This window comes from Equus asinus, chromosome 17 (assembly GCF_041296235.1).
Source record: "Equus asinus isolate D_3611 breed Donkey chromosome 17, EquAss-T2T_v2, whole genome shotgun sequence".
Taxonomy (NCBI): domain Eukaryota; kingdom Metazoa; phylum Chordata; class Mammalia; order Perissodactyla; family Equidae; genus Equus; species Equus asinus.
Window position 1 is genome coordinate 26724213 of NC_091806.1, and position 144179 is coordinate 26868391.

At 36.0% G+C, this 144179-nt stretch overlaps 3 protein-coding genes and 6 pseudogenes across 3 annotated transcripts; 5 read left to right on the top strand and 4 right to left on the bottom strand.

Moving 5' to 3' along the window:
* Nucleotides 1-3305: 3305 nt before the first annotated feature.
* Nucleotides 3306-4256, bottom strand: LOC106829606 (olfactory receptor 4P4-like). The gene has a single exon (XM_014838811.1). It carries the CDS (start codon nt 4254-4256, stop codon nt 3306-3308), a length of 951 nt encoding a protein of 316 aa, XP_014694297.1.
* Nucleotides 4257-16513: 12257 nt separating this feature from the next.
* Nucleotides 16514-17273, bottom strand: LOC106829602 (olfactory receptor 4P4-like; annotated as a pseudogene).
* Nucleotides 17274-20213: 2940 nt separating this feature from the next.
* Nucleotides 20214-79903, top strand: LOC106835408 (olfactory receptor 5D13-like; annotated as a pseudogene).
* Nucleotides 79904-79924: 21 nt separating this feature from the next.
* On the top strand, nt 79925-80860 carry LOC106835417 (olfactory receptor 5D18-like; annotated as a pseudogene).
* A 7875-nt stretch (nt 80861-88735) lies between these two features.
* LOC106835416 (olfactory receptor 5L2-like) lies at nt 88736-89664 on the top strand (annotated as a pseudogene).
* Nucleotides 89665-89698: 34 nt separating this feature from the next.
* On the top strand, nt 89699-91243 carry LOC106835406 (olfactory receptor 5L1-like; annotated as a pseudogene).
* A 7621-nt stretch (nt 91244-98864) lies between these two features.
* LOC139040585 (olfactory receptor 5I1-like) lies at nt 98865-99797 on the top strand. The gene has a single exon (XM_070487345.1). It carries the CDS (start codon nt 98865-98867, stop codon nt 99795-99797), a length of 933 nt encoding a protein of 310 aa, XP_070343446.1.
* A 1352-nt stretch (nt 99798-101149) lies between these two features.
* Nucleotides 101150-105542, bottom strand: LOC106835405 (olfactory receptor 5W2-like; annotated as a pseudogene).
* A 6469-nt stretch (nt 105543-112011) lies between these two features.
* Nucleotides 112012-112950, bottom strand: LOC106835404 (olfactory receptor-like protein OLF2). Its single transcript, XM_014847751.1, has one exon. The coding sequence runs from the start codon at nt 112948-112950 to the stop codon at nt 112012-112014; it is 939 nt and encodes a 312-aa protein (XP_014703237.1).
* Nucleotides 112951-144179: the final 31229 nt, after the last annotated feature.

The window sequence follows — 144179 nt, forward strand, 5'->3', positions numbered from 1 at the left end:
ATCCTAATGAAACTGATCACTAATTTTGTGATATATTTTCCTTTGCTGAAAGTTGCCTGTACTGATAGCTACATCACTGGTACCCTTGTAGCTGCCAATTCAGGAATGGTCACCTCAGTGATGTGGGGGACTGGAATTGGCCTCTCCAAGATATGTCTCTTTGTTATGAGGAAGCCTTTTGCTCTAAGAAAAGGATTAATTGGAGAAAGGGTTTCCTACATCTGGGAATAGAATAGATGATTGGCTGGCAAGGGAATAAACTAGTTTTAAAGGAGAAAAAGAAGAAGAGAAGGTTATAAGAAGATAAAATTTTTGTGATAATGAAGCAAGCTATCCATTAAAGCCAGTACCAAGTATAGAGGGAAGATTTCCAAGAAGAGAAACTCCATGTTTCTCAGTGACCAATCCCTGAAAAAATGTATAGAGTTAAGCTGTTGTAAAATATATAGTGCAAAAAAGCAATTGCTTTGGCTGGCGAAAAGTGAATGAAAGTTATGATCATCAGTGTTGAGGAAAGTTGATAAATATGTCACTGTAAACATTCCCTTTGTAAAAGAATACTTTTATTTTTTGAGGAAGATTAGCCCTGAGCTAACATGCCTGCCACAGCTGGATTGATAAGCCTGCGGATCTGCTCCTGGGATCTGAACCTGTGAACCCTAGGCCACCAAAGAGGAGTGCGTGATCTTAACTGCTATGGCCCCAGGCCAGGCCCAAGAATACCTTTTTAATAATTAAGCCTCAATTTCCTCTCTGTTGAAGGATATTGGCAAATATTATTTTAAAACTTGAATTTAAAAAGTCAGAAAACCATTTATTTTGAGAGATTTATATTTTCTTCCTTTTTTTTAGCAAAACCAGTTGTGGTTTACTCCTTGATCATGTATAGGTAATGTCAAACCAGTTAAACTATAATGAATCCAGCCTCCATGACTTATCAAGCAGGACGATATAGTCATCTCAGAGGCATACTGAACTTTGAGGCATCAAATATATATCTTCTGAAAAATAGTGGATAAAGTAGATAAAGGGGAAAATAATTTAAAGAGTAAGGGAGGTTCTGCCCTGCCCAATATTGCAACCAACGTTAGAGTGTGCATAGGATGTGAGATGCTATTCTGATCCTTTTTTTGGTGGTTTTCAGCTGTTACGTACCTCTAATAGTAAATGTATCTTGCAGAGATGAATGATTGGATCCCACTTTTACCATTTACTAGCTGTGTGACATTGGATAATTGTAACCACACTCAATATACACCTCATATCTTGACTTTTCAACCCAATGTGTATAAGATGAGACGTTATACTTTTATTACTATTAATAATGGCAATATATGAAAGATGCGCACACACATATAAAAATAAATATCTGAAAATTACTGGATTTTCTGTATACTAACTGTAACTAGTGAGAATGAGAAGATCTAATGGAAAAATATATTGCCTTCTCAATAACAACAAAAGAGATGAAATATCTAGGAATAACTTAATAAGAAATATGAGATTTATTTGAGTAAATGGCAAGATTTTATTGCAAGTTATAAAAGAAGATTTCAATAAATAGAGCTATAACATGCTTTTGGATGAGAGAACTGAATATTATAAAGATATCAATTCCTATCAAATTAATTTATAGTTATTACTCTAACCCAAATCCCAATAGTGTCATTTTTGGAATATGACAAACCATTCTAAAGTGCATTTGGAAGACAAACAAGCAATCATAACTAATATATCTTGAGGGGGATAAAAGGAGTGATTAGCTTTCCCAGAAAGTAAAACACAACAGAAAATAACAATAATATTATCAATTTGTTTCTACTGCTAGTGTAGTTTAGTAGAAAAAAATACATATGCCAGAAATAACCTAGGGAATATATAATATGATGCAGATAAAGATGGCATGACAAAGAAGGAAGGAAGGGGAGAATTTTTCCATAAATTGTGCTAGATATTAGTGTGGGGTAGGAGAGGGTTGAAAGAGAGAATGGAGAGAAATTGTTTTCCTGAGTGTTTTTTTCTATGTACAGGGGTTTCAGCTTCAGTCACACTACAGACTTCTCTCTCAAGCCCTCACTTTCTCCCTCCCAGAGTAGGAGGAAGGAAATATCTAATAAATGAGTTTAGAAGAAAGTGCATGTGGCTCAGGACCCGCCTCTCCCTTTTGGATGTGCCTGCCTGTGGAGAGGCTGGGTGCTGTTCTGCTCTATGCTCTGTGATCCTGTAAAGAGGCAGTTCTTGCCCCCACCCCTCCCCTTAGGGGATTCAGTGAGGATCTAGCATGCCTTGCAATTGGGGGTGTGAGACAGCTAAATCTAGGGGTGAAGTGTTACCAAAAAACTTAGCAAAAAACTTAGCTGTTTATCTAAAATTACGTGTTCTAATTGGCTTTAATTAGTAATAAAGAAGACACTGCTCTCCCCTCAGAATAGAGTGACTTTACTATATATATATAAAACAATGTAGAGATTTATGTTATGGAATCATTATAAAATGGTTGACATAGGAGGTTTTAAAATAAAAATTTAAAAGTACAAAGGCATATGCACTGTCAGTGTCTTTTGCCTCCATACAACCTTTTTCAGCACTACCAAAAGACTAATGGAAAAAAGAGAATTTTGGTAAGAAGTGTTAATTTACAGTGCATGTTTGTGTGTGTGATTTGAGTATTTTTATACAAATCAGCTATTTTTGTTATAAGAACAGACTTTATGAGTAAGAAATTTATCACATACTCAAACTTTGTTGGAAAATTGGAAAATAGATATGAATAAGCCTAAAATAATTGACCCAATACTGTACTATGTTTCCTAATTTCTAGGTGTCTCAGCTGGCTAACTGGACCCAGAGTGGAATCTTTCCTTGTCTACAGATATAGCAATATGAAGACAAAATATATTAAAGTAGAGAAATAACTGAAGGGAGTATATATTAGCAAAACTGTGGCATTTAATGTTTAAATGGGTCACTCAACCAAGAAAATGCCTCCTATAAGGGATAAGAAGCAAAGCTGTATGACAAGATATTAGTATATTCCTTCATTAAATATTTATTGGGCTCCTAATATGTGCTATACACTTTGCCTATTACTAGGAAATTTGCAGTGAAACAAATATGACAAAACACCTACTTTCATGGAACTTAGAGTTTACTGAAGAATGAAAACAAGGGAAGCACATCAGGGAAGGAATATGAAAGAGAACCACTGATGGAAGCTGTTAAGACTTGGCTTTTACACGTTCAGACTGATTTTCCCATCAACAGGAGGGAATTAAAGAAAGGGAGTGTAATGTAAAGATGTCAATTCACATCAAAAGATGAATAGCCTTCAACTCATTGGCTTTCCTTTCATTGCACCAAACTTTCCTTATGGCATTTTTCATCTCCACATTTCTAGGTGTGTAGATAAGAGGGTTGAGCATGGGGACAATAATTGTGTAGAAGAGTGTAAACACTTTATCTTCTGGTAAAGTTGTAGCAGGTCTAATATAAACAAAGATGACAGGTGCAAAAAACAGGATTACAACTGTGATGTGGGAACTGCAAGTAGAAAGTGCTTTGTGGCGGCTTTCTGCAGAATATGCTTTCACATTATATAAGATCATAAAGTAGGAGGCCATCAAAACCAAGAAGATCACCAGTCCCATCAGACCAGAATTGGCAATGACTAAGAAACCAATTTTGTGTGTATCAGTGCAGGCCAGTTTCAACAAAGGATATATGTCACAGAAATAGTGATCTATTTCATTGTGGCCACAGAAAGATAAAAAAATAGTAAGCAGAAACAGTCCAAGGGAATGCAGAAGCCCCCCAACACATGATGCTATGAGAATTGAGTTACACCTTTGCCTATTCATGATGATGGCATAGTGAAGGGGTTTGCAGATGGCCACAAAGCGGTCATAGGCCATTCCTGTGATGATGAAGACCTCAATCCCCCCAAAGAAGTGTGTGGTAAAAAGCTGAGTCATGCAATTTTTATAGGAAATGACATTCCTTTCTGTCAGTAAGTTAGTCATAAGTTTGGGTGTCACAGTGGAGGTGTAGAAGAGGTCTGAGACTGCAAGATAATTAAGAAAGAAGTACATGGGCTGGTTAATTAGCTGACTGCATGTGATAGAAATCATGATGATCAAATTCCCCAACCAAATTGCTAGATAACAGAGTAAGAAAAATAAAAAGCAGAGGATTTGTACTTTCTTGTTCTTAGAAAGTCCCAAGAGAATAAATTCAGTAAGATTATTGCTATTTTCCATGGTCTGATGCTCAAGAAAGTTATCTGAAATAACAAAAGTAAAAAAAAAAAATCACTCATGAGAAAATGAAGATGTAATATGTAATTAAAGAGGCACTAATGCATTTTTCAAAACCTCAGCCATTTTGAGATCCATTGAATCACTGATTCATTTAAAAAAAGACTTTTGAATATCTAGAGCCAATATCCTTCTAAGAACTGAGGATACAATGGTGAATTAAAGTTCCAGCTTTTGTGTAATTTAAATTCTTTTGTGAGAAATCAAGAAGGTATACTCATCAAGAATAAAAAAAGAGGTAATCCGAAGAGTGTTAAGTAGGGTGAACACATTAATGTATCACTGTAGGATATAAAATGGAGGCTACCATAGAACTTACCTGATTAGACAGCTTCTAATGAGAGCACAAAAGTGGTGGAGGGTGTGTGGATGATTTATACAGTGCTTGGCATATAGTCAATGATAAATAAATATTAACTAAAGAAAAATTTGGGAAGTAAACAATGTTCTATAATCTTTAAGGAATAATATGTCATTAGAAATAAGCTGTCATCCATTAGTCAGGTAGTTCATGATGAAACTGAAGAACAAATTATTTTTCTGAATTGACTTGTAGTCCATTTTGGACTTATAAGAGGAAATAACGTAGAAATTACTGCATGAAACTTTTATATTTCTTAAAAGTTATTTGTAGCTTCTATGGGATAATGGAGCCACAACTCTGCTTTTCCTGTTTATTTCTCTTGCAGGATTATAGTAAAAACAAAATTAGTTTTAAAAAGTCATTCTTGGTTCAACCATTTTTAAACGAATTACAACACATGTTTGGGGGTTGGCTCAGTGGCAGAGTGGTTAAGTTTGTGTGCTCCACTTCAGTGGCCCGGGGTTCAAGGCTTTGGATCCTGGGTGCGGACCTACACACTACTCATCAATCCTTGCTGGAGTCACATCCTACATAAAAAATAGAGGAATATTGGCACAGATGTTAGCCTGGGCCAATATTCCTCATCAAAAACAAACAAAAACACATATGTTTACGCATCATTGATGCCTTCTGCTTTTTATATCAAATTGAATGCATTCTACTCTAAGCAAGTTAAACTTAATGCTAATGAAGAGATAAGTAGTTGAAAAATATTTTTTTAACTTTAGAATTACTTAAGAATGAGTGATGATTCTTTATGAGAAATATATATCCAAATTTCAAAAATTTTTCTGTTTATGTTTAGTTACATTATATCCAAGAGAAATCAATTTAAGTAAATTGTTAACAGTGGCTATCTGATGATGGTTAGACTATAGAGATTTTAATTTCCCAATTTATCTTTTCTTTATTTTCCAAAATTTTTACCATAAATGTATTTACTTTTAGAAAAAAATGAATATTTTATAAACAAAAGTGTATTTTACATCACTAATGATTATGACTTCAGTTAATTTGAAAATATCTTTATAAATATGATTGTACATTTATGGTTCAAATGTAGTTTAAAATATTTAAGAAATGTGTTCACTGCAGTCTGGAAGTCCACTTAGATTTTTACATAAAACTAGGACCAGGAATTCACACTGATAACCATTTATCCCTAAGTGATAATTTCATGAGAAACAAAAATGCCTGGATTTTTGTCATGTTTCTTTTATTTGAATGATTGATGAGACGTGCGACTTCTGTTCAAATTTGCCAAATAAATAGGAATATTTCACTTCTCTGTGTCAATAATACCAAAGGTTTTGAAATGTCAGACAAATGAGTTAGGACTCACAAAATTCCAAATCATAAACTAATTTTGAATACTGTTGTCACAAGACTGTGACTCTGGGTGTGGAGTGAAGAAATTATTTGAAGATCAACATGCATTTATTTTTTAAACTTTTTTCCTTTTTAGCTCGTCATCTACTCTTTCGAAATAAGTAAATTTTCAGAACTTACTTGATGACATCATATAAGGTAACCAATTATGGTTGCCTAGGTTTGAAATATAATACAGAGAAGTAGATTTCTTTAATTTCAAAATAGTTCCCTCAAACACAATACAATAAAAATGATGCAGCCTGCTTTTCTCGATCATGTTCTCCCTTTGCTTCTTAGAGAATACACCCACACAAGCAGCACAATTCCATAAAATAATCTCTTCATAGTCTCTCAAATAGAAGCCGTTATATTTGCATTCCAAGTAATCATCTGGTAAATGTACTCTATCATTAGACAAAATTCCTAGTTTCTCTCCCATCCTTCTGTTTAATTGTTCGTTCCCTAGGATTTCAGGCTCTCATCCATACAATAAAGGAGTTGGATTAGATAATCTCTGAAGATCTCCCCAGATTCTGATAGTGTGTGACTGCTGATTCTCCATTAGTCTGGGGAAAACACCTGTCTGCTTCCTTCTTGCCTCCCTTACTCCCCTGGATGTATTGAGACTATGGAAAATATAATATCAATGAGTGACAATTTTATTACCATTTCCGTGCCTCAGTTTCCTTCTCTGTAAACTGAGATAATGATAATACCTCCACGCGGGGTGATTTTTTTTTTTTTAGTTAAAAAAGTTAAATGAGAAATTTCTTAGAACAGCGCTTGGAAATTATTACACATTCAATAATTATTAGCCACCTTCTACAATTACAAAATGTAAGATCAAGGCACTAGGGAAATTGTAAGCATACCAGGTTGAGTTATATCTTGTAGTATCCCTCTCTTCACAATATTGGAAATATCAGAAACTTTGGAGATAGACACTAGTTTGGAACACAGCTCTGAAATTTAAATGTAAGATTCTTCAACTCCTTGAGTATTTTTTCCCTTCATCCATAAAATGAGCATCACAGTGCCTAACTTACAGGATTGCTGTGGAAATCAAATTAAACTATACATATGAAGCTCAATGCTGCAAAACATACTAATGCCCCCTATTTCCTCTTTGGAACCCCCATACTGTCACAAATTTAGGAGGTACTCAAGATATTCAAGTAGCAGCAGATGCTAGCAATTATGAAGATACATTCTTGAGCTATATAAAATCAGGTGGGGTCCTGGCTTTAAAATTCACCTGGAGCATGATCTTAGGCAAAATACATAACCTCAACTTCCTCATTTATAAAATGAGTAGTCCTATAATTGACTTTGAGTCTGTTGTAAGGACTTGATGAATTAATTTATGTAAAAGCTTAGGACAGAATCTGGTATATATTAAGATTAAAGATTTAATAAATATTTTTATCATTGATATTACACACTTTTGTCATATTGGAGAGCATAAGCTTAAATTTAGAATAGTATGTCATCTTGTTATTATTCTTGCACATTTTGAAGAGCTTATTAAGAATATATTATATTTCAACATGGATAAATGAAGGTAGGTAGAGAAGACATAGCATAGTTCCCCTGCCATGAACAATCTATTATTTCTCATCTGAAGGCTGGGGTTCTCACACTGGTTGAATGTTCTCTCATTAAACCAAATTTTTACCTTCTGTTCACAGTTGAGCTAACCTTACCCCCACAAACCCGAAGTTAAACTTCTTGCTTGTTCTAACCATTTAATGCTTTCTTTCCCCTTTCCTTTGGATTCATTAACCTTACCCAAATTAGGTGGATGTTTATAAGCCTCTTTGACAATTTTTCTTCATCTCAAAAAAAAGTCTCTGTTAAACTTTGAAAAAAGAAACATACCCTATAGATATTATGCATTGAAGTAGGTGACTGAAAAATTTGCCATACATTTTTGCTTCTGCATAGTCTTAGAATTGTACCGGTATTTTGCCTTTTAATCATTTTTTATTGATTTCCTTCACTGACATTCTGTCCACTGACCAGCTGGGCTGGTACATCTTTCTTTATATTCAACTTTCTCCCATTATGGAATATGGAGGGCTAATGATGTGATTAAATTTTAAAATAAAACAAGTAAATCTAGTAATATTTTGACAGCTGCTGTGGGATGTGGCACCAATACCTCAAAGAGCTGACGCACTAATCTAAATTCATTACAGCTTGGTTTGTTACAGTTGGAAAGTAAAGCAGAACTTTTCCAAAAATAGTAAAAATAGCATTTTTTAACGATTATGGCTTTTTTCCATCCAAAGGTTTATTAGAGGGATTAAATACTCAATACAATCAGAATGATTCAAATATTCTTTTAAGGAAAATTACCAGTACATATATGCACTGAATTTAACTTACCAGCTGCTCAATTCACCAGACAGATTTCATGTAAGCTGAGGTTTCCACCTAAGCTAAATTCAGAATTAAAAAAAAAATTGCTGTACAATAAATAATAAATCTAAATTATATAAAGTCTTATTAGAGAACTCTTGTGAATTCCGTCAAAAGAGACACATTTGGGAAATTGAACCAAATTTGAGATTTTTTTCAGCAAACTATTTTTCCATTTCTAAAAAAAGAAAGTAGTGTCTCTCTGATATTTACCTTTGCCTCTGTGGAAAATTTATATATATAAAATTCTTCCTATATATATAAAATTGAATATATATGTTCATTTTGATATCAAGTTGGCATCTAAATTGAATTCTGAGAAAACACACTATGTAAAACAGCTCTCAATATCTCTGAGGGTTTAGAAATTTCCTATTAGTATACTTTGCCAAAGTTTAAACTGTAGCTTAAATTTCTCCCTAGTAAGTAGTTATGCCAAAGTCAATAATTATATTTGCCTATTGCATCAGGATCCAAAGCACCAAGATTAGACATGAGACACGGGAATTATAAGAATATGTTACACAGTGCTCATATGTCAGGACAGGTGGACCACCAGGTGGCTAAAAGAGGCTGAGGGGAGCTGAAATGGGAAATACCAGAGAACTATATAGTCATGATTAAAAATACAAAGCAAACCAAGAATTTAAGATTTAACTTTTCCTAGAAAAGCAAGATTGCTGGAATGCTGGAATTTCTAATTGATGCCTGGAAAACACTCCTTTTCTTTACAACTGTTCTTTCCGGAAGCCCATCTGCTCCCATGGCTTCTCCTGCCAGCTCTTCAGATAGCTTACAAATTTCTCTCTCTCTGGCAAACTCCTTTCCAAAAATATATTATTTGTTCTGATTAAAATCACACAGGCGTATATTTTAGAAAATATAGAAAACTATAACAAAATAAAAGGGTCTCATTAATGTATTCATTGAAAAGTATTTACTGTTACCTAAATCTAAAAAAAGTCTGAGTTGGATAAAACTCAGTGTAGAGCATGCATATACTGGTGGATAAAACAGACATAGTCTTTGCCCTCAATGATGATAGACAATAAACAAGAAAACAAAGAAATGTACAACTACAAATAGTATATTCAAAAGAAAAGAGCACAGTGCTGTTAATCTTTTTCTTTTTAATTTATTGAAGTTTTATTAAATAGAAAATCTTTGACTCTTTTATGTCATACAAATATTTGTTACTTGATTGTCTCTTGAATTTGTCTTTAAGTAATCCTACAAGATAATTGTATTTTCTCATCCTTTTTATACCTAAAAAAATATTGTCTTTATATTTGATCTAAAGTTGGATCATGTGATTGAATTAACATTTTAAAAATTTACTTTGTCTTTGTTGTCGGCCTGACAGTTTGTCTGATCTTTTCATTTATCATGGAAATTGTTTTAAACAGCTGTTGTCTATGAATAGATCTATTTTTATGTTTATTTTTAATTCAGCAATGTTTTAAGGCTAATATCTGCATGCTTAAATTTTTAATTTTTAAGTTTTAGTTCCTATTTCAAGAAAGTTATCTTTAATGGGAATTTCTTTTGATCAATCTGTTTTCAGAATGTAATGATAGGAAGACTTACAATTCTTATAGTATATCAATTTATTTCTCTGAAATATCAACTGTAATGTCCTTTACTGATTTTATCTATTTTTTTATGTTCTTCACCATATCAAGAAATCTTCTCAAGTCTTCACTATTTGATTGTAGCACTTTATATTTTGTTTCTTAATACCTTCAGATTTGATTTTAGCTTTTCTGTTTAGCTTTATTTTCCCCTGTAATTCTTCCTAGTCTAAATATTTCTCTTTTCACATCCATTTCCTTTTTAATATCAATTTTTTCTCCTTAAAACATTTTACTTTAGTTTTTTAGACATCCTCTTGCAACCTATTGAAGATAGCAAAATTTTTTTCTTTCTTGTTCTCACAGGAAATAATTTTAAGAGTTATGTTCTTTCTCTAAGCTTTCTGGTAATATTTCCCTTTTCGTTTTTTCTGCAATATTCTTTCACTATCTTTTATGGGGTTTTTTTTCTATTCTTGGTGAGATAAAATATCTTCAGAACAAGTGTTTGCCAACTGACCTGTTATTTGCATTATCCTCCATTAATTCTGTATCCTCCTGGGTAAAGCTGAAGTCTATCCTTTGATCTACAGCAGTAACAAGTGGATATGCCTAACTCCTTGACCACGTTACTTTATCAACCTGGTTTTGATGATGAAATTTTGGTCCAGATGTTTGTCTGCCTCTGTACTCTTAAGTCCAAGCATGCTTGGTATAGTCTAATTGTTCACATCTTTTTATTCCATGTAATTTAGATTAAAAAAACTCACTCAGGTTCTTCGTTGCATCAAAAGAATCCACAAGATGTGTCTGGAAATGCATTAATAGCTAACATCCAACGTCAATCATAATTGAATGATTACTGTGCCAAGTAGTGTTCTAATTTGTTGCTCATTTCATGCTTGCTAATCCTATGGTTAGCTACCATTATTATTCCCCCTTTACAGCTGAGAAGACTGAGATACAAAGTTGAGAAGCTCTCCCTAGGCAATAGATGTGTGTGTGATTGAGGGGGCTCTAAACCCAGACAGCTTGGTTTCAGAGTCCGCATGGTCTACTGGTTCCAGGAGACTCTACTATAGGCTTAAAGCAATAACAGGGTTTTACATCATAGTAAAATATTTTTAAACTCTATAGTATTTAGGTTTTTCTTACAAGTACCTAATCTTTACCATTTTGCTCTATTTTCCTCAGTATCTACTTCCTTCAATTAACATTTTGCCCTCTACTCTTCCCTGAGTCTACCTTTAATCACTAAATTAAGTTTCATCAATTCTAGCCTCTCTATTCTGAATATAAAGCAATTTGGAAAGCTTTGAATTTCAATCTCCTAACTCTTGGAAGAGAGAATTGAATATCATTTATTCATTTTAAATAACATTTTTTTTTCATTTTTTGTCTATGTTTTTGAAATAGTGGATATTTAGGAGACCTGATTCAGAGACTGCTAAACATAGACTATATTTATATTATCTCAGACCCTATTTTCTAAGTTTCTTGACTATAGCATTAAATTCTCAGTTTCTTCAAGTTTAGCTCAATACTCTAACACTACCACTTACTACATTGTTAAAACTCCTTCCCTATTTCCCAATTTAGCATGTGCTCTTTTCTTTTAAGCTAAAATTCCCCTTCCTATATTAGATGGATTATTTATTTATGAAGCGTGAAAGCATATGTAAAATGTTCTATGCTTCATAAATAAATAATGCAGGCAATATAATCAGAATATTATGCTTTTAGCCTAGAAACAGCTTGTCTCAGATGTCTCTCTCTTTAAATCAACCATTGGCTGCAATGGTTTAGTGGAGCATGCCCTGAGCTAGGAGTTAGAGACACATTTTTTGGTATCAATTACATGAGAAAGACACTAAAATTCTGTGATATTTTATTCATCTGTAAAATGGGCTAGATTCTAAACATATGAAAACAAAAAACAATAGGCAAAATATCTAGAATTAATAAGAAAGTTGGTAAGGTAGCTTGATCTAAGATATATATAAACAAAATTAATAGTTTGCATCTAATCTAGGAATAAAACTTAGAAAAGGAGAAAAGAAGTTCTACTTACAATAGTAAGAAACCAATCAGTTATTTGCAAATAAATTTTAATAACAGAAAATCTGGATCAATAGGAAGAAAACCATATGAGCTTATTTAAAGCCATAAAATCACTGACAGAATTATAAATTAAAGTTTAGGTGAGGAGATAATATCATAAAGACAATAATTTCCAGAATTAATATATAAATTAAATTTCTTTAAAAATCGGGATACTTTTTGTTTTTCTTTTTAATAAAATGATCCTAAAGTTTATGCAGAAGAATGTGCTCAAGAAGAAGCAAAAGAAAAAAATGTATCTCTTAGTTGGGATTGCTGTTAGTTACATTTATTTGAAAACAATTTAGGAACGTCAACAAGTAATTTTTTTAATATCACAATAAATCTGTAAGAACACAGTCGATATGCACATAGGGTTTATTTACAACCATGACATTGTTAACTGAATCACATAGTTGCTGATGTGGTTGCTTGAATAATTCATCCAGAACAAAATCCTTCTAGATTCTTGCTCCATCACATTTATCATGAAGTATTTTCCCTTATGGCTGCAAAATGCTACTCTACCTAAAGTCTTATGTTCATGTCTCAGGAAGGAATAAAGAACAGCAAAAGGAAAGAAAAAACATTTATCAGGAAACAAAACTGTCCCAGAATTCCAGAGTAAACTCCCAGCTAAGTTTCATTGGTGTCAGCTGTGTAAATAACTAACCTAGTTACAAAAGAGGACTGAAGAATTGCTAGCAAAAGCCATCTCAGAGGTTTGATAGTAATAAAAAAGAAGGAGAAATTTGGGTAGGCTTCTGGCAACATCTGAAATAGTATGCAAATAATATTTCTGAAGGAGGAATTGCCTTCTCAGATACCAGGTCAATAAGGAACTGATTTTGGAATGGACGCATATTTTTTTGGAAGAGAATTTGGACCCCAGAAAGATTTCTAAATATATGTAAAGAATGTAACATATGATAAATATATGGTTCTATCAATATGCCCCCCATGTTTAAGACTATATTCTCTGTCATTAGGAAATTTTCTCATATATTTATTTAGCAGGTATTCAATCAACAAATATTTATTCACTATTTATTAATGCCATCCATTATTCTAAGAACACAGTGAAATAACCACAGATACCCCTGCTTTAATTTTAATTGAGATATTCAGTAAATAGAGCAATTACATAATGCATAAATGCATACCTAGGACTTAGACTTAGAGTTTGAATGATATTGCTCAGTTGAGAATAAAAGTCGGGGTCAAGTGCAGCAGAAATGAGACAAGAATGGGGGCTGTTACAATTATTCAGCCAGGAATGATGGGTATGTGAGTTCAAGGGAAAGGTCTGAGTAGGAAGATTAAAAATTTGGACTCATCTGCACATAGAGAGTATTTAAAACCATTAAATTATATGAAATAACCAAGATTGGGGGAAAAAAAAAGATCAAGGCCTGAGCTCCATGACTGTCCAATATAGAGAGGTGAGTAAGAAAAGCAAGAGCCAGAAAAAAACCTGAGATATAATTTTTAGACATGAAAGGAAAACCAGCAGAGTATGGTGGCCCCAAATCCAAGTCAAAATGTCATGAAGTAAAAAGACCAATCAACTCTGTGAAATCCTGGAGATATTGATAGGGGAGTGATTGACAACCTTGATATAAGCAGCTTCAGTGAAGTAGTCGAGGTGAAAATATGATTTGAGAGCTTACAATAAACCTGGGGAGAGGGAATCAGATACAGAGAGCATAGGAAGAAGAGAAATCAGAACTGGGGAAATTGGGAAGGGAAAGCAGGGACAAAAGAGGTTTCTGTTTGGTTTTATTATAGATTAGAGAATTAACAGTTTAGTATGTTAAAGGATAAATTTTAAAAGAAGATATAATTGTGATTTTCATCCAGATAATGAATGAACATGTCAAAGATTTTATCTAACTTGGTATTTAATGCAGAAACAAATAAAGATATTACCGTTGGTTCAGTCAAGAACAAAGTGCACCACACGTTTATAGTCTGCTAAATCAATCTATAAGTGAATGCAAAAGTAGCAAAATATCCACAAGGCTACGATCAATTGTATTTCACTGTACACAATTTGTATTTCTATTGGCAGGCATTATTGGTGTTGCTATCATTTCCTATGAGTCGACTTCTCTAGCTATAGAGTTGTAAAATATCCTAGTCAAAGACAATAAAATGTGGATAACCTGAATGGCAGAACTAGTAAGGTCACTCACTGCATTGCAAAGAATCTCGTCATGTTTCCCTGCAGTGGTATGCTGATACTGCTGATCCAACTGGAGAGAGAAAAATTGCTGATGTGGAGAAAGACCTGAGAATTAGTCATTAATTACTTAAGTGATGATGAAATGATGCTCTTGAGAAGGTGAGAAGGGAGGAGATCCAGTGCAAGAGTGAAGGAGGCAAATGAGGAATTCCCTGCTTAGTGGTTGGTGTTACCGATGTCTTTTGCTCCATATTCTCCAATAATCCCTGTTCAAAACTTTTATTCCAAAAATAAAAATAAAAGAGAAACGTTTGTATTAATTTTTGAAGTTTTACTTTTCAATAATGCAAGTCTGGCTGGTTGGAAGATAGAGCTTATGAAACAGAGGCAGACTTTAAGGCCTTGCTGGTCTTCTTACCAGAAATCCTGCTAATTGTACACCAGAAAGTGATCTTTCACGTTTGTGCTGTGATGCTGTTCTCTGACACGTGCACTGTTCAAGCCCACTCAGGAGCTTCGGAATAACCGTCGAGAACTAGAGAAAGAACAACCAGGAAATTATATTAGGATATTTTTCAAGACTGTGTAGCAGGTGATATTTGAAGTTTTATTTCTGGTCATTTTAAACTGTGTCACAGCATTATGCTATTTTTCTCCTTATATTCTTCACCCATTTTGGGAACCCTCAGCAACAATAACTCATTTTAGTTAGTATGCCTTCTATACTAACCTGAAAACAGTTTCTTATGCAAGTGTGTCATGTCATTGCAGTTTCTAAATACCTTTGAGATCCTCCTCTGTCCTAATGAATTATCCAGTGGCTTGATTTTGCTCCTAGCCATTTCTGACATTGAGCAAATTTCCTCCAATTCCTACTGAAAAAACTGCCTTTAGCTTTTTTTTAAAAAAAAAGATTGGCACCTGAGCTAACAACTGTTGCCAATCTTCTCTTTTTTTTTTTCTGTTTTTTCTCCACAAATCCCCCCAGTCCATAGTTGCATATTTTAGTTGTGGGTCCTTCTAGTTGTGGCATGTGGACTGCAGCCTCAGCATAGCCTGAGGAGTAGTGCCATGTCCGTACCCAGGATTCGAACCGGGGAAACCCTGGGTCACCTAAGCGGAGCATGTTAACTTAACCACTTGGCCATGGGGCCGGCCCCCCTGCCTTTAAGTTTTAGAATGAAAAAAAAAACTTACCCATTGAGTTTAAACGATATTCTCCACTTACCCACTATGAGAATAATTTGATTTCACCAGTAAGAGGAGCATGACTGTAATGTAAGCATTCCTTAACCTTTTTCCATCCTCATACCCGCACTGCTCCAGAGGAAAGTCATCATCAGCATGAGTACTTTTCTGAGGCATAACAGGGGATTGGGCCATAAAAACAGCTCATGCTTATTGAGCACTTGCTGTGTGACAAGCAGTGTTTTAACCCTTCACACATAATCTTCACTAGACTCTGAGTGTGTATTACTATTGCTTCCATTTATAGATGCTTTCTTGGGCATACGTCCTCAGAGTAAGTAATTCTGGGTCTGGAACTCATGCACATAACTGATACACTGTAAGGTGCTAAAATTAGCCAGAGAGAAGGGGTTGATTTATATATGCAGAGAGTTGGGAAAGAAAGTAAGTTAGAACAAAAGAAAAACATGCTAATGTGGGTCTTGGGAAAGAGTACTGGTGTTGGGCACGTGAGAAACTCCAGAACGCCACTGGGTACAAAATTATCAGAGTAGAAGGTGAAATTTTTGAGAAATATTGTTGCGGAAAATAAATTAGATCTTTTAGAATATTCTCTAAGTGATGCAAGTGAAAAGTAGGAATCATTTTTTTATCACTGTTTGGTGGCTGGAATTGGTTCACTGAATAGACTCATACACGAGAATGAGCTGTATGGGCTCACAGTGTTGACTTGTACTGCACACTGCCTTTGATGGTCTGCTGCTAAATATCTAAATTAGTTACACAGCCAAAGGATCGATAGGGCAAGGAAATATAAATCAGAAAACTGGGAAAGAAAGCACAACAGAGAGGAGGCCTGGGTAAATCAAGGAAATCGTATACTTTTGCACATATTTGTGCCTATGCCTGTTGCTAGATACAAGAAACATAAGCATGCATCATATATTTTAAACATTTCAAGGTAGGAAAGTTATATATTCAACCAGCTCTGTAGCGAAAGTCAGGGAGCCTTTCCATTTATTTCCTTACTTCCTGTGATATGGCACCATAGTTTCTTTATAGGTTTTTCATCGTTTCTTAGTGTATATATCAGAGGGTTGAGCATGGAGGCAATGATAGTGTAAAAGAGAGCAAACACTTTGTCTTCTGGTAAAGTAGTTGCCAGTTGAATATAAATAAAGACTCGAAGGGCAAAAAAAATGACCACTGCAGTGATGAGAGAACTGCATATGGAAAGAGCTTTGTGACAAGTAGCACCTGACAGAATACAAGATCACAGTATAAGACATCAACAAGACCACAAAAGTCACCAGACCCAGCCGGCCCAAATTGGCAATACCCAGGAAACTGATTCTGCTTGTGTCAGTGCAGGCCAGTTTCAGTAAAGAATACACATTGTATTGTGTATTGTAGTGATCTATTTCATTGGGACCACAGTAGGATAGAAAGATGATAGGGAGAAACTGATCAACGCAATGTAGAAATCCCCCAGCACAAGAAGCAATGGTCATGGCATCACACTTCTGCCTGCTCATGATGACAGTGCAGTACAGGGGCTTGCAAATGGCCATGTCGCGGTCATAGGCCATCCCTGTGAGGAGGATGACCCAAATTCCCCCAAAGAAGTGCATCATAAAAAGCTGTGTCATGCAGCCATTGTAGGAAATGGTCTTCCTCTTTTTTTTTTTTTTAAGGTATGCTGGTTTTTTGCTGAGGAAAATTGGCCCTGAGCTAACATCTGTTGCCAATCTTCCTTTCATGTTGGGTTTTTCCTCTCCAAAAATCCCAGTACATAGCTGTATATCCTAGTTGTAAGTCCTTGTAGTTCGTCCACGTGGGATGCCACCACAGCATGGCTTGATGAGCGGTGTGTAAGTCTGTGCCTAGCATCCGAACTGGCAAACCCCAGGCCATGGAGGCAGAGCAAGCGAATTTAACCACTATGCCACTGGGCCGGCCCCAGGAAATGGTCTTCTTTTCTGCCAGTAAGTCAGGGATTAAGTTGACTGGCATGGGGGTAGGTGAAGCAAAGATCGGAGAGGGAGAGGTGACTCAGGATGAAATACATAAGCTGGTTAATAAGTTGACTGCAGGTGATAGAAATCAAGGCAACCAAGTTTCCAATCAAAATTGCAATGTAACAAAGTAAGAACAGTAAAAAGCAGAGAACTTCTATTTCCTTTTTCTGAGAAAGTACTAAGAGAATAAATTCTGTGATGTTAATCTTATTTTCCGTGATCCCAAGCAGTTTGTAGTCGCCTGAAATAGATAGATTATGAATTCTTATGATATCTATTTAAATATAGTGATGCGTATTCTTTGGCATGGGACAAATTATAATGGAGAGAGTCCAAAGTTTGAAGAAAATAGAAATTTAATTTCTATTTAGAAAGGCTTTCCTGCAGGTCTTTTTTGTTCTTTCCTTGAAAATATTAATTACTGGTAAACGTCTTAGGTACCTGAGATAAGGACTAGCAGTGTAAAATGCAGTGTATTTACGTAACAATTCTATAAACATGTATTATCAAACATAACTGGATATTATGCCCAGATGGAACTACAGAAATGGTACTTTTGGAGAAACAAAGAAAAAATCAGCTATCTCTTCGCTGTTCTCAGTTTTTATTATTGAGAAAATACACAGATAAATGAAACATGGAGTGAAGATACAAAAATGCAAATACATGAAGTATAATATGTGGATAAGGTTATATGGGAGAAATGTCCTGCCATATGTCCTATGTAGAAAGGTGATAAATAGAAAAATAAACAAATGTATTTGGAATCATGAGGCATTCATCTACAGCCACAATTAGTTATATTTCTCTTGTGCTTAATTTACAAATATCCTTAATTCACAAAATAAGAGTTACATTTCATTCAACCACATGGATAACAAGGGAAGTATGATTACTTCTATTTTTCAAAGTATTATCATCTCAAATGTATTTGACATTCATCAAGGCAGTTGAGGATAATAATAGTAGATGCAGCTTGGATTTTAGAGTCTCGTGCATTGCCTTATTCACTTGCATGTATTGGCCTCTTTTGAACTGATGTACACAAATTATTCAACACTTCCTAATCAGCCATTCTGAAAACGCAAACACGTCCTCCTTTCAGTTTCCATATTACAAGTCTTAGTACCTCAGGCTGACTTTCGTTTCTTTCAGTCTCATTATTTTTACTTCCTCCTCCTTGTGACTGTTGTAATGTAGAACCAACTGTAATACCGTCTTTATGAAAAACTGTTAAACCTTAGGAGAAATAAATAGCTTCCTACTGGTAGAATTTCAAGCATCATAGATGGACTAAGGAAGAACTTTTGAGAAACGTTCCACTAAATCTTTCAACCATTCCACTAAATCACACCGTCTCTTCTCTACTTCAGTTGTATAAAACTTTGAACCACAGTATTTAAAATATGTTACGTCAATTAATTGCAACTTTGGCACCAATATATTTAGAACTTATTGTCAAAACCATAATACTTTCCTCCTCCTTTTTCCTTTCATTGGAATTACCATTCAAATTTGTGTACATTAAGCAGAGTTTTGAGTAGAGTTAATTAACGTCAATTGCCACAAAATGACATTTTGATGTCCTCTATACTGAATAATGAAGAGAAGATTTTCATAGTGGTCAAATAAGCCAACTTATTCAATTAACAATTGCACTTTAGCATTTTAAAATTACTCATGATAATTTAAAAGAATTTATTGCTCTACTCTAATGTGGAGCAAAAGTTACCTTCTTGTGATTTAATGAAAAGAGGTATGACAAATTTTAATTACAGTTGAGTCTTTACTTCACATTTAACTTGTTGCATGAGCTGATCAGTCAGGTTTTCTTGCCTTTTTTCCTCACAATTAGCCTGAAACTCCTACTTGATCTAACCCATAGTGCCTCTGTGAGATTCTTTATCAAATACCAGATCAAATCATGTTTGAAAAAAGACAATGTAAATGCCATTCTGTCGAGTGTGTTTTCAGACTGAAAGTCAAAAATAAATGGAATGATTAGAAATTATCAGGAAAATAGGAACATTTTTAATGCAGATTACTTTGTTTTACAAATACTTAGCTATTTTAGACAAAAATACAAAATTTTTAAAAGAATTGTAATCACATAAATTTACCCAATCTAGTTTATCAGAAAAGAGGAATGGAAGATGTGAAAAGACCTTTCATTTATAGTTTTGGGTTTTTTTTTAGGAAGATTGGCCCTGAGCTAACATCGATGCCCATATTCCTTTATTTTTTATGTGAGTCATCTGCTGCAGCATGACTTGACAAGCAGTGCATAGGTCCACACCCAGGATTCAAACCAGTGAGTCCTGGGCTGCCAAAGCAGAATGTGTGAACTTAACCACTGCACCACTGGACCAACCCCTAATTTACTTTTTAAAACACAAAATCTATATAGTACATGACTCGAAAACTATAATCTACATTCTTGAATCACTTGAAAGTATTATTTCCCCTACTTTCAAGTATTTCTTTAGAAAGCTAAGAAGATACAAGTATATGTGTACAAGAACCATTTCATACTTTATTTTTAAAACATAGATAACATCAACTTATCAATAGCTACCCTTTAAAATACTGCACTACTTATGATGCGGAGTCAAAAGAAAGATTTCTTGGACTCTCAAGGTCTGGCAGTGGTGCTCTTTTATTTAGAGAATACTGTGGAGTAGCATGGGGACAGGACCCATGGGCAGTAAAGAGCTGCTGCATGGGGATAAGACCCATGGTCAGTGAAGAGCTGTAGACATGGGGACAGGACCCAGGGGCAGTGAAGAGCTGTAGGCATGAGGACAGGACCCATGGGCAGTGAAGAGCTGCTGCTGCTGCTGCATGGGGACAGGACAGGGGCTTCTCTCCCTGGGGCAGCCCTAATTCATACCATAAAAAAAATCACCGGGTCATATAGTTTGGCATGTAGGCCAGGTCACCTTGGGCTTCTCTAGCTGGGGCAGCCTTAATTCACATCACTTGGAAAACAAGAAAAAACGTTATCGCCTGTATCTGGCTCTAGTACTTCTTAACTCAATTAGTTTTAGTATGCCGCATCTCTTTTATGTATTCCAGTTTAACCATAAGCAAACTGTGCGAGTTGAACTAGATCTTTAAGAACCTCTTCTGTGCCTGACCTATCCCTGATATTGGCATAACTTAAGAATAATCAGCAGCTGAGTATTAATAATTGTTTACCTTTTTTCCAAACACATCAGAATAAATCCACAACTACTGCTTCCGGTTGTTGTCTTTCTTCTCTCCTTTAAGGTCAACTGATCTAACCACACAGTCACAACAAAGTGGTCTTTTTCCCAGAAAGAAGCAGACCCTCCAGGCTCTCTCCATTTCTTTGGATCCTTCATAGCCTGCTAATTTAAACTCCTTAAACATTGTTTCCTTTATGCAATCCAGGCAGAAATCTCCAGTGTCCATAGTTAAATGTAAGTGTTCTTCTCCAGGATTCCTAATTACTCTTAGCAGCAGCGGAGCTGGACATTTTGCCATTCCCAATCAGGCCTGTTCACTCCTATTAGAGTCAGTTCAGTTCCAGATAGATTTCCCTGACCACTGCAGCCCACCGTGCAACCTTTACTCAAACATCTTTTCTTTTGGCACTTGGAACTACTTTGCTTCATGTTGTTTATTTACTGTTGCCAGGATGTTAAATATTTTAGCTTAAGTCTCTAAAGGAATCTTATCTTGGTGAGAGTTAAGGCCAGGCCCTCATCTTCTCCCTACCCTGAACAGAATGGAAATACAAAATTAAACAAAATTTTATGCCTTTCAGATCTGCGTTGAATGGTGGGCGTCTGATTTTTGGACAAGTTGTGTGAACTGGCTGAACTTCACTTTTTATCTGTCAAGTATGGAAAATAGAATTCATCTGTTGATTTAGGAAAAGTTGAGTTGTAATTAATGCCAACTCTGTACTAGGTGATGCGGGGTTGGTGAGCTGAGGAGTCAAAAGAAAGATTTCTTAGACTCTCAAGATCTGGCAGTAGTGCTCTTTAATTTAGAGAATAGTGTGGAATAGCATGGGGACAGGACCCATGGGCAGTCAGAGCTTCTGCTGCCGCCGCTTCTGCTGCCCCCGCTGGCATGGGGACAGGACCCATGGGCAGGCAGAGCTGGTGTGTGGGGACAAGACCCACGGGCAGTCAGAGCTCCTGCTGCTGCCCTGAGTTGAGGGTTAGGGCTAATTTTATGAGGCATGGGTACGTGACTTATTTTTACTGGAAAAAAAGAAAAGATGATGTAAAAAGTCATTAAATGATTTCAGCGCAGATGGGGTCTGGTTATTGTGCGGTCATATAACTTTAGATATGAATCTGGCCATATAGATCGGCATGCAGGTGAGGATGCCCCGGGCTTCTCTCCCTGGGGCAGTCCTAATTCATACCATAAAAAAAGTCCACTGGGTCATATAGTTTGGCATGTTGGCCAGGTCACCTTGGGCTTCTCTAGCTGGGGCAGCCTTAATCCACATCATAACCCCCCCCGAACCCATTTGGCCCTGAAATCTTTTGGGGATATGGACGACGGTCAGTCTTCTGTAACTACTTCTGGCTGTACAAGGTCGTAGAGCTGTCCCTAAATGGGGCCATAGGTATAGGTAGGAGGTTCAGCGGACCGGAAGACTGCACCCGTGGAGTCCAAGGCTGACAAGGCATCCAGAGCCTCTGGGGACGAGAGAATCATTTGACGAGAGGTGGTCCAGGAGGTGAAACTTTGTTGACATGCGGAAGACAAACAACGAAACAGACAACAAATTATGATAAGAAATACAATCAGTATGATTAACCCAATGAATAAGGTTTTGATAGCAGTCCAGAAACCTGGACCTGACCAAGAGTTCAACCAGTCATTTAGAGATAGGGGAGGGTCAGACATGGACTTAATTTGGTGGCTCATATCAGACAGGAAGCCGGAGATATTTTGATGGTAGTCAGGAATATAGACACAACATTCAGTTTTTATAATGGCACAGGTGCCCCCCTGTGCTGCTGTCAAGACATCCAGTGCCATTTGGTTTTGGAGGACTGCCTTACGCATTTGGGACACTTCTAAATCGAGCAGCGAAAGGCTATGTTGTGTATCATTTAATGCCTTCATAGTAAATTTGTTTAGGACTTCCATGTGCAAGATGACACTTTCAATTCCTAATTGGGGAAGGAAAATTGAGGAAAGATGGTCATACCAGTGGAAGACAGAGCGGGTCCAGCGCTGTTGCAGGTTGGGTAGGTTATCAGGGGGAGATATACTAAATGTAGTTCTACCTTGCATCCAGACGAAACTTAGGGTGCATCGTCCAATCCATCCAGGTGGCAGCCATGGACATAAGTTGGAGCCACATAACCACTGAGCGCCATTAGGGGCTAACCAACGTGTGCTTGGTCGTCTATCCCAGTCAGTCTCAAACCAATCAGTATTTTTTAAGCTTATGATATGAGAACACATATGACGGGGAATTTGTCCCATAGGTCGGGTGCTATTAGGCCACATATCACAAGGTGTGATTGGTTTGTTCCCAAAATATAGTGGCCTTTTGACTGAGTTGACCACTAGTAGGAGTGAGCCAAATATATTCGTCCCAAATTTGATATAGTCCATCCTGTGTGTATCAATAAATTGGGGACTTTACCTTTGGAACTTGTCGTTTATGATCCACCTGTGACAAGGCAAATCTAGTTAGTGTTTGGGCAGTAGTATTGAAGGAAAAGGTTTGATTGTGGCCTGGGAACTCCCAGGGATCAGAGATAGATGGCCACAAGGAAACATTATGATTAGTAACAGATGAATCTTGCAGAAGAGAAGAGCTAGAATCTAATATCCATGAATGTGTACTATACCTTCTACTGAAACATAATTTTTTCTCTCTAAAATCACCCTCATTTTTATAAAAGATAGCCAAATTAAGATTAACTGGTCTGCCAATTATTTACATAAGTGCAGCAAGAATAGCAATTGATTATACAGGCTTTTTTAAATCTGCTTTGCTGGAATTTTTTTTTTTATGAGGAATCTCAGATTGAACTGTAAAGGCCTCTTGAGGCCAGAAAAGCCAAGCCAAGGACTTGCCATCAGATTTTGCCTGCAGTACCTCCAGATTTGGGTGGACTTCTCTCTTCTCGAGGTCCCCCAAAACATTTTGAGGTTCCTTGCACCTGCCAGACAAGCAAGCTTCCTTACTTACCGGGTAAGATTGCCAGAATCTCTGTAAACAAGGTACCAGGCCCATGTTTCCAAGTCGCTGTATTCCAGAAATCCAATCTTTATTCCTGAAAAGCTGTCTTGTCATATCTGAGCCTGTAGATTTCTCTGAAATATGACATTCCAGTCAAAGCCTTAGTAAGATAACCAATGTGTCCTGTTATAAGGAGACCAAATTCTTATTGAACTTATGCAAATAACTATATTGCCACGAAATAACCATACTCACAAAGAGTCTCCAAATTCTGGAGGGATCAGGTAGGGAGAAAAAGACAAATGTTTCAGTTTGCTCACAAAGGTATAATTTCACCAAATTGCTGTAAGTCATAGTTAGCATAACAGAAAAGAGAGAAAGATTTCCTTAAATATGAGAAAACAAAACAAACATCAAAACTCAGCAATATTTCAAACAGAAGTCATAAAAAATTATAATCATCCTCATCAATTCACACAGTCCTGTATAATTGATTATTGAGTTTAACCTTCTATTAGCAGATCTATGAGCTCAGTTTCTGTTAGAATTTTGTAATTTCTTACCCAGTTCAGTTTTACACTCTGAAAGTTTATCAGAAACCTGTAGTTTAGAATCTTGTGTCATAATCCTTTCCAGGAATTTCTCTGAAGATGAAACATATTTGCAAAAGCAAAAAGCATCAGTAAAACAGCAACTATCTGTGAATGGACAAAAGACTCAAAGGGGCAATTGGCAAAGAAACTTTACTTCTGTGACATACAACACTTCAAGATAACAATTGGAATTACAACCGATAACCAGGACAGATCAAAATTTTAGGAATGCTATATAATTTTAAGACGCCTATATTAATAGCATTTACCCACATAATAACACCTGAGAAAGTTTATCATCACTTATTTGACAGTGCTTCCCATGTAATTTAATATTTTCAAAAGAAACCCTTTTATTCAGGACTTGAATATTTTTGACGAGAAGCTTGTCAAAAATACCAAAAGACTTTGAAACACTTGTTCAAACAACGCTCACTGTGAAACAATGCTCAGGTATCTATTCAAAGTGATAGCAGAAAGAGTCAAAAATCTTAAGAGTGACCTCAGTCATTATTTTAACAAAACAGATTTGTCTTTAAGGTAGAGTTAGAGCAGGCCAAAAGTTCAAGAAAATTATCGTTTGAGAGAAAACCAAATTTTAATTTCTGTACCAGCTTATTTTTAACATTAAAACTCATTCACTTAATTGAATTTACTTTAATCTTAGTCTACTTGACCAGGGATAAAACTCCTTTCAAAATTTCTCCTTCACAAACCTTCTACAACTTTCTTTTTGCCTTCAGAATTTGTCCCAAAGTATTTCTTATTCCTTTCTAGTACTTTAGGACAAATTTATCTTTCTTAACCCATCAAACAAAATATTTCCATTCTTTGTACCTTCTTTACTGAAAACATACATTTTACTTTCCTTGAATACAGAACTGTTTTCCTTATTAATTTCCAGGAGCTTTAATTATATAGGTTAATAAGAACTTTTAACCCTTAACAGACCCTAGTAAACGCTAAAAGGTAAGCAATTACGAATTGTCTTTTATACCAGCATTCTAAACACTTCATAATTTCTAGAAACATGCCACTTCACAATAAAACAGCTGAAGACTTTTAGCCTCTCTGCAATAAGAAGCCAAAAGTAGATAGATACGTTTAGCAATAAGGTTTGTGTTCTATCCAATCCAAAAATGACCCAGATGCTCAGATTTTTATCATTTAACTTAACTTGGCAAAACTCAAGATTGTTATCAAAACAATTTGGAAGCTGTTTTTTTTTTTCAAGTATACAGACCATAAAACAGTTATTGTACCCACAAAAACTTCATGAGACATTAGACAAAAGTGGTCATCATTTAAAGTTATTATTTTGCTGATGAATTTAACAGACAACATGAACTTATTTGACTAGGAAACCCAGGCTGCAAGCCTGCATCGTATGAAAATACCGACAACTCTGGCAACAAGACTATTTTCAATCAAACCAACAAACTTAAACAAGCTTTCATTTACCAAAGGTTAATTCACATCACGTTAACTTGAAAGACATTGGATTAATTTCTACTACATTTAGAATTTATGTAAGCGCTTACTTTAAGCCAATTAAACCGAGCTCTTAATTTGGCCATACCATCAGGAGGTAAAAATGTCACACATATAACATACATAAGACATATGTACACAGAGACTGCACAGCTATTGTTTTTTTACCAATATTTGTGGAGGAGACACTCAAGATGCTAGATTTTTGGCAAGGGCACGCTTATGGCTGTTTTTCCTCTCCCCTCCTCTTTCTTTCTTTCTTTCTTTTTTTTTTCCATCAGTCTTAGGAATTAGTGATGGGCTAGATAGTAGTTCCTGGAGAGGGGAGATGAAAATCCTTTCCGTGATAAAGGAAGTAGGTGGAATCTGAACTGCCTCTAGAGCTGTATTTCCAGTCTTGCAAGGATTTTCTAAGGACAGTTGCTCTTGATTTCCCAGAAACTGGATTGTAACTCAAATTACATTCCAGGTTGATCTACCTGTCCAACTGCATCACAAAGGCACAGAGAAACCCCTCAAATTTTCTCCCAGATGGAGTTAGAACGCATCCACAGGGTGGGTCTCTGGGGATGCTTAGGAGCCTTCCCCGTGGCGGTAAAGCCAGTATCTGACTGACAGCAGCTGGAGAAAGGGTGCAGAGGCCGATTGCGGGTGTGCAGAGGCCGATTGCGGGTGTTGACATAGTTATAAGATTTAGTCAAGTCCCGCTCAGCCTGGGCACTTTGTCTCTGAGCCAGCAAAGTTGAGGTAGGGAAGCAGGAGGCAAAGGCCTGGAACTGGCTGGAGGCTGGGGCTCCCAGAACCAGGTTGGAGAGTTAAATCCCTGGCAAAAGGCTTATTTTTCCAATTTTACAGAAGGTCAAGGTTCTGCTCAGGTCTAGCCTGAACTTAACCTCGACTTGGTGACAACAGAAGAGATGATGAGCAAAACAGACAAAGAAAGGAAAAGAAGAGATCAGACCTCACCCTCATGACCTCTTCCAGAGGGTTATCAAGATAAGAGTCACACAACAGTTCCTGTGCTGGGGCACACTACGCTAGCACGACAGTTCACAGAATAAATCACAGGTCTCCTACCCTCATAACCGACTCAGTAGGTGACTAAAGTACTCAATGAGTCAACTGTCAAGAGAGGGCACGCCCACTTAGGGTTGCTGGGGTGATCAGGCCCAGAAACCCAAAGTTGGGGCTCCCAGGGGTGGAGCCTTTTACGCTTTAAAGATTTCTTTGTTTCCCAGTCGCAAAGCTCAAAAGGAGATGAAAATGGCCATTGCAACTCCAAGAGAGACAAAAGAAACGGGTCCATTACCTTGAAAAATCCCCCCTGAACCTAGGGCAGCGTCCTACCCATTGTTCGTACTGTGGGGTTCCTATAGCAAGGGGTGATGGGGGCGTCCCCCGGCATTGCATCCCTTGTATACCTTCCCTGTTATGCCTGGCAGTAACAGGTGCCTGGTGGACATCTTTCCTATTCTGCCTGGCAGCATAGGCCTGGTGAATGGTCCCCGAGAGAAAAGGAGAAAGAAAAGGAGCCATTACCTTGAAAATCCCCCCATTGGGGTTCCTGTAGCAAGGGATGATGGGGGCATCCCTTGAATATCTTCCCATTCTTCCTGGCAGGAATAGGTGCCTGGTGAATGGTCCCAGAGAAAGGGAGCCATTACCTCGAAAATCCCCCCAATGGAGTTCCTGTAGCAAGGGATAATGGGGGCATCCCTTGAACATCTTCCCTATTCTGCCTGGCAGTAATAGGTGCCTGGTGAATGGTCCCCAGGATAAAAGGACAAAGACAGTGAGAAAGAGAAAGACAGTGAGGAATTTTCCGCCAGTCTGGGGGACATTCTACCCAATTGCATCCTGGAGCCATTCTCCCAAGAAGGGGTTCCCATACTCCACCAAAGGTTAGAGTTTGGTACTTTCCTTGAACTGGAGCCCCGAGTGGGAATTTCCTCGCAGTTCAGAGCGTGGTCAGGTGCCAGAGGGAGGGATCCCAATCCAGCCTTAGGAAAAGAAACCTTCCACGGGAGTCTTGGAGATTGGCGGCCGTCCTAATGACTTAAGTGGCCGACCCGCGCCCACGTAAAATTTGTCTATTAGAGATAGAGTCAGGAAGGAATGGATTAATTCATTCTCCATCACCCTGAGGCTTAAGGTACTGATTCTCTTCAAGCTGAATGCCACGATTTGCCCCATAGAGTAGCCATGGGCAGCAAACGTGGATTCATACAGCTGTCCGAGAAAGTTCCCGATGGAGCAGTGAATCTAGATCCATCCTTGAAAAAGAGCAGGAAGGAATGGATTAATTCATTTTCCATCACCCTCAGGCTTAAGGTACTGATTCTCTTCAGGCTGAATGCCACAATTTGCCCCATAGAGTAGCCATGGGCAGCAAACGTGGATTCATACAGCCATCCAAGAAAGTTCCCGATGAGAAGTGAATTTAGATCCATCCTTGAAAAAGAGAAAGGCACAAGGAAGAAAAGGGCACTTACCAGAACTCGAGCTCACAAGACGATGAAGCAATTCCCCGTATGGGTCACCAGAAATGATGCAGGATCAGTGAGCCGAGGAGTCGAAAGAAAGATTTCTTAGACTCTCAAGATCTGGCAGTAGTGCTCTTTTATTTAGAGAATAGTGTGGAATAGCATGGGGACAGGACCCATGGGCAGTCAGAGCTTCTGCTGCCACCGCTTCTGCTGCCCCCGCTGGCATGGGGACAGGGCCCATGGGCAGGCAGAGCAGCTGCTGCTGCCCCCACTGGCATAGGGACAGGACCCACGGGCAGTCAGAGCTCCTGCTGCTGCCCCCGCTGGCATGGGGACAGGACCCATGGGCAGGCAGAGCTGGTGAGTGGGGACAAGACCCACGGGCAGTCAGAGCTCCTGCTGCTGCCCCCGCTGGCATGGGGACAGGACCCATGGGCAGGCAGAGCTGGTGTGTGGGGACAAGACCCACGGGCAGTCAGAGCTCCTGCTGCTGCCCCCGCTGGCATGGGGACAGGACCCATGGGCAGGCAGAGCTGGTGTGTGGGGACAAGACCCACGGGCAGTCAGAGCTCCTGCTGCTGCCCCCGCTGGCATGGGGACAGGACCCATGGGCAGGCAGAGCTGGTGTGTGGGGACAAGACCCACGGGCAGTCAGAGCTCCTGCTGCTGCCCTGAGTTGAGGGTTAGGGCTAATTTTATGAGACATGGGTACGTGACTTATTTTTACTGGAAAAAAAGAAAAGATGATGTAAAAAGTCATTAAATGATTTCAGTGCAGATGGGGTCTGGTTATTGTGCGGTCATATAACTTTAGATACGAATCTGGCCATATAGATCGGCATGCAGGTGAGGATGCCCCGGGCTTCTCTCCCTGGGGCAGTCCTAATTCATACCATAAAAAAAGTCCACTGGGTCATATAGTTTGGCATGTTGGCCAGGTCACCTTGGGCTTCTCTAGCTGGGGCAGCCTTAATCCACATCACTAGGTATTTTGCTAGATGGGCAAAAGCCTGAGATGACCAAAGCTTCACGGAAATTCTCATTTAGTTGGATAGTTACCTGGTTCTCCCACAGCAAGATTGTGACTAGATGATTAAATCTCAAACAGTGAATGATTAGATGAATCAGATAATACATTCATAATTTAATCAATCAGATGACATCTGATATCAAGCATTAAAACATTAATTCCATTTTCTTCTCTATAGGCCACACCAAATTTTGATCATTTTAAGTAATCAGTATGTATTTGCCAAATTAATCACTAAATTTACTTTCAATGTTTGAAAGAATGAAATGGAAGATCATTTTAATTAAATATCATTATCATTATAATTGCTTTTCCAGGTATTGAAAAGATATAAAAATTTTTATAGTCAGATTTACTTCAGAATTATAGAGATACAGAGAGAGTCATTTAGAATGGTCCTGATTTCTCCCAGTGCCCTGTTGGTTAGCAAAAATCATTCAGGGGTTGTCACATAAACCCCAACCCTTAACCTTCCCCCATTTCTTCATCCATTGGTTTAACTGTGGAGATGTAACCCAAAGTTCGGTCTCTGAACCCGATGCCAATCCAAACAACGAGAACAGAGTCTTGAGTGGAAGAGGAAAGATTTTCACTATGCCAGGCACAGGGAGGAAAGCAAGGGCTCATGCCTCAAAAATTGCTAGCTTCCTGATGAGGAATGGGTAGGGATTTTTATTTGGGGTTTTGGGTAGGGGAGAGGGAACATGTAGCTTGTGCAGCTGGGTGCTTTTCCACCAGCCTGCATTTGGCCTTGAGAGGCTGCTTGCAGCTGGGCAGGGGGGATGGTGAGATAGGAGGATGGCAGGTGGGCGCCCTTCACCTTTGTCTCCTCCTCCTCTTTGAGGCGGGTGCCAGCGCCAGGAGTGGAGGAGTTGAGGTCTGGGAAGCCCCAGCTCCTTGATATTCTTGAGACAGAGTCTTTCCTGCCAAACTTCAAGGACACATGGTTAGCTAAACTTTAGAGTGCCTCCAACTCCAGGCCACCTGGGCTTTTAACAATTTGTAACTCCCATTTAGTTGTAAAGCTCAAGGAGTCCAAGTTTAAAGAAACAGGTATTCACATATGAGTGGAGCTAGAGAAGCAGAAAAGGGGGTTGAGGGTTTTAGTTTTAACCCCATATATGCTGGGTTCAATGTAGGGGAACTGATATCAGAGCTGATGTTAAGAGCCTGTAACAGAGACAACAATTTTGAGTATGATCTTGTTAAAATTCAGGTCACTTTCCTCAACACCCTGGTAGTCTCTTCCCTTGGTGGCCCCCAAAATGTGCAGAAATAAACCCGACTGTACTTTATTCTCTATCTTTTCACCCATCCTGGAAGGATATTTAGATAATTGTCATTAATTTCCTATTTTAACAGAGAGCCAAGGTTTAAATGAACTGTAATAGAAAGGTAATGTTTAAATACAGAAATAAGAAACATAAATTATGACACATTCAGACAATTAACATGACGTAAGAACAGAGTCATTTGACACACTCTGTATTTCCTGTTTTCCTCATCAGATTTTCTCTAAATCTTTCAATGAAATAAAAATCATTAACTTTCTGCTTTATTTATTTCCCCTAAACCTTCCTCAAGTCATGAAAAAACAATTGTCAGTCTCATGCTTTGAATTCCTTTATGCAATTGACACACAAAGGGTAAATTATCGTATACGGATTTTACAGAAAATGTGTAACCACAAGAGATACTCTACATTACCAGGTAGATGGAACAATAGTTTCAACAGGTTACTGTATGCAACTTATGGCTAAAGTTTTCCAATAAGCAGGAGTCAAGGCAAGAATAATCATTAAATTGACATTTTAATCGTATATTCTAACATGATATTTTTGTTGACCTATAAACAGTGATTATTGTGGGTTGCTTAAATAAAACAATATGTGTCCAACTCACCAGATAGTTGGCTTTTGCATCTAAGGTACATGCAGTGATGCATGACTGCCATACTCAGAATCAACCTAATATATTCAACAAATATATATTAGTAAATCACTGTGCAAATAGTTGTGAGAAATCCTGAAGATAGAAGTTACCTTCTCTGTAAGGTAAGGTGTCCAGCTATTTTTTACAGCAAGTTCATAACTCTTTTACCACTTTTATTGCAATATTCAAAAGAAGAAACTGGTATCTTCACCATTTCTGTTGGCAACTCTTATTCCTCTGTCCTCAAATGGCACATTTATCACATTCTCAGGGAAAAATGAAAACAGGGACAATATGTGGTTCCTGTCGATTTCCAAACAGCTTTACCTGGGAGATAGTTAACTTGCAGAAATTTATTGTAGTATCTCTGTGAGTTTGGGAATTCCCATTGGGATAATTTGACCAAGGTGAAGCTGACCTTTTTTTCCTTAAACTTTATTTAAAGACCTGAAAATGATTTTATAGATCAAGTCATATTTTTCTTGTGTGTATATGGAAAGTAAGATCAGATCAGCTTCCATTTTAATATGGAAATAGTTGTGGGGAAACTCTGGTGACCTAGAAAGAAAGGTCACAATACTCACACCTCAGAAAGAAGTAGAAAGAGAAGAAATTTTAGTTGCAGGTAAAAGAAAAGCATTCATGTTGTCTCAATTTACAGTTTGTGGAGGATGCTGAATATTCCATCTTGCATCTCCTATTATCTACTAAAAACTTTTTAAAAAGTGAACACAATCTGTCGTCCTTTCCTTCTCAGTGTCCTTTACTCTTGATTTTTCTATCAATAATTCATCTCATCATAAGCAATCTCCTGATACACTTTGTCCCTGTGATGGAAGATATTCCTACACCTTTTTTGCGATTACTTCTTTTTATATTGTAACCAATTTCTTAGTAACATAATCTTCTCTGATAGCATTTTCTTCAAGCTCCATAGACCACATTCTTCAAAATTGCTCATATACAAAACTTGGAATTTTATCAACTTTGAGTGCATAATTCAGTGGCATTAATTACCTGTACAATATTGTGCAACCATCACCACTATAAATTTCCGAAATCTTTTCATCACCCCAACCATAAATTCTGTACCTATTAAGGAATAACTTTCCATCCCCACTTCCCTCTGCCACCGATATCCTATAATCTACTCTGTCTCTATAATTTTGCCTATTCTAGATTTTGAATAGAAGTGGGATCACAATATTTATTCTTTTGTGTATGGCTAATTTCACTTAACATAATATTTTTAAGTTTGATCCATGTGTCAGAGTTTCACTTATTTTTATTGATGAAAAGTATTCCATTGTATGTATATATGACATTTTGTTTATCCATTGTCTTTTGATGGACACTAGGGTTGTTTGCATCTTTTGGCTATTGGGAATGAAGCTGCCAAGAACATTGGTGTTCAAATATCTATTTGAATCCATGATTTCAATCATCTTAGGTCTATAACTAGTAGGGGTACATGATAATTGTATGCATATATTTTTGAGAAACTGCCAAATTCTATTCTATGGTGGCTGACCAGTTTACATTCCCACCAGCACTGTACACATTTCCAAACTCTAGACATCCCGGCTAATACTTGTTATTTTCCATTATTGATATTATTATTATTAGCATCCTAGTGAGTGTGAAGTGCTTTCTCATTGTGGTTTTCATCTGCATTTCCCTAATGAATAATGATGGTGATCATTGTTACACGTGCTTATTGACCATTTATATATCTTCTTTGGAGAAATGTTGAGTAAAATTTTTTACCCATTTTTCAATTGGGTTGTTTGTCTTTCTATTGTTGAGTTATAGGAGTTCTTTACATATTCTAGATATCAATCACCTATCAGACCTATCAGATACGCAATTACAAATATTTTTAACAATTCTGTAGATTGTCTTTTTACTGTCTCTTGACAGAGAGAAGTTTTTAATTTTTATGGAATCCAACTGGTTTTCTTTTTTTCTTTTGCTGCTCATGCTTTTTTTATCCAAGAATCCATTGCCAAACACAAGACCATGAAGATTTACCCTTCTGTTTTCTTCTAAGATTTTTACAGTTTTAGCTTTTGTATTTAGGCCATTGATCCATGTCTTTTGCATTACTGTACATAGTGTGATATAAAGATACAACCTCATTCTTTTTCGTGTGGAAATACAGTTGTCCCAGTATTGGTTTTGAAGAGACTCGTCTTTCCTTATTGAATTCATCTGCTACCCTTGTTATTAATAGATCATAGATTTATGGAATTATTTCAGGTCTCAAATTTCTACTCCACTCGTCCATATATCTAACCTTATGTCATATCACACTGTTTTGATTACTATAGATTTATAGTAAGTTTTTAACTTAAGGAATGTGAGTCCTCAAGCTTTGATTCTTTTTCAAGATTGCTTTAGTTATTTGAGGCCCCTTGGAATTTACCACAAAATTGAAGATCAGTTTGACTATTTCTGAAAAAAAAAAAAAGCTGTTGGAATTTTGATAGAGATTGCTTTATAATTGTAGATCCATGGGTAGCATTGCCATTCTATAACCATCAAGTCTTCCAATTCTTGAACAGTGGAATAAGTGGATACCTTTCCACTTATTTAAAGATTTCCTAATTTTTTTTCAGCAATGCTTTGTAGTTTTCAGTGTACAAGTCTTTCACCTCCTTGGTGAAATTTATCCCTAGGAATTTTATTTTTTTAGATACTATTGTATATCACTTTGTTAGATTTTTTGGATTGCTTTCTCCTGGTGTAGACAAACACAAATGATTTTTGTGCTGATCTTGTACTTTGCAGAATGTGTTTATTAGCTCTGGTAACTTTCAGATACTTTGGGATTTTCTATGTATAGGAGCATGCTATCATTGAATGAAGAAGTTTTAATTCTTCATTTTTAATTTGAATGCTTTTTTTCTTCCTTTTTCTTATCTAATTGTTCTGGGGAGAACCTCCAGCACAATGTGGAATAGCAGTTGTGAATGTGGGCATCCTTATCTTCTTCCTGATTTTAGGTGGAACACTTTCAGTCATTCACCGTTTAGTATGATGTTAGCATTGGGCTTTCTATAAATGCCTTGTACCATGTTGCTTAACTTCCCTTCTGTATCCGGTTTTCTAATTTTTTTTTAATGATAGACGTTATGATTCTGGACTTTCCTTTGTTGAGAGGTTTTGATTACTAATTCAATCTTTTCACTTGTCATAGGTATACTTAAATTTTCTAAGTCGTCTTGAGTCAGTTGACTTCTTTCCTTCTAGTAGCTTTGAATTTAGCTTGCTGTATTTCTTTGTTTTTTTTAGTTCCTCAAGGCTTAAACTTAGATTATTGACTTGAGATCATTTTTTATTCTATTTATTTACTTATTTTTTTTGCTGAGGAAGATTCGTCCTGAACTATCATTGGCTGCCAATCTTCCACTTTTTTTTTGTATGTGAGCTACTGCCACAGCATGGTCATTGACAGATGATTGATGCAGGTTTGCATTCAGGAAACAAACCCAGGGTGCTGATGCAGAGCACACTAAGCTTAAACACTAGGCCACTGCGGCTGGACTGAGATTCTTTTTATTCTTCAACGTGAACTTTTACTGCTATGCATTTCCCTCTGAGCACTCCCTTTACTATGTCCTACAAGTTTTGATGTGTCATGTTGTTTTCATCTGTCTCTAAGAATTTTCTGATTTCTCTTGTGATTTCTTTTTGGCCCTTTGGTTGATTAAGAATGTACTGTTTAATTTCAACTTATGAGTAAATTTTCTAGTTTTCCTTCTGTTAGTGATTTCTAGCTTCATTTTGTTGTGGTTGGATAAGATATTTCATATGGTTTTAACCTTTTTAAGTATTTTGAGACTTGTTCTGTGGTCTAACACATGGTCTATCCTGGATAATGTTCCTTGTGTACTGGGTAAGAATGTGTATTCTGCTTCTGTTGGGTGGAATGTTGTGTATATATATATATATATATATATATATATATATATATATATATATTAGCTCTAATTATTTTAAGTATTGTTTAAGGCCTCTATTTCATTACTGATCTTCTCTCTAGATGTTTAACTCATTACTGAAAGTGGCATACTGTATTCTCCGGATATTATTGTATAACTATCTGTGTCTCTCTTCAATTCTGTCAAGTTTTCCTTCATATACTTTGAGGCTGTCAAAAACAAGAGAACATGCCAAAAATGGAGTCACTTGGGCTAAGCCCCATGTCAGCAAACCAAGACTTAACTTAATTATATTTTATGCTCACCCAAAAATGGAATCTTAAACCAGCTAATCAGGAATCATCTGATCAGCACTAGTTAGGTAGTTTGCATGATAGATCCCTGCCATTTTCTAAAGGAAAGTAACCTTGCAGGAACCAATCTGCTTTTATGTCTACTATAACTTCTTTGTTTCTGATCCCTTCTGTCAATAAAAGTCTTTCATTTTGTATAGCTCCTCAGAGCTCCTTTGTACTGCTAGATTGGATGCTGCCTGATTAATGAATCATTGAATAGAGTCACTAAGATCTTAAAAATTTGCACAGTTGAATTTTTTAATAGGGCTTTGTTATTTGATGTGTGTTTGTATATATTATATAATATAATATCAATATATTATATATTATATATATTATTGTTATAGCTTCTTGACAAACTGACCCTTTTATCAATGTGTAATTTCCTTCTTTGTCTCTTGTAGCCATTTTGGGCTTGAAGTCTGTCTGATGGTACTACTTCCACACTTGCTGTCTTTTGCTTACAATCTGCAGTGTATAACTTTTTCCATCATTTCACTTTCAACCTATTTGTTTCTGGGGATCTAAAGTGAGTCTCTTGTAGACAGTATAAACTTATCTTCCAGTCATTGCAGATTGGCTAAATGCTGGGACACTCTTTCAACAGTCAGCCAGGCTTATACTGAACCTAGGGATCTGCCCAAGATGAAAGCTTAGGATCTTCTCAAGTTCTTTCTGAGCACCTATCTTGCCCTGAACATAACTGTATCTTCCAAATTCCCTCATTTGCAGGGGTGCTTTTGAATGTCCTAATTGCCCAAATAAACTGTACTCTGCTTTCTGCTCTGGAGCTGAGACATCAGTGGATTGTTATTCATCCTGCAGTGTTTTCAAGCAGTGCCGATGTTCTTCCCACATGAGATTTCTATGTTAGATGAAACAGAGATGTGCACTTTGCATCAGTCTTTCATGTAGTTTCCAGATAGATTAGTATGCACATACAAAATAATTTGCGAATATGATTGTTTCTGCTCCCTCCAGAACTAGAGTTCAGAATCTCACATTGGGGATACAGGCTAAATTTCAATACTGCAACCACACCAGGGAAGGAGCAGCCAAGGGCAAGTAAAAATGCCACAAAACTTCCCTATTACTTTTAAGTTACTTTTTATTTTGTTTTAGCATCACCTTGGTTGCTGTATATCTTTGGTGTTTTCCAGTTTTCTGAGAAAGTTTGTTCTGATAGTATTTGCTTTTTTTGGTGATTCTATGGGTGGGAGACAGCTTGGGGTGCTGAATTTGCCATTTTAATATATCAAGATACTCACTATAAGAAATAGAAAACTTGATTTGAGGTATTTATTTATTCCATTTTCATGAACAGAATGATAATTAGCTTCTCTTCCTACTTTACCCTACAACAAGGATGGAGAGTGGGATTTTATTAAATATTGGGGCCTGAGTGATCTAAAATGAATTCTATAAAAGTGTTATTTTTCCAGAATATAGGAAAATATTGAAATATTCAGATCTCATTCTGAGTTTCAAATTTTAAAGAAAATGATTTAAAAATTTTGATTAATTTCTCTCATGAGCAGATATGCAAAAATATGAAAGAAAATATTGTCAATTGAAATCACTAAGGCTTTAAAAGTAGTATATTTGAAAATAAATGTATGAGACAGTATCAGAAATGTTTTCATTTTATTTCACATATTTGTTACATTGGTCTGGCATAATAAGAAATGTCCCAGCAAATCTAAAGACTCAAAGATAAATTTGAGATATAGGACAAAATGACAAATTTATTTATAATATTTGTTTATTATCTTTCTAATATCTATAAGCTATCCTTTTAAAATGTTGGTATTGGTAGTGTTCGTGATTTTTCTTTTGATACATCAAGCTAGGCATTTACCAATTGTAGTGCTCTATCCAAAGAACCAAATTTAATTTCATTGATTTTATTCTATTATTTTTTCTTCAATTTCTTTATTGATATCAATCAACTTTTTTTGGTATAATCTTTTTTCCGTTTATGTTGTTTAAAAATTTTTATTCAAGACATATTTTTAATATTTGCAAATTATTGTTTAAAGATATTTAGTTCAATTAAAATGTTATGGTAGAGTTTCCTCCTGCTTATTTTGTGTCATACTATTTTGGGGACATTTTTATTATTTGGACTCATTTTATGTCTCACCCCGATACTTATAGTAGCATTCTGTGGATATAGACATTTTATTAACTTTGTGGACTAAGTTGAGGGTTTTTTTTTGGTTTACAAGATTTCTGGTTTAAGATTGCTTTATTGTTTTCTTTTGACAGTATAGTGAAATGAAGTGTGTGTGTGTGTGTGGTTTATAAACAACATATATACATAAATATATATATACTTCCTCTTTCTCATATCCATTGCAACTCTAAAGGATACTGTCCTCTTTATCCTTCCCTCTTTTCCATTAGAAATATTTTTCCCTGATTTTTTCACCTCAAATCCTATATGGTTACTAGCCTTTTTCCTATAGCCAATGCTGTTTTCTCTCAGGCTTTGTACATGTTTTCAATTATTGGTTACGTAAGAGGAATTTTGTCATTGATTTTATCTGTTTTATTTCACTAGTAGGATCTCCACCTCCCTTTGCTATTCTCTAAACTATTTCTTCAGATTTCCTCACTGGTCACACAGAGAATTATGGTAATTTGAGGGCCAGAGATAATTTTTTTCACCTTTGTTAAATATTTCTCTACTTACAGGCATCTTCCACTTGATAGGATTAACGTCCTCAGAGTGATGCAAAAAGTGTGTGAGATTTATTTGCCCTCTCTGGTCTGATTGGTTTTGGGGAGAATAAGTGAGAGGATTAAATTTTAGGTGGTGTTATTATCTTAAGGTCTTTTTCTAGGACTTTGGAATGTTTATTTATTTTCATTTTATGTTATCAGTACATATTTCCATAAAATTTCTTCTGATAATTACCTTAAATATATCTCATATAGTAATTTTGGAGTTCTGGTCTATATTATTCCTTTGTTATTTTATAATGTCATGCTTTTACATTTTCAAATGACATGCCTTGTTGCTTGATAAACATTGTCATTAATTTATACTTGTACTTATTAGTATTCAGGGCATACTATTTATATTTTTATCTTTTTTGTTGGATTTATTGTGGTTTTACTCATGGGTTAAAATATAGTCAGCTTTTATGACTGCTTATTTGTAGTTGAAAAAATATTGTATTTTCTATTACTGGAGTTCCATGATATATATGTGATTGTATTATTTGGGGTTATAGCCTTAGCACTAAATGTCTTTTTTATTTTTCTTTTGTCTTGAATTGAGTCTCTGTTATTTCTCCTCTCATTTCTTATAGTTTCTGGTTTATGGAATTATTGCTTTGTCATTGGGTATATAAATATTAATAATTGCTATCTCTTCATTATGGATTCTAGCTTTTGTAACATGGTGTTTGTTTCTTTAAATACATTTTAAGTTTTATGGTTTGCATTTTCCTTTGTCACATGTCATGATTTTGGAATCATTTTATTTGCTTTCATCTAATATCTTTACCAAATTTTTATTTTTTTCTTTGGTTTTAATGTGTATACAAAGATGTGCATGAACTGCACCATAAGTTTCTACAAAACAAGCCCATCTCTGTAACCAGCATGAAGATCAAGAAGCAGGACTTTAACCAAACTCAGAAGCACACTTGATCATGTTCATTTACCAACTTTGTCTCATTCAAATAAAACAAATATTTAAATTTATAACACAAATATTTTATCTATTTTTAACTTTACATAAATACAACTATCCAGAATATCACTTTTTTGTGTCTAGTTTCTTTTGATTGGCGCTATATTTATAATGTTTATTCACCTTGTTTACAAATTTCTTTGAATATACCCCAAATTTTAAAAGGAAAAATGTTGATAGCTTTTTAAGTTTTTTACCCCTCAGGTATTACAAATTGTGGCATTATGAAGAATCTTGTTATATTGTTTGGTGAACATAAATATTTCTGTGAGGTATAGACCTGGGTATATTTCTGGGTAGTAAGTTGTGCATGTGTTTTCTTTAAATATTATAAAACTAGACACAAAGCTAAGTCTATTTGAGGAAAGCCCATGCAGCTATAATAATATAAGACACAGTACATTTTAAGTAAAATAAAATTACTAAACATAAAGAAGATCATTTCATAATGATATAGAGCTCTACCTACTAAGAAGAGCTTACACTTCAAATATCCATACACTTGATAATAGACCTTCAAAATAGGTAAAGAAAAAATCCAGAGCTATAAGATGAAATAGATAAGTCTTTCATCACCATGGGAGAATACAGCATACTTTCTCCAATTGAGTAACAAACAAGCAATACAATGTCTAAGGATATAGAAGTTCTAAATGATCTAATTGGCATATTTGACCTAGTTAATTTTCATAGAATGACTACCAACAAAAACAGCATACACTCTTGTCAGTGCACATAGAAAATTTACCACAATTGATCATTTTCTGGATCATAAAGCAAGCCACAGCAAGGGTCTAAGGACTCAACCATTGAGAATATTTTCTGTGACAATGAAATTAATTCAGGAATCACTAGCATTCTTTAATTTTAATGTTACTGAATTTCCTCGTGTATTAATTTCTCATATAGTACAGTGTTGAATTTAAATTTGTCATTAAATCTATCAAGATAATCAATATGTTGTTTCAGTTCTGTACTATTTGGTTGTGCATATGGTATTTTACATCATACCGTGCATGCATATGTATATGGATATGTGACACTCATATGTGTATATATAACTAGATAAATGACTTTTTGACATTTAGTGTGTTTTGTTCCTCTTTGCTTTTAGGAAGGTTTGTATTTTTGTAAAGATGTTTATCTGTAAACTAATATCTGTATATATTATTGATCCCCTTTTTATTTGTATATTTACTTATTATAAATGAATTGAGTTGAAGTGTTAATGTTCTTTATTACTCAAACTGTGTGATCGTGTAAGTGACCAATAACCAACATAATACTCCACTTTTAAAATTAATAAATGGGAAAACAAGATAAAAATAAAAGCTGAATTGATGCTTGAACTGGGTCAAGTAATTTGTCACCTTTGCACATGTATGAAAAGGGAAGGAATAAATTATGTTTAACGTATAGTCATACTATGACCATACTGTTTTCTATTTCTTTAGCAATTAATACACTGAGATTTTAGTGTCTTGATTTAAACTATGATGTCACTCTGCCATCTAGTGGTTTTTCTACTTGTGTCACTTGTAAGGGAAAGACATATTCATACCCTCTCCTGATATTTTGCAGAAGGATTCTGTACTACCAGACCTACCTTATGAAAAAAATTCTACCAGTTCTTATATAGTTTGGTTGAGAATGGAACCACAAATAGATGAGAACTGAACTTGCAGTGCTGGGGGCAAGGAAAACCAATATTTTTTTCTCATTGTGTCAAATTAGAATAAACTTAAGAAAAATATAGTCCCTTGTGTAATAAGAAATAATACTAAATTGAGATTTAAGAGATTTATTATCAGGTTTACCATAACTCTTTTATATTTGCTGAAATATGTGCTCGATTGGAGGCTCAGCTTATATCAGAGAAAGATGAAAACAATTGCCAGCAATCACATTAATTGAGAGTTATCTTACACACAGAGCACTAGTCATGGGCATACACTTCATGCTTTCCATTCTCAAAGGTATATCTATCTATATATCTGTCTAAATCTATACTTATATCTGTATATCTTGTCGGGGACTGGAATTGGCCAGACCAAGATATGTCTCTTTGGCAGGAGGGTTATTTTGGGATGGTTACTTTTAATAACTGCAGACATGAGAGACATTCTGAAAAGTAGAAATTACCCTTTGTTAAGAGATATTTACATTTGTAAAGGAAATTTCCATCTGTAAAGGTGTTTCCCTCTCTATACCAGGAAGAGAGGGAGATGACCTTATCTCTAGAAACTCTTATCAATGCAGAAGGCAAGGACTTAAATCTGCTTAATAACCTTACTCTTCTTTACTGTGCTTTTCTGGTAATCTCTCATAACTGACTCCTCCCACCCCATACGTGAGGATGGTATTTAAGGTGAGAGCTTCCACCATTTTGGTGAGTTACTCAGTTTTTCTGGGTCTCTCCCATGTATACATGTTATAAAGTTTTGTTTAAATTTCTCCTGTTATTCTGTCTCATGTGAATTTAATTAGTTGTCTGGCCAGAAGGACCTAGAGTGGGTAGAGGAAATGTCTTCCTCCCCTACAATCTCTATCTCTAGCTATATATGTATATATCATACTGGATTTGGGAGGCTATTCTAAATTGAATTTCTTATTTCCTATTGTATGCTATATTTACATACTTATATATGCTTGCCTGAAAGGTCTCATTTGCAGGAAAGAATTAGTAAATCTTACATTGAACCAAATCCTTATTGGTTAGGAAGGTTAGAGTATGCCACTTAATTACTATAATAGTTACTTTTATTGGAAGGGTGGTTAAACCAATCCATTAGATATGTATAAGTTCTCAGATTTGAGAAAGATAAAAATAATTTAAAAACAATAGGATAGGGGCCAGCCCAATGACGCAGTGGTTAAGTTCATACATTCTGGTTCTCGGTGGCCCAGGGTTTGCCAGTTCAGATTCTGGATGTGGACATGGCACCACTTGGCACGCCAGGCTGTGGTAGGCGTCCCACATATAAAGTAGAGGAAGATGGGCACGGATGTTAGCTTAGGGCCAGGCATCCTCAGCCAAAAGAGGAGGACTGGTAGTAGTTACCTCAGGACTAATCTTCCTCAAAAACAAAAAAAAGGATATTTCGGGAACAACAAAGTGATCTTAGAGCTCTCTACCAATATGAGGATTAGTCACAGAATATGGCAAATGAATAGAGACATCATGAAGTTTTCTTGTTTTGTCTACATTCTTCCTCAGGAGTCACCCACTTCCTTTTACTTACATTAAAGTTTATCTTTATAGCCCCTTCTTATATCCTATTAGTGAAATTGAGCAACCCAGGGATGCTAAGAGTCCTTCATACTATTCTATTTTTGGACACTAGGGAGAGAAATTGATTTTACTGTGGTTATTAATTTAATGTCATTAATTCTCTCTCTTGAAAACACAGAAAACAAGGTCAGTTATTTTTTCACATTTTAGCTTTGAAACATTTGAAGACATTGGTCCGAATCTCCTTTTGTTTTTCTTCCATATTCCAGACATCTTCAGGACCTTGACTGAGTAATCAGATGCTCCAGTTACATATATACTTCTCACTGTTAGTTACTTGACATTGCAAGTTACCTGTACAACTATTAATAGTTATTGGAAACCATTGGCTTACACAATGAGATGCTATACATAACATAATGCTCCCTTCCAAACTAAAATGAAAATGCTTCCAAAAGTTTGCCTCTTTCTGTCTACAGAACCTATTTGTGCAGTCAAATGGAATGCCTTGACGTAATATTAGAACTGAATCAATTTCATTCACAATACCTATGTCTTTTTACAACCACAACCTCTTCATTATTCCATCCTTGTCCTGTTGGCATAGAACCCTATTACAGTGTTCAACAGCACACACTGATGCCAATTGTATTTTGTACACAATTTGGCTCATCTGATCCTCCAACCTTATCTTGCACCACTACCTGCATAAACTCTACCTGTAATTGATAGGAATATGAACATCCTAATTTCTACATTGGCTCAGATTATCTTCTGCTTAAAAAGTCTTTTGTTTTCCTTTCTTGTCCTTACAATTCTATCTTAACATTATAGTTCAGCCCAAAGTTCAAAATCTTATTGTGATTCTCCCAATCAGGAAAAATATTGGATGTAATTCATTTATCTCAACTCCTGAAGAGTACCATTAATGTTCTTGGCAAAAGTTTAAAGCAAAAAAAAAAAAAATTAGTAAAACAAAAACTTTGTGCATAAGGACTGTGCAAAAATTGCAGTATCTTTTTAAAACAAATTATTGTTTTTCACGCTATATTATAAGTACCTTAAAATAATCACAGCAGTATGAATCACAAGTTGAAAGCTAGGCTAGGTCCATGTATCACTACTCAGAGGACATCTGCTTACTGATCTGGAAATAATTTTGGACCTTGCACAATCAATAAGTAAATTTCTATTGCATGGGATGAGAAATTATGACCCACAAACCAAATCTGGCCCACTTCCTTTTCATAAATAAAATTTTATTGGGACAGAGCCAGGCCTATTGATTTGTGTATTGCCTATGGCTGCATCCATGCTACAACATGTAAGACTGAACAGCTGGGATTGAGACTATACAACCCACAAAGGCTGAAATACTATATGGTTCTTTACAGAAAAAGTTTTCTGACGTCTGTTCTAGTAAACAAGCCAGTGAGATTGAGATGTTTAAATATTAAGATATGGCAGCTTCTTAAATAATCAATGTATTATCCTTCCTATAAACACAGATTATAACCTGAAAAATAAAGTATGATCTTTTTTTCAATTTCAACAATAAATGTAAGAATTAAATGGCATTGTGCTCATATTTGGAAGAGTAACGCAAATTGTATTATCTTAAGAAAATTAATGGTTTTCTCAGAAAATGAAGCTTATAATACACTTTTAAATTAAAAAAGGATAATAATTTATCTATAATATTATACTTAGAATATAAGTTTGATATTCAGATACACACAGATAAATATCTATCCATATATAGAGAGAAAATCAGAAATAAGACAAAGATTAAGAATACTTGTCTCTGGATTATTGTCCAATAGCTGATTTTCTTTTGTACATTTCTGTACTTCATTGGTATTTAAAGACAAAATATAGTGTATGGTTCAACATTTTTAAAAGATCGATGGATTAAAGTTCATGATGAAATTATTCCCCAAGATTTAGAAGTAATTATTTACAAACAAAATATCACATGGATCATTATCTCATCTAATTGCTCTATCTCTGGTCTCCAAGGCAACACTTCAGTGATGTTCTCCAGGGTTAACATTCCTAAGGTCCTGGGGGCATATATGTGTGACACAATTTAGTTTGGTGTTAGGATTCAGATTTTAGCTCTCCTTGTCTCTCTGAGATCTCTGAGTTTATTTTTGATAGTTTAGAGGAAAAAGTCATTTCCCTGAACTATTCACTGTGATATAATGTAGACTTCCATTACTATTTTTTCAGGTTTGTTACTCTATCAAAGAAACTTGAATTCTCAGCCAGATCTTTCCAGAAGTCCACTAATCTTAGCAAAGAAGCTCCACTAACTGAATAAGTCAGATTCTTCAGCATTCAGGCGAGTTGATTCAATGCATATTTTATTTATGTTTAAAAGGAAAATAATGTGTCCTAATAATATTTGGAAGAGGCAAACACCTGTGTAAACTTAGTTGCCATGATACCCGCTTAGTCCAGCCAACTAGAAGTATCTGATTCCTTACCTTTCACTACGCTTATTATTATTTGCTGACTTACATTACAAGGAAATATTTTGTTTTTCTCAATCACAATATTCTTATCCTTCTGTTTATGCACACAAAATTTAATTTAATACCAAGGAAGAATTATATGTTGTAATGTATCATTTGTAATAATATGCATTATTCCTCAGGATAATTCTCATAAGAAAAGAATTTTGAGGATGAAGTTCATATTTAATAATTTTGTGTTTTCTAAAGTGCTGAGTATATAGTGGATATGCAATGGGAAAGTCATTCCAGGATGGATGTCACTGGAAAGGAAGGAAGGAGTGTACACAGCACAGGCACTCTCAGTCATCTGAGCAGGATTGAAATTTCTGAGGCTAACTGAGAGATAGTGAACTTTTCCCCAAATCTGTCGATATAGATACAGAGTGCAGGAGGTGGAGTGAAAAGCTACGTATGTCGAAAAGATGTGTGCGTAAGAATGAACTGAATATATATCAGGAATTATATTTCTCTTTGATAGTCATGCTTTCCCTTTCAATCCTGGGCTGTTCAGACTTTGTTACAACAGCCATAGAAAATGTATACAGATTTTGGAAAAAGTATGATCCGTTATGGAATTTGCACCCAATGAGTTTTATATTAATTTGAAAAGTACTTTCAGGAAATAATAATAAATGTAGTGGAAGATTAAAACACAAATATAAAATCAAAGAATCTAAACAAGAAATTGACAAAGAAAAAGATCAGGGATACGTGAATGCTATCTTTATATATATGCAGGAAACCTTTGAGTGCTGTATAAGACTACATCTTGAAGGATAAAGTCATAATCACAGAGGGAAAACTATAGCATATTTAATTTGAGCTCCTAATAAGACATCAAATTTGTACAGAATTCCATGTGAAATGGCCTTCCCTTTGTATCTCATTCCATTTTAGGTTTCATTAAGCAGTTAAATAGTGGCTTTGAGAATAATCGATTATAATGGCAGAAAAAGGCAGTTGAGGCATTTTGGAGGAACACAGGACATTTTTAAAAAAGAATTCAATGCATTCCTCCTGCCAGTATCCTTATTTTGTGCTAATTCAGGAAGCTTAGTTTCCATGGGATTTCACTACAGCTACTTGTTTTGCAGGGCTCAAGACATGTCTCGATGCATTGTGAGTTTACAGTGTGCTGCTGATTTTATAGGAAAGTTTAACTTCCTTAGAATTATTGTAAACTTTTACCACTATGCATGTATATTGTATGCCTAGAGTTCAATCATTCATATATTCATTTATTTCATAAATGCTATTGAGTGCTTACTCTGTTCTAGTACCCATCTTTGCTTTGATGAATTTTATTTTACTGTAGAACATACAATGTTAAAATGGTAAATGATAAAAAATAAGTACAATACGTATGATGCTACAGATGTGGATGAAATTGGTATTTTTGAGGTTTTATAATTATTGATAAAGGCATAGTTAAGACTATGACCATGGTAAATGAGGAATTAGTCAACTAGAGGTAAAATGATTGGAAGATCAACAAACTAAGAAAACAGGGCATTGGAAGGATTATCTTTATGTCTACTGAAACCAACTCAATGAGAAAAAACCCCTAACCAAATAAAAAAAATGAAACATAACACCTCAGAAGCAGTGGCCATCTTTGGAGATGTTGAGGTACACTAAACTGACTTTCCAATGATGATATTATAGAATGATCTCCAAGATAATAAAAACAGTCTGGACATATTATGATTAAGTTTATTTCTACCACAAATCTCTCTAAATACCTGATATTACAATACAGCAAGAAAAGGTAACAGAGTTTTACAATTTTCAGTAATTACATAAATGTGGTTGATCAACTGCTTTAGTCTTCTGCAGGAAATATTTAAAATATCAGGGGAGAAATGTATGACTGAGTGTAGGAAGTTTACTGGAGAGGGAAACTCAGAAATACTTATAGCAACAATAGTAAACAAAATCTGTAACTTGACCATTTTGCTGGGTCATTATTTACTTATTTTGAGTTCTAAAGTTCTCATAGTGAAACAAGTTAGGCAGGGAAGAAATTGTAGAAACTTATGCTATGTATTTCTCCCAAGACAAGTATTTTAACTAAACTCAGGTTCATGCAAAAACTAGACTGGTATTCTCATGAAGTCAACTGCCTGTGAACATACTGAGTCTGATCACTTGAAATATAAAAGCGCCAATTCTATTTTCGCTCTTTTTCTGTCAATTGCATTCTTTTATTTTTGCATTTGCACAGATATGTGACATTAGTAAATTCTAGCCTTTCAAATAATGTAAAGGTTGAAACTAAGTATTTTCAACAACACTATTTATAGATAATCACTAAGTCTCTCAACATTTCCTCATTTTAACCTGTCATATCCAAATTTTGCACTTCATTTCTCTGAATCAACTCTCCTATTTTGCCCACGGGAACCAAGAAAATGAGAGTGCAGAAGTCACTTTCGTTCTCTTGGTCTCTTCAGAATATCCAGAACTCCAGTTGCCCCTGTTCCTGTTATTCTTAACCATCCACAATCACTGTGCTGGGGAACCTGGGCATGATCATGGTTATCAAGATCAATCCCAAACTCCACAACCTCATGTACTTCTTTCTAAGTCACTTATCCTTTGTTGATTTCTGTTATTCTACCATAGTTATACCCAAACTATTAGAAAACTTGGTTGTGGTAGACAGAACCATCTCCTTCACAGGATGTATCATGCAATTCTTTGCATGCATATTTGTGGTAACAGAAAAGTTCATGTTGGCAGTGATGGCATATGACTGATTTGTGGCAGTTTATAACTCTCCACTTTACACAGTTGTAATATCCCAGAAGCTTCGTTCCTTGTTGGTGGCTGCATCATCCTCTTGTGGTGCAGTCTGTTCTCCGACCCTTACCTACTTTCTATGGGCATTATCCTTCACAGGAAATAATATCATAAATAACTTTGTGTGTGAGTGTGCTGCCATTGTCTCTATGTCTTGCTCTGACCCCTATGTTAGCCAGAAGATTATTTAGTCTCTGACACATTCAATGAAATAAGGAACCTGATGATCATTCTCACTTACTATGTTTTTATTTTTACCACTGTCACAAAAATGCCTTCAAGTGAGGGGCACCACAAAGCCTTCTCCACATGTGCCTCCCACCTGACTGCCATTACCTTTTTCCATGGGACCATCTTATTTCTCTACTTTGTTCCTAATTCCGAAAGTTCATGGCTCATGGTCAAGGTGGCCTGTGTCTTTTACACAGTGGTCATCCCCATGCTGAACCCACTGATCTACAGCCTCAGGAACAAATACACGAAGGAGATTGTTAGGAAGTTAATCAAGACCAAATTATAATGTCATGAATGTAAGATGGTAAGATTTACTTATTCATTTTCTACAGTATTCTTGAGAATCGTCCAAATGGTGTCACATTTTAATACTTCAAGTGCCTTTTTTCAAAAAGTAAAGCAGAACATATGTTTAATGCAACTCCTCAGTAGACAGATCATTCAACATCTGTTCAATTGAAATTTTAGTAAATGAGCTATAAAATAATAAAAACACAGTAATTAAAGTTCAGACCACTTAAATGAAGTCTCTACACATGGAGTTTGTCATGTAAAGATTTCTGAGTTAGCACACATTACCATATGGCTGCCCTGTAAATCTTTGATTCTTTTTCTTAAGTCATCACAGAAGGGGTTTATAGATTTTCTCTAAAAATTATAGCTTCCCATCAGGGAGGATACATCAAATGCAGCCTAGTAAACTAAGAGTTATTCAGCACTCAGACTTTAAACTTAAAAGAAAGTTTTTTAAATCCACACAGGAAGCATTGGTACATTGTAAGTGCAAAGAAGGCATATCTCTGCCCTGACACAGTTCAGAATATTGTTTGGTTAAATTGTATTTCTTAATATAAATTTTATTTGCTCTTTGTATACAAACCATCAAAAAGTAAAAGTTAAAAACTGTGTACTTCAGAAGTAGTTATTGCTAAATCTAAAATTGTCATTCACGCCAATCTTGAATTGTATAATATAACTATTGGTGCTAATAATGAACATAAAATTCAGTGATAGATAACACTAGGCAATTTTTATATTTTATTGGGGGATTTATTGGAGCAGCCCTGCTAATATCAGCTGCAGCATCTTGGTTAATGTGATATAATTTTGCCTAATTAGCAAAATCACTTCAAGGCTGTAGATCTGCATGGTGATTGGATAGCTATGCTCTGTGTACAAATGAGCTGGTTCTAGTATTTTCTTGCATTGTCTACAACTGAGTCACAAGACAGAATGCGCTATAACAAAAGCTAGTTGAAGCTCCCATTTGTGTCATGTCAGTTAACATTCTATTAGTCAATGCAAATTGTACAGCTGAGCATAAAGCCAATCCTTGAGAAAGTATATCTGCCTTTTGTAAAACTGAAAAGTTACATGACAATGAGCATGGATACAGAGAGGAATGGAGAATTAGGCCCAATATTTCAAAATATCTGATGTCTACATTCAACTTTACATAATGGGAAATATTCTTCTTGTATATTTCAGATAAAATTAAGTGTTGTAGTTTGACAGACTTTTCCATAACTTGATGGGTCATTTGATTACCTTCACTAGGTGTCTATCTTTGCTGATTGTTGCTGATCATGTTTGATGTCTCTCAGGACAGACAAAGTTTTAGTAACTTTCCAAGTATCATGGTTTCAGTCTGACTGCAGACTATGAATTATGTTACTGGCTTCACTGAAATCATGAGATTTTTATCTCCAAATAAAAAATTCTAGGGGCTGGCCTGGTGGCGGAGTGGTTAAGTTTGCAAGCTCCATTTCAGTTGCCTGAGGTTCAAGGGTTCAGATTCCAGGTGTGGACCTACACACTGCTTATCAAGCCATTCTGTAGCAATGGCCCACACACAAAATAGAGGAAGATTGGCACAGATGTTAGCTCAGGGTCAATATTCCTCACATACATACAAAAAATCTAGTTTCCATTACACTGAATATTGCTATCAAACTTTGTAACCTAACCTATTTATTTGATTGTTTATCAATATATAACAACAATTTAAATTATCTAGGATATATAATTATAGAACTACATGATTTATTTAACTTTTAACTCTCTGTCAATCAGATGTCATACACACTCAACTAAGTGTTCCAGTCAGCAATACTTTAATAGGGGTTATGCGTGTTATAAAATATTTTAATGACAGAAAAAATGTATGTATATGATTTTGAACAGAGTATCGAGTGAACTATATTTGACATATGCTATGGCACTTGTATTTAAGAAGCTAATCTTAAAAAAAATAGATAAAGAAAATAAGTAAATTATAATTTTGAAACTATAATTAGCTTTCTGTTTTACAGGAAAAAACAAAGCAGATCACAAATTAAAAAAAACTTCTGAATAGTTGCAAACTTCTTTAGATAGATTGTTTGTTATACTGGAAAATGTTTTTGCATGGGCATTTATTTACACAAATATAACACAAATATTCCCCCAGAATTTCAAAATTATAACTTTAATCTGAATGTACACTTTTTAAATGATGAAATGAGTGTATGTTTGTTAATATAAGTGATTTCATTAAGGGTTCTACAAAGTGCTAGCAATGGGCTCTTCATTTCCATGTATGAATTATACTCTTCTTTAAATTCTTATTAGTGGTTTGGATAGATGTAGTGGTTTTGTTTCATTTCTGTGGAACTGTGTCAAGATTTTTGGTGAAGGTATTCACAAGATTAAAGGAAGAATGTACAGAACTAATAGTCATTAATGGAGAAAATTTTGTAAGTTGAATGTGAACTACAGTATATAAATATTAATTTTCATATAATGTTTAGTAACAAATAAGCCAAGAAAATTTGCAGTGCTGGACAATTTTCTTATGATATGAATATTCCAGGGGTGGTAATGTGGTATTTTTGCCACATTACTGATCTTCCCTACCATTCATCATCTTAGAAAAAGATTGACCCTGAAAAAGGAAAAGGAAATTTAGATGGACAGTTAGGGGAAGGATTGTGGAGCTCCTACATAAATGCTCTGTCTTTCCTGAATATTGCTGCATAGACAAATGGTTCATTCAAGCTCAACGACAGGCTTATTGATGAAAAAAGTTATATTCTGAGCAATTGGTACTTATTTCCCTACTGCTATCATCAAAATTCCAGGAAAGCCTTATAAAAACTTATAGCCTTATCCCCAATGTAGATGACACATTAGAAAAGATGTAATTCCAATCTTACATAAACTTACACCAACAGCAGAATAAGTAGAGAACACTTTCCAGTTCATTTTACGAAGCCAGTGTTACTAGATAGATAAGTTACATAGCAATATATCATAAATATATATTGACAAGTACTTAAAATATCAAATCAATTTGTTGAAATATAAAATAGATAGCACATTACATTCAAGAGGGATTTAATCCAATAATGCAAATTTAGCATATCATTTCTAATCCATCAAGGTGATCCCTCACATTAACAAAATAAAACAGAAGAACACATAGTCACCTCAACAGATGTAAAGAATATTTAATAAAATTACTCAACTACTCATGATGAAAATACTCAGCAAACTAAGAATACAAGGGACGGTGTGTTAAAACAAAAAACTCATTTACTTCCTTCTTTCTAGATAATGAATTATCAACAGTATGGAAGACTGAAGCAATAGAATTTTGGTTAGGAGAAGGACAAACTTTTTACCTTTGACAAATTTGAATCAGTCACTGCAGAGACTGAGGCTGAGACAAAAAATAGGATCAAATCTCATTCCCTTTCCATAGCTGGTTTTTTGGTTGAAGTGAAATTCTCACAATATTAATCATTTTAAAGTAAAAAATTCAATGGCATTAAAACTTTCACCATATTGTTCAAATACACCTCTACCTAGTTACAAAATACTTTCATCATCACAAAAAATGTCATGCCCATTAAGCAGTTTGCCCAACTTTCCCCCCCTCCCAGGTCCTAATAAGGAGCAATCTGCTTTCTGCATCTATGTATTTACACATACTATTTATTTTATATAAACAGAATCATGCAATATGTGACCTTTGTCCCTGACTTCTTTCATTTGGCATACTGTTTTCAAGGTTCATCCACATTATCACATGTATCAGCACTTTGTTCCTTTTTAAGGTTAAATAATATTCCATCACATGCAAATACTGCATGTAGTGTATCAATTTATTGAAGGACATTTGGGTTAGTTGACCTTTTGTCTCTTGTGAATAGTGCTGCTAGGAATGTTCATGTGTGACTGTGTGAGTGCCTGTTATCAATTCTGTTTGGTATTGTAGGGATCTGAAATTGGCCACCCCAAGATATGTCTCTTTGGCATCAGGATGATTTGAGGCTGATTGCTTTTTGATAAAGTGAGACAGGGAAGGAGGCTCTGAGTAATGGAACTTGCCCTTTGTTAGGACACATTTACATTTGTAAGGTAAATCTCTATCTGTAAAATGTGCCTCCCTCTCTGTACCAGGAAGAAGAAAGGAGATGACCTTCTCTCTAGAAACTCTTAATCCATACCAAAAGCAAGGACTTAAATCTGCATTTTATTGTGCTTGTCTGGTAACCTCCTGTAAGTGACTTCCCTCCCCCTCCCAACGTTGACATCTCCTTAAAGATTAAGCATCTTTCCTTAGGCTAGGAACTGATTGCTGTGCTCACCTGTGACCACCCAGCTCCAGACAATAGACTTGCCTCCGGCTACGCCCACCGAGATAGCAGACCACTACCTGCTGTGTCCATCAAGCACTGTGCTGACAGAGCAGCCTCGTGACTATTGTAAAAGGGACATTTCAATCCTATGTGAAACACCCTGTTTGTGGGTATATAACCACTCTGTGTACCCCACTTCTTCGGTGCCCTTTCTTCCTTTGGGAAGAAAGGCCCTGGGCCATGTTTCCTCATAAAGCTTTAATTTTCTCTTGCTAGTCTGTCTCATATGAATTTAATTCATTCTCCTGCCAGATGAACCCACATTTGGGAAGAGGAAATGTCTTTTTCCCCTACAGTTTATACCTAAGAATGGAATTGCTGGGTACTTAGAGTTAGCCAAACTGTGAGGTTTGGGGGCAAAACGTCTAGTACTGCACTCACTTCTGACATAAATTGCGAGTCTGAGGAATTCCCAAAACCACTCTTGGGTACACTAATTTCCTAGAAATTTCAAACAACTAACTGAAAACTTTACTCAGAGTTATGGTTTATCACAGGATAAAGATAAAGATCAATAACTCAAAGGAAGAGACGTGTTGGGCAGAGTCTAGGAGGGGTCCACAAGAGAAACTCCATTGTGCTCAGGATATGTTATTATCTCAGCATTATTATTATATAATACACGAGTTATTCCCAAACATGGAGGTTCACACAAGTCTGTGTTCAGTTTTTATTAGGACTCTATTGCATAGGCTTGATTGATCGATTGCCCTAATGGTTGATCTCAGCCTCCAGGTTGACTGATAATCCATATCTGAAAGCCTCTACCTTAAATCACAAGTTAATCTTTCTGGTATGGGCAATCTCTACCTTAAGGTTGTCTAATATGACCAGCCCCACCTTGATATCGGGGGTGGCCAGCTGCTCTCCCTAAACAGACACTACTATCAGGTAAGATATAGATTACCTCCCAGAAACTGAGGGCAAAGGCCAACTTCTCCTTGTTTGAGGCAAAATTTTTTACTATGCATTGGGTAAAGAAGAATTCTATGTTTATCTACATGAGGAACCACCAAACTGATTTCCACAGTGTCTGAGCCATTTTGGACTCCCAATAAGAATGCATGACAGTTCCAGTTCCTCTAAATCCTTGTGAACACTTGCTATTATATTTTTTTTTTAATTGGAGTTATCCCAGTGGGTGTGAAGTGATATCTCATTATGGTATTGATTTGCATTTTCCCCAAATCTAAAGATGTTGAGCATCTTTTTGTGTGCCTGTTAGACATTTGCAAACCTTCTTATATATCTTATTTGACTTTTTGTTGTTGAATTGTAAGAGTCCTATATAAATTCTGGATGCTAGACTAGTATCAGATATTTGATTTGTAAAGTTTTTCTCCTATTCTGTAGGACGCTTTATTCACCTTATTAATAGTTTTTTTTGAGTAATATTAGCCCTGAGATAACATCCATGTCCACCTTCCTCTATTTTATTTATGGCACACCTGCCACAACATGGCTTAATAAGTGGTGCATAGGTCCATGCACAGGATCTGAACTGGTGAACCCAGGGCCGCCAAAGCAGAGCATGCAAACTTAACCAGTATGCCACTGGGCTGGCCACTTGATAATGTTTTTTGACGCACAAATATTTTAAATTTCATAGAGTCCAATTTATCTATTTTTTCTTTTGTTGCTTATACTTTTGTTCTCATATCTAGAAATCCATTGCCAAATCCCAGGCCATGAAAATTTACCCCTGTTTTTCTTCTAAGAGTTTTATAGTTTTTGCTCTTACATATGGGGATTTCTTCTGTCAGTGCAATTTGCCACTAATCATTCTATAGATAGGAGATGACAAATAAAAATGGCAAGCAATAGTATATATTGGAGTATATGAGGAAGCCATTTGGTATAAACCTAATTCAGCCTGACTTTGTTTTTCCAAAAGGGCCTGACTGTGGCCATTGAGCATGCATTGTATATCTGCTTAGACATTTTGAGATAAATGTGCAACTTCCCTCCCCCTCCCAACGTTGGGATCTCCTTAAAGATTAAGCATCTTTCTTTAGGCTGGGAACTGATTGCAGCACTCATCTGTGACCACCCAGCTCGAGGCAACAGACCTGCCACCCTGCGGGGTTCACTGATATAGCAGGCCTAGCTGCTGTTTCCATTGCTGTGCTGACAGAGCAGCCTCGTGACTATTGTAAAAGGGACATTTCAATCATATGTGAAACATACTCTTTGAGGGTATATAACCACCCTGTATACCCCCACTTCTTTGGAGTGCTCTGTTCCTTTGTGGAAAGACTCTCCCGGGTTATAATCCTCAGATTTAAGCTCGGAATAAACCCACCCAAATTTTCATTTATAGATTGGTTATGGATTATTTTCATCGACAGAGAGATAAGGTGAGATTTTCTTTGAGCTAAGCTGAAGATTATAACCTGGGAAGGCAGTCTCCACAAAGGAAGAAAGCATTCCAGAGAAGCATGGTTTTTAGTACAGTTTTAAACCTTTTAGAACAAAGAACATACATTAAACATGTCCAGGATACATATTCATCAAATTTTCAAATATGTATTCAGTTGCAAATTAGCAGGACAGCATGACTCTGATGTCCAGGAAAGGGAACATACCCTGAGGAGTACTGATAAAGGTGTTACCCATACTCATGTTGTAGGAGGGCAAGTATGTATTCTTACCTTCGAAGAGTGCATTATTTTACTTTAGTTATTAAAGCAGATGTACAATATATGTTTAATAGGCCTAAGTCAGGCTTCTATAGTTCAAACTGAATCAGTTTTAAATCAGAATAGCTACCGTATATAACTCAATATGTGAAAATTTCTTGTCTGTCAATTTTGAGTTAATTGTTGTATGTGGTATGTTGTAGGTGTCAAACCTCATTATTTTATATGTTAATATCCAGTTTTCCTGGCACCACTTATTGAAGAAATATTCTTTCCCCATTGAATGTCCTAGGCACACTGTTGAAAACCAATGGTCCATAGATATATAGGTTTATTTCTGGATTCTGAATTCTATTCCCTTAGTTTATATATTTATCCTTTTCCTAGTACTACTCTGTAGTGTTGTGGTTAAGTTGTGAAATCAGGAATTCAGAATCCGCCAAATTTATTCTCTTTCAAGTTTGTTCCAGCTATTCAGGATCCTTGGAATTCCTTATGAATTTGAGGATCAATTTCCACTTCCACATAATTACCTTTGGAATTTTGATAAGGATTGCATACCACCAATTGTGGTAGTATGGTCAACTTAACAATATTAAGTCTTACAAGCTATTGTAGGTCAGACAAAACTTTACTGCTATTCATTTTAATTTTTCAGTTGGGGCTTTTAAACAAAAAGACAGATTAGCAAGAGAAAACCAAAGAGATAATTAATGCATACAGTGCTCATTACATGGGAGGAACCTCAATATAGAGAAACTCAAAGAGAGACTTTAGAACTGTGGTTTAGGTAGCATCTTCAACAAAGAAGAATAAATTTAGAGAGAAATGACAGGACCGAGGAAAGAAGTTTTTGGCTTCGTAGGGCAGCAAAATGTGGGAAGGTAAACAGAGGGATGGAAATCTAAGGAGTAAGGTTTGTTTGCAGATTCCTTTGGTGCATTTGAGCTGATAAGAATCTGCTTCGGGTGAAAGGAGAACTTACATCCTGCTTTTTGGCAGACAAAGGGAGAGTAGAGAGAGCTTTTCCTGTGTCTGCTGCTTCCTACTTGCCTTCAGCTCAAATAATTTTTTATGTCTAAAGGGCATATTTTAGGATAACATAGTCTGGTTTCCTTCACTAGGAACACAGAATATCTTTTCATTTATTTAGATGTTCTTTCATTGTTTCAGCAATGTTTTGTAGTTTTAAGTGTACAAGTCTTTCACCTCCTTGTTAAATGTATTTCTAGGTATTTCATTCTGTTAGATGATACTTAAATGGAGTTATTTTCTTAATTTCTTTGAAGATTGCTCATCTCTGCCTTCTAGAAACACCGCTGATTTTTTCCTGTTTATTTTGTACCATGCAACTTTGCTGAATTTGTTTATTAGTGCTAGTCATTTTTTGTTGTTGTTAATTCTTTGAGAGTCATAGATATAGATTAAGATATACATATAGATAGATACATATAGATATAAATATAGATATAGATATTGATGTATCCCTTGAATAGAGACAGTTTAACTTTTTTCAAAATTAGATGACTTTTTCTATTTTTAGCCTAAGTACACTGGCTAGAACTTCCAGTGCAAAAGAGCCAGCAGTGGTGAAACCGCACCCTTGTCCTCTTGATGCAGGGTCAGTGAGCCAAGGAGTTGAAAGAAAGATTTCTTTAACGCTCAAGGTCTGGCAGTAGTGCAATTTTATTTAGAGAATAGTGTGGAATAGCATGGGGATGGGACCCATGGGCAGTAAAGATCTGCTACAAACATGGGGACAGGACCCATGGGCAGTCAGAGCTGCTGCTACTGCTACATGGGTTGAGAGTAGGGCTAAATTTAAGGCATAGTTATATGAGTTATCTCTTTACAAGACAAAGAAAAGAATATGTAAAATAGTTGTTAAAATGGTATCAGTGCAGGTGGGGTCTGGTTATTGGGTGGTCTTATAACTTTTAGACAAGAATCAAACTGGATTAAGTAAATGGCAGAAGCCACCACCTTAAATGTTATCTTCAGCTACAGACAAAGGAGGATGTTGGTGGTGGGGGGAGGCAGCTACATGAGGTTACCAGGCAAGCACAATAAACAAGACTTAAGTCCTTGCCATCACCATTAAGAGTTTCTGGAGATCAGGTCACCCTCCCTTCCTCCTGGTGCAGAGAGGGAGACACCCCCCACAGATGGAGACTTCCTTCGCAAATGCAAATGTCACTCATCAAAGGGCAAGCAAATTCCACTCCTCAGAGCCTCCTTCTCATCTGCAGTTTTTAACAGTAACCAGCCTAAAATAATCCTCATCACTCTTACAAATCTTAGTAGACAACTTTCGATCTTTAACTGTTATGCTACTGATGGATTTTTCATAAATGGCCTTTATTAGTTTCATAATAGCATTTGTTAGGTTGATAAAGTACCCTACTAATCCTAGTTTTCTGAATTTTTTTTTTTTATCATGAAAGAGTGTTTGTATCTGTCAAATGCTTTTTCTGTGTCAATTGAGGCGATCATGTGGTTTTATTCCTCTGTTCTATTAATGTTGGATAATGCACTGATTGGTTATGTTGAACCAGACTTGTATTCCTGGAAAAATCTCACCAGGTCGTATTGTATAATCCTTTTAGTATGCTGTTGTATTCAGTTTTCTAGTCTTTTGTTGAGGATTCTACCAAACATTTAAAGAAGCATTAACATCAGTCCTTCTTAAACTCTTCCAAAAAGTAGAGGTAAAACTTCCAAACTAATTTTATGAGCCCAGCATTACACTGATACCAAAACTGGAAGAAAAATCACAATAAAAGTATAGGCCAATATCTCTGATGAACATAGATTCATGCTTTTTATCTGTAGTTCCTCAAGTGTAGTGTTTCTGAGACTGCTGATTATATCTTGAGCTTGTTTTCCCTCTGTGCTGTGTGAGGTCAGCTTCAATGACATCAAGCTTTTCTAAAGAGGTATTTACAGGGTAGTTTTGTGACTGCCTCTTCTTCATTTACAAAAGGGAACCATCACCTCAGAAACACCATAATGATGGTGAACCCTAAGCAGGAAGAAACCTGAGCCCCTATAATATTATAAGCAGCAGAGCTGTCAATGTCTAGGAATGCATTTTTGGCCTTGCTTTGGTGAGAAATAATCATGTAGTGCATCAAGCCACTGGTAAATTTGATTTGTCTTTAAAAGCGTGATGGCTAGAGTTACCAAAATTAGTGAATATATCATCCTTTTCAGAAACTGATATTTTTAGAAAAGATATAATCCAGAATTGTTTCCCAGGTTCAGTAGCAAATATGGACATCTGAGAGCACTTTACTTACATTTAAAAGGCCAACGCAAATTGTTTTCTATTAATACAACCAGTATAAATGAATAGTGTCAATAGAAAATCATGTTTACAATGTATTACTAATTAACAAAGAAAAAATATACAGTGTGACATTGTTTAGGCATCTCCTTACTTAGAAATATAGGAACATAAATATACCTTCATGAGAAAATAGAAAAATAAATTTGACATGAATTAATAATTGATCTCTCTAGCTATTGTTTTATAGATACTTTTTTCACCTTGCACATTTCTGCTTTTTATATTCATGTAAAGATATATAAAGTCTTGTTTATTTTTCTTAAGATTAATTTAGCAAACTTATAATATGCCTAGTAAAGTTATCACATTAAAAAATAATAATAGTGGAGCTGGCCCTGTGGTGTAGTGATTAAGTTAATGCACTCTACTTTGGTGGCCCAGGGTTCAGAGGTTCAGATCCTGGGCATGGACCTAGCACCATTAGTCAAGCCATGGTGTGGCAGCATCACACATAAAAAAATAGAAGATTTGCACAGATGTTAACTCAGTGACAATCTTCCTCAAGCAAAAAAGAGGTAGATTGGCAACAGATATTAGCTCAGGGCCAATCTTCCTCACAAAAAAAGAAAGAAAGTTAAAAGATAATGATCAAAAATCTAGATGAATATGTTGAGAACTAAGTGTTGAGTGACACTAAGTGAGAAAAAACTTTAGTAGGAAAGAAAACACAGGAAGGAGAGAACAACACGTCACAAATGAAACTTCCTCATTTGATCAGGTTGCTATATTGTTTTTAAAACACTAAGCTAATTATCGTAGCATCAGGATAAAATCAATGTAAAGCCTGAAGATATACATGGCTATATTCCCTTTAACATTCATATTTGTTTCCAAAACTGAAAAGTTCTTGTGCAGACTCATAAATGCTGCCTTTGTTATGGTCCTCAATTTGAACATTGTAAGTATAGAAATATAGGTCTAATGCTTTACTTCTTATCCTTCCTTTATAAATATTTGTGCCAAATTTATAATTGTTATATTAGTGCTATTAGAAAGCACAGATCTTCAGAATGATAGAACTGTGAAAGACATACGTTTTCTACAACAATGTGGAATAATTTTCCATCTAACCCTGAGCTTAATTCAAATCTGGCACTCAGGAATAACTTCAAAATCCAACTCATCACTAACAAACTGTGAAACCTCTAACCAGTTCCATAATATATATATGCCTCAGTTTCCTTATGTAAAATATGGGGCTACTTGTTTCACAATTCATAGTGGTATTTGAGGATCTAAATTAATATATTTTAATGTTTTAGCCCAAGGCCTGCCACATGGTAAATGTCATATAAATGTACTATCATCATTATCATTGTTACTATTTTTATCATTATTTTAGATTTTCTCCAACAATAATCATGTTGTTAGCTCAAGGAAATCAGAATGTTGGAGCCACATTCAGCCTCTTGGGCTTCTCAGAATATCCAGACCTCTGGGTGCCACTGCTCCTGGCATTCTTCACCATCTACACAGTCACTGTGGTGGGGAACCTGGGCATGATCGCGATCATGAGGATCAGTCCTAAACTCCACAGCCCTGTGTATTTTTTTCTCAGCCACTTGTCCTTTCTTGATTTCTGTTATTTTACTACAGTTACACCCTAAGTGTTGGAGAAGTTGGTTGTGGAAGACAGAATGATCTCTTTGATAGGATGCATCATGCAATTCTTCTTGGCTTGTATATTTGCAGTGGCAGAAACATTCATGTTTGCAGTGATGGCCTCTGACTGATTTGTGGCAATTTGCCTCTCTCTTTACAGTAATCGTGTCCCAAAAGCTCTGTACATCATTAGTGACTGGGCCCTACACACGGAGTATAGTCTCTTCTCTGACACTCACATATTTTCCTCTGGCACTATCTTTCTGTAGGTCTAACATCATAAATAATTTTGGCTATGAGGACTCAGTCATTGTTTCTGTTTCCTGCTTTGATCTCTACATAGCGAGGTGCTCTGTTTTGTCATTTTCATATTCAATGAGATGAGCAGCCTGGTAGTCATCCTCACTCCTAATATTTTCATTTTTGTCACTGTCATGAAAATACCTTCTTCTGGTGGATGCTGAAAAGCCTTCTCCACTTCCCACGTGACCACCATCACCATTTTCCATGGGGCTATCTTGTTCGTTTATTGTGTACCAAACTCCAAAAACTCATGGTTCATAGTCAAAGTAGGTTCTGATGAATCTTCTGACCTATAGTCTCAGGAACAATGATGTGAAGGAAAGTGTCAGGAAAATAATGAATCATTCAATACAATTTTGTTGAAGATTTGTATTTCCAAAGGAATTTGATTTATTATATTAAGGATAGTTCAATGCTTCTAGTAGAGATAATGATTCAAATTATCTACTCAATTTACCAGATTTTTAAATCCACTGTAATAAACTAGCTATTGTATCATTTGTTTTCTATTAAGTTCGATATTTAATAAAATATCTGTGAACCATACATCAAGTAACATAATTGTTGTGGGTTGAAGTGTCCCCAAAATATCTACATCTATCAAGAAGCTCAGAATGGGAGGTTATTTGGAAATAGGATCTTTGCAGATGTAATAAAGGTAAGGATCAAGGAGAGATCAAAATGGATTATAGTGGGCCCTAAATCCATTGAGTATGTCCTTGCAAGAGACAGTAAAGGACACATAGAGAAAGAAGGCTTTGTGAAGATGGAGGCAGAGATTGGCATTTGCTGCTACCAACAAGGGAACTCTAGGAGCCACCAGAATCTGGAGGACACAAGAAGGGATTCTCCTCTGGCATCTTCAGAGGGGGCATGGTCCTGCCAGTACGTTGGTTTCAGGCTTCTGGTCTTAAGAATTGTGAGGCAAAAAATTTCCATTGTTTTAAGCCACCAAGTTTGTCTTAATTTACTGCAGCGACCCTAGGAAGTTTACTTAACAGTAATATCAGACCATAAAATCCAAATCTGTTGACTAATATATCGGCATGGTAAATCATTTTTTAAAATATTCTTCAATTCCGTTTAACCACTGAGAATGTCAGACTTACAGCAGAATTCTGAAAAGCTGTAGCTGACTAGGAGTGTGAATATGGAGGAATTAGCAATGAGAGCCTGGAAACCTTATAAGATCTGCCTAATTTATTTGATACTTTTTCCCCAAGGATTTCTTGTACTTGTATTAGAGTATAGGAAGTGTTGTTAAACATGATGACTCTGAATATCAAATAAAAATGTTTTTATGTGAATTTATGGAAGGATTACCAAGGGGACTGAAATGAAAACTTATAATTATTAGTCTCACATATCTCACAATCTGACCTGTCAAACTTGATTTTGTAAGTTCTATTTACTAAGACGGTGGATATCATAATGCATTTCAAAAATAGTTTGTATAATCCTTGTTTTGCTTTTAAAGGTTAATGTATCTTTAATTACACATTTTACCTGCATGGTATAGGTTCATCTGTCAGACAAATATGGCCTGTTTGCAACCATTTTGATTGAAATGTCCTCTTTACTCATCATTCATTTGTTAATATTAACCCTGTGACTGACTGAGTTAGGAAGAAAAATCAAAACGTTATCTCTGTTTATCTCTTTCTAATCATGATTTGTATCACAAAAAGTTCTCCAGAGTATGCACTGTGCAGATACCCAATACTCTTGATCCATGTCACTTTAGTGATTAAATAATAATTGCATCTTCCAAACAAATGTGTTGGCCTAAAATAAAACTTTTTAATTTCACCTTGTACTACAAAGGTATACCACAAAACCTTGTCTTATGTGTCTAAGTACCCAATTATAAAACATAAAATAAACAGACATTTTACTCTTAATTTTCCTTAGTTATAAAACAGAGATTCCAAATAACTTTACCATAATATTCTGATCAATTATTAATATACACTGGGTTTGTATATGGAGAAAGGTTAAATTCTCTTTGGACTTCCTTTGGAAGGAAGATGATAAAAGGCAACATAGAAAAAGACAGAAAAAATATTTGAGTATGTTCATTTATTTCTTCTTAATTTAGTGGAATATCTTGCCAAATCACAAGAATTTCTGTCAAAGCAAAGGTAATCAAACCCAGAGATTTTCAAACTTCATTATTCATGCAAATCATCTCAGGGTGCTATAAAATGCAGATTTGGGTGCAGCGCAGGCCATGATTCTGCATTGTAACAGACTTCCAAGGGATGCTGGTGTTACCAGCCATTGCACCAGACTCTGAGTAGCAAGAATCTAAACAAACATTTTCATTTTGGGACAAAATTCAGCTGGTGTAGACTCATGTCTAGTTGTGTTTGGAGTCACTAAAGAGCCTGTAAAGTGAATTCCTTATTTCTCCTTTCTTCCATTGGCAACAATTCAAATAATAATGAAAATAATCTTAATTTTCATTAAAATAAAAATAATTTTAATTATGAAACTTTAATAATTGCACAAATTTTATAACAAACACAGTTTTTTAAAAACATATAAACCATTTAAATTAGAGAAATAAAGTCTTGATAATACTTGTGGTCCTAGTATACTCCTCATTTCTTTCAATTGTTTAAACTTTTGCAGAAAAAGTTTCTGCAAGAGTGAGCCAAGTGGAAAGCAGTAGGACAGGAAGGCTGAAAGGCAGGGGACATGATCAGCCAGAGCTTTTAGCACTTTTTAAGATCTTTGGCCGTTACTTCAACTGAAATGGGGAAACACTGCAGGGTTTTAGAAGAGTGACATGATCTAAGTTAAATTTTAAAAGAAAAACCCTGGCTGATGTTCAGGTTAACCCATGAGAGACCAGAAAGGGTAGAAATTGGAAACTTGTTTAGGGCCCTCTATAGTTTACAAAAGATGATGACTTCTGTTGTTCTCTCTTTCCTGTTAAACCACAGGCAATTCTTTCAAGAAAAAAAAAAAATCTGATTCTTAGCAGTGCTGTTCTGTAACCACTTCCTAACTGTTTGTATAATCACTTCCTTTGTTTTACAGGGTTGCCATGTCTCCATCTAGAAGCTGTGCTCCATCCTTCTTGCTGGATGCTACACCTGGACATAGTCTGTAACCTTATTCTCATTCTCTCTTTGTATCTCCTATGGTGAGTTCAACAGTTAATATATTTTGTATGAATACTTTGTTTCCCTTTGGGGTCCTCTTCATTTCATATAGATAGATTTTTTTTAATTTAGCCAATTTTGATGAGATAAGAATACTCATAGTCATCACTTCCTGGGTTTAATTTTCATCACTGCCCTAAAAATACTTTTTACCTGTGGTCATCATGGAATCTTCTCCACACCCGCCTTCCACCTCACCATCATCCTTTCTCTCTACAGTGTTCCCAACTCCAAAAGCTCATGAGTAGTTGTTCAAGTAGGGTCTGTGTTTTATACCATGCTAATCCCTATGCTGAACTCAATGACTTATAGCTTGAGGTACAAAAGTGTGAAAGAGCCTGTGAGTAAGCTAATAGACTCCAAAGTATTTTAGCATTCAATCTAATCTTAATAAATCTATTCCTGTGAATTATTTATGTGACTATTCTAATATCAGCTTCCCAGAGAGTTTTTTCCTGAAAACCTAATATAAATAGACAGTCACTCCTTAACCCCTTACCCTGATTTATGACTTTTCATAGCAATAGATGATATTTTAAATATATGCACTCATTTATTTGTTTGCTGTTTGTTTCTCCCAGTAGAATATAAACTTCAAGAGGGCAGAAATTTCTTGCATTATTTTTGTATCTTGTATCTCTAATGCCTAGAAAAGTGCCTAGAAACACATCAGGCCTTCAATGAATACTTACTGGGGGAATAAAAGAAGCAAAGAAAGAAAAAGTTCCAACTAAATTGGTAATATTTAACATTATGTTCTGTTTATCTAGGTAAAACTTTGGATGATAAATCCTCAATGAATAAGGCTCGCATTTGAGATCAAAAAGCCCACAGTGCAGGAATAATATACTCAAATATGACCATGTTTATTTATATAAATGTTTCTACTACTGATTATTATACAGGGGAAAATAATTATTTGTCTTAAGTGTTTGGTTTTAGCTGGATATTCTATAGCCACCTACTTATCTAACAGTTGTCAGAACCACAAAATGATACTTCCGTCATCAACAATATCTCTTATAATTGGGCATGAGATTAATTTTTGAAAACTCGTCATGTTCAACTTAGAGTCTTTCTCTTTCAGAGTTTAATTCAAATTTAAGAAAAATTAAAGAGTTTATTCAATATTATAGTTAATATTTCAGGCAATTTTAGTTCATTTGGATTACCTAGACTCAGAAACTCAAACCTGTAGGGTTCTGGATATAATTGATAAACAACAACCCCAGATTGAATGATCCTGGCTCACCATAATGGGAGAAATTTGTTACAATTAAGTGTCAGAATACTTCTAGATCATTCCACATATTTCTGGCTAAATTATTTTTGGGCACCAGCAAAGTGATGAGTTTTGCTTATTGGAATGATTGAAATAGTATATATCACCAGCATTACTCTTCAAGTATCGCACCTCTAAAATGCTTAGGTTTAAGGAATTGTGCACAATTATTATGCACAATTCCCAATAAAAAAGTACTTGAAATATATAAATACACTGCAATATACTGAAATATATACATACACTGCCAAATATCTGTGGAACTATCTCTGTAAACAATGTATATTACATTAATATTTCTTTTAAAAATTCTTATAAAAGTTGGCCTCTCAAGACAAAGGAGAATTTCTTTATGATTTCAGAGTAGGCAAACATTCAGAAAGCAAAATAAATGTTACTAAATTAAAATTAAAGTGTATTTTACTGAAACCCATGGAAATATTGAAAAGAGAATCCTCAGAATGAGCGAAAAATTTTGCCACATATTTAGAAGTCTAAAGATTGATATTCACAATACAGAAATATGTATGAGAAATTAATGGGAAAAGACAGTCAATAAAATAGTGATAAAATTGGAAAAATATATAAAACAAATCATCTTCAGTTTATCCTGTGAATCCCTCACATATTATTTTCTGGGTATATCATGACTCGAAAAATTGTGGCAAATCACTAATCTGGAGAAACTCAAGCACATATGCACATAAAGAGATGTACAAAAATGTTCAGTTGCATATTGCCTGTAATCACAAAAATGGAAATAGTCTAAATATACATAAAAGAATGGTTATAATCATACAATTTAACAAGTTAAAATGATTGTACTTAAAAATATACCAGTTATAAATCTCAGTAGTATTGTTCAATATTATTTTTATAGGTCAAGACTGCAATGAACAATATATATTGATTATGGATATTCACATATAATAAATAACATCATGAGAATGAGAATCACCAAATTAAAGATGAAAGTTATCACTGAGGAAGGAGAACAGAATGATATGGCAGAATGTTATGAAAGTTTATTTAATCCACTCTATAATGTAATGTTCCAAAAACAAATTGGCAAATGTTCATTATTTTTCAATTCAGTCTCTAAGTGCTTTAAAGTTGAAAGTGTAGCTTGGAGCATATTTCATTTGCCTTTTGCTGAGGAAAACATGCCCAGAACTTAGTGGCTAAAACAATTTGTTATTTTTCACCATTCTGTGAGCTGACTGACTGCATGATTCTTCTGCCAGTCCCACTTGAGCTCATCACATGGCTGCAATCATTTGGGAGCTCTGTTGGGACTAAAATGATGCCCAATATGGTGTCACCATCTTGTCAGGTGACTTATTGCTGGCTGTTGGATGGAGTGCCTCAATATTCTCCCCCCGAGTCTCTCATTTGCTGGTAGTTTACACCGTTTCCTTATGTGGTGACCTCAGAACAGTGTTGGAAGAGACTGGAAGTAGAAGCTCTAAGGCATCTTCGTTCCTATACTCCAGAATCTATTTAATATCACTACCACCACTTTTTTTTTGTCAAATAAGTCAAAATTCTGGCTTGACATATCTATCACTATATTCCCTAGTGGAAGCATCACTCCTCTAGACTATGAAATCTCTTAGTTTCACTTATGGGAAGCAGAGGTGTAGCTGATGGATCATTAAGGATAACAGGTGGAAGATCCACTCCTATTTCCACCGTGGGCCCATAAATTCTGGGTCTCATAAATTACTGGAGAAAGAACAATGTATACTGGTTTCAGATTTAGAGCATATGGCACATTCTGGAGGTGATTATTCCATCCCTCTAAAGTATTACCAACAGAGCTTTTCCCATAACTGAGTTTTAAAAAGCCCATTCCAATGTTCCAGGCACACTTTTTGAATTTCTGAATACTAGATGAATTTTCCGTTGCCACTGTCTTTCAGGAACACGCTAAGGCAGTATTGTAATGCTACAAATGTCCACTTTTGTGTAGTGCCAGCATTTCATGCAGAATAGTCTGAAAATAAATCCCAAAAGCTTTCTCACGTATTCAGGTTTTCATAGGGAATACCTCATGACAAGTTCAGGCTTTGAAGAATCAAGTTGTTATAGGTAATACCTCATAACAAGTGCAGACTTGGGAGGAGAAAGGATTACAACAAGAGTATGGACTATGGGCATCTGAACGACTTGCTCATACAATTTACTTCCGTCTTCAGGAACAGGAATGCTGTTGACTGCTGTGCATGCCTAATGTTATTGATTAATGAGATAGCACCCAGTTTATGATGAGAAGTGTAGGTTGCATAGGAACTTAGTAACCTATTGTCACTCAGTCTCTATTAGGGTCCCTTAAAAAGTCAGAAGCTTTTCCTCAAAAGATTAATAGGTACATGCAGAGTAATTTATTGTTTTGCCTTAAAATCCTAAAAGTCTGATACGTAATTCACTATGGGGGTTATCCAAAGTTCTATACACCCCTCATCTGCAAATACACTTTAAGGAAAATCATATACACTGGGTCTTATGGCCCAAATAGCACAGTAGTCAGCATGTCAGACAGCAAATGTTAGAGTTTTCTCTTGTTTTGGGATCCACTCAAAATGGACAACCTTCTGGGTCAGTTTATAAATATTTTGGACTAACTTGCCTGAAACTGGTATATGCTGCCCACAAAATTGAATTTTGTTGTAGATGAGACAGGATTTGAGAAATACTGACTTGCCTTAGTTTTATTAATTCCAGAAAGCATTTTAATTATGTGCAGACAAGGCCTGGTAGTGAGTTTCAAGATGCAATTTTTCTGTGTAATTTCAAGGAAATTCCAGTCATTAAAAATGGCACAAAGGATCTGGCCTTTGCCTTAATTACTTGTTTTGATGCATGTGAGGAATAAGTTACCAGCGATTTTCCAGAGTTTGTGTCCCCAGGGCTACAGAGATGGATGGAAGAGCCTCAGAGCCCCAGTGAAACTCAGATTTCAGAGGAACGGGAGGGGGGTGGTCTGTTTCTCTGTATCAGGTAAGTTTATTCAAGTTTTCTATGTGTCTGACTGCACACCCAGTTGGGTGAGCAGTTTGGGATAGGTTGTGGAGAGACCAAAGAAAAGACCCGGAGACTGCAAACAAGACATAAATGTTTATTGCTAGTTACTTACAGCGAGGTCCAATGGGGGCTTGCTGGACAGCAACATGCACCTACAACCACAGGCAGGGAGGGAGTTTTTATATATGCAGAGGGCACAAAGATTATACGCTTGACAAGAGGCTGTCCTCGGTACGACTGGCGTTCCCAGGAACAGTAGCGCACACGGAGGAGCTCTGTGTCCCTTTAAGACATGATGTTCCTTAAGTGAGATAAGGTAGAATCCAGGCTGGCCAGTCCCTGGATTGTTACAAATCTCAACAGCTGGGCATCTTGCCCAGAAGAGAGCCAGAAGGACACATGGTTGTGCCGGTTTGTGGGCTTTTGCTGAGCAAGCAAGGCCTCACACTATGAAACAGGTAAGATATTATTTTCCTAATATGGTAACTGAGATCTTCTTTTATTTTTCTTTTTATGTTAAGTCATTGTAAATGCTACCCAGTTCTGACTCCAATAATATTAAAGGAAGAAGTTAACACCCATAGAAGTATTTGGCTTCAAGTCCATTGACAACCATTTCACAAAGAATAGACCAAACTCTGCACCTGGAAATGGATATTTATCCACATCGTCTTTGTGGATATACCTTAAATTGGTATATAAACTTTCACAAGATGGAGAATTAATTAGTTCTGAGGGAATTTTTACCTGATAAACCTTGAGACCCTTAAGAGATATCTATTTGATGTCTGGGCTGTAATAAAAGTTAACTCTTAGAACATAAACTCTAATAAAGTGTACACTATACTCAGAAGCCTTCCTCAACCCCTCATTAGCTAACCTATTCAACAAGAGAAGTAGCCTTTACTGAACAAAAGGTGCTATAATGGGATTGATATATTCTTTCCTAGGTTTCTCTAATATTTTACTTTGTCCTTATAATAGAAACATATTTTCTTGAAGATTTTAATTTATTTGTGTATACAGGCAATATACAGTAGAAATACAAAGTCTATGTTCTTTAGGCAAACACTTCATATTTTTTCACAGATGGTTTCACTAGTTTAAGCATTTATGCAAACATTTCCTATCATGTTATGCTACTAACTACTGTGCGGATATACACACCACAATATGCTATTGCTTATGGAAACACAAATTGCAATGGAAATGTAAAGACATTTCAGAGACGCAGCTTGGTTTGGAAATTCAAGACAGTTGTCTTCATGAGACATGTTCTATATGGAAGAAACTAGGACCAATAACTCTTTCCTCTCATTTTCTTTTGTCTACCATAAAAGGTCATGACATGTTTGTTTGCTGACCTCCATAAGATCTATCCTAGAGAATGTTCCAGGTGCACTTGAGAAGAATGTGTATTCAGCTCTTTCAGGGTGGAGTGATCTATGTATGTCTATTAAGTCCAATTGTTTTAGTTTTTCATTCAGCTCCACTATTTCCTTGTTGATTTTCCGTCTGGATGATCTGTCCATTGATGTGAGTGAGGTGTTGAGGTCCCCTACTATTATTGTGTTGTTTTTAACATCTTCCTTTAGGTCTGTTAATAGTTGCTTTATGAATCTTGGTGCTCCTGTGTTGGGTGCATAGTTATTTATAAGCGTTATTTTTTCTTGATGAAGTGTCCCTTTGATCATTATATATTGTCCCTCTGTGTCTCTCTTTACCTGTCTTATTTTGAAATCCACTTGGTCTGATATGAGAATTGCAACACCTGCCTTTTTTTCCTTGCTATTTGCTTGAAGTATTGTCCTCCACCCCTTCACCCTGAGTCTGTGTTTGTCCTTGGGGCTGAGGTGTGTTTCCTGGAGGCAACAAATTGTTGGATCGTGTTCTTTAATCCATTTTGCCACTCTATGTCTTTTTATTGGAGAGTTCAATCTGTTCACATTGAGAGTGATTATTGATGTATGTGGACTTAATGCTGTCAATCTGTCGCTCATTATCTTGTTTTCCTGTGTTTCTTTTCCTGTGTGTTTTAGACTACCCATTTAGTACTGCAATTTCTTATGCTGGGTTTCTTAGATTTTTCCTTATTTATGATTTGTGACTCTGTTCTGTACTTTATTTTAGTGTCTACCTTGAAGTTTGTATTTAGAATCTCGTGTATAATATAGTCTATTCTCTGGTGGTCTCTTACCTACTTGACCAATACTGATTTAGATCCTTTGCTCTTCCCCTCCTAAATAATTATTTTCATTTTTTATTCCAATTCGTCTTATTAATTTGTAGTTAGAGTGCTAAGATCGTCCTTGTTTTGGTAGTTTCCTTACCTTTACCCTAATGCTATAATTGAATATTTGCTATCCTGTTCTGGTTCTATCCTTCAGTCTCCCTAGTCTGTGGATTGTGTCCCCTTTCTCCCTTTTTTCTTTTTTCAATTATGAGAGCCTTCTTGAGGGTTTCTTGTAATGGAGGGCTTTTAGTTACAAATTCCCTTAACTTTTGTTTGTCTGGAAAAGATTTAATTTCTCCCTCATATCTGAAGGAAATTCTTGCTGGATAGAGTATTCTTGGCCGAAGGTTTTTATCCTTTAAAGCTTTGAATATATCACTCCATTCTCTCCTAGCTTGTAGGGCTTCTGTAGAGAAATCCGCTGACAGTCTGATAGGGGCTCCTTTATAGGTTAGTCTCCTTTTTTTTCCTTACTTCCCTGAGTATTCTCTCCTTATCATTCCTATTTGCCAACTTTACTGCTATGTGCCTTGCAGTAGGTCTTTTTACATTGACAAATCTAGGAGATCTAAAACCCTCCTCTACACACATTTCTCCGTTGATCCCTAGATTTGGGAAGTTCTCTTCAATAATTTCGTTAAGCACACTTTCTGCTCCATTCTCCTTTTCCATATTCTTGGGAATTCCTATAATCCTTATGTTCTTACTCCTCATTGAATCCATTATCTCTCGGAGATTTTCCTCATTTTTTTTAATTCTTAGTTCTCTTTCTTCCTCTGTCGGGCGCCATTCAGCCTGTCTGTCCTCGATTATGCTAATTTTCTCCTCTATGTTGTCTACATGGGCATTCAGGGAACCCGTATTCTGTTTTATCTGGTCCATTGTGTTTTTCATCTCAAGTAATTCTTTATGATTTCAATCTCTTTTGTGAAGTAACTCCAGAACTCGGCTTGTTTCTCTATCTTTCTCTCTACCTCATTGAGTTTTTTGATTATAGCTGCTCTGAATTCATTATCACTTAGTTTACCTAATTCCAAGTCCTCAGGACTTAATTCTGTGTTTTTATTGTGTTCCCTCTTGTCTGGGGCTTTTATAAATTGCTGGATGGTAGAGGAGCGGTTTTTTCTCACGGTGGTAGAATTCAGTTGCAGTTACAGCCTGTCACCACTAGATGGGGGTCAAGAGCGGCGTGTTATGAGCTCTCCACCTTGGGGCAAGATGGCTGCGCCCACTGGCTTCACTGGGGGGGAGGGGCTGTTACTCACATGCGCCGGTCTGGGTTCAGATCAATTCTGTTCTCTGGTCTCCCAAGGCCCTTGATTTATAGGGTCCCTGCGGACGGAAGCTTCCCCCCCCCCCCGTCAGCGGGTCTCCACTGAATCAGCGGCAGGAGTCCTGGATGATCCCCTGGTAGCACGGCCCCTCCCCCGCTCCTTCCCGACCCGTGCCGCAGCGATCGCAGACTCTAGGGGAGGGAGCGATGTTCTCTCCTACTGTCCAGTGCCTCCGAAGGTGTAAAGCAAGGTTTATGATCTCTGCCTTCTTGGTATTGTAGGTCTCTAATGAGCTGGCATTATGTTTATTCTCTGAAATTCAGTTCTTCCAATCTTTTGTTGTATTTTGGAGGGGAGAGAATCCCGGGTCAGCTCACCCCACCATTTTGCTCTGCCCCCTCTCCCTAAAGGACTTTAAAAACAGCTTTTTGAGTGTGCCTCCTCATTAGGCAATGTTTATTTTAATATAAAGGATATAAGCAATTATTGAAATATTAAACTAAAATTGCAATCATAAAAGAAGAGTTATATTTCTAAAGTAAAAGAAAGTAAGCAAAACCTTTTCATCTTAGTTTGAAATAGAAATTTAGTTTGAAACAATATTTTTCTCTAAAAATAGTACCACTCGTAAGGATGAGATATTAGCAGTGAACCTTCCTATTCTCAAAATTTTCGGTGAAAGTACATTTTTACTCTCTAAACAGAACCAGAACTTTCTGGAGAAATAGCTGTTTTGAAGTCTGAGGTAGAAATGTAATGAGCCTTGAGCAACTTAATTTCCAGAAGGCTAGAATGCTATTAACGTCTTTTTGGATCATTTCAAAGAGACACAGGAGGCAATTTGAAATGGCTCCCACTGGCTTATGATTAACATTAAAAATGAATATTGCTTTCCATTTTGTTCATGGTTTCCTTTGCTCTACAGAAGGTTTTTAGTCTGATGTAGTCCCATTTGTTAACCTTTTCTTTTGTTTCCCTTGCCCAAGTAGACATGGTATTCAAAAAGATGTTGCTAAGACCAATGTCAAAAAATAGGCAGAGGAAATGAACAGACATTTTTCTAAGGAAGATGTACAGATGGCCAACAGACACATGAACTGGTGCTCAGCATCACTAATTATTAAGGAAATGCAAATCAAACTACAATGAGATATCACCTTACACCAGTTAGTGGCTACAATTACCAAGAAAAAAAACAACAAATGTTGGAGAGGATGTGGAGAAAAGGGAACACTCATACACTGCTGATGGGAATGCAAATGGAGAAGAGTATGGAGATTTCTCAAAAAATTAAAAATAGAAATACCACATGATCCAGCTATCCCACTACTGGATATTTATCCAAAGAATGTGAAATCAATGATCCAAAGAGATTTATGCACCCCGATGTTCATTGCAGCACAATTCACATTAGCTGGGATGTGGAAACAACCCAAGTGCCCTTCTACAGATGAATGGATAAAGAAGATGTGGTATATATACACAATGGAATACTACTCAGCCATAAAAAAGACAAAATTGCCCCATTTGCAACAACATGGGTGGACCTGGAGAGTGTGATAATAAGCAAAATAAGCCAGACAGAGAAAGATAAATACTGCATGATTTCACTCATATGTGGAAGATAAGAAATACATGGATAAATAGAACAGATTAGTGGTTACTAGAGGGAAAGAGGGTGGGAAGGGTGGGCTAAAAGGACAAAGAGGCACATATGTATGGTGGTGGATAAAAATTAGATTACTGGTGGTGAGCATGATGAAGTGCATTCAGGAATTAATAAACAATAACGTACACCCTAAATTACACAATATTATAAACTATTATAATCCCGATAAAATTATTTTAAAAAAACGAATACTGCTTGCAATTAATTTAAAAGCATCATATATGTTTAAATGTCAAAATTTAAATATAGATAATAGGAAATAACGTCATTGGTTATGATTAAAGGTTACTGGAGGTATCAAGCTATTACTCTGAAAAATGGTAAATAAGGAGATAAATATTCTGTCTTTCCTTTATGAATTGCATATCAGGGTTATCAGTTTATGATAGGAAATTCAGAAGAAATAAGAACAGAAAAAAATGATGAAATTAGAAAATCACAATTTTAGAACTCCTAATAAAAAAATGGATCAAGGTGATGATTTCAATAGCTATTAAAGTTACTAAGTGAAAAGTTGATGGGGAATGCTAAAAGTGTGTCATCAAGATGACACTGTCTGAATCCATAGATCAGACTAAGCAGCATTGAAAGTCAGACTACTAGTTAACATGTACCTCATAATTTGATGTGACTGGCAGTAGTCAAAACACCTATGACATATTCTTTCCCACAAGAAACTAAAAGAGAGAATTTGAATTAATAAAGTTTATTAATGTGAGTCTGACTTTAAAGGAACTGGTGCAGGAACAAGTCAAATTACACCAAATAAAGCAATATGCCAAATACCGAACATATGGCATTCTACAAATGGTCGAATTTTCCAAAAAATTACCTGAACATACATGTGTGTATACACACTCTCACAAACACACAAGGTATTGTTATACAGTACACAGAATGTAATGTTACATAATACATGGAACTGTTACATTTTAAAGAAAACAGTTATACCAACCAAACTTGTTTGATTCTTGACTCAAACTAACTGTAAAAATATGTCTTCCAGGCAATTGGGGAAATTTAAATTTGGACTTGGTATTAAATTATGTAAGAATATCTTATTTTTGGTAAGTGCAATTTTGGCATGAGTATTTAACCATGTTTCTTTTACTGATGGTTACATTTTTTATAAACTCCTATTAAGGACTTATTTAACAAGTGGATTTATAGAGAAATATAATATCCTACAAATATAATTACATTTTAAATAGCTCAATTTTATGAGATTGGAAGTCAGGGATTCACTGTCCCTACAATGTGTTGACCATTCAGGATGAAGAGCACCACACATAGTCTTGTTTTCCAGGCTGCACACAGCACTTTTGGCCAAAAATATATGTGGGATAGAAAGAATTCAGTGTAGCAAGCAGTTACTGTAGTTCTTTGTTTTGAGGCCTGTAGCATTGGCTGAACTACTTTTTGTTTTCCTCAGTATCTTCAAAACTCTTGGTTTAAAAGTTACATTGGTAAACCTTTTTCAGTTTTATCATGACTGATTATTTTGCAGACCTGAAATTATTTAACAGTAAATTATTAATGAAAATGTACTGCAAAAGTACTCCACTAATGTCATTCCATATTTTGTCATTATTCTAAGAAATATCAACATAGTGGCATAAATACAGCTTTAAAGAACACCAATCAATATACCCAGATAGGCTCCCCTCTTTTTCATTCTGCCATAGTGTCATCCTGAAATATTCAAGTTAGATTTTTACAAAACAGATTTAAAAAGCATGAAACATCACAAACTGCAGAATTATTGAGAAGCATAAAAAAAAACCTGTCTGTTTGAAACTCAATTGTATTTGCTGTTCCCTTTGCCCCAAATCAGCACCCTCCCCCCATTTATTTGCATACTTTGCTTTCTCACTTTATAATGGTCCATGCTCAAATAGCACCTTACTATTGTCAACGAAAATAATCCATAACCAATCTATAAATGAAAATTTGGGACAGTTTATTCTGAACTAAAATGTGAGGACCATGGCCTGGGACCTTTCTTCCTGAAGGAAGAGGGAACCAAAAAAGTGAGGTACACAGAGTGGTTATATACCCCCAAACAGGATGTTTCACATATGACTGAAATGTCCCTCCCACAATAGTCACAAGACTGCTTTGTCGGCACAGCGATTGATGGAAACAGCAGGTAGGTCTGCTGTCTAGGTGAACACAGCAGGGTGGCAGGTCTGTTGTCTAGAGCTGGGTGATCACAGGTGAGCTGGGTGGTCAAAGGTGAGTGCAGCAATCAGTTCCTAGCCTAAGGAAAGATGCTTATCCCTAAGGAAATGCTAATGTGGGGGGAAGTTGCACCTTTATCTTAAAGCCATTTGTTCTTACCATAGTAAATGTTTAAAGCAGAGATACAATGCATGCTCAGCTGCCATGGTCAGGTCCTTTTGGAAAAAACAAAGTCAGGCCGAATTAGGTTTACACCAAATGGCTTCCTCATATACTCTAATATATCCTATTGCTTGCCATTTCTATTTGTCACTATGGTCTTCTCTGATCTCCCTATTTAAAATGACAGTTCAATTTTATGTTTTGTCATTTATAATTACTGTAAAATTATTATGTATTTATTTGTTTTTCTGTATCCTCTATTAAATATGAATTTATTGACAAAGGAACATTCTTTTTCTTTTTCCCCAATACTTAGGATAGTGCCTAGCGCAGAGTAAATCCGTAATAAATATTTAATGAATGAATGAATGAATGAAAAAATGAGTGATTATATGTCTTCATTATGTACTCAACCTTCTTTCCCTGGTTTCTGACTAGAGAGAGAAAATTCAGCAGAGTGGACATTTGCTTTGGTTTGTTTTTCTTTTGTTTCATTTTGACTGCACAGTTTCAATAATCACTTCTAATACATGCTTATTGTTCTTTGTGAGCTGTCTCCTCTCTACACTCAAATTCCTCATAGTTCCAGCAGGTTTGGCTCTACTGCCAGTTCCTTGGAAGGTCATATGGATCATTCAATAAAAATTCATGGTACACTTGCTTTATGCTCATCACTGATCTAGTAGCTTAGAATGTATCAGTGAATATATTCTTTGCTTTCCTGAAACTTTTATTCTAGCAGAGGGGAACAAGCAGTATGAAGGAATGCAATAAAGATTAAAAATATATTTGAACCATGTTAAGTACTTGAAACACTAAGCTGGGTAATGGAGTAGTCCCTGCAGTATAATAGTGTAGGGGAGGAAGACATTTCCTCTTCCCAAATGTGGGTTCATCTGGCCGGAGAATGAATTAAATTCACATGAGACAGAATAGCAAGAGAAAATTAAACAAAGCTTTATGAGGAACCACGGCCTGGGGCCTTTCTTCCCGAAGGAAGAAAGGGCACTGAAGAAGTGGGGTGCACATGGTGGTTATATACCCCCAAACAGGGTGTTTCACATGTGACTGAAAAGTCCCTCCCACAATAGTCACAAGATTGCCCTGTCAGCACATTGCTTGATGGACACAGCAGGTAATGGTCTGTTATCTCGGTGGGTGTCACAGGAGGCAAGTCTATTGTCTCGAGCTGGGCGGTCACAGGTGAGCACAGCAATCAGTTCCTTCCCTAAGGAAAGATGCTTAATCCTTAAAGAAATGCCAACGTTGGGAGGGGGAGGGAAGTCACTTACAGGAGGTTACCAGACAAGCACAATAAAATGCAGATTTAAGTCCTTGCATTTGGTATGGATTAAGAGTTTCTAGAGAGAAGGTCATCTCCTTTCTTCTTCCTGGTACAGAGAGGGAGGCACCTTTTACAGATAGAGATTTACCTTACAAATGTAAACGTGTCCTAACAAAGGGCAAGTTCCATTACTCAGAGCCTCCTTCCCTGTCTCACTTTATCAAAAAGCAATCAGCCTCAAATCATCCTGACGCCAAAGAGACATATCTTGGGGTGGCCAATTTCAGGTCCCCACAATAGCATGTTCATGGACGCTTTCACTGGAAAAGTACATTTGAGCAAAAACTTTAAGGGAAAGCATTCCAGAGTAGAGAAAAAAGTGGTAGATAAGACCTTAAGGAAGGAGTGTGCAATATTTTTTGAGAAACAAAAAGCAAGAAGGAAAAGCAAGGAGGTCAGAGTAGCAGGAGAAAGCAGAGGGAAGAAAGAATAATAGAATAGGACAGAGATTTACAGGGCCTAGATAATTTTCACAACTTAATATTTAACATTGTAAATATTTCTGCTTTAATTCTCAGTGGATCTTCACACTTCTCCAATATGGTGAGAGTGGATGGTATGGAGGAAGAGGGTTATGCCCTGAATACAGTAGTCACTCAATTAATACTTGATAATGACTTTTATAATTACATAATTTTGATAATTGTAGGAAGATATTGGAGTGATCAGGGGGCTGGGGGAAGTGACTTTATAACTTTTCATATGAAATGCCCCTCATGCTGCCCCAGGTTTTCTAGTACACAAGAATTACACGAGAGACAGATGATTAATGTTAGTTGTTTAATTAATGACCTCAAGAGAATGGGGCCATAGGTGGCCTCTAGGGTTCGTGTCTCAAAGGTAGTGACTACAGCTGTAAGAACACATGCATCACTCCCAAGCCAGATATGTCCTCCCTTTGACATCAGCAGGTTTAGGATTCTAAAGACAGATTGAAATTAATCTCAATGAGGGGTGTGTAGAAAATAATATGAGGAGGGGAATTTACTCTTTGGATCCAGATAGTTCTCGAGAAATATTTAGTCACTGCAAAAGTTACATATCTGAACATGCAAGGAAGAGGATAAGCCCTTATTCTACAGAGCTTTCTATCAGAGAGCCTGACTCAGCTGAGCTGCTCATTAACAGCCACGAACAACAGGTACTGTGGTGGTTGAGAGAGAAGAGCTCTGAGAATTTGAGGGAACGTGCCTTGTCTTGCTTCTATACATTTTTGGAAGGAAAGTCGAGGCAGAATAGACAAATATTTAAATAAAATGAAACAATCAGAAATTAAATGGACCCTCTATTGAAAAAACTTAAAAGGGGTGAGATTTAATTAAGATTATAAGGCAGGAAACATGTGTCCCCTGAGTGCAAAAATTACAACAAAATCGGGAAAAGAATTATAGGAAAGAAGATTTCAGCTGTTATATTTTCTATAAGGCATTTGGGACACAAGAGTCATTATATTAAATATAACGCTGCTTTAAAAATTTTTAAATGCCTTAGCTCAATTAAATGTTGTATTAAGAAAAAAGTCTGATAATTCAAATATCTGACTTTGTGATGGATTGTCTTTTGAGGGTGTCTTTAATACCCAGATTTATGAGTACAGGAACAGATAGGGACCTTGTGTGTCTCAGTTCTGCATATGATCTGACGTATTTATTGATGAGCCGTCTAAAGTCCATTTCTGTGGGACCAGAGATAATCTTACCAGAAATGATAAAGAGTTTTCTGGAATGGTAGGATGTTAGAAGTGTTGGCAACCATTTAGAGAAATATAATTCTTTTGTATTACTGTTTTCTTATGAAATGTATGTATAGTGCAGAAGTACCTCAAATTTACAATCCCTCTCCCTCACAGGTAATAAATGATAGAATGAATATGTGCCTTATATGTCTTAAAGAAGGAGTATAAAGAGAGAAAGAGAGAGAGAGAGACCTAGGAACAGGAAGTTTTTAAGTCAGAGTCTTTACTATAGTTAGTTATTCAGGGGAGAGAAAGTGTCCCTAAATTCCATTCTCATTTTATCTTGATGCTGCTTTCTAGTATAATTCTGTGGCACATACACTGTCATTGGACTTTTTCCCATAGTTCTAGTGTCTCTAGTTTGTCAATTAAAAGTGTGATGATTTAATAACGGAAATATGTTAGTAACTAGGCTAGAAAATGGGTCAGAGTCTGGTGTAATAAAATGAGTCCAGGGCTAGGAGTCTGGGGATCTGGGATCCAGTCACAGAAGTGTAGATTAGTTCTTATTTGAATGTCATTAGGAAAACCAAAGTTCTCCAGCTTCTGCTTTGTCACCTCTAGAAGTAGACTGGATTATCTTTATCATCTGTTGCAATTTTATTATGCCTCAAGCAGTGAGGAAGGATTGACATTTAGGACTCCCTGAGCTGAGGAGCATACTCTCTGAAAAAAATTAAGATTAATTTTGATAATAGATTTACTGGGTCAGAGTGGAAAACAAAGATTAAAGTGCTGCATGGAATTGCCAATAAAGACACAAAAGTAAAGTGTTAGGGGTGTTCATTCTTAATGTCACAGTATGAATATATGATGCAAAAATCAATTTGTTCAGAAATTTGTCATTTTTGTTACTGATTATAGGGCTGACATAATCAGTAACCATATTGTTCTAGGTTTCTCTTTTATAAACTTATAATATCCAAGGAGAGCTGAAAGCGTTATGGGAGGATTAGATTTAAAATAACCATGAATCCCTTGATTTCATATTTTTATTTGTAAATATTAAAAGAGAACTAAAAAATAATTCAATAATTGTATTGGTTTTACTTAGCAAAAATTTTTAAATAGTTATCATGTTTTAAAATTTTAGACATTTAGCATATCTTGCCTAAAAGTTACAGAGGGAAATTCTGAAAGAGATATTTTTCTTGTCTTCCAGTCTTGGGAAGGGATAGCTAACCAAGCTTCTTTATATTCTCACTCTCCTTAATATTTTTGTTTTCAGGACTGATTCAGATTGGCAAACAGAACCATGTCAGAGAGAAACAAAAGTGGGGCTACCTTCACTCTCTTGGGCTTCTCAGATTTCCCAGAACTGTAAATACCCTTCTTCTTGACTTTTCTGGCCATCTACAGTGTCACTGTTGTAGGGAATACTGGGATGATTATAATAATCAAAATTAACCCCAAACTGCACACCCCTATGTACTTTTTCCTCAGCCACCTCTCACTTGTGGATTTCTGCTATTTCCCCATCATTGTTCCCAAGACCTTGATGAACCTACTTATAGAAGACAGAATCATTTCATTTACAGGATGTGTAGTACAATTCTTTTTCTTTTCTACGTTTGCAGTAACTGAATCTTGTTTATTAGGTGGGATGGCCTATGACCACTTTGTGGCCATTCGTAACCCTCTGCTGTACACAGTTGGCATGTCCCAGAAACTCTGTGCTGTGCTCGTGGTTGGATCATATGCATGGGGAGTAGCTTGTGCCTTGATACTCACATGTTCTGCTATCAAATTATCATTTCGGGGTTTCAATACAATTAATCATTTCTTCTGTGAATTCTCCTCATTACTGTCCCTCTCTTGCTCTGATACTTATGTCAACCAGTTGCTGCTTTTCATTTTTGCCACCTTTAATGTGGTCAGCACACTACTCACCATTCTCATGTCTTACCTATTTATCATTGTTACCATTCTCAAGATGTGTTCAGCCAGTGGATGTCGCAAAGCCTTCTCCACCTGTGCCTCCCACCTGACCACCATCGCCATCTTCCATGGCACCATCCTCTTCCTCTATTGTGTGCCCAACTCCAAAAACTCTAGGCATACAGTTAAAGTGGCCTCTGTGTTTTACACTGTGGTGATCCCCATGTTGAATCCTCTGATATACAGTCTGAGAAATAAAGATGTCAAGGATACAGTTAGTAAAATAATGGACACTAAAGTCTTTTCTTATTGAGCATATTGTTTTAGTAGAGTTTGTCCCAGAAATGTCAATAAATTATGTCCATAAATTTTGACTTTAAAGATACTTTGAAAGTTATGAAGAGTTAATGTTGTACAATGGAAAGTCATGGACTTTGGTTCAAAGAGACTAAACTTGGTGCTGTGTCTTACTGGGAAATGAAACAGCAATCTCTCTCATCTTTAATTTTTCATGTACAAAATTGAGATAACATAAACTAGCTCCTAATCTGATTGTGAACATTAAGAGACTATATAGATGTCATGTGTAAAACCTTGTATAAACTCAATAAACAATTTCATCTCGTTTCTTATAACACACCTGGTGTAGACTAGACTTTCAATCAACACAAAAATTTCTCTTATAAAAGCGCTAAGAGCAGTTAAATTAACTGGTCTTCATCCTTCAAGGAATGAAAAATCCAGTGTTGACAGCACGGCAGTAAAAAGGTGCCCATTGTATAAGGTAGAAAATAATAAATATCATAGAGGATTTGAGAGGAAAAAAAGTTCAAATCCATGTAGAGACTTCAGAGAGATGCCTTCATAATATAAGTGTTGTTTGAGCGTTTCCTTAGATAAGAGAATTGACAGAATTTTAGGAGATTCATATCAACAAGGAGTTTTATTCCAGAGACAAAAGCATGGCAAAATCAAGGAGGTCAGAATGTAATATTGAGTCAATGAGCCAACAAAATTTTTGTTGAGCAAATACTATATTACATGTATGTGTGGGCGTTTGCATATGTGTGTGGGTAGGTGTGTTTTGTTGTGTATACACGTTAGGTGGCATGAATGAAAGGTGGATAAGACAGTCTATATCCTGAGTGTATTTTCAAAGGAACTCCAGTGTGGCAGTATAAACTATACAGCCTCCACCAAAGGCTTAGAAATGCTAGATCAGATCTCAGCCTGTCTTATATGCCAAAAGTAAGCATGTGTCTACTCAACCAGTATTTCATGCTATCATTCCGCCTATAAAGATGTCAAAACTTGACCAATTCTTTGTGTTTTTTCTGAAAATAAATATAATTTATGAATCCTTTTCAACTGAACTCCTTTAAAAAAGTTTTTGAAGTTGCTGTAAGTGTTGAAAACTAATTGCCTATATAACCTTAATCAAAATAAAATTAAAACCAGTCAGTTATTAACATCAAGACATATCTAATCTGGCAAATTTAAAATAACAGATCTCTCCAACATTAATAACTCACTTTTGCTTGAAAAATTTGTATACCCTTTTCCTTCACTTTACTTTGTATTTCTATATAACATTCCAAACAAATCATTAACATAATAGAAGAAATAAATTTCCAAGTGTTTTGGTATGGGAGAAAAAACCAACCTGGGGAAAAAATTTTATTTGGGCTCAGTAAAGTTATCTGGATTGTTCATATTATTTTGAATTTACTGTCATTATTAAAGTGTTTCATTTATATATATATATATTACTTGATAAGGATCAATTAAACAAGCATTGTATGTATAAGGATTAAAATATGTAAGAAAAAAGTGTCTTAGATATTGGATCTCCCACGAGGGATTGATATTTCTTCTATTGACTTACTTTTCTCTGGGTGTTCACAAATTTACCTTTCACTACACAACTGGCAATTATACAATTTCTAATTTTCTTTGAAATTAGGAAATTATTTATATTAATGTTAAATTGAATCAATTAGAGGTAATGCCTCCTTATAGAGATTTTGTTTTACTTCTGCCCAGCTTGGACCAAGGATGATCATGTTTTGTGGTAGAACTAACACAACCCATTTAGCTTTTCCTTTGAGGAAACCAAGGTTCATAACATTTAAGTGAACTGGCCAATGCTTTAAAAGTCATTGTTGACAAATTTGACTCGTATTAGTAGTTTTCACATTTTTGGTCATATGCTTCTTAATTTTGAAGAGGTATATAACTCAAGAATTTAATTTTACATATAAAATATTTCATCATTGTTTTAAATAGCAGCAAAAAATGTAATTTCCTTTGCATAGCATAGTTCATTTAAAGTACGTAAATAAGAACATCTGTAATAGTCAGATTTGTGCCTTTCCTTTGCCTTAACTTATATTCCATTCTACTCCCTCCGTTGAACATTATAACTTTATTATTCACATATGTACTTTTTATTTCTTATGATCATAATGCTTTTGGTAAAATCAAAAGTTTTTCTTTCTGGATCAAGTTAACCTTGTAATGATGTAATAATAATTAAACCACTAATTAAAAATATAATTGCATTGTAAATTTGGATAAAACATAATTAATCAAAATTTAAAAAATTGTTTTTGGAAATATTTCTTTTTATGAGAAATATTATGAGTAGGTGTTTGGATTTTTTGTTTCAATTAATTACTGTATCCATCTAAAGACATCACTTAATGTTAGAAAGCAAGAGGGTTGAGAATCATTTCTATTTCTGCTTTTTAATAGATGACAATCTATTTTCACCTGACACTATTTGGTCATATTAAAGGTAAACGGGAGCAGAAACTTTGTCAGAAATTGTGCTGTAATAGTAATGTCAATCAACTCTTTCAAATCCAACCAGGTTATGTGCTAATTTCTTACAATGATTTTTCATCAAATTTTATTTTTTAGATAATAATGCATTAAATAAAATTAGATTGCCTTCCAATTTTGTTGAAGTCCAAAATTTTGGAAATCATATCTTTCAAAAGAATTTATTACCCAGTGTGGTAGATGGCAAATGTAGTTCAGATTCTCCAGTCCTCCCCATATCCTTGACTGTTTGCAACTTTTCTGATCAAATGGTAGAAGCAGCTTCTTCACTCCTGGAATGTAGGCTGCTCTCATGACTAGCTTTGGCTAACAGAAAGTAGCTGAAGCGACATTGTGTCAGTTTCAAGCCTCTTGAGAGTCCTTGTGACTTTTTCACAATCTTTTGGAATTTTCACAGTCTCAGAAAAACTGTTACGTGAACAACCACAGACTGGAATATTGGATAATAAGAAACAGAGCCCACACCCCCATCACAAGTGCTGGCATTTAGCCAAACCGTCAGACTTGAATCTAACCTGCGAAGCTAAGATCGTATGCATAGCAAACCAAAACAAGATCATCCATGTCAGGATTAGATCAGCAGTACTAAGTTACTGACTCTTGCAATAGTGACCAGTAAAATAAGTAGTTGTTGTTTTTAACTAATATATTTTGGAATGGTTTGTTATGCAATCGTTAGAACCACTCACTTTCTTAATTTCTGAAAATGTTACCACAAAGACCTTCCAAGCCTTATCATATAATAATTAAGCATATCTGTTATTCTTCCACCTAGAAGCATTTGATTACAAAATTGAATTAAAAAGTTACAAAATTTAACATACCGTTGATTTCATTGAACCTTGCCAATACAACATTTTACTAGAATGGTATTTTCGTATGTGTTTTAAAGACATTTAATCAAAAACTTAGAGCTTCAGGGGCCGGCACGGTGGTGCAGCAGTTAATTTCCAACATTCCTCTTCAGTGGTTTGTGGTCCACCGATTAGGATCCTGGGTAGGGACCTATGCATCAGTTGTTAAGCCATACCGTGGCAGGTGTCCCATATATAAAGTAGAGGAAGATGGGCATGAATATTAGCTCAGGGCTAATATTCCTCAAAAAAAAAAAAAGAACTTCATATTAATGTTATTAAATTTATGGATGATGACCATGAAATCAATTTCAATACAATTTTTACACTTAAATTTTGTGTGTTTGGGAGGAAGATTGGCCCTGAGCTAACATCAGTTGCCAACCCTCCTCTTTTTGCTTGAAGAAGATTGTCGCTGAGCTAAAATCTGTACCAATCTTTCTGTATATTATGTGGGATGTGGCCAGAGATTGGTTTGTGCCTGGAATCTGAACCTGTGAAGCCCAGGCCAGTGAAACACAATGTGCAAATTCAACCACTGTACCACCATGCTAGGCCCTTTAAATTAATTTTTAAAAACACCTGCATGTCTTTAAGTCTAAGACGAATAGATAAGCAATGTAGCTTTCCTTTGAGTGAGTTGCCCAGATGATATAAAACATGACTGTCAATGATACTCTTTATAGATAGTCTTTTAGTTTTTCAGTCATGGGACTGTCTCCTTCAGGAGGATTCAATTTGTGACAATAGTTTCAGGGTGCATTAATAACAGAAAGAATAGATGTTAAAAAAATATTGTCATCAATTTACTATATATCTGATTTCAAAACATCACTGTGTTGGCTAAAATACATGTCTAATGCCATCATTTTCCATTAAAAGAAATGTGTACTATATGCCAGAGTCATGACAAAAAGGTATACCATGAGTTTGAAGTGTCTTGATTAAAAGAAAAGCTTCACGTTTCATGAAAACAATATTTCAAAGTGTTCTTATATTTTAGGTTTTGGAAGGTTGCTTTTATTTTTCTAATTGGGGTAATTCACACAGCAAATATGTGAATGGATAAGAGGAATCCTCACTTTCAAAAAATGACAGAATGGTGTCATGAGAGTGCTAAGTGGAAAGGAGACCCAGAAACACTCTTCAAACTCAGAAAATTATCAGATGGATCGATTTTAATAAAATTTATATAGGTTGTTGAGAATTTGGAAACTTTTTACCTATAACTAATCATATCTGTGGAATTCTTGAAATGTTTGGTCTATCCAAGGGCACAAACCACAGATGGCACAAACCACAGATAGTGGTTTGAACACTGTTATTCATGGAAGCATTATATGGTGAGAAAATGAGCAGATTTGGGAGAGTTCCCTGAGGTGATGCTGTTTAATGGTCTCTGGCATTGAGTAAGTATGCCATCCCAGCCCTGTTCAGTAGCTCTGTTCTCCTCATAGGGTCATATGTGTGGCCCAACCCGAAGAGCAGCATATGGTCTCATTCTATCAGTGATTCTGTGTGTGACTTTGGACAAGTTGGACCTAACTGTGCCTCAGTCACCTCATTCATAAGGTTACATAACTGTACCGATCTCATTTATTTTTATAAAGATGAAATATCTTATTAGTTGTATTCAGAATAGTACCTAGCATACAGGATTTGATCAATAAATGTGAGCAATTATTATTATTCTCAGTAAAAGAAGTTCATTATCCTCACCTCTTTCTGGTATTAGGAAGAACTCTGTTGTGACTTCAGACTTTATGCCCTCCAGGAAGGAGCTTTTGACTATAAAACAAGTAAAGTTTATAAGAATATTCATATATTTCACAATGGTAATGTGATCCTTCGCTAACAGAGCAATGATTAGATGCAGCATACAATGCTCTAATATTCATCATCAACTCTGGAAGGAATAATGCTGAATTATAATAAAATGTACCATGTTGTGATAATATTTCCTCCTGGTTATATCTCATAGAAGTCATTAACTGTTTGAGTCTCAAGGTAGTGCTGTTTTGTTGATATCTTGTTGATGTCTCACAGAGATCACAAAATCATAAAACCTGAAACGTTTTCCATCTTGGCATCTTCAGAAACAGGGGAAACAATGTCTCTCCCCCAGATTGGCTTATTGGACTACACTCTGGTTTTTGGGAATGGATATGAATGGTATTTCCTGGGATCTGATGCTTGCTTTTTGTTGTTGTTGTTGTTTTCCTCATGTGAGTATTTGTTATAACCATGTGTAAGAGAAGGAGAAATTGTAAATGAGGGCAGTGGTATTAGAAATATTTTTAAATACCTGTGTTTAGCCTTCTCTTAATTAGAGAGTGTTTTAAGAAGTGCCATGTTCTAAGCACTCCTTTATGAAAATATTTTCCCTTTTTTTAATTCAAAAACAAGCTCAATGTGAAATGGGAAGAATTTAATCTGCAGAATCAGGTATCTTGTAACAGCTAATAGTGTGAAAGGGAAAAGAGTGTAAGCGAACTGGGAAGAATGCTTGATTTCTCTCTTCTCTCTTCCTCCTTTCTCACACTAACTCAATCTATGGAATCTTATAAAGACCGCATGGAAATTCTCCTGACAGTCACTCTGATGCTGAGAGTGGCAGTAAGGGGTCCTCAGGATTGCTCATGTGGGGAAACAGACATGGAAACCACCTCTGGAGCAGAAACGAGAGGAATTATTTTGGCCTTGTGCAAAACACCTTGAAAAGTTTCTTGACCTTGCTACTATTGACAATTTGGGCCAGATCATATTTTGGTGTTTGCATTGTGCTGTTGATATGTGTGTATGTGTGGGGGGACTGTCACGTGCATCGTAGAGTGTTTAGTAGCATCCCTAGTCTCTACCCACTACATATCAGTAGCAGCCCTCCCTATTGTGACAACTAAAAATGTCCCCAGACTTTGCCAAATGTCCCATTGGCATCAAAACAACTCCTGGTTAAGAACCACTGCTCTACAAGTAATCAATAGCTTGATTTTTCATCTTTAGACTTGAAAACAGGAAAAGGTTTTTAAAATTACGTCCTACTGAACTCAGAAAAAGACAAATAACTCACTTTTACTGGCTGTTGAAGAGAGAAAAAAACATATCATCAGAATAATTATTTGGTTTCAAACTGGGATTTCTTAATGCACATATCTTTCACCTCTTTGAAATCATTTGAAGAATTAGGAAAATGCCTGACTGCATTGGGTTTTAGTCCAGATTCTCTATCTTCCAGGAGTAACCAACCAGTACCTCTAGAGTCTCATACATATCTACTCAGAGTCAAGATGGACAGGATAAATGAGAATGTTTTCCCCCTTTGTGGGCATTTTCTGTATGTCAAAGGTCTTGAATGAATCCTTCCCTTATTAAAAAAAATCACACCCTCCTTCCCCACTCTATTCCATAAACCTTATGTTTTGTGAGAATTCAGGCAAGTTTCTACATTGCTTTAAAAAAATGATTGGAGTAAGATATCTATGTGTCATGGACGTTGTGAGGATTATATATACAATTCAACTTGCGTAAACATGTATAATATTATGTCTGTGCAATCTGGCTTACTATTTCTTAACTTGCCATTTTATCATAGTCATTTTGTAGGTCATTAAAAGTTCTTCAAAAATATCACTTTAGCTGCATGATTTTCCATAATATATATGAACCATAACTTTAACCTTTTTCCTATTTGACACTTTATTTCTAAGTTTCACTATCATAAATAATGCTGCAATGCAGCAGCAAGCATTTGTATTAATAATTTCATATTCACATCTTTGATTACTTCTACAAATAGATTTAAAGCAGTGGATTCATTTGTCAAATAGGTCCTTGTAAGCCTTCAGGGTCATAGTTACAGAGGTTTGAATCCCAGTATCAATTCCATGAACAATGGTTGACATTGAATTTCATAATTAGTAAAATCACCATGCTAATTTTATAGAAAAATGCTAATACAGAGTACAAAAGCTGCTTTCTCCATCTAAAACATATTGAAAAAAATTAACACTTGGTTAACACTTAAATAAGCATATTTTTTATCATTTCAGTGGAAAACAGGAAAGGGTACTATGTATTATAAAAAAAAATTATTTCCTGGAATCCCAATGTTTCTAGTACTGATTAAAGGGAAAAAGAGACTTGAACTTCATAAAATAATATAGCTAATTAAACAATATGTTCTGTCTTTCTAATGATTCAGTTTCAAGCTCTCAGTTGTATAGGACTAGTTTAAGGAATAATACAGGCTCTTAAGGATGTGAATGCTTTTGTGTGGTCTGTGAATTACTGTGAGCTCTATACATTTGTATGCGACAATGTCTGAACTTTTCCTAAACTTCACAAAAGTAATATCCTATTTCTTTGCTGCAAAAAGTTAACTATCCTACTTATTGTCATGTCTTTTTTAAGAGACAGTCAAAACTGAATTTGGGATCATATAATGGAGGATAACTACTAATATTTTTCTCCAATCCCAATAAAGTGGGGACATGGGCAAGGAGAATTGCACTGCTGTGGCAGAGTTCATTCTCCTTGGATTAGTAGATGTCCCTGAATTGGGGGTCTTCCTCTTCCTGGTGTTTCTTCTCAGAGATGATGTCACAGTTTTGTGTAACCTGGACATGATTGCACTGATTCAGGTCAACTCTCGACTTCACACTCCCATGTACTTTATCCTCAGGCACTTGTCCTTTGTGGATTTCTGTTACCCCACAATCATTGTGCTAAAGATGCTAGCTAATGTCTTAAATGAAGACAAAGCCATTTCCTTCCTGGGATATCCTGTACAATTCTACTTGTTTTGTACATGTGTGGTAACTGAGGTCATCCTGCTGGCTGTGATGGTCTATGACCATTTTGTGGCCATCTGTAGCCTACTGCTGTACATGATCACCATGTCCCGGAATCTCTATGTGGAGCTGATGTCTTGCTGCTATCTCTGAGGGACTGTATTTTCTCTGATTCACTTGTGTTTGGCTCTTGAGACCCTGTCTTATAGGTCAAATGTGATTAACCACTTCTTTTGCGATCTACTCCCTCTCTTATTTCTTGCTTGTTCTCATGTCACTATGAGTGAACTGCTGCTATACATTGTGGCCACTTTCAATGGAATCATCGCCATCATGATCATCCTCACCTCCTACTTGTTTATTCTCATCACCATCCTGAAGACACGCTCTACAGAGGGAAGATGCAAAGCCTTTTTCACCTGTGCCTCCCAGCCGTTGCTGTCTTCCATGGAACAATCATTTTTGCTTATTGCTGGTCCAGTTCTGGCAACAGTGTGGATACTGACAAAGTAGACATGGTATTCCACACCGTAGTGATTCTCATGCTGAATCCTCTGATGTATAGCTCGAAAAACAAGGATGTGCAAGAAGCTCTCAGAAAAGTGATGGGTGCCAAAATATTTTCCTAGAGAACATTTTCTTAACAGAACTCAGAGTCTCAGAATGGAGGCTGGTGAAAGGGTACATTGATGGGCTTCAGTGTTTAAGTGGAAATAACAGTCAAGAGGTAGGCAGTTGTGGGTGAGTTTTTTGATTCAATTCTCTTTCTGCCTCTTCCATGTACAAGGGTAGGATTTAGCATATTAAAGTTTGCAGCCTACTTCCTTGCTTTTATTTACTCTAAAACGATTTAAATGAGTACATGATTACGGTTAATGGACTGTTAAAACACACATTTAGTTTACTGTAAAACGTTCATAAGTTTAATGAAGAAATCACGTCACATTTTATTTCAGCTTCCGTTATGGAAAATATGATTCAGTTCCAAATTGAATTCTTGTTATTTTACAATGAAGAACACACCATTCTCATTCTATACACAGAATGAGATTCCCATATGTATACATATCCTATTTGTTATTTATTTCTTGCTTTCTTTATGATTTTTTTTTGTTATAGCTATGCCCAGTGTTTTTGGAACTTCAGATAGTATCATCTGAAAAATGGAGACATTGGTAATAATTATTTCGCAGAAATCTTGGAAAAATTAAATTACACGTTGTGCACAAAGGGCTTAGAATAATCCTTGAGTATAATTAGTTCTCTGTCTCTGCATCTCTGTCTGCGTCTCTCTCTGCATCACTGTCTCTCTCATATAATATGTTTTATTACATATAGTATATTTATATATATTTGCAATCAGTTAATAACCAGTGGTATGAGTAGCAGCATTTCTGACTTACACCTCCTTTTTTACTTTATCTTTCAGTTCCTATCTTCATGCTTATTTTACAATATTGTGGATCAAGCTGGGCATGATTGCACTGAGCCAAATCATCTCTCGACTTCACACTCCCATGTAATTTTCTTCAGCCACTTGTCCTTTGGATTTTTGCTATTCCATGATCATCATGCCAAAGATGCTGTCCAATACCTTAAACAAGAAAAAAGCCATTTCCCTCCTGGGATGCATGGTGCAATTCTACTTGTTTTGCACATGTGTAGTCATTGAGATCTTCCTGCTGGCTGTGATGGTTTATGACCACTTCTTGGCCATCTGTAGCCCACTGCTGTACATGGTCTGCATGTCCCGGAAACTTTATATGGTGCTTCTTTCTGGCTGCTGCCTCGGTGGAACTGTGTGTTCTCTGGTTCACTTGTGTTTGGCTCTTGAAATCCCATCCTATATGCTGAAGGTAGTTAACTGCTTCTTTTGTGATTTACCCCCTCTCTTTACTCTTACTTGCTATGAGATCTCTATTAATGAACTCACGGTGTTCACTGTGCTCACTTTCAATGAGATTGTCACCATCATGATCATCCTCACCTCCTACTTTTTATTCTCATGACCATCCTGAGGATAAGCTCTGCAGAGGGAAGGTGTAAATCCGTTTCACCTGTGCCTCCCACCTCACAGCCCTTACTGTCTTGCAGGGAACAATCTTTTTCATTAAATGCCAGCCCAGTTTTGGCAACAGTATGGATACTGCGAAAGCAGTCACAGTGTTCTATACTGTAGTGACTCTCATGCTGAAAGCCCTGATCTAACTGAGGAAGAAGGATGTGAAAGAAGATCTCAAGAAAGTGTTGAGATCCAAATTGCCTCTTGAAAAGCTATTTTGTTAGCTAGACTCGGGGTTTTATTAGAGATCTTTAATGAGGGACTTGTTTTGGGTGGATGTGAACAAAAAGTATTAATGAGGGACTTGTTTTGGGTGGATGTGAACAAAAAGTAAAATAAGGAAGTATTTTTTGAGCTAGGGGACAATGCATGCTTTTTTGTTTTCAGTTGCCTATCTTATTAAGAGAAATCTTATCCCATTTATTGAAGAGTTCAAATGCATCTGCTACCTTTACCGCTCTTCTCCAATCTCTAACTGCCTTGAATGGGTTTTTGGCGTGATATTGCTAGACTCCATTTCTTGGTGTGAGATAACATCAATATATTTCTCACAAAGTGCACATAAAGAGATATATCTTTTCCTTATCCTTAATGCATGCAACCATTCTTATTAAATTGACATCATTTTTTCTACATGGAATGAGTATACATTTGTCTCATATTCTCTGATTTTTCTTGAAAATTTGAAGTTAATTTCATATATGTTTATGCATATTTCCGAGTATTATTTTTTAGTTTTTTGGTTAATTTCTCTTTTATTACTTTTCCAATTGCAAAGTAATAATTTTAGAACTTTTAAAATCTTCTCTTATGCAAAATAGTTATAATAGTATTCTAATTTTATAATACAACTCTTGTGAAAATTAAATGAACATCTTAAGTTCTTAGCACTATATATGGTATATTATAGCTGGTTAATAAATTTTCTGCTGTTATTGCTGTTGTTGTTTTTACTTTTATCCTTTGTCCTCTATTTTACCTTAAGTCTTGATTAAATAAGTAGATCATCTATTTGATGCCATACCTTTTTACGTTTCCATGCTCTTGTTAATTTTTTTTGCTCTATCTAATACTATTGTAAGCATTCACTATATTTTCTAAACCTCTTATATTTTAAACCAATAGCTTTAGTTTCCCATGGTTCCTGAAAAAAAAATTACTAAAAGTTTAGTGGCTTAAAACAATAGACTTTTATTCTCTTAAAGTTCTTGAGGTCAGAGGTTTGAAATCTATATCAATGGGCCAAAATCAAGATGGGGGTCAATATGTTTTTCTCCTTCTCTAACTAGTAGCATCTCAACTTTCTGGTGGGGACCCAGCTTTTCCTATTGTTCTCGGTCTCTGTCTTTGCACCTAATGGGAACTGGGGAAGTGTTCATGGCTAATCATCAAGAGACCCAGTGATTGGTTTCTGGGTGGACACTAGAAAGCCAATGACTTAACTATGAGATTTTGCTGGAATTATTGAAAAAGAAGTGTTTCTTTCTGCTGAGATTAATCCTCTGCACAGATAGAAGCTCATAACTTCTCATATCACCCTTTGCCAGGGTGATATATATATATATATACACACACAAACATAGACACGTATATGTATTTCAAGTATTATCTTTCTTCATTAGGCAACATATTCTCTATAAATCTCATTCCCAGGTCTCCAATCATGCCATGAACTTTCCAAGCTCCATGTAATTGCTCATGCTGTTTCCTCTACCATCTCTCATTCATTATTCTATACTTGACAAAATTCTTAGAGTCGAGTCTAAGTTATCCCACTTTTCCCTGTTTTTTACCTAGAACACTACCTGGCACAACATATTTACAGAGCAAATGTATTTACCGCATGAAAACTCTCTGATCTATTCTGGCCTTGAATGGCCAGAATTTCATTTGAAAATAAATGCACATATAGCACTTATCAGAGTCATTAACTTCATTCATAATTGGCATTCAATCTACATGTCGATTTTCAAGATCTTCTAATTCTCAATAGCTAGATAGATACATTTTTGCCTTTTCCAATTTATTCCATGATCTTATCCTGTAGAACAATTTGATAGTTGTTTGATAAATTGCTTTGATCTAGCTAAATCAAATTAAATAGCAAATATCATTATCCAGTTTTATATATAATAATCTACCATTTTGAAAGCCAAATATATTTTTCTTTGAGACATTCTTGGAATCTAGAAAAACACATTACATCATTTCCTTTTTTAAAATTCAGTGGAGCTGCTTAATTGCTCAAGTGTCTTTTCCCACTGGGATTTGGATGTCAGGGTGTGTGTGTTCTGGGATCTAATGTGAGATCAAAAACTAATCTCAAAAACCTCAAAGCAAAATATAAAACATCTCGCATTATCCTTAGGAACCACAGCCTTCCTAAGGGAGGCACAAATTTCTTCTATGAAGACAGAAAGCCTGCCTAAATGGATTATGGAAAATATTGCAATGGGTCAGTGTTTTTTTAATCTTTAACTGCCAAAATTGATTTTTCCAATGAATATGAAATGATGCTAACAACAGTGTAGTAAGAAAGTGAGTGAAAGAAAGATAGTGATCTGGGAAGCGTTCTTAATATAATCTGAGGATATTAGAGCCGGATGGGATTTTAAGTGCTCATCTTATAGTCGCTAATTTTACACCTAGGAAATTGGTGTTTTGAGAATAAATATGCCTAGAATAACACTTTTTAAGTTCTCAAGGTATTTCCAACAAAAACAACAGAAATAACAACAAAAACACAATTGACACATGATATTCTTAAGACAATCCTCAGCATTACTGGACTCTGATTCAGAATATAAATATAAACACAATTCTCATTATCTATTATTTCTTTTTAAAAGCTGAGTAGGCTTAGATATAAATTAAATCTGACTCAATCTGTATATTATGTTATTTATTCTCACCTATACTAACGCATTAGAATCAACAGTTGTCAATATGAGCGTAAAATGTCTGGAGTGAGGCTGGGGGTTGGGATTTAAGGGAATAGAAAACAAGTTTACAAAAGGCCTAACCAGGGCTCAATATAGGGAACTTACTGCAGGAATAATGTTTGCTGAACTCTTTCAGAAATCTCCATTTTCATTTTCACCCATCAATTGCATAGAAGTACAAATGATTTGTCTCACCTTATACTCCTCTTGATTTTTTGTTTCTTGTATTCTTTTATCCTTCCATTGTTCCATCTAGCTTTTATATTTTATCTTTGAATTCTGCAAGCTTCTTTCATTATTGAAGCATGTAACATCCTTGAAAGATGATTACAGGTAAATATTTTCTATATAAATTGATTTCTTCATTACTTTTAATTCTGTGATTGAAAATAAGGGGTTTAATAGAAAACAACTTCAGCAAAGAAGTGATTATTCCCCATGGCTCATAACCCAAGCTTATTTAAGCATTGTCCCTAAAGATAAGGCTCTTTCTTTGATACCTACTTTCTAATAGTCATTCTTCATAATTACCGAAAGAGACGATGGCACAACAAAGAAACATTTCCACCCACCCTTCCCTTACTATCCACTGGATATAACTTTATTTTTCCCTTGCCTTCACAGCAGCTGTTATTGCTTCACTCCTAGGGCAATTGACACACTTGTCTCTCATGTTTGCAGACAGGTATAGATGGGCTGTCACTCAATGAAGGTTGACATTTTCTAATGAGAAAACCACACCTATTTCGGGAAAAGGAAACTCTGAAGAATTGACTAGTAGCTCAATGATGCTTTTTTTTCTCCACTTTGTCCTTTGTTTAGAGCAAAAGGGGAATCCTCATTGGTAATAAAATAATGAATATTAATATCTAATGAAGTTCCAACTTGCCTCAATGGTTGAATATAAATAGCTAATATTTATTAATGTTTGCTATGTGAAAAACACTCTTCAAAATACTTTACATGAGGGGCTGGCCAGGTGGTGCAGCGGTTAAGTTCGCACATTCTGCTTCTCAGGGGCCCGGAGTTTGCTGGTTTGGATCCCAGGTGCTGACATGGCACCACTTGATAAGCCATGCTGTGGTAGGCATCACACATATAAAGTAGAGGAAGATGGGCACAGATGTTAGCTCAGAGCCAGGCTTCCTCAGCTAAAAGAGGAGGACTGGCAGTAGTTAACTCAGGGCTCATCTTCCTCAAAAAAAAAAAAAATACTTTACATGTAATAGCTCATTTACTCCTCACCTTTACCCTGAAGACAAGTGTTCCTATAATATGCAACTTACATATCAGAAAATCAAACCATAGAGCTACTAAAATTTTGCCAAAGTCCTAAAAACATTAAGTGGTAGAGCTGGGTTTAAAGCCAGGCAGTCTGGCTCCAGGGTCCATGCTTTTAATCACCACAACATACTGTCTCTGTTAGTGTGTCAAAAGAAGCAGACCTGCCTATTCTACCACATACTCTAAATGAAATTTTAAGTTAGTTTTAAACTAATATCTCTATATCAAATTTAGCACATTAAGTTTTTGGAAAATAGTGTTTGCTCCAATCTCCTTCCTAAATTCCACCGTATCTGACACATTTCCATCTCTGGGAAGGTAATGTTTATTGGAGAGTGCTCTAACGCAATGATACGGAATCTCCAATCTCTGGTCCTGGCACTTTGATTGCAGTGCTTTGCATCTATGGACTGGTTAATTGGCCTGAAATCATCAGATCCTTTTCAACATGATTGAGAGGCAATAAATTCCTAACATGTTTTAAAAATCTGAGAGAACTAAATTAGATGTTAAAGTACTTTGAAAATTACAAGAGGAAAGTATGTTAATGCCCTATATGCACATCTACCCCAAATTACCTAATTTAGCTGGAAGTAGAATAAAGGTAGAAAATAAACTTTCAGTAATAATCTGAAATCCACAATCATTATTGTATCTATATTTCATTCTCTGTGCCAGGGAGTAACTTCCCGGATAGTTACATTCTGCTCATTAACTCTAAATGTACACAAAGTTTTAGTAGAGACATTTAGTTTTATTAAAAACCTGGATGAAACTGAGGAAAGAGTGGGAAGGTAAGATTTTGGTGATGCAGTTAGATCAGGTTCCAAGTGGAGGATGTGAGATAAAAATGGAAATATATGCCAGATCTGAAGGTATCTAAATGTTGAGTTTGTAGAGGACAGGGAATCATTTAAGGGTTTAAGCAAGAGGGAAACATAACACAAAATCTCCTTTATACAGGTAACTCTCACAGAAGTTTATGGACATATTTTGTAGCATATTTGAAAGTAGAGTTGGAATTGACTTGAGCCAATGAGGACAATTAAGAGGTTCAATTGAGGAAAAAGATGGATGGTATTAAATATTGAAATGTCAGTAATGATAAAGAGGAAGTGCTGCGTATCTGCTCCATTTCCAAGATTGAATCAGTGGTTCTTGGTTTGTTTTTAGGCAAGAGAGGTTTCTTATTTGGACCATCAATGTAAGTGGCAGAGACATATACCAAGTTAGGGATCACAGAATAGGCTTAATTGTAGGAATCGATACTAATTAAATTTTGTTTTAGGCATGCTGAAACATACATGTGGCTGTTTGATAGATAATTTTGAGCTTGGACAGATGGTTTCAGAATGGGTATAAGAAAGTTATCACTGTATAGATGGTACTTAAAAAAATACATAGAATCATGTAGGAAGAGTGTATAAGGTAAGGAAAGAAGTAGGTCAAGAACAAAGCTTAAGGAAAATGCCATTGCATGTGAAGGAAGCTGGCTAGGGGCATATTGAGATTAGGAGTAAAGTCAGGAGAGGTGTCTAGAAGCCAACAAAGGAGGGGATTGTAAGAAAAAAGAAGTCGTCAAAGCCATCATCTGGAGTAGAGAAATAAAGTTTATTACATATTAAAAAACCTTTGGATTTTACAGCTAGGATGTAAAAAAAAAAACCTTTGGATTTTACAGCTAGGATGTAATTTGGAATGTGGAACAAAAATGGTTCACCCCTTTGTTGGGACAAAAGTCTATCTCGGTAGGCTGAAGTGAAAAAATGGAAACCAGTGTAGATGCCTGTAAGAAAATATGGCAATGAAACGAAGGAAAACAAATGGAAGTAAATACAGGGCAATATTTTTAAAGAAGAAATCGACTTGAACTTTGTTATGTGCTGTACGTTTATGAAAGAAAGATTAGCAGTAATACTATAAGTATCTTAATTGACACAGATGGAATTGAGTGCACAGTCAAAGGGATTAACCTCAGAGAGAATGGGCACATTTTTCCCAGAAAAGGAAAATGGAGAGAGAGGGAGTCACTGAGGAATCCAAATGCTTATATTATGACTCAGTGACGTAGTTTAGGATATACTTATTTTCTATTCTATATTTTTCTTCACAAAATAAAAATCATTTTCTGGCAGTAAGAAGAAGCTCATAGAATGAAACCTAAAAATAAATATGAAGATTTGCAAGAGCTATTAAATGAAGGAAATAGCTGTGTGTAATATAAAATATATATATATAAAACATATGTACATATGTATATAATTTTAAATTGTAACTTTTGTAGAACTATAAAATGAACATGTGTCAAAGATTTTATTTAATCAATTAATTGATGAAGCTGTTATAAATGGTATAAAAGATAATTCAAAGACTAATAGATCAGGTATTCACAAATAAATATACAAATATATATAAAACACTTTTTCCACAGGGTAATCAATTGTCTGTACATTGGACAAAATGTGCATGTCTATGGACAAGTATCACTTGCATTGCTATCAGGTATCTACACGACGACATAGATTTGTAAAAAAGGGCAAGGACAATAAAAAGCAGAGATAACTCAGGCAAGTAGGTAGGTGAGCCTTTTTCAACATCTTTTACAATTTTTCACTACAGAGGGCATGGAAACATTCCTAGATATCATTATCATATTGCCTGCATTGAATTTAATAAATTGTAAACATGAGGATTCCTCTAGTTGTATTCCATAGCTTGGATTCTAGATAAAATAGATTTCTGGATTGACTCAGAATTGCTATGTTGCCAAGCTTAAAACAGCGAAGGAACAAGATTATGTGGATATTGAGGCTGCAGAAGGAAATTCATGAACGCTTTTAATCTGATGAAAAAGGTAGTTTCATTCTCACATTATAGGTGATGAAACTGAAACTCAGAGATTAATTAGCCTGTCCAAGGTTTCACAATTACTTAGTAGCATAGCTAGGATTCAATCACTTATATAACTAAATCAGAATCTTTCTTCTTTCTATTTTATCAGTGAATTTCAAACACCTCTAATGAGTTCCTTGTTCCTCAGAAGCAAGATGAGAAATTCAGAACTTCTCCTCCTCTATCTATACAAGACTTCACCTGGAACAACAATGCTTTTATCTGTTGTGTAAATAAAACCAATACAAATGGGAACAGAGGCTATTAAGAGTTTGCTATTTAGCACTGTGGTTAACTACAATCACTTGACATTGAGGGGAGATGAGAGAGTTGAAGAAAGTAAGAGTGAAGCTCAGGCTTAGAGTTCAGCAATTGATTTGATGGTGGTGCCATTTAAGGTGAAAAACAATAGCTTTAAGGAATAGAAGTGGAGAGTTATCAATTCAATGAAAAAGTGAAAACCTATGCCTTATACTGCACTAACCATAGATATGCCTAGGTGCTAACAGGATGCCCAAGTGGATTTAAATGTAATGTTTTACTTATTTAGAGCATTTTCTTTTTTATTTTTCTGTTAATGTTGAGGTTATTATTAACATTGCCACCTTTACTCTGTCACAACTTTAGAAATCCAGGAGCACTGCAGAGAATGGAGGTGAAGAATGGCACTGTGAAGGCTGAGTTCTTTCTCTTGGGATTTAGTGACCATCCAGAACTTCAGAGTGTTCTTTTTGCTGTGTTTTTTTTCATCTATTCTGTTACCCTGACCTGGAACCTTGGGATGGTTTTATTAATCACAATCAGTTCCCACTTGCACATCCCTATGTACTTTTTCCTCTGCATATTGTCCTTTATAGATGCATGCTCCTCTTCTGTCATTGCCCCCAAATTACTTGTGGACTTGGTTTCCAATAAGAAGACCATTTCTTACAATGGCTGTGCTGCACAGTTATATTTTTTCTGCTCTTTGATTGACACGGAATCTTTCCTCTTGGCTGCCATGGCTTATGACCGGTACATAGCAATCTGCAACCCACTGCTTTATACTATTATTATGTCCAAGAGGATTTGCTGTCAGCTTGCAATTGGAGCATTTTTGGGGGGCACCATGAGCTCAATTATTCACACCACTAATACCTTCCATCTGTCTTTCTGCTCCAAAGAAATTAACCATTTCTTTTGTGATGTCTCCCCACTCTTCTCTCTGTCCTGCACTGACACTTACAAGCATGACATTGTTCTGGTGATCTTTGCTAGTTTGGTGGAGGCTATCTGCCTTCTAACAGTTCTTCTCTCTTATGTCTGCATCATAGCAGCTATTCTTAAAACAGGTTCTGCTGAGGGAAGAAGAAAAGGGTTCTCCACTTGTGCTTCCCACCTGACTGTGGTCACCATTTACCATGGTACTCTGATCTTCATTTATCTGTGCCCCAGGACTGACCATTCCCTGAATATGGACAAAGTGGCCTCTGTGTTCTATACATTGATTGAACCTATGTTGAACCCCCTAATTTACAGTCTAAGGAACAAAGAAGTCAAAAATGCCTTTAGGAAAGTGATTAGCCAAAAATTGTTTGCTTAAGAAAAGATAAAACTGATTTTGACAATATTTCAACTTGTCTGAACAATACCACTCACGATGACCACTATTAAAATTTTGTTTAGAATATAGTTCCAGTTTATTTCACAGAGACGCAGAGAATCAATACAAATCATTACAGACAGAAGTCTAATAAAATACTGCTTTTCATTTTTTCCCCCAAGGAACACGTGTTTATATCAATAATTTATTTACATAAATAACTCTTCCTTTACAACTTAAACTGTATCAATAGGGCATTTCAGTGTTTTGTTTTTTTAAATTTGTATAATGCTTTGAACACATCAGGGAATTGGAGTCCTTTTTTTCAGTGGCTTTTGGAGAAGTTTCAAGTCCTTTATCCCCAACTTCCATTCATTCAGTTTCTGTACCATTGTCAATAGCAAGATATCTGTTCTACAGGGTGATAGCGAGAAGGGAAATCCACAGTTGGAAGTGAAAACTGCGGGGTGCAACATAAATTTAGAACTGCTGATCCTGGGGATGTCTGCTGATATAATTGAGGCAGAATGTTGAGGAATAGTCTGAGAATATTTTTACATCACATAATCCCTGCCCCAGATTCTCATTTCAGCCTAGGCCAAAAGACAATGATTGCAGATGAGTTTCATCTAAAATGAATATACTTAAATAAATTAAAGAAGAGAGCTCCTTTTGGGTACATTTACATAGGTGCTTCTCTGCATCAGTTTTTCAGGATACACTCATTTGTTAATTCAATAAATAGTTTTGAATGGCATTCTGGAGCTGAGCACTGTAAATAGCAATGCAAAATAAATGGTACACAAGACAGCCAAGGGCTGTGTCTTTATGGAACGTTTAGTTTAGGGAAGGGGCTTTCTTTTACTCCTATTTATTCATGTACTAATTTTCGACTTCTAAGTATTATGATGGAACATTTTTAGGTTGATACTAGTACAGAGGGAAGATACAAACAAACCTAAATTAACCCACTAACACTCCCTTCTGGCTAAGCAAGTTTATTCAACTCTTTGTTTAAAAAAAATTGGGGCCTTAAGGAGGGTAAGTTGAATTGACATGAGGGTTGTGGTTCTATGCCCATTCTGTCTCATTAGGGCATATCCATGAACATAGAAGGGAAATATAAAAGGACCCTCTTTGCAAAACAGCAAAGTGAACTTATTTGCACCATTCCTTAGTTCTGAGAAAAGATTAAGATAAATAACTACTGCTCCCTACACTCAATTTAGGAACAATGATAACTAAGAATAATATCTAGAGTGTATTGGTGAGATCACAGGAATGTATGTTGAAGTACCTGAACTTTAGCTCTCAAAATCTTTAAATAAACACTTTTGGATGAAAACACGATTTCACCCAGAACATACTTTAATGTCAATTGCTTTTGTCAGGGCACCTGTCACATCTTTGCTCCTTAAGCTGTAGATCAGTTGGTTTAACGTAGAAAGTAGAAAACAGAGGCCATTTTTTCTATGTCCATGGAGTAGCTTGCACTAGGTCGGAAATGCATGAACAGGAATGTGCCATGAAATACAGCCACAGCAGCTAAGTGGGAGGCACATGTAGATGAGCCTTTTTGTCTCTCTTCAGCTGATTTCATTCTAAGGATGGTAGTTATGATGTAGCTGTAGGACAGGAGGACAGTGACAATGCTGGACACCACAGCACAGCCAATGAAAGTGAATGTCATTATCTTATTGATGGATATATCTGAGGTGGACAGGGCTAGTAAGGGTGGGATGTCACAGAAAAAGTGCTTGATGATATTGGAGTTGCAGAATAACAATTGAAATTAGCAGCAGGTGTGGATTGCTGAATCTACCAAGCCAACAATGTAGGCAATAACCACTAGCTGGATACAGATTCTCCTGGGCATAGTAATTGTATGAAGAAGTGGATTGCAAATGGCTACATAATGGACATATGCCATGACAGCCAACATGAGACATTCCACATCTGCAAAGGCCCCAAGAGAATATATCTGAATGGCAAAAAAGCTATACGGAATTCTCTTTTGCTCAGATAAGAAATCAGCCAGCATCTTTGGAGAGACAGTGGAGTAGCAGACATCACAGAATGACAGATTGCTCTGGAAATAATACATGGCCTTGTGGAGTTTAGAGTCCATCTTGATCAGCAGGATCATGCCTAGACTGGCAATCAGAGTTATGCCATAGACCAGCAGAAAGAGCACAAGGGGCCCCTGTTGCACATCCTGTCTGTCAGAAAGTCCTGGGGTATATGAAGTCACTACACACACTGCAGTTCTCAACAGTCATCACTCAGGTCTGGAAATCCCTGGTTGTAGAAGGAGAAAATGGAATTGGAGGGTAACATCTTCCTAGCTTAATAGTTAAACTTCTGGTCCTTTCTATTTTTCAGTAACTAGAAAAAGAGATAAACAATGCTAAGTTTGCTTTAGGTAAACTGACTCTCCTGGAAATATATCCAATTTAATATGTCAATAAAATGATAGTGATGATAATATTGCCTACATCTGTATACCACTGTAGAAAGTTTGTAGGACCATTTCATGAAAATTAAATCATGTTATTTCCATACCAACCTAAGTAGTATTTATTATCATTTTTGCTACTTATATCTAGTATGTTATATCTAATACCAAGGTTTGATGTCCTCAGAGTCAGGCAATAGTTCTTGCTATTAGTCAGTCCAGATAGCCCCCATCTTCTGACAAGTTTGTTTGTTTTTTCAGTGTTGTAGGAATGTTGTTATTTTCTGTAATAGTGAAACATATTTAAGTGAGAGGTGCAGGTAGTTAACATATTCCTTTGCTATTCCCTCATAATCCAATACTGTAGAGTAGGCAGAGCTACGGTAGTTTCCTGGATATGGATATGCCTCCATTTCTCTATTAACCACTCAGGTCTTATCCAGTCTCAATAAACAAGGGATAGAGATACTCTGTGATCAAGGACTCAGCGGATCTATTCACCAAAAAGTCCTCGTGTGCATAGTCCCATCATATCAGAGTGAGTCATGTCAGAACTGTGCCCCCATCCCAATATCCAGAAATTAAAATTTTGTTTTATTGTTTTCTTTAATCCTGTTTCTCTTGAGGATCTCTGAAATCTGCCTTCCCTTGATTTAAAAGAGATACTGGTCCTTGGGTGGCCAATTGAATTCTATGTTCCACTGCTGTTTTTTACCCAAACTGGTTATCTTATATATAGTGTCGCATATGACCTCCTCTTTTCTGTGAGGATATAAGTAAAGTGGAGTTGAGGGTAGATGAAAAACAGAAAAAGAAAATATGAATAATGATCTAGTGATCAATGTGCAGGTCTCCAAACATTTGGCCTAAACTCACTTAAATACCTGTGCCCAGAGAAACAGCATTAAAAAAAATATGTTCCTTTAGAACTAAAAATATTTGTAAAAATATCTAAAAGTGCAAGATTTAAAATAAGAAAACATATCCAACTACCTGCAGAAACCATCCTTGCATTTTATTATCTTCCCTCATCTCTGTGTTTATGAGTTTAAAACAAATAGATCAAGAAAAGTAATTAAAATAAATGTACAATATTTCATGCCCTCTTTTCCTTTTATAACATGCTTACAGTCAAAGAAGGGTAAAAGAACTAAAGAACTATAAAATATACATCAGAGAAACAACAAAAAATATTAGTGCCTGGACCAGAAATACTCTTTTGTTGCCTGCCGTTCTGTGTATGGGAGGGTTCAGCATTGTCTCCTGCCTGACCTGGGTTATGAACCATCTTTGATCGGTCCCTGGGTGTTGAACACTTTGTCTGTCAGGAATAAGTGTCAGATGTAATAATATAACATCATTTGATCTATCATACAGTTAGGGTATCATGAAAGACATACAGAACACTTAAAAAATTTTTTCTTCTGTCCTTCTCTACCAAAAACGTCCAACATTGTGCTTATTTTCCAATAGTAAACTTATTCCAGTCAATGATACAATTTATTTCCAGTTCACCAACTCCTTTATAAGCATTTTGTTTTGATTCCATAAGTTACAAAAGAAATACACACCCACTCATGTAAATAGACTTACAGACACACACGCACAAACACTCTCCTTTAAACACAAAATACAGATTTTTGTAAATAAAATTTACACTGTAAATAATTTTTTTACAAAAATAAATACTTTTATAAAAACAGCAAAAAACCATATTCACCCTGCCTGGAGATGACTCAGTTTTCTCCCATATTATTTGATTTTTAATTTTTAAATAAGAATGATTCCAGAAAAAAATATATTCTCTACTAATGGCCACTTGATTTATATAGAATTCTTCATATCATAAAAATTCTGGTATATGTCTAATTCTACCTAAGTAATTTATCATAGCCAGGTATTTATTTAAAGTGAATTCTAACAAAAGGCCTTTCAGAACAAAGAGATTTGACTTTAAATAAAGGCATTTTTGACCTTTTTCCCATTCTCAGTTGTTTTATATTATCTATCACCACACAGTATCATATGTTTTATATATTATCACATGTGTTCTGAGGTGTCTCTAACAACCTTATACTATGAAACCGAAGTTGGAATGCAGTATGATAAATAAACTTCTACAGTCTGGTAAAGTTTCCTTGAATCCATTCCAATTGCCCACAACAGGTTCCTGAATACAGTGCAATGAAACAATTTATCTTAAAAGACAACTCTCTTAAATACTCTCATGCAGTGTTCAAGTGTGTTTATGTTAAAGTGACATATGAAAATTAACAAAATTAGTGACTCATGAGCTCCTAGATTTCTGCAAGATTTGAGAGAGCACTCAATTGCCACTTCTAAATCAAGCATCTCAAGTGATTGACGGTCAAAGAGTTGTGACGTTGGGAGTTAACCTATTTTATTTTTTTCAGCTGGACATTTGAAAATAATGTTGGTATGAAAAAGTGAAGAGGGCAGCTGCATTGCACATTTCCAGAAACCAAATAGAAAATACTGAAATTGGTGCCCTTTTCTGTCTTGCAACCTGACAGCTTTGGGGATAATCTCTGTATTGTGCGTTTTTTGAGTAATATTTTATCCCGTTTGTGAATCGTTGCTCTACTGTTACCAGCATAGGTTGGATGTGTTCTTTAAGTGCCTACAGTTGATATTCCAGGAAAATGTATAATAATCATGTACATTAAGCCGTACAACTTGAGTCTCAATGCAGTTAATTTATTAGTACAAAATCCATAAATACAAAATTTGTGTAAAAAAAAACAACAAAAGAAAGATGTGCAAGGCATGTAACAGGGTGTGTATTTAAACGTTTCAGTTGCTTCCTTTTTCTTCTCAAACCTCAGGTGGCATAGATACACACATAGATTTTGCAGTTATTTTTGTCTCCAAATAATGTGTTTGCCTAATTTGTTGTTATCGAGTTTCCCCACGCTCTCTATAAAGCTGGATTACTCTTCAGGCAAAATCCAATGAAATTCATATATTTTTAATTTTGGGAAAAGTGATTTTAGGGATAATTGTTAATGTCTTTTCATAACGTGTTGCTGCTATTTGTGTGATTATTCCAATACTAAAATACCAAATGTAATCCTGTGGGAGATATTGTTGATGCAAATCTCAAAACACCTAAGCAATTGCCAGTAATTTTCCATCAGGTAAACAAAAGAAAATGATAGATTCATCGTACCTAAGAGCTTTACTGCCATTCTCTGCTTCTCTGGTGCATATTTGGAGAAGGAGGCAGAGTCATCTTTGGTCACCTTCTTCTGATTGCTTTCCACACGCATTTTCCCTCAGGTCTTCCCTGTCTCCAGGGATGCCAAATTTCCTCAGGCTACAGACTGTGTAGGCAGTATCCAGACTTTATTTTCATAAACATGGCTTCACCTCCAGACCATGTGGTCTAACTCCCACTCCCCGTGAAATCTGGAGCATGAGTAGCGATATACTGATGAAAAGTGGATAATCTAAATTACTTCCCAAAGGGCTTCTGCGTTAATAGAGAACAGCTGGTGTCACTGGTGCCTCTAAACAGAATAGCACATAGGCAACTATCTATGTATAAACTCTTTCTTTCGGAAAATAGTTGTAAAACCCTGAGTTATGAACCATTATGAATAACTTCAGGGCATGGTAATGGTTCCAAAGAAAACCAGGTTCAAAAAATCTGCTTATTCCTGGAAACAATGTTAGAAGTGCATAAGACGTCTTTGCTTTGGAAAAAAAAAAAGGCAGCAAGGTTTAATAAAAAAAGAGATAAATATTCTATGATACATTCTATGAAAGTTGCACCATTTGTTTTACAAAAGTATGCTGAACTTTAATATGAGGCATTACTAGAGATAAAAATTTATAATTATAAAGATCTGAAGTTTCTTATAAACTAATAGTGTATACATTTTGCTTTTGGAAAACAATATATAATGCACATATAGAGAATACTTAAATAAGTATGCAGCTAGATAAATTTTCAAAAAGAAAAAAAATAACACTGTAACCAGGACCCAGACCAAGAAAGAGAACATTACCACAATCATCAAAGTCTTTTACATGATCTCTCTTGTCACTAATCTCTTACCCTCAAGAAGCAATTACTTTTTTGACTTTTAACATGATATGTTAGCTTCTATTTTTTTAAGCACACATAAGTGGATGCCTACAGTATGCACTGTTTCATTTCACAACATACTTGTGCAATCCATCCAGGTTGGATGGATGCAATTGCAGCAGATTCGATCTCATTGCTGTTTAGTATTGTTTTGTACAAATATATTGTTATTTATTTATCTACTTTCATGCTGATAGGCAGTTGTTTTTCCTTTTTCTATTACCAATAATATTAATGTAAGCATTCTTGTGCATGTCTTTTGGTAGAAATAGACACTCGTTTATCTTGCATATAAAATCAGAAGCTGAAATTATTTGTGAGTGTCAGTGTATACAAAATTTAGATTTAGTAAACATTGTCATACAGTTTTCTGTGAAGTATGCCAATCTACACTTCCATTATCAAATTTTCAGTGTGTGAGTCTTTTGTCTTTTAAACATCCTCGCCAATACTTAATGTTGTCTTTCATTTTAATTTTAGCCATTATGTAGAGTATTTTATTTCCCTGATGACTGATAAAGCTGGATATCCACTTTTATGAGGTGTTTCTTAATGTCAAAATGCAGAATAGAAAGGAAGTTAAATGGGTTAAGTTTGATGGTGTTGAGGGTCCTGCAACTCACGCTATCAATCTGTCATCATTGACAACTCCATTTGGGGTCAAATGGCATAGAGATGTAATGTTTTCCATTGATATGAATATATTCACTCCCATATGCTATTTTTTAATCACCCCAAATAGAAATGACTAAATGCATTGATACATTTATACTAATATAGATATAAAATGCGATAGCTGGATTTTTAATATAGAATATTCATTTTAAGCCCCTGTTTTGACAAAGTGGAAACTGAGGCCCAAAGAGGAAAAGAGATTTGTTGAAGGCCACAGTTATAGTGAGTTGAGAGTAGTGATTCAGATCCACTCTGTTGTCATCACCTGTTGACAGCACTTTTCTACAGAAGATTTCAAGCTAGGTTAAATTTACTGCTACATAAGAAACAGCCACATGCTTATTCATATAGTGGGAATTGTTACTGTTTTATTTTAAAAATTTTGCCAACCAGCCTTCATCAGTATGGAGCTAGTTGTTTGTATCATTATACATAGACCCTAATTGTCATCACTGGTTGCGTTTATGTTTAGGGATACCAAGGCCTGAGCAGAAATAAGGAACTATGGTAAAAAATTGATCTATAGCACTGACCCATTACACAAATTACTGAAGGAAACGATGTACTTGGAGCCAGAGATGGGAAATGGAACCTACAAAAGGTGGGATGATAGTTTGGTCAGTGGCTGGGGCCTTACCCATGAGGAATATATGGCTGTAAAGTCTGGAGAAACTGCCAAATCTGAATGAAGGTGAGGTTGAGTCATGAGACAGGATAAACTAGTGAGGAAGACCTTCCAATAGCAAAATTATATGCTGGATTATAAATTGAAATCACAGCTCCATTTACTGCAGTGAAAACTATCTTTAAAGGAGAGTTTTGTCCATACAGATCAGCGGTGAGGTAGGGCTCTGGCGGATGTAGGCTTTCAATAGGGAAGAATGGAATGGCAGCCTGAGGGTAACGAGACCAAATGTTTCTTCCCAAATACTGAGCAAGTAATGTTCTCCAAAGTGCACGGGTTCATCACAACACATAGATATTTGTTCCTCTGTAGCTAAGTGTGCCATTTCAGCCATGGCCTTGCAATAGGGACACACAGAATAAAATAAAGTGGGATACTTTGGGATTCATTATCTAAACTCATCTTTTGGCAATGTGGGTTATGGGACTTAGATCAGTAGAGCAGTTTCAGGCATCTGGCTTGGACACGAGAATGGTGTGGCCGGCATGGGTGGCTGTGAAGAAACCTCTAGTCAACTCTAACCAAGAGTGAAGGCAGGGTCAGGAAAAATAAGTCCTAAGGTGGCTGGGCAGAGAGCTCCTAACATGACCTGAGGCTAGGATCTGCCACTGGAATCTGACAGACTGGGTGAGCGGACGCTAAAGTCAATAAAGATTGATCCTGGAGACTCGTTTTCATGACATGATGCCATGAACAATACTATTTTTTTTCAGCACTAAGGATTTTGCGCCTGATGGGGAATAGGCTTTGCATGATCTTAAAGCTTTCTTTACCAACTTCATATATATACTCATAATGCACATATATAATGCATATGGATCCTTATAATGCATATGTTAAACCCATGTTAAAGAAATGAGGAAACAGGTTTAACAAGATTTAGTAATCTAAGTTCACCTAGCTAACAAGTAAATGCTAGTGCATGTTTCCCCTGCTATCCAAAAGTGCACTTTAGGCCAATTTGCTTTTATGAAAGACCTACATTAGCACCTGTTTTCACAAACTGGAAGGAAATTGAAGGAGATTTTTGCTTTAATGAAAAAAGGCAAAAAACAAAAACAGCGTCAGCACTTGATTTGCAGGGAGCCCTTATGGAGGCAGCAGGCACCCAGAGCAGCGAGAGTGGCACCGCCAAGCTCCTTCCCCAGGAACTACGCTCAGCATGTCAGCATCAAGCACAATCGCTTTGAATTGTGTCTGTGAGCATCTGGGCTTTATCTCGATTTATTTTGTTGGGTTATTTTTGGAGTGTGGGAACGTTCAAAAAATTTTCCCATATATGTTAATGATAATTACTTGTTCTATTTATACCATTTCAGCTTACAAAAATTTTATAGGGACACTCCAGATCACAGTGGAAACGTATACGGATTTGGACTGAAGTCTGTCTGACTTTGAAGTCAAGTTCTTATTTTCTTGATCATTTTCTTAAACAAAAACAAAAGAGAAGCAAAAACAAAAATATCCTGCTGTTATGACCTAGTTAAAGGCTATTAAGTCCATGTTTTTAAAGGAAAAGCTATAGAAAAAACAGTGAGATATCTTTTTCCTTAAACATATACATGAAAGACGGCCAGTGAATCCAATTTTACATAACATGAATAGGTATAATTTTATAGATATGAATATATTTAGTATATTTTAATAAAGTAGCTTAAGTGTGGAAGGGGTTTGAACAATGACATAGAGGCCCTAATGTATGAAATATTTTATGAACAACAAATTATTTGAGATTATAAAAAAAGTTATCTAAGGGTAATAAATATTTTTATTTGTCTTAAAACTGTTCAATTATTAATTGAAGATATTTAACTTGCTGAAAATTGCATTTTTTTTTACGGGGTTGAAAGAATTTTCAGTTTATCTTTTACACAAATAATAAAAAGTAGTTAAATAGAACAATAATCATTTGTAAAATACACTAGTATAGATAAAAATTCCTCAAATGTTGGTATATTAATGTGATATTAAGGTAAAATAAATAGTCTGCAAAAACTAAACAGTGTACTTTCTGTATTTGACTCTTTAATACTGCAGTGAGAGTGAGTTTATATGCAGAAAACAGAGGCAATCAGTGGAGATTGTTCTCGAGGTTATATAGCGACTTTGAACCCCACAAAGATACATTCTCCTATGTAGATAAGTTGAAAATCTTCAAGTGCTATGCCCCTTTTGATTGACTATGTCCCGATGTCTCTTTTACATCTATAAGCTTCACCTGTGACTCACATAAGGAAGTGATGAAAGGTTAATTGTGTAGATTGGAGCTGGGCTTCATTGATTTCTCTGACACCACTGATTTCTTGTTTTCCCCAACTTCCCCTTCTCTCTATAGCCCCTCCAGAAAAGTCTCTATCAGCTGTTAAGTATTAACCCACAAAAACCCCGAAAGCTGGGAGAGCGTGTGTTTACTCATGCTAATTAAAATATGACATTGATCATTCACCTGCAATCCAACTAATTGAATAGATATCATTTCTGTCCATGGTTTTGGAGAGATAGCATGCAATAATATTTCCTCTGAAATAAGACAATTCCACTTTGAAATTAAACCATCTAATTGTGGTGAAAGTCTTCGGTAGTGTTCAGAAGCTGGAGCCAGAAGTCACTTCACATTGGCTTATTATGAGCTGTGACAACTCCAAATGGGCAGAAATCAAGATGAGAGTAGAAGCACGCACACCCCGCCCTAGGTAGTTTTTATTCTGTTTCATTCTTATGATGTTTGATGTACATAACACAGCACATTTTATACATGAGAGCAATATATAAAATTACAGAAGAGGATCTAAATGAAAAACCTATATAACACATTACTCTCTCCTCCCAGAACCAAAAAGAGCGACTCCATGTTCTTTTCTTGACAAGAACCTAAAATAAAATGAATAACTTGACAACCTGAAATAATGTTATGTGTTTCATATTTAGATTACTTGTTAGTTGATTACAGTGAGAAAAATATAAGCAATTAAGTCATTGGAACAAATACTAAGATAATCTAACATCCAGATACTCAGCAAAGACCACTGTTAAAATTGTTTTAGAATAGGATTACAGTGAATTTCACAGATACAGAGAGCGAACATAAATAATTGCATGGAATACTAATATAAGTACAACTTTATTCTTTTGTTTTTATTAAACACATATATAAGTTAATAACTGTTCCTTTCAACTTAAATTGTATCAATTGACCATTACAGTTTTTTTTTTTTAATTTTAACCAGTATAATGCTAGGAACACTCCAAGGGAGATACAGTCCTCTTCTCCAGTGCCTTTTGAGAAAGAAGGTCCAGATACGTACCCCTAACTTCCATTCATGAAGTTTCTGTACAGTTGTCAATTGCACCATTTCTGTTCTCTGGTGTGAGGGCAAGAAGGAAATCTACAACATCATGTGAAGTCTGTAAGGTGTAATATATATCTAGAGTGGCTGATCCTGGGGATGTCCACTGATATAAGTGGGGCAGAATGATGAGGAATAGAGGATCCAAGAAGTTCCCTACGTTAAATGATCCCTGTTGCTGATACTTATCCAGCCTGGCCAAAAGACAGGAAGCACAGATGGATATCATCAAAGATGAACACGCTAGAATAAAATATAAGGAGGCTTTTTTATTTTTTAGTAAATTTACAAAGGGCTTTTTGCATAAATTTTGTAAGCGACGCTCATTCATTTAGTCAATACTTTGAATGGCATCCTGGAGTCAAGCATTGTAACTAACAAAGTAAAAACATGAGTGAACAAGACAGACAAGGGCCTTGCATTTGTGGATCTTTGAGTTAAGGCAGGAGTTTTTCATTTATTTACATGTATTAGTTTACTACTTGTATACTTCTTAGTGTTATGATGGAACATTCATAGGGTGATATTAATACTTAGGAAGGATACAAACAAACCTAGCTTAATCCACTAATGCTCCCTTCTGTATGAGAAAGTTTATTAAACTCATTGTTAAAAAAAATAATTGGAACTTTAGGAGGGTAAGTTGAATTGACATGGATGGTGGGATTGCTCTGCCAATGATATCTCACTGGGGTACAACCGTGAACAGAGAAGGGAGGTATAAAAAGATCCTCTTTGCAAGTTAATGTATTACTACTCTTCCTTAGCTTGGAGAGAAGATTAAGATGAGAAATGACTGCTCCCCACACTCAATTTAAGCACAAAGATAATTAATGCAAAATATCTGAAAGACACATTGGTGACACTACAGGAATCTATGTCAAAGTAACTGAATTTTAGCTCTCAGTGTCTTTAAAAAATATTTTTTGTCAAAGACAATTTCACCCAGAAGATGATTTAGTGCTAATTGCTTTTTTCAGGGCACTTTTCACATCATTATTCCTTAAGCTGTAGATCAGTGGGTTTAACATAGGGATAACAACTGTGTAGAAAACAGAGGCCATTTTGTCTGTGTCCATGGAGTAACTTGAGCTGGGTCGCAAATATGTGAACAGGAGTGTAAGATGAAATATAGCCACAGTGGTTAAGTGGGAGGTGCATGTAGAGAAAGCTTTGTGTCTTCCCTCAGCTGAGTTCATTCTAAGGATGGTAGTTATGATGTAGCTGTAGGACGGAAGGACAGTGATGATGCTGCATCCTAGAACACAGCTACCAAAAGTGAACAACACAATCTCATTGATGGTTGTGTCTGAGGTGGACAGGGCTAGTAAGGGTGGGATGTCACAGAAAAAGTGATTAATGACATTGGAATTGCAGAATGACAATTGAAATGTGCAACAGGTATGGATTACTGAATCGACCAAACCTTCAATGTACACAATGGCCACTAGCTGGGTACAAACTCTCCTGGACATGGTAATTGTATAAAGAAGTGGATTACAAATGGCTACATAACGGTCATATGCCATGACAGCCAACATGAGACATTCCACATCTGCAAATGCCCCAAAGAAATACATCTGAATGGCACATAAATTATATGGAATTGTCTTTTGCTTAGATAAGAAATCAGCCAGCATCTTGGGAGTGATAGTAGAGGAGTAGCCAACATCACAGAATGACAGATTGCTTAGGAGATAATACATAGGCGTGTGGAGTCTGGAGTCCATCTTGATCAGCAGTATCATGCCTAGATTGGCAACCACACTTATGCCATAGACCAGCAGAAAGAGCACAAAGAGCCCCTGCTGCACATCCTTTCTGTCAGAAAGTCCTAGGAATATGAAGTCAGTAAACATAGTGCAGTTCTCAATAGCCATCACTCAGGTCTGGAAATCCCTGGTTAAGAAAGAAATGAAAGTGGAGGGTAACATCACCTTAATTTCTTAAGAGTTAAACTGCCAGTCCTTTCTATTTTTCAGTAATTAGAAAAAGAGATAGACAATGCTAAGTCTGCTTCAGGTAAACTGATCTCCTGGAAATATACAGTTACATATAAACTGATAAAATAATAAGGATAACAATACCACTTACATTTGTATAGCATTGTAAAAAGTTTGTAGACACTTTCATCCAAATTAAACATGTTATTTCTACACCAACCTATGTAGTATTTATGATAAGTTTTGCTAAATCTATCTTATAAATTAAGAACTCGAATTCCTCAGAGTCATGGCGATAGTTCAATTAGTTGGTCTAGATAGCCCACATCTTATGACATGACAGTGTTTGTTTTCAAAGATCTAGAAATGTTTTTATATCCTGTAACAGAGAAGCATAGTTAAGTGACAGAGGGAGGTAATGAAATATTTCTTTGTTTTTCCCTCATCATCCAAAATCATGGAGCAGCAGAGTTATGAAAGGTTCCTGGATAAAACACACCCACCCTTCCCCATTAATCCCTCTGGTCCTATCCAGCCTCAATTAACAAGAGACAGAGATAATCTGTGATCCAGGGCCCACTGGAGTAAAGAGGGTGGTGGTTGCTGGAGAAGAGGGTGGAAGCGTCTCCGTGAGTGAGGCACTAGAGTGCACAGACCTGAATGTGGCAGGGCTAACCAGCCTCCCTCTGCCAGCTGCTGTCACTCAGGGGAGATTATGAAGAATGTTTGAGACCTAACTGTAGGGATGCTGGTGGCACAGATGACAGAGAGGCAAGAAGGGAGTATGGTTACTGTGTGAGTCCTGCTGCCCTAATCTAGTGGAATCCACATGATTTATTCACCAGCAGGTCGGATGTGTAAGACAGGTGATAAAAGTCCTCCTGTGTCCACAGTCCCATGACATCAGAGAGAGTCTGCACGGTGCACCGTCCTAACTCTAAAAATCGTAGTAATGTTTTACTGTTTTCTGAGATCGCTATTTCTTTTGAATATCTCTGAAATCTGTTTCCTTTGTTTTAAATGAGTTTGTTGTCCTTGCGGAGCTAATTGAATTTTGTCCTACTGTTATATTTTACACAAACCAGTTACATTATATATAATGTCACTCATGACCTCCTCTGTTCTGTGAGAATATAAGAAAAGTGGATTTGAAGGGAGATGAAGGACAGAAAAAGAACATCTGAATATTGATCTAGTGATCAACGTTCGGGTCTCCAAAAACCTGGTCTGAGCTCATTAAAATATCAGTCCTTGTAGATACATCTTTAAACAAATATTTTCCTTAAAAAATAAAAATATTTCTAAAGTAATAAAAGTACAGGTAAGAATCTTAAAACTTTCCAATCACCTCCACAATCCATGATTGCAAATTATTGTAAGCCCTGCCTATGTATATATATTTTAAAAATAAATAAATGGATCAATGGAAGTAATTTAAATAAAAGCTTGTATTATATTTCATATCTTCCTTTGGTTTTATAATATGCTTTCAGTCAAAAAAGGAGAAAAGGACTGAAGAAATCTAAAATATAAATCAGAGGAACCACAAAAAATATTGGTACCTGACCCAGAACTGCTGAATTCTTTGTTACATGCAGTTCCATCCGCAGGAGGGTTCAGCGTTGTCTCCCAACTGACCTGGATTATGTATCTCTGTGTCAGGTCCTTGGGTGTTGAACGTTTGTTCTCTGAGGAATAAGTGACAGATGTAATAATGTGGTTTATCATCTGATATTTCACACAGGCAGGGTGAATGAGAAAAATACAGACCTTTTTAAAAATTTTCCTGTTATTACTATCTACCTTTCCACCCAATATTGTACCTATTCACCCATGGTAACAAATCCAGTCCAATGAATCCAGTCAAAGAGTATTCTTATTTCCAGTTCAGCAATTCCCATATAGGCATTAGGTTTCATTTCTATTATCTATAAAATAAATACACTCACTCACTTATACAGATTAACATACACAAACGCTATCCCATTAAACATATTTACAAACAATGATTTTTGTAAAGACAGGAAAAACTAGTGATAATCACATTGCATAGGGATAATTGTTTAATTTTTAAACAAAAAATATGTCGGAGTACACATACTTTATATATATAAATAAGAGGTATGACTCCTATCTATTAATGTATATTAATTGATTCAATCTATACTCTGCTAGTGGCCATTTGGTTTATATACAATTCTTTGCATCATATAGGCTCTAATAGAAGCAAATTTATTTTTAACGATTGGCACCTGAGCTAACGTGTTGCCAATCTTCTTCTTTTTTTCTCTAGAAGTAAAATTTTACATACATGGGGCCGGCCCCGTGGCCGAGTGGTTAAGTTCTCGTGCTCCGCTTCTGCAGCCCAGGGTTTCACCAGTTCGGATCCTGTGCGTGGACATGGCACCACTTGCCAGGCCACCTTCAGGCGGCGTCCCACATGCTACAACTAGAAGGACCCACAACTAAAATATACAACTATGTACTGGGGGGACTCAGGGAGAAAAAAAGCAGAAAAAAAAGAGATTGGCAACAGTTGTTAGCTCAGGTGCCAATCTTTAAAAAATAAAAAAAAATAAGAAAAAATTTACATATGTGATTTTCCATAGCCAGGGTTTTCTTTAAAATAAATTCCAAGAAATGGCCTTGAAGAGCAAAGAGATTTAACTTTAAATAAGGTCAATTTGGCATTTTTATCAGAGTCAGATTTCATATTATCTAATTATCACCACATATTATCATATATTTCATATATTATCACATATGTCCTGATTTTTCTCTAATAACCTCACACTATTATACAGAAACTGAAAACCAGTGGTGATAAGTAAACTTGTACAGTCCCATAGACACTGTTTCATTGAATCCATAGAAATTTCTCACAATAGATTCCTGAATATAGTGCAATGAAACAAATTTGTCTGAAAAGATAATTCTCTCAAATACCCTTATGGAATGTTATGGTGAGTTCATGTTAAAGTGGCATTTGAAAATTCCCATAGACCCCTGTATTTCTGAGACACCACTCAAGTCCCACTTCTAAACCATGGCAGGACCTCAACAGTGACTTAGGGCAGAAGGGAGCAAATAATTGGAAAAGTTGCTACATTGGGAAGTAATCTGTTTTATTTATATCAGCTGGGCACTTGAACCTTATAAAGTTGATGTTAAGTGAGAGTGATGCACCATTCGAGGAATCAAACAGAAAATAAAGAAATTAGTGCCCCTGACATTGTGCAACCCGGCAGCTTAGGGGGACAGTCTCTGTATTACCCATTTATTGAGTAGTATTTTATCATGTGTGAGAATCATTGCTGCACGGGCATAGGTTGTTGTGTGTTCTTTAAATGCCTACAGTTGATTAATGTTCGAAAAAATGTGCAATAATCGCTTACCTTAGCTGTACATCTTGAGTCTTAATGCAATTAATTTAATTTCTACAAATATGTAAGTGAAAAATTTGTGTAAACAGACAACAATAACAGTAAGATAGGCAAGGCATGTACCACATTATACATCCTAACAGCTCAGGTAGTTTTGCATTTCTTCTGAACCATCACCTGGAGTAAAGAAAAGCATAGGTTTGCAGTTATTTTTGTTTACTTATTTGTTTTGTTTATTGTTATGGAGTTTATCCCTGCTTTTAAGAAAGCTGGAATACTCTTCAGGCAAATTTCATTTAAATGAGTATTTTTATAAGGTTTGGTAAACTGATTTTAGTCACAATTTTTAATGCCTTTTCATAGTGTTTTGCTATTCTCTATGTGATGATGCAAACACAAAATACGAAGTGGACTCCTGTGGGAGACAGTGTTGATGTGATTCTCAAACCATCTAAGTAATTGCTAGTAATTTCCCACCAGGTAACCTCAAGAAAATTCTATATTTGTGGTACCTACGAACTTTACTACCATTCTCTACTTCTCTGGTGCATATTTGGAGGAGGAGGAGTCTTCCTTGGTCACCTTCTTCTGATTCCTTTCCATACTCATTATCCCTCAGGTCCTTCCTGTCTCTTGGGATGCCAAATTCCTCAGGCTACACTCTGTTTACACAGGATCCAAACTTAATCTTCATAAATAATGGCTTCCCCCTAGACCATATAGTCTAATTCCCACTCCCCATTAAAGTCAGTGCACAGGTAACAATATGTAGTATTGAGGGCAGAAGGTTGTCATACTGGGAGGGAATCTGTTTTATTAATATTACCTGTGCAGTGGAACATAATTAATGTTGGTGTGAAGAGAAAATGATGTGGAGAGCGGTTATATTGCACAGTATCAGGAAGTAAATAGAAAATAAAGAAATCGGTGTCCTTTGATGTTGTGCAATCTGACAGTTTAGGGGGATGGTCTCTGTATTATTCATTTATTGAGTAAAATTTTATCATGTCAGTGAGTCATTGCTGCACAGTCACAAGCATAGGCTGCTGTGTCTTCTTTAAATGCCTAAAGTTGAGTAATGATCTAAAAACTGTACGATAATCTCGTATATTTTCTGTACATCTTGAGTCTTAATGCAGCTAATTTGCTTGTCACAAACCCATAGATGAAAGATTTTTGTAAACAACCAAGCAAAAACTAAGATATGCGGGGCATGTATCAGTTTATGCATTCTAGCACTTCAGGCATTTCTTCTGAAACACTTCATATTTCTTCTGAAAAATCACCTTGATCAACAGAAACATAGGTTTTACAGTTAGTTTTGTTTACTTATTTGTCTTTGCTTTTATGGAGTTTGTCCTTGCTTTCTATACAGCTAGAATACTCTTCAGCTAAATTCATTTAAATTACTATCTTTTCAATTTTTGGCAAAGATTTGAGTGATAATTTTTAATCACTTTTCAAAATGCATTGTTGTTCTTTGTGTAATGATCCCAACACTAAAACACCAAATCGACTCCTGTGGGAGATATTGTTGAGGTAAATCTCAAAGCATCTAAGTAATTGCTAGTAATTTTCCATCGAGTGAACATAAGAAAATGATATATTTATGATACCTAAGAGCTTTACTACCATTGTTTACTTCTCTAGTGCACATTTGAAGGAGGCAGAGTCACCTTTGGTCACCTTCTTCTGATTCCTTTTCATACTCACTTTCCCTCAGGTCTTTCCTGTCTCCAAAGGTGCATATTTCCTCAGGCTACAGTCTGGTTAGGCAGCTTCCAGAGTTTATCTTCATAAACATGGCATCCCCTCCAGACCATGAACTATAACTCACACACCGCATTAAATCTGGAGCATGGTTAACAATATCTTGCTGAAAATTTGAATAATCTACATTACTTCCCCAAGGGTTTGTGCGTTACTAGAGAATGGCCTTCTTTAACGTTGGGGTGAAGGGACTTAAAGTAGAATTTAAGACATCAAAGACAGATAAGTAAGAAAAAATCTGTATTTACATTGCTTTTCTGGTATCACTTATGCCCATAAACATAATACTATGTAGACAACTGTCTACTTCTAAACTCCTTCCAGAAAATGGTTGTCTGGCCCTATGGCACGCCGTTATAAATTCAGTGCAGGATCATGCGACCAGCAAAACCACCTTCACTAAGTCTGCACTTCAGGAAACACAAAAAGCAGTGCCTGTGGGTTATTAACATCTTTGTTTTGTAAGTAAGGCAGCACTTTTTAGGAGTACAAAGGATAATCATTTAAACAAGTATTCTACGAAAGTTGTATGCTTTATTAATTTTACAAGAATATCTTGAAAATATATTGTATACAAGAAACTGCTAAAGATTTAAAATAAATAAAATCCTGCAGCTGCCTGCAAACTGACAGCCTTTATTTTTTAAAAAAATCTTTAAAATTTTATACATGTATATAATTTTTTAAAGCAAATGAATTTTTGAAACCTACCAAAAAACAAAACACAATGAGCATTGCAGAGACTGCCCATGGGCCCTAACACAAACTGATGTCCATCATGATAGATTGCTCTGTGTGTTTTTAAAAACTATGTGGAGGTGAAATCATCCCGTTTTTGTCCGTTTGATGAATAAATTGCAAGCAATAGGATCCACTGGAGTATTTGAGGAAGCCACTTGGTTTAACTAATTTGGCCTGACTGTTTTTTTACAGAAAAGCCTCATGTGGCTTGTTGAGCATGCTTTATATATCTGCTTTAAACATTTACAATGTCCCAAATGCAAGAATGATTACCTTAAAGAAGGGATGTAGCTTCCCCCAAGATTGGCACTTCTCCAGGGGTAAGCATCTCTTCCCAGAAGCTAAGGATTAATTACTAACTTGCTTTAAATCATCTTGTGACCACAGACCTGCTGTGCTAGCAAAGCTTCTTGTGACAGTAGTAGATATTTGTGAATATGTGATTTGTGTTCTCTTTTCTAAGGCGGTATATTACCATTCTGTACACTCTTCTTCAGAGAACTTCCTTCTTTGTTGAAAAAGTTGTCCCTGGTTACAGTGCTCAAATTGGGTCACAATAAACTCACCCCAATTTTGGCTTATAAATTGATTATGGATTATTTTCATCAACATTTTTATGTCTGGATTCTTTCACTCAATATTCTATATAAGAAATCCATCCATGCCATTGCATATGGTGATAATTCATTCATTCTATTTGCTGCGTAGTGTCCTAATTAACAAGCATACAATAATTTGTCAAATTCCAGATAATGCTACACTTTTGCACAAGCTTTGGGTGTGCATACTCACCATTTCTATTGGATATAAAACTAGAAATGGAATTTTAGGGCCATCTGTAATAGATACTGCCATATAGTTTTACAAAGTTGAACACCAATTCTGACTTCTATGACAGTGTGTGAGAGCTGCATTTGTTCCACATTCACACAAGTACTCCGTATTAATATTGTAAATCTTCTTCATTTTAGCTACTCTTTAGATGTGCAATGGTGTAGCATTTTGATTTTAATTTCTTTTTACCTGAATGTTAATAAAGTGTATGATGATTTCTCTGAAGTGTCTGTTAAAAAGTCTTATTGCAGATGGGGGGCCAGTTAGAGGAGCTGTGTTTAAAAGCATTTCATCTTTCACAGCTCACAACCTGTGTCTAATATCATTATTGATGTGGGGTCGGTGAGCCGAGGAGTCAAAAGATTTCTTAGACTCAAGATCTGGCAGTAGTGCCCTTTTATTTAGAGAGTAGAATAGCATGGGGACAGGACCCATGGGCAGTCAGAGTTTCTGCTGCTGCCGCTTCTGCTGCCCCCGCTGGCATGGGGACAGGGCCCATGGGCAGGCAGAGCCACTGCTGCTGCCCCCTCTGGCATGGGGACAGGACCCACGGGCAGTCAGAGCTCCTGCTGCTGCCCCGAGTTGAGGGTTAGGGCTAAATTTAAGGCATGGGTATGTGAGTCATCTCTTTACAAGACAAAGAAAAAAAAGTTAAAATGGTACCAGTGCCGGTATGTAGGCCCTACCATTGGGCGGTCCCACAACTTTTAGATAAGAATCAAACTGGATTGAGTAAATGGCAGAAGTCACTGCTCAAATATTATCTTCAACTAAAGACAAAGGAGGATTTTGGGGTGGGGGGTCAGTTACATGAGGTTGCCAGACAGTAAACAACTTAAGTTCTTGCCTTCCCCATTAAGAGTTTCCAGAGATAAGGCCATCCCCACTTCCTCCTGACACAGAGAGGGAGGCATGGAGATTTCCTTCACAAGTGCAACTGTCTCTGATCAAAGGGAAAACAAATTCCACTCCTCGGAGCCTGCTTTTTATCTGTAGTTTTAAAAGTAACCAGCCTAAAAATCCTCATCATAAACCGTTTTAAAATTAAGCAGCCTAAAAATCCTCATCAATTATTACCATTCAGATCAAATGAGCCTAGAGATACAATGCGATTCTTTCGTATGAAGATGAAGTCACTCTTTGTTTTGTTTGTTTGTTTTTAAATATCTCCAATAGTGGGGATAAGTTTACACAGGAGTAGAATCACAGATGTAAAGATGGATTTGGGCAACTGGAAAGAAACTTAAGAGACACTGTAGTGTGAGGTCTTCCTTTACAAAGAGGGGACTGAGGTCTATCAAGGAAGAGTTATTTGTGAAACAACACAGTATTTACACTTGCATAGGGTACCTGGTTCATAGCATATTTCTAGACAGGAATTTCCAGAGAGGTTAAAAGTTACTGCCTCTGGATTCAACATGCAGCCTCCCATATAGTAGGTTATTGAGTTTACTACTGCTGTATTCTAACGAATGTAGTTATACAGCCTACCACCAGGATGCATCTATCTGTCCACAGTATTACATGATGTTATATTTGGGTGTATGAACCTAGTGTATCATCACTATGTCATTATTATCTTTAAAGACAGATTTCAGTGCCAAGTCTTAAAGAAAGCAGTCCAGATATAGAAACATGCATATTCTATCAACCCACTTCATACATTCATTGGTAATGTTCTATTTGGACAATAATAGTTTCCCTCAGTCCCTAATGGAAGTGTGAGAATGGTATGATATAATGATGCAGAGAGTGGATGAAAATGGTTGGAATTGAAGTAGATGAGATAGAATAGACCAAAGGTTTTGATATTCTATTTTCCCTATTTCTTTTGTGGGGGAGGAAGACATTTCCTCTACCCTCTATGGGTTCTTCTGGCCAGAGAACAAATTAAATTAACATGAGACAGAATAACAGGAGAAAATTAAACAAAGCTTTATAAGATGTATACATGGGAGAGGCTCAGGCAACCTGAGCAACTTGCCAAAATGGCTGAAGCCACCACCTTAAATACCATCTTCAGCTAATGACAAAGGAGGATGTTGGGGGTGAGGGGAGTCAGTTACAGGAAGTTACCAGACAAGTACAGTAAACAGGAATAAGATTATTATGCAGATTTAAGTCCTTGCCTTCTGCATTGATAAGAGTTTCTAGAGATAAGTTCATCCTCCTTCTTCCTGGTACAGAGAGGGAGACACCTTTGCAGATGGAGATTTCCTTTACAATGTAAATGTTTCTTAACAAAGGGTAAGTAAACTCTGTCTTTCAGAGCTCCTTTTGTGTCTTCAGTTTATTAAAAGTAACCAGGCCCAAACAATCCTCATGCCAAAGAGACATATCTTGGGGTGGCCAATTCCAGTCCCCCACACTGTAGAATCCCAACATGGAAAGGTTAGTTCAGCCCATTGGTCCCAAGTTTCTCTTTAATCATGAATGAGGGGGAGTAGAATACATGACCCCAAAACATGTCACTTTGGAGTGTGGATTATTTCAACCTGAAGACAAGCAAGTCTCGACACACTAGGAAGTGCTGTTTACCTTCCCTTTAGCTGCCTAAAAGAATCTAGATAGAGGGCCTGCACCAAGAAAGAGCTAATTCCAAAGATAACATTTTATCAGAGAGACTTCTCTGAATGGCATGGCAAATATTAGTTTACAAAGCACTTGCTCTTCCCATTTTCCTGTGAATTGTCCTCCTCCCCTTTGAAGCCCAAGGCACCTACCCACTTCTCCTTATCTCAGGGTGGCATCTCAATTGCCTGACTGTCTTTGGGGCTTCAGTAGGTATGAGATTTGTTTTTCTCCAGTTAATCTGTTTTATGTCAATTTAATTGTTACGTCAGCCAAAGAGCCTAGAATGGAAGAAGGGAAGAGTTTTTTGTCACTCCATGAATCTACTATGCAACATGCCAATAAGTGACTTTTCACCCTCTAACTGCATAAATTCAGGGAGATAAAGCCTGCAATTAATCAAATTGCTTTTTCCTGTTTTATTGAGCTTTTGCTACCACATTTATTGATTTTAAAATTTACTTCTTGTTTGTTTGAACTCATTATATATGATTAAAGGGGCAAATAAGCAGATCAAATCCATCTTTACATGATACAATTGTCATCCATCATATGAATCAAAGATGTTGTGTATATAGCTTCTGAATCAGTGGCAGTCCACTGACCTTTTGTTTGGACTTTAGTATATTTCAAACAACGTTTTCTACCATGTTGCTGCTATTAAGAAAGATTCACAAAAATGTATCAGTCAATTGAAAAAGCATGGCCTAGGTAGAAACCCTTACAACATGTTTTACATAAAAGCATTAACTATAAATTTTTCAACAACTATGTTTTCCCCGAATCTGTCACTGTATCACACAAATGCCACCTTGAATCCTTGAATAGCAGAGGAGCTTCTTGGTCTTTACTTCCATTTTGAAGTGCTTTCACATAGGACATTTAGATTTCTTTAAGGGGTGCAATTCTGATAGATAATTACAAATGCCATTGTCTTGTGTGATCCTTCAGATAGATAGCTATATTTTCTTCACAAGCTTCCTTCAGTTCTTTGACATCAGAAAACTTGAGGAAAGACAGATGAAGCAGAGCATATCAAGAAGTAGGCAGATGAATGCTTTTTACTTCCTGGGTAATTAAAATGTCTTTATAGATTTATTACTTTAGCATCCACAACTATTTTGGGTACTTTCTTAAAGGCTATAAACTATGTATACAGGACACATATCATATGCTTATCTAATTTGTTTTGAATGATATCTAATAACCACTCAAAAATGTTTTTTGGTATGTAACTTTTATTATCTGTTTTTCCATTTTGTGTTCCAGATACATTGTGGTTAGTGGATTAACAGGAATGATTCACTCAACCTTGAGCAAAGAATGCTCACAGTCTCATATTGGAGTCAATGCTCTAATCAACAGAATGAGAGAAACAATGATACTTTGAGGTAAGTATTACTAAGAAACCACAAAGAGAACATTTCAGCAGGACTGAGGAGGGGGAAGAGGGAAGGAAAGCTGAGTGGAAGTGACTGAGTTGAGAGTTTCAGCTCAAGGATGCATTTCACCAGGACCATCCCCTTTGCTCTCTATCCTTCCTATGGTGGACTGCACATGCTCTAAAAAGGCGTTGTCTGCCCACCTCAGGATCTCTGATTCCCAGCCTCTCTGTCTAGAATCCTTTCTTCCCCCAGCATCCATTGTGTTTTTATACATTGTTTAGATCTGAAACTGAATTTCAAAGACTCTTTCCTTCTCTGCACCCTAGATTGAGATATTTTGCTTGATCTTAGAGTATCTTGCCTTTTTACTTCTGGGTCATGCATAGTTTATTGTAAATTATTTATAAGATTAAATAATTAATGTTTTCCAGTTCCACTGTATTATAATATTATTAGTAAAAAAGATTACTAGATTCACCATCAAATGCAGATCACCTAGTAGCATAACAGGTGCATTCTAAATTCTAATAGCTCTTATATAATTAATGCATAAAATAAGCATCAAACAAATACAAAATTGGCACACTAAAATGAAAATTGGAAAGTTTTCCAAAAATAGCACCTTATTTAAATTGAAGGCATATGATAAATTATAGCATATTTAGGAATCTCCAAAATATTGGTATCACTATGGCTTAGTAAAATACTTATTGTATTTATTAAGGTATTTGAAACAAAGTTATAGTATAACAAATTATTTAAAAAACACAAGAACATGTTTGTATATCTATATGTATATAAACAGATGTTTATTAATAGTATACACCTATTTACTTAAAAAACAAACTTTATATTATAGTTTTCCTAGGAACTCTTTCACATCCTTGTTCTGTAGATTATAAATCAATGTATTTAACATGAGAATCACAAGAGTGTGAAACAATGAGGTCATTTTGTACTGATCTAGGGGGAAGGAAGAACACAGTTTTCTGGAAAATTACAACAGCAGTTAAGTGGGATTTGCAGGTGGAGAAAGCTTTGAATCTTCCATTAACAGAGTGGATCTTAAAGACTGATAGGTTAGTATATCAATAAGAGACAAGAACTCCTAAAATGGTACTCAGTTCAATGAAGCCAAGAAAGTTAATTCATTGACCTGTGTATCTGAGCAAGAGAGCAATAGGAGATGATGGATATAACGGAAGAAACAGTTAATCTCGTTTGACCCACAAAAACATAAGTAGAATGTTAATGTTTGTGTTTATCAAGGTATCTGCCATTCCACCAGATAAATCCCAGCTGTGAACAGGGAGCACAATCTGCTGAACATGTTCACTATACAGAGTGAGTTGTTGCTAATCACCTTGTACCTATTAAATGCCATTATTGCCAGGAGTAGACACTCAGAATCTGCAAAGACACAGAAGATGGAGAATTGCAGAGAACAGCCAATGATGGGAATTGATTTTCTTGTCAAATAGGTCCACCAGCTTGGTGGGGCCCAATTGCTGTGGAATAGTAGATGTCACACAAAGAGAGGTGGCTGAGGAAAAAGTACACAGATGTGCGTAGCTGACAACTCATTCTAGTTAAAATGGCCAGACCAAGTTTTACTCAGAGATTAATGAAATAAACAACCAGAAACCTGGAAAATAGGGTCACTTTGATACGAAGGTTATTGGTAATTCCCAAGAGAGGGAATTCAGTCAAGGAGGAGCGATTTCTCTTGGCCGTTCTTCTTTGTTTCTGTTCTAAAATGCTACAAAAATGACCCGGGAAGTGATAGATCAAAGAAATTTCTGTAATGCAGAACCTGATCTGTTTCTGTAAATTGTCTTTCTTACCATCAGAAAATACAACATGTCACTCTAAAGAGGTATTGTCTTATGAAAAAAGCAAAAGTGTCTGGGATAGAGTGTTGATAATCTTTGATTCTAACTATATATGTCATTCCTGAAACATGTGTTTCATCTTGGCATCTGTCACTCAATGTCAAGTAGTAGATTTGAATAAAGTGAAAGCTCATTTTAGATCCAAAGTAATATATAAGAAAAAAGAAAGTTAGTTAGAAATGGCTGCCGGGGTCCCGCCCCGGCGGAGTCCAGGTTCCTGAGGGATGGACGGCGTCGGCGCGATGAGGGAGGGGGAAAATAAGGGGGACGTGAGACTTGGGTTGGTGTTAGCAAGTCCGACTTTACTGTGCACAAGTGTCGTTTATATATTTTTCAGGATTAGTACCGAAATAGTTCTACAAATATTCTCAGAGAGATAAGGAAATAAAAAACGAGCACAAGAATATTTATTAGCATTCTATTCTATAGAGCATAAGGTTAATGGTAGTCTTCTCCGCAATTAACTAGTGTTCGTTGTCTCTAAGCTAAAGGAGATAGGTACCTAGGCATCTGTTGTAATTCCTGGTAAAGTTAAATCAAAGAGAGAAGGTCCAGGCCTTGGGACAGGACAGCAGTCTGTCTGGTTACATCCTGGTGGAGCCATCCCTGCCTCCCTCAATCATTTACGTCATTAGTGTAGATGGTTAATGGGAACAAAAGGCGACTCCAGGGTGTCTTATCCCCAGGGCTATCTGCATTCTCAGTGGGCAGTTAAACATCTTTACTTTTGCGCGCCCTTTAGGGGGTGGAAGCATTCCTTTGTCTTTTAGATTGTAGAGCTAACAGTCCCTTAAGTACACTGCTGGAGAAAGTATCACTTTGTTAGTAAAGGGCTGAAAAGCTAAGCTAAACTGTATATCTTCAAGAATAAAAAACAGAAATAAGTATAGACATAACCTTGATAGAAAGCATGCATATAATCCAGAAAATATCAGGGGTGTCAGCCGGCCATTCTTCACCGAGGGGCATCCCTGCACCCCTCAGCCCTTCTACTCATCAATTATTTATTTATTGCTTTTAGGAGAAAACCTCTATAACATTTTAACAGAAAGCTGAAGGTCAAGAATAATATATAAATACTTCTTGATCATCCAATTAACCAGCAAACTTAGAAGGATGATGCATATATGTATTTAGACAAAGAACTGGAGGGAGAAGGAAACATTAACCAGACGGAGGCCATAAACCTAATTCGACATCTTATCTGGGCAGGATTCCTTTCTGCTTGTCTCAAATGGGACTGTGTGCTCCTCCAATAATGAACTGAAAAATATCTTGAAAGTTACCTGCAGGTGGTCACATTCTCTTACTATATCTAATTTTCCCAGGAGGTAGTGCCTCCCAAGCAGCCACCCAAAGGAGTGAAAACTGGAGGTTAAGAAAGGAAAAGGAATGAAGGGCAATTAGAAGCAGCACAGGTTTCAGAACTATGTGAGGGGCTGGCCGGTTATTCTTCACCAAGGGGCGACCCTGCACCCCTCGGCGTTAATCGGCTGGACCCTGTCAAACAGCCGATCAAATGATGTAGCCACGGCTCCCAGCAAATGGCCAGAAGATACTGGGCAATATATGTTTGACTAAAAAGATAACATTTGTTGCATTGCTCAGGAAATAGAATTGCTTTTATCACTGACAATGATATTGAATGTGAGTTAACAAATTAAAATTTTTTTGGTATTGTTTCTGGTGCATGGCATCTTTAGTGTTTACGCAGACATGAAAGACATTTTATCAAACTATTCTATCACTCTTCCCCAGCTGTTTGCTAGAGCATTTATAACCCATTTGTATGACTGACCTTTGCCAAAAGACAAATCCTTTGACAAGTCAAAGAGAAGTGATAAAAAGAAGTGGAAACAACAGACTATAATGCATAAATTTGCATCTCTTTGGATTTTAAGTTGACCTTTCCATTAAAATAATAATGGGAAGAGGAAAAATAAATGTTCCTTATAAGTAGGGTTCCATCTTTTATTTATGTATGCATTATGTTAGTGTGTGTGTATGTTGATATATGAAAATCTGAGTGTAGATGGTGATTTGATTTTTTTTCTAGACTTAAATATTATGGCTTGTAGTCCATATGGACCTGGATTTACATGTACTAGTTTTCAAAATGTGTTTTCTCCATTATTATTTGAAAAAGAAAAGAACAAATCTTAAATTTACATATACAATATCACTTGCACAGTGTTACACGATAACGATTTCCTTATAAATCTTAACTAAAATATTAATAAGAAAAATTTTTATCCTTATCAAATGATAAACGAGGTCAGTAAATTTCATGCAGGTCTAAAAAATATTATTGATTGGCTGTTCAATTACAGAGTTTATTTAGCAGAGTAAGCAGGTATAAAATGTTTCATTTCCAAATTCTTTAATACTTATTTACTCATTTTTCCAAAAAATAAGGCTTTCCGTCCATATTCTTTAAATTTATCCATTTGGAAACTTACCTGAAATGAGTAAGACTTTCTGTTCTTATCTCTGGTAAATGAACAATAGGCAGATTGCATTTTATTTCTACCTAATGATGGTTGAGACTTAAATCTTTAAACCCCCTGCCTTCACTCTTCTGTGTTAGGAGAGTATCATCAGTTAGATTTCTTGTTCTGTATTTTCTCCTGTGAACAGTGCAAAAAATTAGAAAAGATTGAACTTTTACTTCTTCATTTTTGTCAGCAAATTGATCAATGTCAGAAATTTATCAGGATTTATTATAATTCTGTGAAAGAGGAAATGAGTGGAACCATATTAGAATAAAGCCTGAGCAGGAATTTCAGAGGAATTGCCTTGTACATTTTATATTCTTTATCTTCAAAACTGGAACAATTTCCTAACATTCCAAGAAGTCAGTAAGGGCAAAAATATTCTGCTTGTCACTACTGATCAAATTGGATTTTGCTGATGACCAAATTGCTAACCAATCAATGACATACAAGTCTAGCCTCACTCATCTAGCTCCAAGGAACTCTTCTTTAACACACCTTACTTCATCTTCTTCCCTTCTTCCCATAAAAACGCTGAACACATATCCTGTAATCAGAGCATTATTTGAGTTTCTACCTGAATCTGTACTCCTTGAATTGCAATTTTTTTATTCCAAAGTAAATGCCTCTCTGCTTCTCATTTGGCTCTTTATTTTCAGGTTAACAATGCAATATTTCATGCCTACCACAAGTCTACACCCTCCACCAGTAAAACTAGATGTCTAATGATAATCAAAGATCCTATATTTATATGATGTTCATCCCCTTTTGTTTGTCATACTGTTTCTTCCATTTCTGAAACAGTTTCCTTCATCACCCATTAAGAAATATGGTAAACTTATGTATTACTTCTTTCATTAGTAATTGTCTGATTCTTTTCCTTCAAGTATATGTCCATCACCCTCATTTCAATGATTTCTTTTTACTGTATTATGTGGGGGACTGGAATTGGCCCCCTAAAGATATGTCTCTGTGGCATGAGGATTATTTAGGGCTGGTTTCTTTTAAAAAGTGCAGACAGGAAAGAAACTCTGAAAAGTACAATTTCCTTACCCTTTGTTAAGAGACATTTACGTTGTAAAGGAAATCTCCATCTGCAAAGATGTCTCCTTCTCTGTACAGGTAGAAGGGGGATGACCTTATCTCTAGAAACTCTTATCAACGCAGAAGGCAAGAACTTAAATGTGCATAATAACCCAACCCTTGTTTACTGTACTTGTCCGGTAATCTCCCGTAACTGACTCCCCTCACCCCCAATATCCTCCTTTGTCTTTAGCTGAAGATAATATTTAAGGTGGTGTCTTCAGCCATTTTGTCAAGTTGCTCAGGTTGCCTGAGCCTCTCCTGTGTATACATGTTATAAAGCTTTGTTTAATTTTCTCCTGTTATTCTGTCTCATGTGAATTTAATTCATTCTGTGGCCAGAAGAACCCAGAGTGGGTAGAGGAAATATCTTCCTCCTCTACAATTACATCCACTACACTTCATACACTCTTTATTGAATTATGCCTTTTATTTATGTATGTATGTGACTCTACATTCCCACAATTCTTAGTATAAATATTTACATGAGTTATGACTCAGTACATTTGTGTTGGTAAATACTTGCCCATTGTTAAACTGATGGATGTTCAACAAAGAGTAGTAAACACTCTTTGAAGGCTGTTTCTACTAATACAGTAATATGTACAAAAGTGATCTTTTATTAAAAACATGTGATGAGATTATGCTTTAAAGAAAAAAGGCAAAGTTTCTTTAGTTCCAAAATAACTTTTGTGTGTTATAATTAGTGGTAGTACTTCAAAAATTGGAAGGTACTGAAAGGGTGCATTTTGCCTTTGCTGAAATGCCTCCCATACAGCTACCAAGAAAATACTCCACCCTTCTGGAATATTGGTCAACCATGTTGGTCCCTGACATGATTGTACTCCTTCACTGGGACAGGAATTTAGATCCTGTCTTCCCATCATTCTGCCTATAAAATGCTCTCTGTCTATAAATGTGTATTTTAAGCACTTCTTTTTTCAGCACTAGATTTGTGAGGGCATTGTGGAGTTCAACCAAATATCTTTTCTTTTTCTTACATTATTTAACTTGACTCCATATATATCATAACATATTTCTAATATTGTCTTGTGTTTTCTAAACCTTCTCTAGCAACTTCATTATAGAGATATTAAAGGTGAGATCAAAGTAAGCATTAAACTTCTGGAGTTTCATAGGCATTATGTTTTGCTGACTCCAAAGATCTTGCTCTTAACAGGTTCCGTCTAGAGTGGAATGACCTTGAGGACATTATGCTAAGTGAGATAAGTCAGGCAGAGAAAGACCGATATGAATGGAGATATAGTCCTCTTTTCCAGTGGCCTTTGAGGATATCCAAGCCCTTTACCCCCAAAATTCCATTCATGAAGTTTCTATGCAGTTTTCAATAACACATCATCTGTCCTCCAGGGTGAGGGCAAGAAGGGAAATCCATAAGCTGATGTGAAGTTTGAGAGTTGCAGTACGAATCTAGAGCCGCTTATCCTGTGAAGCTCGGCTAATATAATTGGGACAGAATGATAGAATGATGAGGAATAGAGGATTCGAGAAGTTCTGTACATCAAATGATCCCTGTCTCTGATACTTATTCAGCCTATATGAGATTGCTCCTCTCTGTTGCATGTGAAGATAATTCATTCTTTTTCTTTGCTGTATAGTATCCCAACGAACAAACATACTATAGATTATTTGTCAAATTCCAAATAATAATACATTGATGATTTTTTGCACAAGCTTTGGGTGTACATACTCACTCATTTCTATGGTATATGAAACTAAGAATTTAATTTTAGAACCAGCCATAATAGATACTGCCATACAGTTTTCCAAAGCTGAATGTCAATTCTGACTTTTACTGTCAATATGTGAGAGCTGTGGTTGTTCCACATCCACACAAGTACTTGATATTAACATTGCGAATCATTTTCATTTTAGCTGCACTTTAGGTGAGTCATAGTACTGGGCTGTGATTTTAATTTTAATTTTCCTGAACCCTAATAAACTGTATAACCATTTCTGTGTAGTGTCTGTTAAAATCTGAATGCAGAATGGATGACCAGTTAAAAGAGCTGTGTTTAAAAGTATTTGAAATTCCACAATTCACACTCTAGCTGCTATCAGTATTGCCATTGAGGTCAAATCAGCCTAGAGATACAATTCAGTTCTTTGTATGAAGATGAAGCCACTCTTTGTTTTGTTTTGTTTGTTTGTTTTTAAATATCTCCAATAAAATGGGGATAGGTTTACACAGCATTAGAACCACAGATATATAGAGATGGATTGCGGCAACTGGAAAAAACCTACATACGCTGTAGTGTGCAACTCTCCTTTACAGAGAGGAGGGGACTGAGGCCTAGTGAGGAAGAGTGTTTGTGAAACACAAAAGTCTTTACAGTTGCATTGGGTGCCTGGTTCAGCACATATTTCTGCAGATGAATTTCCAGAGAGGTTAAATTTTCTGCCTCTACCTTTAACACAACTTCCCATACACTGGGTTATATAGCTTGCTGCTGCTGTATTCTAATAAATGTAGTTATATAGCCTGTCACCAGTATGTATCTATCCGTTCACTATGTCACATGCTGTTATATTTAGGCATATGGCCCTAATCTCCCATCACCATGTCATTATTATCTTTAGAGATTTCAGTGCCAAGCCAATAGGAAGGGAGTCCAGATACAGAAATACGCTTAAACATTACCCACTTTACACAGTCTTTGGTAATATCCTATTTGAACAAAAATATTTTCCATCCATCCCTGGTGGATGTGTGATAACAGTGTTATTAATGACGCAGACGGTGGAAGGTATGGGTATGGATTGAAGTAGATGAGTTAGGGTAGACCAAAGATTTACTCTATTTCTGTAGAATATCAACATGGAAGTGTTAGTTTAGGCCATTGACCGCAAGTTTCTATTTACTCATGAATGAGGGGGAATGGAATATGTGACCCCAAAATACACCACTTTGCAGTGCGGATTATTTCCACCTGATGACAAGCAAGGCCCAACACACTCAGGAAGAGCTGTTGACCTTCCACTTAACTGCCTAAAAGAATTTATGCACCACGAGAGAGCTAATACCAAAGATATTGATCAGAAAGGCTTCTCTGTATGGCATGGCAAACGTTCATTTACTAAACATTTCCTCTTCTCATCTCCCTGTAAATTGTCTTCTTCCCCTTTGAAGCCCCAGACTCCTACCCCTTCTCTCTTTTTTTTAAAGATTTTATCTTTTTCCTTTTTTTCTCCCCAAAGCCCCCCAGTACATAGTTGTATATTCTTCGTTGTGGGTCCTTCTAGTTGTGGCATGTAGGATGCTGCTTCAGCATGGCTTGATGATCAGTGCCATGTCCGCGCCCAGGATTCGAACCAACGAAACACTGGGCCGCCTGCAGTGGAGTGCACAAACTTAACCACTCAGCCACGGGGCCAGCCCCCCTACCCCTTCTCTTTAGTTCTGGATCACATATAGATAATTGCCTCTCTTTGGGTCTTGCATTTTTGGGCTTCCCATACAAATGAAATTTCTTTTTCTCCTGTTAATCTGTCTTATGTCAATTAAATTATTAGAAGTGCCAAAGAACTTAGAAGGAATAAAAGGAATTATTTTGCCCCTCCATGAAACTACCATACAATATTCCTAGTAAATGATTTTTCAAACTCAAATTGCATAAATTCAGGGAGATGAAGTGAACAATTGATCAATTAAGTTTCTTCCATTTTTAGACACATTAATTGAGCTTAAGATACCTCATTTATTAGAATAAAATTCCCTTGGTACTTTTCACTCTTTATATACGATTAAAGGAGCTAATATACAGATAAAAACAATCTTTAAATGATATTAGTGTCATATGTCACATAGAAAGAAGATGGCATGTGTATAACTTCTGAATAGTGGCAACCCACTGACTCTGATTGATTGGATTTTAATATATTTCAATGTTTTCTGCTATATTGCTGTTGTCAAGAAAGATTAACAAAAGAATATGGGTAAGTTGAGAAAATATGATAAAAGGGAAAACCCTTAAAACTTTTCCTCAAAAAAGCATTAATCATAGATCCTTTTTTCCATCATCACATTTTTTGCTAATCTGTAACTGGGTCTCACAAATGCCACCTTCTCTAGCAAAGGAGCCTCTGAGTTTTTACTTCCATTCTGAAATTCTTTCACATAAGATATTTACAATTACTTAAAGGGTACAATTGCAGTGGATAATTAAGAATGCCAATGAATCTTGCATGGTCCTTCAAATATATAGCCATATCCAAGTTTTCTCAACAAGCTTCACCAGTGTTTAACACCAGAAAGTTTGAGCAAAGCCAGATGATCTAGTGTACATCAAGAAAGTACACAGATGGGGCCGGCTCCGTGGCCGAGTGATTAAGTTCGCGTGCTCTGCTGTGGTGGCCCAGGGTTCAGATCCTGGGCGCGGACATGACACCGCTAGTCAGGCCACGTTGAGGCGGCATCCCACATCCCACAACTAGAAGGACCTGCAACTAAGATACAGAACTATGTACTGGGGGGTTTGGGAAATAAAGCATAAAAAAAAAATTGGTAACAGTTGTTAGCCCAAGTGCCAATCCTTAAAAAAATAAAAAAAGGAAGATTGGAAACAGTTGTTAGCCCAGGTGCCAATCTTAAAAAAAAAAAAAAAGTACACAGATGATTGCTTTTCACTTCCTGTGTAATTAATATGAATGTCTTTGCAGCTTAATTAACTTAGTACCCACAATCATTCTATGCACTTCCTTAAAAGTTATAAAATATATATACAAGGCACATATCATATCCTCATTTAATTTATTTTGACCAATGTCTAAGAAACACTCAAAAGTGTTATTGAGTATGTTGATTTTTATTATTTGTTTTTCTTTTTTGTGTCCCAGAAACAACACATGTCCTGGAATGATAGGGATAGAACACGCAGTCCTTGAGTAAAGAATGCTCACGGGGCTGGCCCAGTGGTGCAACGGTAAAGCACGCACGTTCTGCTTGGTGGCCCAGGGTTCGCAGGTTTGGATCCCAGGTGTGGACACGGCACCAATTGGCACGCCATGCTGTGCTAGGCGTCCCACATACAAAGTAGAGGAAGGTGGGCATGGATGTTAGCTCAGGGCCAGTCTTCTTCAGCAAAAAGAGGAGGACTAGCAGCAGTTAGCTCAGGGCTAATCTTCCTCAAAAAAAAAAAAATGCTCACAGTCTCATATTAGAGTTAACAGTTTAATCAACAGAGTGACAGATAAAATGATGTCTTGAGTAAAGTATTATTAGCAAACCACAAAGATGGAATTCAACCAGGACTGAGAAGAGGGAAGAAGAGAAGAACTGATTGGAAGTGACTGGGTTGAGAATTTCAGAGCAAGGATGTACTTTACCAGAACCTTCCTCCTTGTTCTCTGTCCTTCCCATGTTGAACTTCATATCCTCTAAGAATGCATTGTCTGCCCACCTCAGGATCTCTAATTCCAAGCCTTTCGGTCTAGAATCCTTTCCTCTCCCCTCCATCTTTTGTATCTCTATTCATTGTTTATTTTTGAAACTGAATTCCAAAGGATCTTTTCTTCTCTGCACTCTAGATTGAGAAATTTTGCTTGAACTTAGAGTATCTTGCACTTTTACTTCAAGGCGATATATAATTTATGACAAGTTATTTGTAGGATTAGCTAATTAATGTTTCTGATTTCCACTTCTTTATAGGATTCATGAGTAAAGAAACTACTTGCTTCACCATTAAATGCAAAACAGCTAGAAACACAAAAGGTACATTCTAAACACTAATAACTTTTAGGATAATTAAACTAATACATAAAAGAAACATCGAGCAAGTGAAAAGTTGGTACACTAAGATGGAAATCAGAAAGAAGGATCACAGTCATTGTTTCCTTAAAGAAAAAGAATTGATTTTATCACTGACATGATATTGTGTACAAGTTAAATGGAAATTATCATAGTACTGCTTTTTGCATATAGCGTCTTTAGTGTTGACTGAGACACAAAGCACGTTTTATAGAACTCTTCTATCACTCTTCCTCATTGGTTTGCTATAGTGTTTATAATCTGTTTGTTTGACTGATCTTTGCCAAATGACAGTTCCCTCCACAAGCCAAACACAGTGATGAAAATAAGTGGAAACAGCAGACTGTAAGTTGTAAATTTGCATATTTTAGGATTATAAATGGACTTCGCCATTAAAATGAAAATAGGAAGAGGAAATATAAGTGCTCCCAAGAGATATAGGCTCCTGTCTTGTATTTATATATGTATTATGTATGTGTGTGTGTCTGTTGATACAAGAAAATTTGTGCATGGTAGTCTGATTTTTATTTTTTCTAGACTTAAGTATTGTGGTATGTGGTCCATATGCACTTGGATTTACATATATTGATGTTTATAGTGTGTTATCTATATTATTATTCAAAGAAGATAAAAGAAAATATTAAAGTGTAATATGATATTTGCACAATGATAAAAAAGTAATGATTTACTTATCAGTCTTAATTAAAATGTTAATAAGTAAAAATATTTACTATCCTTATACAAACAGCAAATAAGGTCAGTCGAATTCACACAGGTCTAGTAAAGAAATATCATGTCTGGGCCTTATATTACAGAGTTTATTTAACTGAATAATTAAGCGCAAAATGATTCATTTACAAACTCCTCAGTACTTGATTTCCCATTTTCCAAACGTGTAAAGTTTTTCCTCATTACATTCTTTAAATGTAACCATTTAGAGACCTACTTGAATAGAGCAAGTCATTCTGTCCTTATCTCTGGTACAGGAACAACAGGCAGATTCCGTTTTATTTTGGCTGAGTGACTGTTGGGAATGAAGTCTCTAAAGTTTCTGTCTTCTGTGTTATGAGAACATGATTAATTAGCTTTCTAATTCTGTATTTTCCACTGTGAATGTTACAACAACTTTAACAAAGCCTACACTTCTAATTCTTCGGTCTATTCGCCAAATTGATAAATGTCAGAAATTTACCAGGATTTATTTAATGCTATTTTCCATGGCGACCATGAGTCAATACCCTCTTCAAGTGAACCAGATATCTAATGAAATTCAGATAGATCCTCTACTTAATGATTTCCATCTCTTTTTCACGATTTATACCGTTTCTTCCATTTGTGAAACATCTCCTTTGCCTTCCATTTAGAAATAAGGTAATCTTATATGTTGAGTTTTCATTAGTCATTGTCTGATTTTTTCCCCAGGTACATGTCAATTACCCTCATTTCTATAATTTGTTGGCTATGTAGGGGCAGAAAACTTTTGCCTTCTTCCCTTTAGATTTTTTGACTGCCTTAATAATTAAACTGATTTAATAATCAGACAGATTAACAGGAGAAAAATTTAATTTCATTTGTACAGGAGGCCCATCAAAAAATATGAAACTCAAAGTAGTGACCAAAGCAGGCAACTGTTATACCTTTTAGACAAAGAGACAGTAAATTTGTCAAGAATTGACCAGAGTAAGGGGTTTTGGCTTGGGATAATACATTAGCGTAGGAGAAACAAGGCTTGTTTATGTAGCCTTCTTCGCCAAATTCCCTACCTCTGGTGATAAAGATTCCTGATATCTCCTGGTACTGCAGGCATAACTTTCACATGAGAGGTTTATTTCCTGCTTTTAGAGGGACAAAGGAGGTTCAGAGTACCTTCTTGCATTGACTGTTTCTTAAGTAACTTTAATTCAAAATAATCAATATGCCAAAATTGCTTATTTTAAGGTGGCATATTCTGCTCTCCCTCAACTGTATAATATCTACTACACCTACTACATTCTTTTTTTCTTTTTAAAGATTTTATTTTTTTCCTTTTTCTCCCCAAAGTCCCCTGGTACATAGTTGTATATTCTTCATTGTGGGTCCTTCTGGTTGTAGCATGTGGGACGCCGCCTCAGCATGGTCTGATGAGCAGTGCCACGTCCGCACCCAGGATTCGAACCAACAAAACACTGGGCCGCCTGCAGTGGAGCACGCGAACCCAACCACTCAGCCATGGGGCCAGCCCCACTACATTCTTTATGGAATTATGTATTCATCTATTTATATATGAGTCTTTCTACATTCCCCCATCATTAGCATAGGATATACATGAGTAATGGCTCAGTAAACGTGTATCTTTAAATATTTTCCTGTTGTTAGGCTGGTGGATGTTGAACAAGTGGTAGAAATAAACAGCTTTTGAAGCCTTTTTCTACTAATATAGTTCATATGGTCAAGAATGATCTTTTATTTAAAAAAATGTGTTTTGGGATAATGCTTTCAAAAGAAAAAAGCCAAGATCTGCTTATTGCCAAAGTACGTTTTGTGTGCTTTTATTCATTGTAGTACTTTGAAATTGGGAGGAACTGGAAATGTGAATTTTGTGTCTACCTATGTCCCTCCTGTAAAGCTACAAGTATAATGCTCCACCTCCCTGAATCTTGGTCAACCACATTCGTCCCCGCCTTGATTGCATTCCTTCATTGGGACAGAGAGATAAATCCTGTGTTCTCATTATTCTGCCCCATAAAATATCTCCACTTTCTCATCTATAAATATGCATTTTCAGAACTTCTTCATTCAGCACTAGATTTGTGAGGCAAAAGGTAGGGATTTGGATATAGACCATTGCAGGTATCTTACCCATTGTTTTATGTTTTTCCTATATTATTTAACTTTCTTCCATATATATCATCATACATTTCAAATATTATCTTGTGTTTCCTGAGCTGTCTCTAGCAAACTCATTATACAGATAGTGAAAGTGAGATCCAGAAGTAATCAGTAAACTTCTGGAGTTTCATAGGCATTATGGTTTTATGACTCAAAGTACTTGCTCTTAATAGGTTCCTACTATAGTGTAAGCAACATCAGAGAATTATGCTAAGTGAGATAAGTAAGACAAAGAAAGACAAATACTGTATGAGCTCACCTATAGGTGGAATCTAAAGAAGTTGACTTACAGAAACAGAGTGTAGAATGGTGGTTACCTGGGGCTCAGGGTGGGGGAGTTGGGGAAATGTTGGTTGAAGGTTATAAACTTGCAGCTATAAGAGGACTAAGTTCTGGAGATCTAATGCACAGCACTGTGATTATAGTTACAATAATGTATTATATACTTCAAAGTTGCTAACAAAATAGATCTTAAATGTTCTCACCACAAAAGTGAAATACTAATTATCTGATGTGGAGCAGGTGCTAGCTGATGATATGGTGGTAACAATATTCTAATATATAAATGTTTCAATTAAAGACTGTATTGCACAATTCCTAGAAGCACAAGAAAATAAGTAGAACGGTGCCCTTGAAGTAGTGCAGCATGGCAGCCTTGGGGATAATCTCTGTATTGGCCATGTTCTGAGTGACATTTTAAAATGCATGAATCATTTCAGGATGCTGACAAGCACAAATTTCCATGTGTTCACTGAATCTTACTGCTGATTGTAAGTACAATAATGTACACCTGCTGTACACTCTGCCTCATGGTGGTTAACGTTTCTTTACCATAACACAAGTAAATACAACACTTGTGTGTACACAAAGTAATTTACTGAATGATAAGTATGAACCAGAGTATACATACAAATATTCCAGGTAATTCATTTCTTCTGAAACCACACTGTAAACTAGACAGAGACATAGTTTTTTCAGGGTCCTATAAAGCTAGAACACACTTTAGGCTAAAATTGTTAAAATATTCTTGATTTGGGGTAAGAGACACCTTAGAGATATATTTCAATGTCTTTATGTATTTTACTGTAATTATTTGTGTGATGATGTTCATGCAAACATACTTTACTGTTGCATGAGATAGTAAGGAGACAAAGCTCAAACTAAGTAATTGTAATAATTTGCCACCTATTCAACTGAAGACACTAATGCATTTGTGCTACTCAAGAGCTTTCCTACCATCATCTACTTCTCTGATACATCTTTGAAGGAATGGGAATTGTCCTTGGTCATTTTATTCTTATTCCTTTCTAAACTCTTTTTCCCATCAGGGGCTTCTCTGTCTCCAGGGTTGGCAAATCTCTGAAGATTTCACTTTGTCAAGGCAAGACCAAAATTTAGCTTCCTAAACATGACTTCCCCTGAAGACAATTTGGTATAACATCCCTCCAACACTTTCCTTAAAACCTGAGCCTCAGTGGCTCCATTATTATTAAAAATTTGATAATTAATATCCCAAAGTAATTTGTATTTAATTGAAGCTGACTTTCTTTTATCATGGAAGAAAATGACTTAGTTAGAATTTAAGACATCAGAAAAAAGCAAGTGAGAAAAAAAATCTGTGTCTGATAACTTCCCTTGTGCCACACTGAATCTAAATGTAATACTACATAAGCAACTGTTTACTTATAAACTCTTTCTTTTAGAAAATAGTTGGAAGGCCCTGAGCCTTGGTTCATTATGAGTAATTTCAGTGCGTAATAATGGTGCCAAGGAAAACAAGTCTCCTTGTTGCTGGAAACAATATTAAGAGTGGTCATGGATTGAATAAGCCATCTTTGCTTTTTTAATAGCAAAACAAATAATTGTTCACTGAAATATTCTATGAAAGTTGCACAATTTATTTTATAAAAATATGCTGGACTTTATTGTGTATAATGAATTTCTAGGGATAAAAACTTATAATAATAGAATTCTGAAGTTTCTTATAATCTAGTTTCTTACAATCTACTTTTGGAAAATACTCTTGATGTGAAAAGAAAAAGAAAAGAACATGTCTCTATATATGAATATATAGAAAGAATATTTATGATAATTGTACAAATAGATAAATTCAAAAATTACCCCTGTAACCAGGACTCAGACCAAGAAATAGAGCATTACCAGCATCAACAAAGCCTTTTGTATGATCCCTTCTAGGTCACTAAAGTTTTACCTTCGTGGAGTGAATACTTTGAGTTTTTATCATGATAGATTACTTTTATACTTTTTGAACCATATGTAACGGGATGCCTAGAGTATGCACTGTTTCATGTAAAAACATGCTTCTGAAATCCATCCATATTGTCGCAAGCAGTTGCAATACATTCATTCTCATTGTTGTATAGTAGTCTTTGTATAAATATATCATTAATAATTTATCTACTTTACCACTGATAAGAAGTTGAGTCATTTTATTATTTTTCTATTATCAATAATGTTAAACGGACATTCCAGTACATGTTTTTTGGTAGAGATATACACTCATTTATCTTGCATATAAAACCAGGAGTTGAAAATGTGTGTGCACACATGTGTATACAATTTAGATTTAGTAAATATTGGCATAAAGTTTTCTACAATGTATGCCCATCCACAGTTCCACTGCCACAGTTTCAGTGTGTGAGTCCTCCGGGTGTTCCACATCCTCATCAATACTTAATGTTGTCTTTCATTTTAATTTAGCCATTATGCAAAATATGTGATTTCCCTGATGACTAAGAAAGTTTAATATCCACTTTTAAGAAGGGTCTCAAATCAAAATGCACAGCATAAGCTCAGTTAAATTGGTTCAGCTTGATGGTATTCAGTGTCCTGCAACCTGTGCTATCTTTCATCATTACCACTTCCATTTCAGATCAAATTGACCTCAAACTGTAATGTGGTTTTTTGATATGAATATATTCCCACCCATCTGCCATTCTTTTTTAATCTCCACAAATATAAAAGTAGGTTTGTGCATTACTCATTGATAGGATTGAATAAATATAGACCCAAAAATGTGGTAGCTGGAATATGCAACAAAGATTATCCATGTCAAACTCTTCTTTTGGCAGAGTGGAAATGAAAGCTCAAAGAGGGAAAGTGATGTGATGAAGGTAGGAATTATTGTGAGTTGAGAGTAGATTCAGACGCAATTTTGTTGTCATTGTTTCTCCAGTTTATTGCACATTTCTAGAGATAATATCAACCTGGGTTAAATTTGTTACCTCCAAAGAAAGAGCCACACACTAACCAAAGCAGTGAGAATTAGCACTGTTTGTTTTAACATATTTTGCTAACCAGCTTTTTGCCAGTTGTAGTTAATTTCTTGTATAATTCTACATATAGCTTAATCTGGCATCTCTAGTTGTGATTATGTTTGGAATGCCAGGACCTGGGCAGAAATAAGGAACTATGATGAAGGAATTGACCTACAATATTGACTCATTATAGAGACATTGATAATGTCTTATTTGACAATTATATTTGCCACCGATTATTGATGAGTATACTATAACAAACATAACAGAGAAATAGAGAGTGAAGAAAATGGTTAGGATTGAATTAGATTAAGTAAAATAGATTAAAGTATTTCAATACCAAATTTCCATGGCTTTCTTTGGAAAACCAAGACAGAAATCTCTTGCAGGTCATAGTCCAAGCCCCTAGTTGAATGATGAATTTCCCAATGTTTCCATTAAGTGATTATTCCTCCTTTGCTTTAACAAATTTAGGCACATGATCTCACAAATTATAAAAATCAGTCAATTTCATTTGTAGACATCCTGTTATTGAGCTTAAAATACATAATTTAGTAGACAATGTTTCCTTGTCTTAGTTCATACATTAGAATTAGATTTGCTTATAGGAGCTAATATGCAGATGAAACGAATTTAAGTATGCTATGGTTGTCTTACGAGAGAGCAATATGCTAGTTGGATGGCATCTTCATTCTTCTGAGAGTGACGCCCAACTTTGCTTGGTCTGTAGTGATTCAATCCCACTTCTGCCATGCTGCTTTTCAAGATAGAATCTAGTACATAGGGAAAATTTCAAGAGTATAACCCAAATTTAAAATGAGTTGATTGAGGAGATTTTATGACTAAAAGGAGCATCCCCTCTGTACTTCTGCCTCTGTACTTCTCCCTACCATGTCTCAAAATCCCATAAAAACTACCACCCTGGAGGGGCTGGCCCCGTGGCTGAGTGGTTAAGTTCGCGCACTCCACAGCAGGCAGCCCAGTGTTTCGTTAGTTCGAATCCTGGGCGCGGACATGGCACTGCTCATCAGACCACGCTGAGGCAGCGTCCCACATGCCACAACTAGAAGAACCCACAACGAAGAATACACAACTGTGTACCGGGGGGCTTTGGGGAGAAGAAGGAAAAAATAAAATCTTTAAAAAAAAAAAAAAAAAACTACCACCCTGGAGAGCAAAGGAGTCTCATTGACCTACTTGGGCTATACTGTCCATCTGAAATGTTTTCACACAAAGGCAGTTTACAAGGGAACCTAGATAGCCTTACATATTGATGACTTTTAGCTTATATAATTGTAGCAAAAGTATGAGAGCCCTTGGTTATTGCATGGTCTTTCAGATGCATGTCCTTGCCCTGTTTCTAAACAAGCCACTTCCACTGATTAAATCATCAGCAAACTAGAGCAGACCCATGTGAAGTTGTCAAATATGTTGTAAATACCCAGATAAGAGTTATTTGGTTTGATTATTTTCCAAATAGTTTATTTGTATGTCTTTAACTTTCCAATACCTTTAGCATACACAATCACTTTATGTTCTTACTTATAATATACAAAAATGAATTCAAGGCACATACTAGACCCTCAGTGATTGTTTTGCACTTATATGTAATAAACATTCAATACAAATTAACTTTTTTTAGTGTCTTTCTTTCAGATGCTGTGCTGTTGCTTGGGCAAATAAATGAATTGCATATTCCTAAATCTCAGTATTCAAAACTCCACAATGAAGTTAATAATTTAGGAAATAGAGACATATAGTCAAGGCACAGGGTGGTGTGTTTGGCAGACTGGAATTGGCCACCCCAAGATATGTCTCTTTAGCATGAGGATTGTTTGGGGCTGGTTACTTTTAAAAAACTTCGGACAGGAAAGAAACTCTGAAAAGTACAATTTACTTACCCTTTGTTAAGAGACATTTACATTTGTAAAGGAAATCTCCATCTGTAAAGGCATCTCCCTCTCTGTGCCTGGAAGAAGGGAGGATGACCTTATCTTTATAAACTCTTAATCAATGCAGAAGGCAAGGACTTAAATGTGCATGACAATCTTACTCTTGTTTATAGTACTTGTCTGGTACCCTCCCATAACTGATTTCCTCTACCTCCAACATCCTTCTTTGTCTTTAGCTGAAGATGATATTTAAGGAGGCTCAGGTTGCCTGAGCCTCTCCCATGTATACAAGTTATAAAGCTTTGTTTAATTTTCTCCTGTTATTCTGTCTCATGTGAATTTAATTCATTTTCTAGCCAGAAGGACCCAGAGCAGGTAGAGGAAATGTCTTCCTCCTCTACGTGTGTGAACCAAACTGAGAGCACTGGAAGAAAGGAAAGGATTCTGGAGGAAGTGACTGAGTTGTAGTTTGCAACACATGGGTTGAGTCATCAGGCCAGTCCCCTTCACTCTCTATAGCCTAGCCACACTCATCTCCTTTGAATTCCACAGAAATGGCACATTTCTGCCCACATCAAGCCCTCTCTAACTGTTGATTCGTCTACCTAGACTTCTTTCTCTATCAGCTCTCAGTTAATTCCTACCTATCTTGTAGATCCCAGATTGACTCCATTTCCAAGAAGCACTTTTTAACTTTGTTCACTGTACTTGAACAATTACTTTTGGGTTCAGAGTGACTAGTCTTTCTACATTATGGCATAATTATAGTTTATTATAAATAATTTAAATGATTATTTAATTAATATTTGTCACTTCAATTAGGTAAGATTCATTAGTATAAAAACTGTTGGAATCACCATGAAACACAAAGAACATAGAAGTGCAACAGACACTTAGGAAACTCTCAATAACTTTTAGACAATTAAGTTAATGCAAAAATATAAGTTTGAGAAAACAAAAATTTGGGAAAATAGGAGTTCAGAATTTTCTGCAAATAGGGATTACCAAATAATCAAGACATAAAATGAAGCATGGTGTATTTAGGGAATGCCACATATTAGTATGGCTGGAACCTTGTATAAATACTTATTGGATTGCCCCATAGTAATCAAAACAATTTTGATTTTCATGTATTATACTGTAAGATTGAGAGAAAATATATACATATATTTACCTTTTCAGTGGAACTACTTTTTATTTTTAAACATTT

Excerpts from the sequence above, each read along its gene's own strand:
- LOC139040585 (XM_070487345.1), top strand. The coding sequence starts at position 98,865 with ATGGAGGTGAAGAATGGCACTGTGAAGGCTGAGTTCTTTCTCTTGGGA.
- LOC106829606 (XM_014838811.1), bottom strand. The coding sequence starts at position 4,256 with ATGGAAAATAGCAATAATCTTACTGAATTTATTCTCTTGGGACTTTCT.
- LOC106835404 (XM_014847751.1), bottom strand. The coding sequence starts at position 112,950 with ATGGCTATTGAGAACTGCACTATGTTTACTGACTTCATATTCCTAGGA.